The sequence below is a fragment of the Pogona vitticeps genome, chromosome 4 (assembly GCF_051106095.1).
Source record: "Pogona vitticeps strain Pit_001003342236 chromosome 4, PviZW2.1, whole genome shotgun sequence".
NCBI classification, from domain to species: Eukaryota; Metazoa; Chordata; class Lepidosauria; order Squamata; family Agamidae; genus Pogona; species Pogona vitticeps.
Genome location: NC_135786.1, coordinates 90184264 through 90328442, shown reverse-complemented (window position 1 = coordinate 90328442; position 144179 = coordinate 90184264). Strand labels below are relative to the sequence as shown.

General features: G+C 42.0%; 1 protein-coding gene across 4 annotated transcripts; it reads right to left on the bottom strand.

Annotated features, from left to right (window-relative positions):
- Window positions 1-34112: 34112 nt before the first annotated feature.
- Window positions 34113-130451, bottom strand: LRRC8D (leucine rich repeat containing 8 VRAC subunit D). 4 transcript variants are annotated; one of them, XM_020794586.3, is made up of 3 exons: window positions 129925-130451; window positions 85151-85350; window positions 34113-37035 (listed from the first exon to the last, which is right to left on the bottom strand). In XM_020794586.3, exon 3 carries the CDS (start codon window positions 37031-37033, stop codon window positions 34451-34453), a length of 2583 nt encoding a protein of 860 aa, XP_020650245.1. In that variant the 5' UTR covers window positions 37034-37035; window positions 85151-85350; window positions 129925-130451; the 3' UTR covers window positions 34113-34450. The 4 variants fall into 4 exon arrangements, with proteins under 4 accessions (XP_020650245.1, XP_072854019.1, XP_020650248.1 ...); XM_072997918.2 differs by lacking the exon at window positions 85151-85350; XM_020794589.3 differs by lacking the exons at window positions 85151-85350; window positions 129925-130451 and adding an exon at window positions 84418-84860.
- Window positions 130452-144179: the final 13728 nt, after the last annotated feature.

Below are 144179 nucleotides of genomic sequence, written 5' to 3'. Positions count from 1 at the left end.
CAGCTGACCAACAGCAAGGGTCCTGTACAAGTAACTATTATTCCGGAAGAAATACAGTAGGACCACAGAATCCGCAGAGGGTCAGTTCCAACCTCCCCCTTTCCCATAGATGCAGGAAATAGCAGATAGCAAAGCACTTACTTCCAGTTTCTTTGGTTTCTACGCATAGTTGAGAAAGGGAATGTGACGTTCGCTCCTCGTGGCCCCTGCCTGATGCCCCAAACACAGAGCACACGAAGGCAAACCAATACTCCTTTTTACCCGCTGCCACCAGTTGATCACTAAATCAACATTACTTCTGGAAAGATGAAGATGCAGGTCCAAAGTTCCCTGTCTTTTAAATAAAACTTGTTTATTGATTACAGATGTTTGATTATTAATCATAGGTAACTTCTACAGGTTTATTTATATTCAATCTCAACCTTCTATTTGATATAACAGTTCTTATTCACTCTTCACTCTAATCACACCTCAGATCTCCCAAATACTGCACTCTATCTCTCCACTCTGATCTCTCTGACTGACTGACCCTCTCTGACTCCGCCTCTTTATTACATATCTCTCGGCTCCGCGTCTTAGCAACCTTAGCCTGCAACATGAATATGCACGACTACGTAACATAATAAGGGTGACCGCTACATACCTCCCCCCCTTAAATATGTTTGTTTGGGAGGGAAACATTTTTCCTCCTAAACAAACAGGCACAATTACATGAAACTTTACTTACCACAATACCACATTTAATACAGTATAACAATCACAATACCTTTTTCACTAAACATTTCACTACAATTCAATAATATACTTCACCTTATCATTTACAAGTACTACATTTAACATTTTTACCCACACAGAAATATCACAATCAGGAAACTTTTACATAAATAATCTGTAAATCATAGTCCATTCCAGTTTCTTTTGTAAGTTCTTGCCTCATTCGCCTAGCCTCCTGGAAAGCGCATCCGTGACAATGTTGTGGGCTTTCGATGCACGATCTGAGTCTGTTGCAAAGTCCAAATTTACAAAGTCCAAGTCTTTCACCTTCCTGTTGTAATAAGGTGCACCATGGACTGGTCCAGTTGTTACTGCCTCCTTTAGCTGGACACACATCTCCTGGCACTCAGGAGTCCCTCTGTTGATCACTGGCACCTTCTTCCACAATCTTTTCCGTTGACTGGCGGTCATTGGCCCCTCGGTTGTCCACTGGATGTTGTCTGCACAAAACCTAATGCTACCGTCGGGCTTGTCTATAAGTACTATGGGTGCAGCCCAGGGACTCTCAGATGGGGTAATTATCTCTGCCTTTAGCATCTCCTGGGCCTCCTGTCGTACTTGATCAACATAATCCCCAGTGATCCTATATGAGGTAACAGCTATTGGGCTGGCATCCCTGGTGTCATTTCGGTGGACTACCCCCTTGGCTTTCCCAGGTTTTTAGTGAAGATTGATTGGTATTTTTGCATGATCTTCATAACTACTTTTCTCTGTTGTGTGGTAAGGGAGTGTCCTAGATTTACCTCCTCTGGATTAAAACATAGTTCCCCTCTCCCTTCTCAGCACATGAGTTCTTCGTTATCACTTGTGTCCTAATAGCATATAGGGTCCAGAGATTTCTATGATAGTAAGGTTTGAGCATATTGACATGCACAACCTTGTGACCCTCCTCCTCCTCCTGAATTACATAACTGTCATTGTTCATTTTTGAAACTATTTTACAGGGACCCTCCCAAGCCAATTGTAGCTTGTGCCCCTTAACTGGCCTAAGTAAAAGAACTTCATCTTCTGGCCCGAAAGTTCTTTCCCGGGCTTTCCTGTCTAACCAGGTCTTCTGCTTGGTCTGGGCAGCCTTTAGGTTATTTCCAGCTATCTCCAGAGACCTTTGCAGGGTTTTTTGCAACCTGTTCATACATTCTATTAATGACTCATACATTCTATCACTTTCACTATGGTCTTCCCAGTTCATGCAGAGCAAATCTAAAAGTCTGCGCACCTCCCATCCTAGCAACAACTCAAAAGGACTGAATCCAGTGCTTTCCTGCAGAATACTCCTATAGGCGTATAATAGGGGTTGTACTTTGCAGTCCCAATAATTTGGGTTCTCTGCTACATAGGCCTTAATCATGTGCACTAATGTGCCATTTAATTTTTCAATTAGTCCATTAGTCTCGGGATGATATGGTGTAGAGTTGATTTGGGTGATCCCACAGGCCTTCCACCATGTATTTATCAGTCTGGAGGTAAAGCTATTTCCCAAATCACTATTTCTCTAGCAAATCCCAATCGGCTCATGTAATTGATTAAGGTATCTGCCACAGTGTCAGTTTTCATGTTACATAATGGAATTGCCTCAGGATATCTAGTGGCAAAATCCATAATGGCCAGAATGTACTTATTCCCTCTTCTGGTGACTTTAGGCAAAGGGCCCACCAGGTCGATTCCCGGCCTTTGGAATGGGGTAGAGATGACTGGCAAAGGACATAATTTGGCTTTAGTTCTGTCCTGCCCTATCCCTCGTCTCTGACAGACATCACAAGTTCTGCAATAATAAGTAATCTGTTTACCCATACTTGGCCAAAATAAGTTCTGGGCAACCCTTCTTTTGGTTCATGTGATCCCCATGTGTGCCCCAAACAAACTACTGTGAGCTTGATTTATGATTTTCTCCCTGTATTTACTTGGGACCACTAATTGCTTTTGGGGTTCTCCTCTTCCTCTGTATGGGGTGGCTAACGTTTCCCTATACAAAAGGTATTTATACAAGCAAAATCTCTCAGGGCATTCAGGAGCCAATACAGTGGGCGTTCTGGCTGCTTCGAAGCAAAACCCCAAGCTAATGTCCTCCTTCTGCTCCTGGGCAAAATAATGTTTATTGGGATTCTTCAGAAGCATGAGATCAGCTTCAGCACCACTATTAATCTGGTTATTCAAGGGACTCTCTCTCTCCCAGCCTTCCCCTGCTACTGTATCCAATTCTGCTGCAGTGGGTGACGTTTGCCCCCCCCTTTGAGCGTGTAAGTACAAAAGCACTCTTGACATGCTGTATTCAGTCCCAACTGATTAGAAAAGCAGCTGGTATTTCGTCTGAAACTGCTACCTGTCACTTTCCAGACCAATTCCCATAGTTTATCTGAACCTCTGTCACTTTCAGCACTACAGCTTCTTTCCCAATTCCTTTTAGGGTTATAGTTCTGCCTGGAATTATGTCATCCTGGGCTATCAAATCAGAATGTACTATAGAAATTGAGATCCTGTTTCCCTTATAGCAATGTATTCCTTTCCTCCCACTAATATTTCTTCAACAGCGTTTTTGAGAAGAGTATTGTCATTTTTAAAATAAAAACACTGAACTATAGGGGCTACAGCAGTGGTTTTAAACTCAATTTACCTGGAGGCTGCTAGAGGCAGAGTCTGGGTGAGGCTGGGCCGTATCAGATTTTGCGCCAAGGGGAGCAAGAGCCTGAGGAAGCCGCCCAGGAGTTTCCTTTGCCGACAGACAGGTGGGCTGGCTGGCAGGCTGCAGTTCTGGATGGAGGGTGCAAGAGGTGCTGTCTTGGGAGAGAGCCGGCGAGAGAGGCAAGGCTTTTTTTTTACTCTTGACAGCAGAGGATGTGTGGGCGCTTTGGGGGGCAGGCAAGGCGAGGGCCACAAGCTATCATCTGGGGGGCCACAAATGGCCCCCGGGCTGCATGTTTGAGACCCCTGGGCTACAGGAATGTCCTCTTGCTCAGTTGCTGTGGTTGCCATGGAGACAGAACCTTGGCCACAGTTTCCCTCAGAGGCTTCCACAGTTCCCAAGCAGTATACTTTCTTGCTCTGGCCATTATTCTCCACATTTTTAGGTTAATTTTTTGTACAACTGAATTGTAAATGACCAGGCTCGCCACATTTGCAGCATCCATAATTCCTTCTCTCATCCTGAGGAGATCCATTAATTTTTCCTCAAGATTCATTTTGTTCTGAGAACCAGGCCGGGCTAATCCAGGTGAAGTACTACACTGGCCTTCTTTTCCTGTTGTTTTGCTGAGGTAATTTTTATTAAAGGGCTTCTTATTGTTGTCCCAATTCTGCTTGTTAAAATTTACCTCAGATTTCATTTGGGTCTGAGAACTAGGCCGTGCTAATCTTTTCATTTCTATTTGAAATTCCATTTGTTTTAACTCCAACTCTATTTGTCTTGTTTCCTGCTCAAATGGCATTTGTCTGGCCTCTTGCTCAGCTTTTCCTCTCCTTTCTAATTTCCTGGTTCTTTCTTTGATCTCTAATTCTTTTAATTTAAATTCCAGTTGTAATTTCCATTTTTGAAAATGTAGGGAGCTTAGAACACGTTTTCTCCCTAAGGCATCCTCCTCAGTCTCCAACTGCTCTCCTGGAGTTAAAGGGTCTCCATTTCCCTCCATCTCCTGAGGTAATAAACTTTGTGCCTCTTGAGACTCAGTTTTCACAATTACTGGTCTTTTAGTTCCTTTGGGAGGCATATTTATCTGAGTTACTTATTCTAGAGTGTTTTTATACTGATTTTATAATGGACCTATCTTTCTTCTTTTACTTCCAGTCACTGAAATGATTTCTATTTCATGCAAAGGCTTTTTCTTCTATTCCCTCAGATTTGTTCTGACCCCTGGCTTCTGCTTTTTCCACAAGCGCTCCCTAAACTCTTAGAGATTTGAACCTTAAGCTAGCCCACTGGGTCTTCAAATCTTGAGGTAAATACACTGGAAATTTCTCTCAGAGTCGTTCCCTATCTTAGACCCCCCAGATCTGGGTTCAGAAGCTCCCACCACTAAGCTTTTCCCAAAAGTTCTAGTGAGTAACCAAACTTCTTTACCACAGACCACTGTCTAAAAGGTACCCTTGACTCAAGAAAAATTCTCTTTAAACTCAGGCTTGACTGGATTTCTTCGTATCCCACTGCTGCCACCAATTGTGACATTCGCCCCTCATGGCCCTGCCTGACTCCCCAAACACAGAGCACACGAAGGCAAACCAGTACTCCTTTTTACCCGCTGCCACCAGTTGATCACTAAATTAACATTACTTCTGGAAGGATGAAGATGCAGGTCCAAAGTTCCCTGTCTTTTAAATAAAACTTGTTTATTGATTACAGATGCTTGATTATTAATCATAGGTAACTTCTACAGGTTTATTTATATTCAATCTCAACCTTCTATTTGATATAACATTTCTTATTCACTCTTCACTCTAATCACACCTCAGATCCCCCAAATACCACACTCTATCTCTCCACTCTGATCTCTCTGACTGACCCTCTTTGACTCTGACTCTTTATTACATATCTCTCGGCTCTGCCTCTTAGCAACCATAGCCTGCAACATGAATATGCATGACAACATAATAAGGGTGAATGCTACAGGGAAACTCTGGCCAGTCTTGCCAAGGGAGGCTTCTCTGAAACCAGCAAGTGCCGCCTCCCCTGCCTCTCCCCCAAATGTGACGTCTCTGTTTCACCAGAAGCTGCTTTCCTTAGAAAGGTCAGGCCATGAGTGCATTTCCATTAAACCAACTATATACAGCATAGTCTCTGGTTCCATCTCATGGTCACTCTTGGTAATATACCTTGGGAACATGTGTGATTAGATTTGTTATATTTTTGGAGCAGTTCCTCTCTCTTGGCAGGAAACAACAAGGGAGACTCTCTTTGAACATTAACAATTTTATTGTTGTGAACATTTGGAGAATCAACAATCACCTCAACCAGTTCAAATAAACTAATATTGTTCAACTGTCCATAACATGGTGTCAATAATTCTGCCTTTGAGTTGATGGGATCTAAGAAGGGGCTGGTCCAAACTGTTTGTGATCTATTGGCTTCCTCAGGGGTGTGCTCCTCACCACGCAGATGGTCATACAGCAGGGCTGTCTGGCCCAGTCACCCTCCAGAGGTGGGTGGTTGAATGCTGAGTCCGGCCGGACCACCACCTTCCAACAACCCTGTCTAATGAATCCAATGGAACCTCTTTCTGTTTGGAAGTGTCTGGATTAGGCAGCAACCCTCCGGTCTTTAGATTAGGAAAATCCTCTAGTAATCCTTTCATTCTTTCATATTCAGCTTCCTTCTCCTTATCTCCCATTGTCCTCTTATCTTTCTCCTCTCCTGCTCCCGCAATTCTGAATTGTCTCCTCCCCCTCTGATCCTGTATATCTTCTTCCCATACTGGTAAAATTAACTCCTCCCCTTTTTCTCCCTCTTTCTCTTCTACTAAACCTCAATCCTCTTCTTTTTCTCCTTCTCTCTTTCCCCCTTCTATATTCACCCCTTTTTCCAAGGTCCCTCTCACTCTACTTCATCCCATGCAGATATCTTTTGTTGAGGGGATAGCTTACTCTCCACTTTCTCTTTTTTCTCTATCTCTCTTTCACAACATGTATTTCTCATTTTTTTAACTGTTTAATTTTTTTTCAGGCAGCAGATACAGTGGTACCTCACAAGATGATGACCCTGCTAAATGACAAATCTGCATAATGATGACTTTTTGCAATCGGTATAGTGATTTGCAAAACAGTCATTCCAATGGATTTTTGCTGGACGTTGATTAGGTCCGTGCTTTGCGAACAGTTTGTTCGCAAGACGACGATTTTTACAGCTGATCATCGGCTTCACAAAATGGCTGCCCTGTGTTTTCTGGACCCATGCTTTGCAAGACGACGATTTTTACAGCTGATCATCGGCTTCACAAAATGGCTGCCCTGTGTTTTCTGGACCCATGCTTCGCAGGACTGCCATTTTTACAGCTGATCAGCGCTCGCAAAATGGCTTCCCTATGGGCGATCTTTGCTGGATGACGAGGTATTTTCTCCATTGGAACGCATTAAACTGGGTTTCAATGCATTCCAATGGGGAAACGGATTTCGCATGGCAACGATTTTGCTAAACAGTGATTTCAATGGGACGGATTATTGTCGTCATGCGGTGCACCACTGTAATTGAAACCACAGGAACTAATCCCGCAGATACATGTGGAGAGTAGCAGTTGCTTTCCATGTCTTTGGAAATCCTGCCTTTTCCAGCCTTCCCCACACTTTGAAGAGCATTTGCACACAGCAGAAGCTTTTATTTTGAAACTGTCATTCTCCACATATAGGAGGAGCATGCACTGCCTCTTCGTGCATTTGGATTAACTTTTGTCTGAATATATCTGATGTGTTATCAGTATCTACCCAATATGCTTAGAAGAATCTGACAGAGTTTTTGCAACGTTATATGCTGCCTTTAGTAGGTTTGGGCTGAGTTGACTGGCAATCTGTCTAGCTCTAATCAACCCTTCCTTCTCTGCCTCTAAATTCAAAGAGAGCCCCACCTCTCTACTCTGTCTTTTCCCCTCTCTAGAGTCTGTTGAAGTCTTTTGCTGAGAGCTTTCAATTTTCTGTTTGATCTCTTCACAAATCTAAGTAAAGAAAATGTTTTCTATTCTTTCTCTTACTAATGTCTCAGAGTGAGTTACTGAGACTGCCAACTTAATGAGAAAAGGAGCAGACTAATCCAACAAACCTGAAGGCATTCTGCTCTGTGAATCCCTGTGCTTCTCCTGCACAGCTAGGGGAATTTAACCAAAAATTCAAAACTTCAAAAGCAGAATCTTCAAAAGACATCATCACCCCCAAAAGAATCTGAACAGGACCTCCACCATAGGATGGCCAAGCTGCATGCAAAGCATTTCTGTGACTCCAGAGTCTTCTCCGATCTCATCTCCTCCAGATGCGCTCAACTACACAACTCCTGTCATCCTCGGCCAACACAGCCATTGGCTATTGGCTGGAGATCATGCAACCACTGGCCATGCTGCCTCCAGATAAAGGGTTGTAATTCAAAAAGTTATTGATTCTTGTGTTGACTCTACTGCAAAATCTCCATATTCAGTTATTTGTCTTTTGATCCTAACAAGGGTGGAGTACATAAAAGAAAAACTAATCCAAAACAGAAATCTATAGCTGTTTAAAAAACCCGAGAGAGCATAATCTACACCATATGAAAAGCAAATGGAAGAAACTTGTCTTGATGGCCTGCCTAGAAATGAAGGAGGGGGCCGATCCCATCATTTTAATGTGCAAAAAATCCCCAGAGTTATGAAGCTGCCAAAGATGAAAGCTGGTGTGAGCGATGCTATGGGTTATAAGACACACAGGCACACTTCTGATCTTGTGAGATGTTCCTCAGAGAAGTTTTGGCCATTGATTTGGGGCCATTAGATTCTTGCACTCTTGTAGCTCTTTCTGCCCGACTGACATGCAAGAAGTTGACTCTGAGCCATTGTAAGGTTTGACATTACAGTATAAGAGATTGAACAGAACTAAACAGCAAGAAACTGCAGAGTTTTCTTTTTTACCACCTGTGACAAATTCTGGCTGCCGCTATTGCTATTTTGTTTGCTTGTGCAGGATTTGGAAATGTTGTGTTTTTTGTTAAAGTCCAGCATAGCAATCCAGAGTTAAGGAAGAAATCATCTATGTTTGGGCACAAGGAGGACTTTGCCAAAACTGAAATCCATAGATCCAAATGCTGCTTTCAAAAACTTGCTTACTTAGAATCAAAGCTTATAAAGCTGTGTGTGTGTTTAGTCGTTTAGTCGTGTCCGACTCTTCGTGACCCCATGGACCAGAGCACGCCAGGCCCTCCTGTCTTCCACTGCCTCCCGGAGTTGTGTCAGGTTCATGTTGGTTGCTTCGCAGACACTGTCCAGCCATCTCATCCTCGGTCGTCCCCTTCGCCTCTTGCCATCACACCTTCCTAACATCAAGGTTTTTTCCAAGGACTCTTTTCTTCTCATGAGATGGCCAAAGTACTGGAGCCTCAGCTTCAGGATCTGTCCTTCCAGGGAGCACTCAGGGTTGATTTCCTTTAGAACTGATAGGTTTGTTCTCCTTGCAGTCCAGGGGACTCTCAAGAGCCTCCTCCAGCACCACAACTCAAAGGCATCAATTCTTTGGCGGTCTGCTTTCTTTATGGTCCAGCTCTCACTTCCATACATCATGACAGGAAAAACCATAGCTTTGACTATTCGGACTTTTGTTGGCAAGGTGATGTCTCTGCTTTTCAAGATGCTGTCAAGATTTGTCATCGCTTTCCTCCCAAGAAGAAGGCGCCTTTTAATTTCAGGGCTGCTGTCTCCATCTGCAGTGATCATGGAGCCCAGGAAGATAAAATTTGACACTGCCTCCATATCTTCCCCTTCTATTTGCCAGGAGGTGATGGGACCAGTGGCCATGATCTTAGTTTTTTTGATGTTGAGTTTCAGACCGTTTTTTGCACTCTCCTCTTTCACTCTCATTACAAGGTTCTTTAATTCCTCCTCACTTTCTGCCATCAGAGTGGTATCATCTGCATATCGGAGGTTGTTGATATTTCTTCCGGCAATCTTAATTCTGGCTTGGGTTTCTTCCAGTCCAGCCTTCCGCATGATGTATTCTGCATATAAGTTAAATAAGCTGGGGGACAATATACAGCCTTGCCGTACTCCTTTCCCAATTTTGAACCACTCAGTTGTTCCATGACCAGTTCTAACTGTTGCTTCCTGTCCCACATATAGGTTTCTCAGGAGACAGATAAAGTGGTCAGGCACTCCCATTTCTTTAAGAACTTGCCATAGTTTGCTGTGGTCCACACAGTCAAAGGCTTTCGCATAGTCAATGAAGCAGAAGTAGATATTTTTCTGGAACTCTCTGGCTTTCTCCATAATCCAGCGCAAGTTAGCAATTTGGTCTCGAGTTCCTCTGCCTCTTCGGAATCCAGCTTGTACTTCTGGGAGTTCTCGGTCCACATACTGCTGAAGCCTACCTTGTAGGATTTTGAGCATAACCTTGCTAGCGTGTGAAATGAGTGCAATTGTACGGTAGTTGGAGCATTCTTTGGCACTGCCTTTCTTTGGGATTGGGATGTAGACTGATCTTTTCCAATCCTCTGGCCACTGTTGAGTTTTCCAAACTTGCTGGCATATTGAATGTAGCACCTTAACAGCATCATCTTTCAAGATTTTAAATAGTTCAACTGGAATGCCATCACCTCCACTGGCCTTGTTGTTAGCCAGGCTTTCTAAGGCCCACTTGACTTCGCTCTCCAGGATGTCTGGCTCAAGGTCAGCAACTACATTGTCTGGGTTGTCCGGGATATCCAAATCTTTCTGATATAATTCCTCTGTGTATTCTTGCCACCTCTTCTTGACGTCTTCTGCTTCTGTTAGGTCCCTCCCATTTTTGTCTTTTATCATGTTCATCTTTGCGCAAAATGTTCCTCTAATATGTCCAATTTTCCTGAACAGATCTCTGGTCTTTCCTTTTCTGTTATCTTCCTCTATTTCTTTGCATTGTTCATTTAAGAAGGCCCTCTTGTCTCTCCTTGCTATTCTTTGGAAGTCTGCATTCAAGTTTCTGTAACTTTCCCTATCTCCCTTGCATTTTGCTTCCCTTCTCCTCTCTGCTATTTCTAAGGCCTCGTTGGACAGCCACTTTGCTTTCTTGCATTTCCTTTTCTTTGGGATGGTTTTCGTTGCTGCCTCCTGGACAATGTTACGAGCCTCTATCCAAAGTTCTTCAGGCACTCTGTCCACCAAATCTAGTTCCTTAAATCTGTTCTTTACTTCCACTGTGTATTCATAAGGGATTTGGTTTAGATTATACCTGAGTGGCCCAGTGGTTTTTCCTAATCTCTTCAGTCTAAGCTTGAATTTTGCTATGAGAAGCTGATGATCAGAACCGCAGTCAGCTCCAGGTCTTGTTTTTGCTGACTGTATAGAGCTTCTCCATCTTTGGCTGCAGAGAATATAATCAATCTGATTTCGATATTGCCCATCTGGTGATTTCCATGTATAGAGTCGCCTCTTGTGTTGTTGGAAAAGAGTGTTTGTGATGACCAGCTTATTCTCTTGACAAAACTCTATTAGCCTTTGTCCTGCTTCGTTCTGAACTCCAAGGCCAAACTTCCCTGTTGTTCCTTTTATCTCTTGGCTCCCTACTTTAGCATTCCAGTCCCCTAGAATGAGAAGAACATCTTTCTTTGGTGTCAGTTCTAGAAGGTGTTGTAAATCTTCATAGAATTGTTCAATTTCAGTCTCCTCAGCAATGCTGGTTGGTGCATAAACTTGGATTATTGTGATGTTGAATGGTCTGCCTTGGATTCGTATTGACATCATTCTATCATTTTTGAGATTGTATCCCATTACAGCTTTTCCCACTCTTCTGTTGACTATGAGGGCTACTCCATTCCTTCTACGGGATTCTTGCCCACAATAGTAGATATGATAATCATCTGAGCTGAATTCGCCCATTCCTGTCCATTTTAGTTCACTGATGCCCAGGATGTCGATGTTTATTCTTGCCATCTCCTGTTTGACCACCTCCAGCTTCCCAACGTTCATAGATCTTACATTCCAGGTTCCTATGCAGTATTTTTCTTTACAGCATTGGACTTTCCTTTCACTTCCAGGCACGTCCACAGCTGAGCGTCCTTTCGGCTTTGGCCCAACCACTTCATTAGCTCTGGAGCTACTTGTACTTGTCCTCCACTCTTCCTCAGTAGCATGTTGGACGCCTTCCGACCTGAGGGGCCCATCTTCCAGCGTCATATCTTTTAGCCTTTTGTTTCTGATCATGGGGCGTTCTTGGCAAAGATACTGGAGTGGCTTGCCATTTCCTACTCCAGGTGGATTGCGTTTAGTCGGAACTCTCCACTATGTCCTGTCTGTCTTGGGTGTCCCTGCACGGCATAGCCCATAGCTTCTCTGAGTTACTCAAGCCCCTTCGCCACGACAAGGCAGCAATCCATGAAGCTAAGGTTCCATATATGTATGGCAGTCACAGCAGCAGACATTTTGCCAGGAGTATTCCTCATGAGGAGGATTTTATTCGGGGTATTACTCCCAAGGAGTCTTTCCTCACATAAAGGCATAATAACAAGCATTGCTTATGCTGTCAACACTGTACAGTCTTGCAGCTGGGTTCCACACTTCACAGGAAAAGGACTCTTTCCCCCAAGGGTCCAGAATCTATTTTCACTGCCATTTGTCACAAGAGGCTCTAGCTGCCTTGTTATCTGTCCCAGGAAGGGAATGAGATCTTATCAATCTTCCTCTGGACACTCTGGAGTCACTGCAGAAGGAAATATATGGAGTTGCTTGTACACACTATACTGTAAAATGGCTACCCAACTTTCTGTCTCTAGGGGATGTTAAATGTCCTCTTTTTCCCCCCTCTACTCTTTCTCTTTTCCCCCCTCTACTCTTTCTCCATGCGCTGGATTATGGAGAAAGCCAGAGAGTTCCAGAAAAACATCTACCTCTGCTTCATTGATTATGCAAAAGCCTTTGACTGTGTGGACCACAGCAAACTATGGCAAGTCCTTAAAGAAATGGGCGTGCCTGACCACCTTATCCATCTCCTGAGAAACCTATATGTGGGACAGGAAGCAACAGTTAGAACTGGATATGGAACAACTGATTGGTTCAAAATTGGGAAAGGAGTACGACAAGGCTGTATATTGTCTCCCTGCTTATTTAACTTATATGCAGAATACATCATGCGAAAGGCCGGACTGGAGGAATCCCAAGCCGGAATTAAGATTGCCGGAAGAAATATCAACAATCTCAGATATGCAGATGATACCACTCTGATGGCAGAAAGTGAGGAGGAACTAAAGAACCTTGTAATGAGGGTGAAAGAGGAGAGTGCAAAAAACGGTCTGAAACTCAACATCAAAAAAACTAAGATCATGGCCACTGGCCCCATCACCTTCTGACAAATAGAAGGGGAAGATATGGAGGCAGTGACAGATTTTACCTTCTTGGGCTCCATAATCACTGCAGATGGAGACAGCAGCCACGAAATTAAAAGACACCTTCTTCTTGGGAGGAAAGCGATGACAAACCTTGACAGCATCTTAAAAAGCAGAGACATCACCTTGCCAACAAAAGTCCGAATAGTCAGAGCTATGGTTTTTCCTGTAGTGATGTATGGAAGTGACAGCTGGACCATAAAGAAAGCAGACCGCCGAAGAATTGATGCCTTTGAATTGTGGTGCTGGAGGAGGCTCTTGAGAGTCCCCTGGACTGCAAGGAGAACAAACCTATCAATTCTAAAGGAAATCAACCCTGAGTGCTCCCTGGAAGGACAGATCCTGAAGCTGAGGTTCCAGTACTTTGGCCATCTCATGAGAAGAGAGGACTCCCTGGAAAAGACCTTGATGTTGGGAAAGTGTGAAGGCAAGAGGAGAAGGGGACAACCGAGGATGAGATGGCTGGACAGTGTCACCGAAGCAACCAAAATGAATCTGACCCAACTCCGGGAGGCAGTGGAAGACAGCAGGGCCTGGCGTGCTCTGGTCCATGGGGTTACGAAGAGTCGGACACGACTAAACGACTAAACGAACGAACTCTTTCTCTTACTGGTCTTCTCACCCCACGTCACACAGCCAACCAGTTCTTCAAAGCAATTCAAACCTCACATCTATGACTATCCTGCTCAACTTTCTTAGATTGCAGTCCATCTCTTTGGGTCTCCTGAGATGCCAGTTTTACCTTTTTAAGAGGAAAATGCATGTTTTGGTTTGATTCAGATGACAGTCTTTCTTCCTTCTCCACTGCTTATGTAAATACTCAGAAACAAGGACATTTTGCCCTGTTTACACAGAAAAGGGAACTGTCTTGTCAGAGGAAAACAAAAAAGGACCTTAAAGTCTGCTTATTTTTATATGAGCTTTTATGGATCAAGTTCACTTCCTCAGACATTAAGAGTGAAACTATTTTTTTATACATGGCCTCATAACCAGGTGGGGGTACAGATAATGGACAAAGGCCAGAAGTGAAGTTTTAAACAGGCTAGTTTCTAGACCTATCCCACCCCACCTCAAAAAGCTGCAAACATTTTGACCAGGAGCCTTCTTGCTTATGAAGAACCTGGTGTCGTCAACCTGATGGCCCAAAAGGGTACCACATGCTACAGACAGATTTTGATTAATTAATCAATCAATTAACTTTTTTAAAAAAATAAATAATCTCATAATGGCTGCTAACAGATTCCCCACATTTTCCACACTAGGTTTTTTAAGTGCAGGTTTTCTTGGTCTGTGAGTTACGACGGAGGCAGATCAACACACCCAGCCTGTTTTATTGCTGTAGATAATAATAAAGGCTTATTGTGCAAGACTGTTTTCCAAATTAAAATTAGATAATGGCTATGAAGTGCTTCAAACATCTGAAGGTGCTCTACAAATGCTAAGTGTTGTTACTATTAGTAAAATATGTTTCAAAATCTGAAATACAAATATAGACATTGTGATTAGATGTCAGCACTGTGTGTTTCTACTTGTGATGCCATCACCCCCTTGGTCAGTGGTTCCCAACCTTGGGTCCCCAGATGTTCTTGGACTACGACTCCCAGAAATCCTGGCCAGCACAGCTAGTGGTGAAGGCTTCTGGGAGTTTTAGTCCAAGACCATCTGGGGGCCCTAAGGAAATATATACCTCATGATAAGATGGCTTTTGCCAAGAATGGAGAGCAGTAGAAAAGCTTGCTACGATAACACCAACAGGCACTGGAAGGTTCAAGACTAGTCACCATTTGAATTCCACATGATCAGTGCATGAAGTAGGAAAAACACATGCAGGCTTTGATATTCAGTGCTGTTACTCGAGAGAAGCTGACAGTTGCAGGTGGAAAGTGACAGGAAATTGGATCTTCAGACACACAGAGGACATGGAAAGTTTACAGTCTCAGACGAAGAACAGGTTGGTGAGGCTGTATTATTTTAGCCTGAGGAACTGTCAGCGGGTTTCCACTGGTCTAACTCTGTTCAAAACAAAGCCTCTTTCTTTTATCCCTGTGGGGCTCCAAAAAGCAAAAGGCAAAGGAGATGATTTTTTTTTTTAAAAAGGAATGGAAAGAAACACGGTCATAGAACAGAACTGGGCAATCGTAGCCAGTGGGGGAAAAGATCCAAAACACAGATGTCTCAGCCAAGAGCCCCCTTACCCCAAATTCTGCTTCTGGAGTCTCAGTTGGCCTGACTGAGCCAGGCAGCACAACTTAGGCATGTTTACACAAAAATGAGTCATGAATTCTCTCCCAGGTAAGGGTGTATCAGATGGCAGTAACAATTCAGACTCTGTCCTCTGTAATGTCCTGGGGCCAGAAAAAAAGAACAATTTTCCACTTGTTCTAATCATCTCAGCACCAAGACAGCAGTGCTGTGACGATGGATCTCTTAGAATTGCATTTGGTGTCCATATTTTCTTCTGTTAAGACTTTAAGGAAACTGGCTGTCACTAGAGTATTCTTTGGTAGTTCCTATGATGCCCCTGCGGCTGGAATATTAATCCTCTTCCCATTCCTTCCTTCGCATTTTATACTCTCTAGAACAAATAATACCGTATTTGCCGGCGTACAAGATGACTTTTCGGCCCTGAAAACCATGCCTCCAAGTGGGGGGGTCATCTTGTACGCCGGGTGCATGTCCAGCAAACCCTCCCTCTCTCCCAGTGAAGTCACTTACCTGGTAGTAAGACCGAGTAGGGCCCCACTCCCAGCCTGGGAACAGCCTGACTCTAGCACTGAATAGCTGACTGTCGGAACAGCAGAGAGGCGGCAGCCATTCTGAGATGTGACCACATGGCTGCTGCCTCTCAAAATGGCTGCCGCCTCTCCAAAATGGCCACCGCCTCTCTGCTGTTCCTTCTTCCAGCAAACCTTGGTTCTCTCCAAAATGGAACCAAAAGGAGCAAAAGGAACTCTCCCCATGATGCAGCCAAAGCAGAATCACACATGCGGAAGAGGGGGTAGTCTTATACAGCGAGTATATAACAAACACTACATTCTGAGTGGGAATGTTGGGGGGTGGTCTTATACGCCCAGTCGCCTTATACACTGGCAAATACGGTAAGTACAATTTGTCTGAAATGGTAAAAACAAATATGACTGAAAAGGATAAATCAAAAGAGATTACAACAACAAAGCACAGGTGAGCCACCTTGCAAACCATTACACAATCATCACAAGAACTTGGATGACTTCTTACCACTATCAAGGCAAAACCTAGCCATAGATATGTCCTTATTGCTGTTTACCAACAAACAGTCCAGGTTTTTTAATGTTTGACCAGGTGCTTTTTATGTTTGACTAGGCAACTGGAGGAGGCACTTCCTTCTCAGACCTTTAGAAACCAAATAAAACTTGTTGTACTGATACGTTCTAATAAAGAAACATTAGATACGCATCACGTGGGTGTTGACTCAAGATGTGGGTATGAACGAGTATCTTTAATAATGGACATCTTTGATAAAAATTAGTAATGTACAATACAGTACTTCATTTGGCGGTTGAATAAACTCAAACAAACTTTTCTTCCAGCAGATGGACTTCCTGTTCAAATCTTAGTAGTACCATAAAGATTGCCTGATCCTTTTTAGCATTTGTAGATTTACTGGTTTTAGCTTTAATGTTGTCTTTTAATGATGAAGGCTACCATGGGTCCTTTTTAAGGAGAATGGTGGGGTAAACATATTTTTAATAAATAAATACTATAGGTCAGGAGTGGGCAGAAGGTAAATCAGGATCTGCTGGCATGAATGTGGATGAGTTGCCCTACATAAACAAGGATTTCGTTCTCTCAGTTATACAGCAATAGGAGCAACAAAATAACTTCTAAATTATACTACTGCAATCAGGAAAGTGTGGTAGAATAGGATACCTATATCCGTAGGGAAATTGGTTCTATCCTCTCTGTCCCAGATGGGGGGAAATGCAGATTAAAAATATCTTAATGGCAAACACTATATACAATATGTTCTCTGGCTCCCTCTAGTGGCCAGTTCTGGTAATAATATTGTGGAAATATATTTCTCTAGTGAACATTATACATAGCACAGTATCCAGCTCCCTCTTGTGGCCATTTCTGGTAACTTTAGAAATATACATTTCTAGGATTTTTCTTTCAATATTTCTAATATTTTCAGACCATGTATAAATAAATCAGTGGATACTGATCCTGTGGATAAGGGGATCCTACTGTATAACCTTGAGTGATATTTTTCTGTATACCAAAGACCCATGAGCTTTATTAATCCACTTTAGTATTCTAAATAGATTCCTGAACTAAGTGTGTCCCAGGGGTCTTGTTGGTGGATCTCAGGGTTTAAAAAAACAAAACAAAGTATACCTAAAGTCTTCCTTCCACTGGGTCGGGGTACCCTATCACCTGAAAGTGTGCCTGTTTACAGAGGTTTTTGGGGATCCAGGAGGCAATTGTGATGATCTTTTAAAATTCACAGTTTTTAAATGTTTCAAAAATGTGTATATTATAGTTTTAAACCTTAACCAATTTGTTTCAATTGTAGATTTAAAAAATATATACAGTATGCTGCCTTGGGTCCCCACTAGGGGAGGAAGAGAGGATAATAGTCAAATAATTGAACAGTGCTAATCCTAAGTGAAGGTAGTTTGACATCCTATAGATATCTTGGACTGTCTCCTCCATCTAAGATTACTAATGGTTGGGATTACATATGTCTGTTAAGACACACATTATGTATCTTCTGCAGATTGTGCAGAACTGTGGGAGCGAAGCAACAGAAGTATAGCCCAAAATTGTTTAAAATGTCCATACAGGTTCAGGTTTTCAGACTAGAGACTGAACATTACTTACAGTGAGATGAGTTTTCCATCTACCAGCACTGACAAACTAAATCCCATATGACAAGACCTGTCCGTGTTGTCACAGACACTTCCCAATAGGTGCCAGCATAAATCCCATCCCTTTCTTCAGGATAAAGATTGAACTGTTTAACTGTCAGAGAATGAATGCCTCCATACAGCATTAGAATAATAAACGGCAGAAAGCAATAATGCTTTTAAAGAGTGCCAGCTTGGTTTGTTGCCCAGTTTTCAGATGCCAGTAACAGCTGTTATCTGAGCTATACTTGAACAAAAGGGCTGTTTTTTAATGGATGGGAACCTGAACAGAATACCTTAAGAAAAACTTCACCCATTGATCTCTCAGTATAGTTGCATTGGCCAAATGCAGAAAGACAAAAAAAAAAAAAAAAAGGAAAAGAGTTTTGATATTTACCAAGCAAGGGCAAAAGAACTTACAACTCACATGTTGTAAGTTACAATTGACAGTGGGTCTTCCACCCCTTTTACACTGCATAGCTAGACATTCAGGAGTTGTATCTTCTCATCTCACTTTGACAACATGTCACTCCATCCAGAACTGCTTGTTGACCAAGACAGTCTTATGAGATGCATAGAATGGGATGGGGGTGTTTGGGACCATGGTATGATTTCAGAAACGTAGAATATTTTAAGTCAGAATTTAAAAAGTAATGTTTCATTCATCACTTCTGAAATCATATGGATAGGATGGGAATGGACTGTGGTACCTGTGTGGGAGGGGGGCAGCAATACAAGTTGGTACCAGGTCCCTCCAAACAATGCCTTAAATCAATGCTTTAAATCAACTATTTTATTTTAGCTATATCTAACACAAAATAAAATGTCATCCTGTTGGAAGAGAAGCCGTAAGAATTTCTCCAACTCAAGAAAAAGTGCATGGCTTTCCACACATTATGGAATCCAAAATATTTTCATCATCATTAGTACAATGATCATTAGAACAAGTAGGACCTAGATCAAAACAAGTCTGAACCACCTCTGGAGGCAAAAAAATTGAAGCTGAGGCTGGACACATCATGGAAAGGCAGGATTTTCTGGAAAAGACAATGATGCTGAGAAAGGTAGAAGGCAGCAGGAAAAGAGGAAGACCAAATACAAAATGGGCTGACTCCACAGGCTTGAGTCTGCAAGCGCTGAGCAGGGCAGTTGAGGACAGAACTTTATAGAGTTTACTCATTCATAGGGTCACCGTATGTTGGAAGCCTTGATGGCAACAACAGTACAGGGGTGCTGCTGCTGTTGTAAATGCTGATCTCCAGTGAAACAGCAGGTCTTATTTATCCATTTTGGAAATATTGCTCCATTTTCAGCATGGCTCAGTGATGATGCTTGACTCTTAAAAAAATTCTAAGAGTCACAGTATTTGTTCTCGAAGGCTTCCACGGTGGGATCCAATGGTTAGCAAAGCCTGGTTCATCACTGGAAAACTCTCTCCACTGAGTAATCTGGCCGCAGCATTCTGCACCACCTGTTTATCTTTCTTCAATTTCTATCTCTGTTAAGCTGTAACGTTTTTAAAATTGTATTGTTGCTTTTTTATTGTAAGCCGCCTAGAGTGGTCTAGTATGACCAGATAGGCGGGATAGAAATAAAATAAAATAAAATAAAATAAAAAAATAAATAAGAGTGCAGCTGATTCAATGGGCAGATCCAGGCACTCTACCCTCCTTTTCAGGTATCAACAACTAGACCTCATTCAACAATCCAATCAGTAATCTGGATTCTTTGGTCATTTGGTTTGTGTTGCCTATGCAGTCCAAACCATGGAGGATCCCAGTGACTTATCTTAAAAGTGCACCACAACAACAAGGGACGTGGTGGCACTGTGGGCTAAACTGCAGAAGCCTGTGCTGTAGGGTCAGAAGATCCGGCAGTCGTAAGATCGAATCCACGCAACGGAATGAGCACCCGTCGCTTGTCCCAGCTCCCGCCAACCTAGCGGTTCGAAAGCATGCAAATGCGAGTAGATAAATAGGGACCACCTCGGTGAGAAGGTAAACAGCGTTCCGTGTCTAAATCACACTGGCCATGTGACCACGGAAAGATTGTCTTCGGACAAAACGCTGGCTCTATGGCTTGAAGAGCGGGATGAGCGCCGCCCCCTAGAGTCGGACACAACTGGACAAAAAATTGTCAAGGGGAACCTTTACCTTTACCTGCACCACAACAAGTGATCAAGTATTAGTTTTTGGATTAGACTTTTAATGGTAATAGACCAAGGCAATAAAAGCTCTCTAATGTTAACAAGTGACACAGCCCTTTTGAAATTCGACAAATAAAAATTGAAATCTTGTTTTTAAATGGAGGTTTCTTAAGTTCTGCAGCACCCTACATTTTGTCTAGTCCAACTTGCAGCACATCCTAGATAACTGTGTCTGGGAGTCAGATATAAAAAGGGTGGTCTTTTTTGACACTTGGGTGATGTAAATCAAGGCAAACAGGCTTGCTTGAGAAATCAGTTGTTACATTGTTTACAGTGTAGTGTCAGGAAATAAATGCCATTGCTGTAAACCACTTGGAGCTGTAAATACTAAAATTGCTATGTAGCCTTTAAAAAATGAGCAAATATATGACATAATTGGAAATGAGTTCTTTAGTAGCTCTAAAACACTGCTTATGTACATCAAAACAAAACCTTGGAATGCTTTCATGTATGCTACTCAAGAAATACTGCACGCCAAACTAATTGCAGTGTTCCAGTTATATTTACAATCTTCTAAGAAGACTGAACTTTGCTGGTGTCATATGCCTCACACTGACATCCAGTTCTCTGAGCAAAGAACTGCCGAACAATTTCATCTGCGACCTGACATTTCTCAAGACGCCTGGATCTGCCCACTAGAATTCAGCCATCACAAAGGTTTCTTTTTTAAATGCAACCTTACGTGCCTCTGCTGGGGACAAAACCACACTACTAAAGGATAAAATCAAAGTCAGGGGTGAGAGTTTTCCAGTGATGAGCTACAAGTTCTGGCAGTGCTTAAATAAAAACAGCTGTAACGTGTACAGCTGATAAGAGATCTCAATAATAATAAAAGCATGTTTCATTTGATGCTCTGGGAAAGACTGTTCCATTTCCTGGAGTTTGGACAGGGTTTGCCTTTCCCATCTCCAAAATACACAATGAAGGACCTCCCAAATGAGCAAAAATAAGCTCTTTATCCAAGTAACACAGATCTGTAAGATTTCATCTCTGTTGAGGAAATATGTGAAGTTTTGTATGTGAACTGTGTGTGTATGTGTATGTGGGCGTGTGCATCTATCCATCCCCACCCATAAAGGCCAATTGTTTATTCAAGAGGAAGAACAGTCTGAGTAAAGAGCAACTGAAGGTGAAGACTGAAGATCTTCTTGTCTCGCTCATCTACTTGGAGATATGACTTGAAGAGCTGGCCCTTAGGTTTCTGTTGTAGGTGAGGTGATCTTTTCTGTAATATCCAAAGTCATGTACAAGCTAACATTCTTAGGCACATTGATCAATCAGGCAAGTGAATGCCCTTTATACGCATGCATGAGCATGCACACGCCTTTCATGACACATGCACACACAGTCCATACATAAGCTCTGAAACGTAACCCTCTCTGTCCCAGTCTCATCCCTTCTTATTTTTAGCAGTCTCACAAGTGCCAGCCACTGTACATCTGCTGTGAGCTTTCACATTCTACCACAAGAGGAATTGTGCTTGCCCCTACAAGCAAGGGATAGTTCCTCCCCCCGCCCCAAATATTATCTTGATGTTTGCTTTCCCTTTCATGCAACCCCAGAGAACTGGGCATGCTCTAATGAATTGCAGAGAAGCTTCTGCAGCAAAAACAAACAACCCTCCACCAATTTTGCTCAAGTTCTGAGAAACTTGATAACATTTAAAAATTAGTAAGGGAAAACAGGCAGCCTCTTACAAAATACCAGAATGTAGTAGTAGTAGTAGTAGTAGTAGTAGTAGTAGTAGTAGTAGTAGTAGTAGTAGTAGTAGTAGTAGTAATAATAATAATAATAATAATAATAATAATAATAATAATAATAATAATAATAATAATAATAATAATAATAATAATAATAATAATAATAATAATAATAATAATAATAATAATAATAATAATATCCTCAGTGTGCATTGGGGGGTTGTGTGATCTCAAGAGGGGCTCAGCCTAAGAGGGAAGGGGAGCCACCCATCCCAACCACGGGGCACCAGTACCTACAGTTCTTCCTGTTCTGGGCTTCCAAGAATCCTGAAGAGAAAGGAGCGTACTGGGTTGCTAGCCAGTGCATTGTGAAGTGTTCCTGTTATGCACTTTAGGTAGGTCCAAACATGGTGCACTGTGTTGATATTATGGGATGCAGGTTAACCAAAGTGAGAGTGCTGAAACATCACTCTAGTGAGTCCCAAACAGGAGAGATTTGGTACCGAAATGGAAGCCGTAGAGAGCTACACTTCAGGGCTCTTCTCAGTTCGATACTAGCAGATAAATGTCAACATGAGGTGCAGGCCACAGCTTTTCATTTGTGTGTGTGAACAGGCGAGAGGAGACAGGAGAGAGCATGGGGCTTCCTACAATTTTTTTTTCTCAGTCCAATATTTTCTCTTCATGAGTGGCTGTTCTGTTCTGACTCCCCCCGACTCCCTCCCACAAATGTCTCTGTTTTTTCGCTGTCCTCTTGCCCAGCCCAGGGCTGGCCATTTCACCATTAGAGGGAATGATAACACTGCTCAGGAATTTCACCGAAGACATAACAGCCCCAGGGCGGTTGAGATGAAACTGACCCAAACAAAAACAAGCTGAAATGAACTTGATAGGATTACATCTGAACCTACATCTTCTCAAGTATCGTTTTGATTCTCACTTCCTTCCCCTTTAAAGGGAGTAAGTAAAAGGAATGGAGCGAGGGCCAGAACACCCAAGCTAAATAGGTTTTTACATCTACATCAGATTTTTTTTAAAGTGCAAATTGCATTAGCTGATACCTAACAGGATCAGAGCGGGTATGAAGGAGAGATTTAATTCTTACCCGTCAAGTCCTCAGGAAATCCCTCTTCTGAACCTTGTATTGGTGGTGCAGAATGGGGAAATTCCCCCACTGGTACCAAAATGTGATCTTCCTTCAAAGCCTATTTCTTGGTAGCCCTGGTCTTCTTGGACTGTAACTCCCAGAAATCTTAACCAGTAGGTGTGCTAACCGGGGTTTCTGGGATTTGCAGTCAAAGAATACCTGGGTTACCCAAGGTTGGAAATCACTTTTAGAAGGTATATCCTATGTTTCTACCTGATTTTCAAGATGTCAAAGAATTAAAATGCCACAATACTAAAACAGCAGGGTAAAAAATAAAAAGTTACTTTCAAAAAGAAATTGATGTCATTAAATGCCCAAGAGAAATTAAACAAAGTGGTAATTGGTGGGACTCTTTAAATACAGGCATGTCAGGTTTAGCTGATTTATAAGGGCATGTCTACACACATAACAATATTTTCTCATATCATAGGGCTGGTCTACTTGCCCGTTTTAGATTGGGCTACATCAGCTAAATAGGATCACCAGGAGGTCTAGTATGCCATTATAGTTTAAACCAGTGGTTCTTAACCTTTGTTACTCGGATGTTTTTGAACTGCAACTCCCAGAAACCCCAGCCAGCACAGTTGGTGGTGAAGGCTTCTGGGAGTTGCAGTCCAAAACTCCTGAGTAACCCAAGGTTAAGAACCAGTGGTTTAAACCAGTGGTTCTTAACCTTTGTTACTCAGGTGTTTTTGAACTGCAACTCCCAGAAATCCCATCCAGCAATGCTGATGGTGAAGGCTTCTGGGAGTTGCAGTCCAAAAACATCTGAGTAACCCAAGGTTAAGAACCACTGGTTTAAACAACCATCATTAGGTGTGATCTTTAAGCAATCCTATTTGGCCCCCTGTCAATTTGCCAATGTTGTGAAGTGGCTTACGAAGAAAGCCACTTCAGCGTTTGGCAAATTAATCCCATCCTCTGTTCCAGGAAGGGGCCAAAAAGTAATTTAAAAAAATTAGGGCTGAGCACGTGTGCATCAGTTAAAAAAAATAAAACAAAATCTCAATAGAAAACTTCTTCCCAGAACTGTGAGGAAATTGGAGGGGGGGGGGTGTTTGGGACCGGAAGAGAAAAGCAAACAAAAATCTTCCTTCATGCTTCCTATCTCCTTCTGGGGTGTGTGGGGGGATTATCAATTTGGTTTTAATTTTTTTAAAGGATGCATTTTAAATTAACTTTGACACACGGAAGCACATAGAAAGTGTGTCTTACAAGTGAGGTATACATTCAGCTGGGATTTTATAAAGTGCTGCTGCAGATTAACCTGGATGGAACAATGCCATGCCAAAGAAACAACACAGTATCCGTTAGAGCAATTCAGAATTATCTATTCACCCTGGCTGACTGTAATTCAGAAAGGGAAAAGGTACAGGGTCGCATCATGTAACAAATTTCAGCCCAGTGTGGTTCATTTTCTAGTGCTACGTGACAGCAAATATAAGCTTTTGTTACAAACTCCATAATGACGTGCGTTTTTTGGCAGTGAATGATTGCCAGCTCTTTCATTTCACAGCTGGGGCACTCCTGTCTTCTGCACTTTTTCTTCCTCCCGGAAAGGGCCTTAATTTAGTCCTAGCTCTGGAACTCGCTTTCAACCACATTTGGAAGTGTTGGGTTTTTGTCTCTTTGGTGCTTAAATCTATAGCAGTGCTCATGCAACACTAATGATAAAACATCTTGATAAGGGAAGTGGGACCTTGACAACATATCCATCTATGAAAACAAAAAGGAGCAGGGTCACTTAAGCACTACTTAAATCTGAGAATTGCAAGGTCACACTGTGTAAGGAAACAGAAATTTCTAAAACAGTACAGCAGTGTAGGAGCTGAGATCAAGTCATCACTGGAAATATCCAATACTGTAACTGAATGTGATACTCACATAGTACTATTGTACAACTATGGACTGGATCACACATGAGAAAAGAACCCCAGTTATACCAATTCATTTCATCCCTCTGTTATAGCAATATTTTTTTTTTCTACAGTCACGTGGTATATATATTGCTGGAAGTGTTTACATTGTTTTAAACTGTATAGGCTAATTTCTTTTTAATTTTGTATTGATTCATTTTCTCTGCTGTTTCTTGGAGCAATCGGGGGGGGGGGGCTTGTCCTTTTTTAAAAATCACCAAAGGACGTAATATGAACATTCTTTCCTCCTCCCTTTTTCCCTTTCTTCTTTTACTCACTCATCCTCTTTTCCTTATTTCCCTCTCAGTTCTTGTTTTTGTCCCCTTTTCCTTTTTGAAGTGTTAAGAGGAGGAAGCTGGCTTTAAAAGACTTGGAAAGTACTGTGAAGAGCAGGGTTAAAATAATTGCAACACTTCTTTCTTTACAATTAAAGAAGGAAATCTCAAGCCCTCTTTCACTTGCAAGGGAGGGGGGAAAGGCTGTCTCCTTCTGAAGGACAGGTTACTTACCTGTAAACATGGTTCTTCAAGTGGATTCTCCATGAATACACACTAGTGGGTTCAGACAGCGCCTGTGCTGGCCTCTCGGAATTTTCTAGAGCTGCAAGAGAAAAGTAACAATGTTTTAGGCTACCCTATTCCGCGCATGTCTAGCCCGCCAACGGCTCAGTTCCATATGCCCGCCACAAAGAAGAGTTGGGACTCGATTCCAATGACGGACATGTGGGGAGGCCGGGCGGGACATGTGTATTCATGGAGAATCCACTTGAAGAACCATGTTTACAGGTAAGTAACCTGTCCTTCTTCAACGTGGTTCTCCATGAATCCACACTAGTGGGTGACTAGCAAGCAAACTTACTGGATGGTGGGCCGTCATTGTAGCAACGACGTAAGGACAGCCCTTCCAAACTTGGTCTCATTCTTGGCCCGAAGGTCCAACTTATAATGCGTGACAAAAGTGGACACATTAGACCAGGTAGCCGATCTGCAAATTTCTTGAATATCGACTCCTCGTAGTAAAGCTGTAGAAGTGGCCACAGCCCTAGTTGAATGGGCTTTAAGGCCCTCAGGAATAGGTCTGTGTTGTAGTTCATAGGCCAAAGAAATAGTGGAGACCAACCATCTGGAGAGAGAGGATGACGAAGCAGCCGAGTCCTTTTGCTGACCATAGAAGCAAAGAAACAGCTTAGGAGACTTCCGAAAATCCTTAGTCCTTGAAACATAATAGGCAAGTGCCCTTCGAACGTCCAAAGAATGAAGCATGCGCTCAACATCTGTCACTGCTTCAGGAAATAACGTTGGTAAAACCAAAGGCTGGTTAACGTGGAACTCAGAGACCACCTTAGGAAGAAAGGAAACATCAGGATGCAAAACAACTTTATCCTTGTAGAATTGAAGATAGGGAGAATCTGCACGCAAAGCTGCGAGTTCACTAGCCCTCCTAGCCGAAGTAATGGCTACTAGAAACAAGGTCTTGAATGACAGGAACTTAAGGTCACAGGAGGTCATAGGCTCAAAGGGAGGTCTGGTGAGGCTGTGTAAGACAGTCTGCAAAGACCATTGTGGCACTGGCTTCTTCAACGGTGGTCTCATGTTGCTTAAACCCTTGAGGAAGGCTTTAAGCGTTGGGTGCGAAAACCAGCGGGATGACTCAGAACTCTGAGGTTGAAAAGCCACAATAGCTGCTGTGTAAACCTTCAGAGTAAACTTGGACAATCCAAAATCAAAAAGATGTCTGAGGTAAAGTAGGAGAGTAGACAAAGACACTGGGGACGACTGTAGGTTGCATTCCCTAGCAAACTTCAGAAAATTTCTCCATTTATATTGATAAAGCAACTTTGTTGCTGGTTTACGAGCTTTATCAATGACTTCAACTAGTGATGGGAAATCCTCCACGCTGTCAAGTGGAGGGTTTCCAGGTCTGGATGCAGAATCTTCCCGTCGTCCAGAGTGAGAAGATGTGGATGCAATGGTAATGTCATGTTGTCCACGGCACTCTGAAATAGTGTGGAGAACCACGGTCGACGTGGCCACCAAGGAGCGATTAGGATTGCCTCTGCCTTCATCCGCAAGGCTCTGATAATAGTTCTCTGGAGAAGAGGTAGTGGAGGGAATAGGTAGACTAGTCCCACGTCCCAAGGGATCATAAAAGCATCCCCGAGGGAGTCCTTTCCTCTCCCGGCCCGGGAAGCGTAATGCAGGCACTTCTTGTTGCTGTAGGTCGCAAACACGTCTACTAGAGGTTGACCCCACATCCGACAAAGTTTGAGGAACACCTGCTGATCTAGTTCCCACTCGTGGGTCTGAGATGAGCGGCGACTCAAGTCGTCCGCCAGCTGATTGTCTGTTGCTGCAATGTGGATGGCTACCGGAAAGATGTGCTGCTGGTAGCACCACTCCCAAAGCTGAACGGTGAGGAACAGAAGGGACTTTGATCTTGTGCCTCCCTGCTTGTTCACGTAGAACATCGTGGTGGTGTTGTCCGTGACTAGTTGTATGGCTCTGCCCTTCACCAGGGGGAGAAAAGCCCTGAGGGCTTTTATGACCGCCAACATCTCCAAATGGTTGATGTGCAGCATCGATTCTTCTGGAGACCAGAGGGCATTGATCTGATGACCCTCGCAGTGGGCTCCCCAACCCAACGGGCTCGCATCTGTTGTGACTTGTCTGGTAAGTTGAATGGGCCTGAAAGGCCTGCCGACCAAAAGATGGGGGAGGAATGTCCACCACTGTAGTTGACTTGCTAGTTCTGGTGTGACCCTGAGACGCTTTCCTTGGCTGTCTCTCTCTGGATCGAACAGGGTGAGGAGCCAAATTTGCAGGGAGCGCATCTTCAACCGCGCATGAGACAAGGTGGCTGTTGTCGATGCCATGAGGCCAAGTAGATGTTGAGCTAGCCTGGCAGATACTGTCCGTCGTGGCTTGAACTTGTGAACTGCCTTCCTGATCTTGTGGGTGCGTTCTAGAGGAAGAAACATGCGAGCTTGTACCGCATCGAGACGTGCTCCTATGTAATCCATCGTTTGGGAGGGCTCTAGATGAGACTTCTCGCAATTGATGGATAGGCCCAGGGCTTGAAGAGTGTTGAGGACATAACGAGTGTCCCGGTATGCCCTGGCTTTGGTGCTGGAAACGATGAGCCAATCGTCGATGTACGGGTAAATTTGGATGCCTTGCAACCTCAGGTAAGCTGCCACTGGGGCCATACATTTGGTAAAGGTCCTCGGTGCCGAGGAGAGACCGAAAGGGAGAGCCACAAACTGGTATATCGTGTCCTGGAACATAAGACGTAGATACTTTCTGTATTTTCGGTGTATCGTAACGTGAAAGTAGGCATCCTTGAGGTCCATCACCACAAACCAGTCTCCTTTCTTCAACAGGTGAAGGATTGCCTCTAAAGTGACCATCCTGAAACGACGAGGCCTGAGGTAAGAATTGAGGTCCCTCAGATCCAGTATGGGGCGCAGACCGCCGTCCTTCTTTGGAACAGTGAAATACCGGGAGTAAAACCCGTTCAGGATGTCTCGTTGAGGAACTACCTGGATGGCCTGTTTCTTCAGAAGGGTAAGAATCTCGTCCTCTAGGATGGGATCGAACGAGGTAGGCTTGATCCAGCCTAGAGGAGGCAACTCTATAAACTCCAGGCGGTAGCCGGAGCTTATAATGCTCAAGACCCAGGTGTCTTGGGTAATCATTCTCCAGTTTGGAAGGTAAGGAGAAAGTCTTGTGCGTGGACTGATGGACTGGATGAGTTGATGAGAGTCAAAGATATTGTTTTGACTTTTTTCCCCCAGGCTTAAAGGACTGACGCTTGTAGGCCTGAGGCTTGAAGCTGGAAGCCGACGAAGAAGCCTGAGAAGAATGGGGGGCTGCTTGAGAGCGGAACGAACGGTAAGTTGAAGGGCCAGGTTGCGTGCCTCCTTAAAGTAATGATGGATGCTAAGTTCCTCGCATTCGCATCAGCTACATGACGAGAAGCTAAGCGTTGATGCTTGGAAACAGTTAAGGCCTCAGCATGGGCGTTGAGACAAGTCTGCCTGATGTCCTCTGGGGCTACCTGTAGGGCTGGCAGGACTCTTTCCCATAGTTGTTTTTGGTATGCACCCATAGCTACTAAATAATTGAGAGCTCTGAGTGCAAAGGTAGTCATAGAATAGAGCCGTCTCCCTAAAACTTCCAAGTCCTTGCCCTCCTTAGTGGTTGGAGTTGGATGACCGTTAGCTGGTAACCTGGAAACACTAGACTCCACCACCAAAGAATTGGGAGCTGGATGCTTCAACAGGAACGAGGTGTTATCCCCGTGCACGCGGTACATGTTTTCAGTACGTCTGGACATAGTGGGAGAATCAGCAGGATGCTCCCAGTATTCCTTGAGAAGGTCCATGAGCTCAGGCACGTAAGAAAGGCTGACGGGACGAGACCTGTCCTTATGGATGTCCCCAAAAATCAGGTCATCCGCACGTGAAGGAGATTTCTCTATCTCCAACTTAAGCGCTGCGGCCATTCTCGAGACCATCTGAGGGTAAGACGAAAAGTCTTCAGATGGGGAAGAGGGATGAATATCCGCTGCGTCTGAACCGAGGGGTTCTCCTGGAGGTGGCAAGTCCAGAGAAGCCTCAGAAGTGTCTTCATCCTCTTGCTCTGAAGAGGTGTGAAGGTCTTGGCTATCCTCGTCTGATGATTGGAGGATGCTAGGATGAGAGCTGGTATCCTTATTCTTAGAAGGTTTACGGGGTCGAGGTGCCTGAGGTACAGGTTCAGGTGCCGGATGCACCGGAGGAAGAGATGGTTTGGGCCGACTCGGAGGATCAGTCGGCTTAGTCGGTGCCGAGGGGATATCCTCGCCAACGACCGGACGTTTGCGGTGTCGACCTTTCCTGGGTGGCGATGTCGAGGATGAGGAAGAGGAGGTATATCGAGACCTCTTCCGATGCCGACGTCGATCGCGCGATGTCGAGGAGGAGGACTCAGTAGAATAGTCCCGCCTACGACGCCAACGACGAGACCTCTTCCTATCTCTGCTGTCATCGGAGTCGGAGGAAGAATAGTCCCGATGTCTGTGTTTCTTGCGCCTATCGGCACCAGAACCGCGTTTACGTTTGCGGTGGTGTCGGGGCTTCTTAGGCGCAGGCTCCTCCTCTAACTCGGATGCTGGAAGCCGAGGAGAGGGGGCCTCGACAGGCTGAACAGGTCTCACTGGTGTGGACGGAGACTTGGAGCCTGGGGATCCCGGTGTGGAAGACCGGGATCCCGTCCCTAGCCCGGTTAAGATGGGGCTACGAGGGACACCCGGCAAATCAGCCACTATCTTCTCCAAGTGGCTCGTTGTCGGTGATTTTTCGACAACGGACGGTGGCTCTTGATGGAGAGGTAACGAGGGAGCCAAGTCCGACGTCGACTCTCGGTCCCGAGAGGAATCTTCAAGTATTGGTGAGGGAAGTGATGTCGAGAAAGATGGAACAACAAGGGTAAGCTCTTTAGCCCTCGATGTTGACTTTGTCGATGCCTTTTTCTTTTTCAGATGCTCCGACACCGATGGAACAGAAGGCTCGGCCGATGAAAACAGCGAGACTGATGCGGAGGTAAGAACAGACGGAGCCTTTCTCTTCTTAGACTTGTCTTTCGAAGATTGCTTGGGTCCCTTTCCTTTAGACGACTCCGGCGCCAAGACGACTTTGACTTCCGAGCGCACGGAGGAGGTAGAGGGTGCCACTTCCATTTGGGAAGGCTGGGAAGCGGACAAGGTTTGTTTCCACAAGAAGTACTTCAGGCGTTGCTGGCGTGCCTTGAGAGTGACCTTGGTAAACTGTTTGCAATGCCTGCAGTGGGACACCGCGTGCGATTCTCCCAGGCAGTACAAACAAAGGGAATGCCCGTCCTGGAAGGGAAGTTTCCTGGAACACGCGGTGCACAGGCGAAAAGGTCCTCTCCTGGGAGATGGCTTTTCTTTAGGAGGCATAGACCAAGAGGAATGAGGAAACTTGACCGTAGTAGGGGTTTCGACCGACTAAGAGGGGAGCCGATTCGAAAGGAACAAGCAAGGAAGTCCAATGAGGGATAAGTGAAGAAATCCGGTAGGCGCGTGGCGCCTCAGCGGGAAGCCCGTTAAGGGCTATTAGGCCCCAGCGGGAGGCCGCCTCAATCAATTAGGTCAGGGATCACTCACAGTCCACCGTAGAATCACCAGAGGCAATAGACTTGGTCAGGAACCGTTCCGAGGTCAGGGTAGCCAAGTAAGATAGAAGAAAAAACTAGTTCGCAAGAAAAACGAACTAAGAAGGTCGAAGCTCTAAACGAGAGGTCCCAACTGAGCCGTTGGCGGGCTAGACATGCGCGGAATAGGGTAGCCTAAAACATTGTTACTTTTCTCTTGCAGCTCTAGAAAATTCCGAGAGGCCAGCGCAGGCGCTGTCTGAACCCACTAGTGTGGATTCATGGAGAACCACGTTGAAGAACAATGTATTCATGTTGTTTTGGTGGCGGTGACTACTAGCGATGTAGCGATATAAAATTAAAGAGTACAAGTGCAGTGGCCTTTTGTTGGTATGTAAAATGTTTCCCCTGATGAAGCTGAATATGCACCATTTACAATGTGAGGTGCAGGTGTCCAGCACAACAGTTTTTATAGCTACAGCACCAAAGAGGCAAAAAATGCAAGCAGCTGTCTACTTACCGCACTCTCCATCTTCACTAGAAAGAAGGTGTTGAAAAAGTAAATGGATTTTAGCTGCTCTATATGGCCAAGCCATTCCAAAGTATTTTTATATTAACAAATTGTACAGGTCTCCCACTAGACCATCTGCCCCCTCTTCTATGTATTGATGAGTGACTATCTTCTATGTATTGATGAGTGACTATGATGGTTGTGTGCAATGACTGTTGTGTAAAGAGCTCTAAGTGGAGCATCTCTGTTTCTGTGCACCTACTGCCTGCAGGCCTCACACCACTGAGGACACTATGCCAATTTAGTACAGGTAAAGAGCAACTGCCAGTGCCCATGGTGAGGCAGCATGGCACTGTGAAGCTATCTCATGATGCTTCCAGAGTGAGGGCAGTGTTCCAGTAATATCTATCAGAAATCACTGGGCACTTTTTCCATCTTCCGCTCCTTAACATATTTTATGATTTTAAAAAAAGGGGGGGATATTGGAAAAAATATGGGCTATACATACAGAATATTTTCCAAAATAAAAAAATAACAAAAAGACAAAAATTCCTCCCCCCCAGCACACTTTGGGGTTTGCCTGATATACTTGCACAGACTAACATGGCTACCTCTTCTAAAACTGCAATGTAAAACAATGATATTCAATCTCCCATAATGTTCTGTGAATGAGGCTGACAGTAATAAAACTGCATGATAAAAGTTTCAGCTGTCACCATGCTCACTGAATGTCACTGTATGTGGATTGATATAGGGAGCAAAGGTAGGGGGGTATACTGTATTGGCATGTCCGTTTCTGACTTGTAAACAGAAGCATCGTTGTCAAAGAGACTAGGAGAGAGAATGCTAGCATCGCCATGTTCCATGAGATTGGTAAACTATCATCATGATATTGCATGACCAGTCAAAACAGCATTCCATAAGCCGTTACTGATAAGAGAGGGCAATCCAAACAAGAGGTTATAACTTTTGAATGGATTCTTCAGTAAAGGCCATATTTGACAGAGTGAAAGATCATATTTGGCAGAGTGATTGGAGACATTATGTACTTGCTCTGTGCCAAGTTTGGAGAAGACTACACAAATATTTCTAAAGCTCTAATTTTGGTTGTAAAAAACTCCATTCTAAATGTGATGTCATTTTGCTTTCATTTTTTCATGGCTTGTAGTGAATTAGATACTTGTTTCTCAAATGCCTACAACTGCTTCCTGAAAAGGAAATGACTCCTACGATCTAAAGTTGATCCATCTTATTGTTTAAAAGATACAGAACCTTAAAGAAGCTTGTTTTACACAGGAAATGTTTTCACAAACTCTAGTTGCACATGCATATTGAAGTGTTCCACAGCAATTGACCAAATATCTTGACAGTACTTAGAAAACTGATGAGTCCCATAGCAGCGAATGGGATTTCTGTGTAGGATGGTCAATGGGGAATTCAGTCTTCTCACAGGAATAAATCTCTGAACAAATAAACACACACACAGAGGAACCATTGTGGAGGGAAGGGGAGTGCCACTGAGGGCAGAGAAAGAGAATGGAGTCATGGAAAGAAGAGAGCCATGTAGAGAAAGAGGTAAGAAAGAGAGGGAGAAGCTGGGAGAGGGAGGGATGAGAGAGAGAGAAAGAAAAAGGGGAAAGAAAGAGGAGCAGCCACAGAGAGAGAAAGGAAGAGGGAGAGAGAAGCCAGGGACAAAGAGAGAGAGAGGAGCCACTGAGACAGAAGCAACACAGACAGAAAGCAAGATGGAAGACTAAAAGTTTCTATGGGATGTTCTGTGGCCACAGTAAGTTAAATGAACTCTTCCTCTACTTCCCTTTCTTTCTTTTTTTTTGTCTTCTAACGAGTTATTTAGAATCGAGCAAGCCAGTGTTTGTGTACTTCAAAGTCAGCCCCATTCTGTTTTATAAGATTTATTCCCCCAAGATAACCCAAGGCTCTGCACTTATGAACCCAAAAGTTACTGAGAGAAATATGGCTTACATCTGAGCAAGAGAATATATTCTTATCACAAGAGTAAGTCACTGAACTTCGCTGGACTTCATTCTGAGTGTACTGGCACGCAAGATCACTTGTGGACACAGTATCCAAATGTATTATCTTCTTGGGCTGACAACATGTAAATACCAAAAACATCTGCAGTGTAATCTTGTGTGAGTCTACTCAGTAGGAGGTTCTACTGAATTCAGTGGGACTTGTTTCCAGAAATATATGGTGCTGTAACCTAGACCTCCCAATGCTTTCTTCTGTTGTAAATTGGAATGTACAGTATGGTATTAAATTCAGTTTTTAAAAGCCAGGGAATTCTGTCCTTCAAAACAAACAAGCAAACAAACAAACAACCCTCTGGTTTATAAATGTGGGATATTATTTCTGTGTCCACAGTTCAAAATGCCAGGAAATAGTCTAACATTGCTTTGCAATATGGTGCTCGCATTGCCAGGAAGAAATGCCGAATTTTACATAGCAAAGGATGAACATTGATGATGCCAATGTCACTAGTCAAAATGGTCTACAGGATCTCCTCTTGTACTAATTAGTGTGCAGAGTGGAGGTTATTCAAAGACAAATGGCTGCGAGACACAGGACAGGAAATGTCCTGGCATCCATATTGCAAGACAGATGTAGTCACACTGCTATTCACCTATCACAAAAGTAGTGAAAAACGTTAGACAACATACTATTAGATGTGCATAAAGATTTTCTTTGCTATCTGTGGACCCAACCAGATTTTCCAAACTGAATGAATTGATTTTTGAATGAGAAATATGTTGTCTGTAAGAGAACCTGAAAATGAATTGAGCCATTAAATGTTATTTATAGTAAGAAAAAGGTCACCAGTTTAATCAGGTACATTAAGCAGGCGAGCAAGTTGTAAACATTCAAAAGCGGCAGCATCCAAGTTACAAACATCTTAAAAGAAATAAAGAATCAAGACTCTTTTAAAGATTCCCCTCCCTCCCTTCCTCTTTCCCCTCCAAAAATTTTGGAAATGATGTTTTAAAATACTACCAACACCAAACAAGCTTCTACCACCCCTTAATAGTCCTTTCTCACAGAAAGAAAAGAGTTCCAAATTCGTAACACAGGATTTTATAGCAACGTGTAGTTTAATATAATCATCATTAGTCATTTGGAGTTCAACCTCAGCTTAAATCCCATTAGCAAAGGGAATGTTTGTGTCTTGGTTCAGCACTTCTTTGACTTCTGAAGGCAACGTGTCAAAGAGGTGATCCTCCACAATGAGTCCACTTTTCCTGAGAAGCCGACAGTGCCCCAGGGTAGCTGGCAGACGGTCTAAACAGTTCCCCTTCAGCTCCAGGTGAGTGAGCTGCAACAGCTGACCAATTTTTTCTGGAATCGAGGTAATGCAGTTTTGTCCCAAACTCAAAGTCCTCAACTTCGTGCACTTAAACAGCTGTTTTGGCAAAATATCCACTTTGTTTCCCGTTATATGCAAATGCTGCAGGTTCTGGAGCAAACCAATTTCCAAAGGAATTACTGCAATGGAGTTGTAGCTTACGTCCAAGCATCTAAGTTTCTGTAAACTGAACACTGCAGTGGGTAAGGATTCGAGTTTATTGTTAGAGAGGTAAAGGGACTCCAGGTTTTTCACATGGGTAATGGAAGGAGGAATGTTAACTATTTTATTGTGCCACAACTTCAAGCAAGTCAGTCTTTTTAAATGCTGGAAGCTGATGACTTCTTCAATTGTGCGTATGCTATTTGACTTCAAATCCAATTCCTGCAAGTTAGTGAGACTGAAAATGGCATGGGGAATTCGTTCCAGTTCACAATTCTGTAATTCTAGCTCTGCTACATTCATCATTTTCTTAAGGCTATTCAATACAAAAAGCTTGGTGCCATCATTATGAATTACAAGCTTGGTTAAATGGGGTGCCACATCTGTGATGTTTGAGGGAATTTTGGTCAAATTGCTTTTCACATAAAGAATTTTAAGGTGCCTTAATTCTCTGAGTGATTCAAGTCCTATCATTTTATTATTTTCAGAGTTCAAGTTGCCTATCAGGTACAGCTCCCGAAGATTTTTTAGTAAGTACACCCAGGCTGGGATTTCGGCTACATCAGTGAACTTCACATGCAGGCACCTGAGGTGGTCACGGAGGAAGCTGAAGGCTGTTTGTTCCACCTTTGCAGGGCAATGGTAGAGATGGAGCTCTTGAAGATTGGTCATCTGGGAAATTTTTGCTGGGATTTTTGCCTCGGGGATTAGCTCAAGTTTCAGCACATCCAAGTCCGTCAGATCAAACACTGCATCTGGGACCCCTGACAGCATGAACAAATGCAGTTCTTGCTTATCTTGGGCATTGCGAGAAACATGCTGCCGCAGCTTTTCAAAAGTCCACTCGTGGTTCAAGCTGATTTCCCTCAATTTATTCTCACTCACTTCTGACAAAAAGACACCAAACCGCTTGGAATAGAGCTGATCGTACTGATCCACCATGTGCAAAAGAAATGCAAAATCATTTTTAACATCTGGAATATCACTGAAGCTACTCTCCTCTCTAACTTTTTCAAAGGAGTACTCCTTCAGGGGTAACCGAAACAACCAGAATAGTGTGTATAGACAGACAAAACCATAGACACAAATGAGAGAGATGTAACTAATGAGCAACTTTTTCAGCATATAAGCCATATTATGTGTGCATTCAAACTCCTGATAGCCAGTTAAATGCTCCACTTTGGGTAGACAAAGGTGCTCAAAACTGATTTCATTAACAAAATTTGCAGTGTAGCAGAGAATAAATATGAATTTCACAGTTTTGATGACAGTCTGAACAACATAGAGTTTATAAATCAAATCACTATCTTCTACGTGGGCCCGAAATTTCCGTACTTTTTCAAAGAGAGCTTTGGCCTGCTCTCCATCTTTTTTGTCCAAAATGGTCATGCTAGGGACCTCAACAACGGGCTTTTCTGCTGAAAACTTGAAGCCTGTCTTGCTTATCATGGGGGTACTGGCATTTGGACTTCCTTCGTCACTACTGGTAGAGACGTGTTTTGGCAGAGACTGGGCCCCAGTCAGTCTCTGCTTATTTTCTTCAGAATCCTCACATGCTGTTTCGGACAATGCTTTTGTAGTCCAAGGGGATTCAAAACACTTGCCCAAGATAGAGACAAAATGCTCAATTTTGGAGCACGTTTTAGGGTATTTAAACCAAAAATTGCTGCTTACCATTAAAATAATAGTATGTATAAGAGCTAAGTATGGAAAGTACTTTGAATACCAAGGAAGAGCCAAGTGATAACACATCTGGTTAATGAAAACATATTGCTGATAATCCAAGTTGGTTTTTTTACCCAGAGAATCCTTCTGCTCCTTTTTCACTTCCTGACTTGTGAGAGTGGAGTGCAATGGTAGAAAGGTCGTTCTGCTCAGAGGTATGTCAGGTGTAACAACAGATGCCCTGTCAAAGGAAACAGTCCTTGCTGCCTGCGTTTCTTTGTCTTGAACAACGGTTGTTTCGGATTCTGGTATGCTTGTAACTTTGGCACTTCCCGAGGAGGTGGGCTGCACTTTTGCATTTACAGAAGATTGCAACACAGGCAAACAGACCACCTGGTCTTTGGTCAGCTGCATGGTTCCGGCAAAAATTGCAACCATTAGCATAACAACTGCTAGATAATCCATAAAGACGTCCCACCATGGTTTCAAAATACGGTATGTTGGCTGAATGTCATTAAGAGATGCAACTTCTGCAAGGGTAAACATTCCTGTAACGAAACAAAAAGATCTGTCATTTCTTGTCAGCAGACAGAATTATAATTTGTTCTTTTACATGTGAATTTTACCAGGAAAAATTGCCCCATTATTCTTTCAGACTGAATGTATGTTCAACCCTTTCATTCCCCATAGTAAAGGGCACCTCTAAGTGACTGGCAAAAGGCTAGTCCATTTTCTTTAAAGCTGAAATCCAGTGGGGATTTAGTGAGTCAACATTTATGTAAGTTCCATTGATTCAATGAGCCTACTCTAGCTGCAGGTTACTACTGGATCTCAGCCAATGAGATGGATCTAAGATAAGCCACAACCTTTGAGTTTGCAAGAGCTGAGCAGGGCTGTTGAGGGCAAGCCATTCTGGAGATCATGTGTTCATAGGATTGCTATAACTTGGAGGACGTGATTTGGTGTTAGTTTATCTGTTGTAAACTGCCCAGAGTTGCCCCGGATGGGTGGTCATCATCATCATCATCATCATCATTGGTGACATGTAACAACAACACACCTCCCACAAGCAATTATCAGATTGCGGCTTCAAGTCTGGTTTGAGTCATCAAATACTCAAAAATGTTGGGGTAACTGTTAAGTACAAGAGCACTATGTGTCAGAAAATGGCTGTCTGGCACAGTTACTTGGCAACAGCACTTGTATGGGACAGATGAATTACTGTCTATAGAACAGTCACTAGAAACACTTCCTGAGGCCAGCCTAGTCCCCAAAGCATATCCATTTTCAAAATAATGTAAAACAAAGGAAGCTCCATGGAGTTTAGCTTGTCCTTCTAAAGCTCGAAAGGAACCGTACCCATAAATGAAATGGAAAAATAATGGCTCCAATTTCAGTTAAACATCTGTGTATAAGTGCAAATATTTATGGATGGATATGATAAAGAGAGCAGAATAAGCCAAGTTGGCACTATTCATGTCACATTAACATGCTGTCTTTCTATTGGTTGTTGTGGGTTTTTCGGGCTCTTTGGCCGTGTTCTGATGGTTGTTCTTCCTGACGTTTCGCCAGTCTCTGTGGCTGGCATCTTCAGAGGACTGGAGTAGGAACTCTGTCCATGCTCTGTTGCTGTTTGTTGGATAGTTGAGTATTTATAGCTGTGGGAACAGCTTTTGTCCTTTTCAGGAGATAGGGTGATGATGGCGATCAGTGTGTTTTTGTTGTGGATGTATTGTTGTGATAAGGGGGAGAGATTATCTGTCACTGTGATTGATGAGTGTCTTTAGCTGATCTTTTTTGTGCAATGATCCCTGGTCCTTGTGGCTGGGTAGAATTGGTTGACCTTTTGCAGGCTGTATTTTTCAGTGCTGGGAGACAGGCCTTGTTAAGTTTTAGACTTCTTTCTTGTTGAAGCTCTGCTGGTGTTTATGGATTTCAAGGGCTTCCCTGTGCAGTCTAACATAATGCTTGCTGGTGTTGTCCAGTACTTCAGTATTTTGAAATATTGAAAACTAAAACAACCGGAAAAATCAGCAGTAGTTGAACATGCCCTAAAACAAGCTGGACATGAAATTCTAGTTCAAAATACTGAAGTACTGGACACCAGCAAGCATTATGTTAGACTGCACAGGGAAGCCGTTGAAATCCATAAACACCAGCAGTGCTTCAATAAGAAAGTCTAAAACTTAACAAGGCCTGTCTCCCAGCACTGAAAAATACAGCCTGCAAAAGGTCAACCAACTCTACCCAGCCACAAGGACCAGGGATCATTGCACAAAAAAGATCAGCTAAAGACACTCATCAATCACAGTGACAAGTGATCTCTCCCCCTTATCACAACAAAACATCCACAACAAAAACATGCTGATCACTATCATCACCCTATCTCCTGAAAAGGACAAAAGCTGTTCCCACAGCTATAAATACTCAACTATCCAACAAACAGCAACAGAGCATGGACAGGGTTCCTACTCCAGTCCTCTGAAGATGCTGGCCACAGAGACTGGAGAAACGTCAGGAAGAACAACCTTCAGAACACGGCCAAAGAGCCCGAAAAACCCACAACAACGATCCGATCCTGGCCGTGAAAGCCTTCAAGAACACATTGCCTTTCTATTATTTTCTTGAGAGAAATCAAACTTTAGGAAGTAGTTCCCCCTCGGCAAAAAAAAACCCTGCTTCAAACATTACAAAGATTGTATGTAACTGATTTTACATCCTAGCCTGAGTAGAAAGGGCTAAGTCCACAGCCAGTACATTCTGTATGTAAGTAAGCACACAGTGAACATGTTTTCTTCCTTGCTGCTTAGCAGAAATTGCTAGACACCAAACTGGTCCAGTCTTGTTGTTCAATGTGCTGTCTCCACTCAGCTATGAAAGATTAAATTGCCATGGTACCTACTTGAGAAGAATTTGGCACACTGGAGGTCTAATTTTGTTGTTTACGGTAACAGTGCCTTTATATATACTGTATATAACTATCAGTCAAAACTTACACACATTTATCTGACAATTACAACTGAAATGAAAAATCAGATATGGTTTCTGGTTTTGAAAAGGTAAGTACCATGAGCCAGCATTCTCCAGATCACATACATGTTGGCTTGAGATCAACAGATGATTAACTAAGCGGAAGAATGCTGCTGAATCATCACTTCCTGGACTGGCAAAAACCAGATTTAGAGGAACAAGAGAGAGAGAGAAGTAAAATGTGGAATCCAGGGCAGGGTGAAGGAAATTTCATGCCCAGTTGCCTAAACAACTATCAGCTCAGCGGTACTTGCTTCTGAATAAACATGCATTAAGAAAACAAAACATTCTCCCTGGACTTTTACCAAAATACTGCCAAATACTGTACTTGTAGGTTTCTCTCCTTAATTTTAAAGACTAGAAACTGTTTTTTCCCCTAAATTGAAATCAGTGCTCAGTTCATATGGTAATCTACAGGTTCCTGGAATATACACAGCCTACATTACTTTGTTCAGATTGCTTTGATGTTCACTAGTTCTGAAAAATCTCATGTTGCTACTTAATATTTTTACCATCATTGAAATATGTGACCATAATCCATATAAACACCAATTTCAAGCATAGTTGACCTGCCTTCCTACCCCTTCAGCTAGTTTCTTACAAAACAGAGTGAGGAACCTGAATTTTAAAGTAGCGAGTCTTTCAAAAAGCTCTTTGAAGCTCCTATGAATGTAGGATGAAGTTACAGTACACTGAACAGCTTCCTGTAATCCTCTTACCGCAGGATTCACCCAGAATGATGTACAAGCTTTATTTACAAACATGTAAGACCAACCATCAATAAGCAACATTCTGTCCTCAACAGTAACTCCAGAGGTTCTCCCAAGTCAAAACCAGGACACAACGGAAACAGGTACCTCAGTTTTCTGCCAAACTTCTTGTCACCAAAAGGATATAGAATAAAACCTCTTAGTTGTTAGCTGTTATATAAATAGCAAGCACTGGAAGGCTATCCTCCATCAATTTGATGCAATTTTTGTAGAGCTGTGAAGGGAATGAATTACATGTACAGAAGCACTTTTGTGTGTTTGTGAGGACATCCTCAAGCTATCTGAGTAATCATCATCACCATCATCTTGATTAGCAAGATAGCAACCATTTTTATCTTCCCTGATCCCATATTAAAAATAACTGCATGCCACCAAGTTGATTCTGAGTTTCCTAGGTATAAAGCATTTAGAAACAGTTTTATCAGTCCCTTCTTCAGGGGTACTCTTGGACCATGCAGTTTGCCCAAGGACAGAGAAGCTGGCTTTTCTCCCAGGAAGCAGACTGGGGAATCAAACTCCTGTCCCCCACCTCCACATTTAGGTGCTCTAACTGTGTTAAGTTATCCAAACAGTTGATCACATATTAATTAGGCAACAGCACTTACAAAAGCAAAGACTGTGTGTGTAGATTTTCCTCCATGTTTACAGTTATATGTACAGACGATATATATTCAATTTAAAGGGAAACATATTCTAAAAGCAACCTTTTGACAAGCTGTAATTTAGTTTTCTAAGCAGATCTTTCCTCCACAGGCCTCTCCGTCCCTTGATTTCACCGAACCAATGGCCATCGTGGTGAATTTTTCATATTGTAGGTTTTAGAGGGTATTAAACAGTTGTTAGGGTACTTTTGCAAAACAAAAACTAGACTGTTCCATCACTGACAGTTCTAAGTGCTTACCAAGCCAGTTTGGACTGATATATTAAATTCTGTAGAGTCTGTTAATAACCTGTGAAAGCAGGAAAGCATTTTTTTTTCTTTCTTTCATAACTCCTGTGGTTCTTGGCAGAGGTGATGGATATGACTGGGAGTCACCTTCATCCCTCTGGTGAAAGAGTAATAAAAAGTATTTGTGAAAGAGCCAAAATTAAATTAATGTTTATGTAATGCTCATAAACCTTTGCTTTTGGACAAAACACAGAGCTTCAAAAACTCTGAATTAAAGTAAAGAAGCAATTGACGAGAGAAGATGGCCTATCAGCAAAAAGTCAATATTTCAGTTCTCTAAGCTTTATTGTACTTTTTAATTTTTACTCAAGGATCCATCTAGCTGTGCTGCTGCTTTCTATTTACGGTTTCATCTTCTCGTAGGGCATAAGTTACAGACTTGAGCAGGAATTGTGGTCATTTTCTTCCCCAGAACCTCAAGATCTCAAGTTCAATGGAAGGGGAAAGCACTAGAGATAACAGAATTCTCAGCACCCACCAAAAGACATTGCCTCGGGTTACATTTTTACACTTTCATACACTTCCTCCAAAATTGGCATACTATGCACAGTTCTCCCCCCTTTTTGACCAGATTATAATTTTGTGGTCTTAAATACTGACTGGCCAAATTAATCTTGAAGGAGAAAGGGCTGGCATGTATGATTCTCTGTTTTCAGTGTACTACTGCATGGGAAATCAGTGGAATATCCTATGATCCTGGCCTCCAGAACTACAATTCTTATTTTCAGATAGTGCCTTCCCCACAACCCTGCTTTTCTAGATAAACCCATTCAGTCAAACCTTTCTTTAATAAACTACTGAATAGTACTACACTGCAAAAAGGATGACTAAAACCTTCACTGTCAAGTCAACATGACCAGACTATAGCCTTGCAATTTATTGGTATTGGGAATAACTGATTTATACCCTCAGACTTGGGTTGCTTTATTACCTGTGTGCCTGTGGGGTCATGAAGCCTGTATTTTGAATGCCTTTCTTTTGAATGTCTCCAGCAAAAACAAAACTGAAAACAAAAATGCCCAGCCTCTTAAGGAGCCACGTTCCCTCCCAACCCAGGAAGTGTCCTTCTTCGGTTGAAATTGGGAGCAGGGAATCTCCATATTCTCCAGCATGGGACTACTCTATATTCTCTTCCAGAGCTATATCTCTGTGTACTGCTCGAACTATCTTCTCGCGAGAAGAGGGCAGTTTTCCTTTTGCAATGGGAGTGGGGAGGGGAGGACTTCAGGATTAGAGAGAGAGAGAGAGAGAGAGAGAGGCGGAGGGGAAGGAGGCGGGCAGGGAGGGAGCTGTGACTCGTTGAGCAGCATTTTTCACTCGTCACAGATGAGTGGATGAGTGCATTTTTCAAGCCCTGGCTATGACTCTTCAGTTTGGTTTCAATTAAGAAAGAAAAAGAAATGCTGATACTCTTTGGCAGAATTTGTGACATTTGCAGAGATTATTAATCCTTCCAAATAGATGAAGCTGCCAGATTTCAGATCAATAGATATAAAAAAGATAAAAAAGATAATCACGTACACAATTTTCCAATAGCTGATGCATTAATCCCCCTAAAATTTTGTGGACAATTATTAGGAACATGACACAGAAGAGACAGTAGGTAGAAAACCTGCAAAATTTCAGAAGGACAGGTGCAGTGCTTTTTGGGCAAGGAGACGACTCCCATTGAAGAGATTTTCTTCGCTGCAATCTTGGTGAGGTTTCTTTTGGGGGAGAGGATGTGGCAATTTATATAAAATAGTACAGGTCATAAAAGTGCTCACAAGAACGAAACCTCCAAAATTCCAAGAGGGAAAGTACAAGGTTAGTAATAATAAATGAAAACTATCAAAATATCTCTAGACTAGGGATGGGGGCATTTGTATATGACTGGATGTATGACTGGACATTCAAAAGAAAGCTGACGTAATGAGGGACTGTCCACTCACATGTCCACTGCCGACACCGGCTCCTCTCTCCCTTCCAATTTCTCTGGAGCTCACGGTCAGCTAGCCACTCCTGGCAGAAGGAGGAAAGACAAGTCTCCCTGCCAGGCTGATAAGCAGATAGCCAACCTCAAGCTCCAGAGTGTGGAGCCAGCTGCAGCAGCCGACGCATGAGTGGACGGTCCGGCTCCAGGGGGGTGGACCCTCATTACGTCCAGCTGTGTAGGGTTATTCATATTCATATACAAATACCCCCATCTCTACTCTAGACTAATATATCACTGCTCCATCCCTTTTCAAAAGCCAAATAGCATTTGGATCCTTGTCTCTTTCAAGTACTTCAGGAGAAGACGATGAGAAGAAAAAACCAGACACCTGCCACAGATAACCTCTATGTGAATAAAGGCATATACTGTATCTCTGTAGTTCTAATAGTAAGACAGCAGGATTTTTGAAGAATCAGTGAATCATTTGGTATGTAGGTTAACATCAAGGCTATTTAACAGCTTTAGAGAATGGGCCAACACAAATTCAGTTATAATAAGGTATTGGCTGCTGGGAGCAGGAAGGAGAAAAGAAAAGAGAAAGAAAATAATGCATTTACTTCTTCAATGAAGCTTTGGAAACTCAAAAATAATTGTATGTATATAAAACAATAAGGTCAGAACAAGAACCAGTGACAATTAAGACATCCACAGACATTAAGATCTTACTAACAAACTACACTAGAGACCTACATTAAACCAGTAAGTTTAAGTACTAGCATATAAACACTATTGTCCAATGTTCCTCTAATTAGATATAAGGAAAACCCCTGTTAGTGCAACTTCAAAGAGACTAAGAATTCCTGTGGCAAAATCTAATTTCATAGTTCTTAAAATTACTACAAGATGACAAACCCCTGCATTTCTTATCGAAATAGAGGAGAAATGGTTCTGTACAGAACTAAGCCTTCCATTCACAGAGTTATTCTAGCTGATTGTTTTATTGCACAATATATGCGACAACTGTTTCTTATTCAGTGTGTGTTGGCAATCTTTCCCCAAACAAGCACATCTGCTGCAGGGAAGTGTCGTTTCCCCAGCAATAAATTACATTTTATTTTGTTGTTAACAGATTTCAGTTTGTGCTCTCTCTCTCTCTCTCTCTCTCTCTCACACACACACACACACACACACACACACACACAGAGAGAGAGAGAGAGAGAGAGAGAGAGAGAGAGAGAGAGAGAGAGAGAGAGAGAGAGAGAGAGTGAGTGCATGGATCATGATTCCATGACTGTGTCCTGCCTAATTGTCTATCGGATTTAGTATCTTATCTAATGAGCAACAGATTTTTTTTCGTTTGTACACAGGCTATGACCAAGACCTCCTTCTAGAAATGCAGAATATAACACACAAAATGTACTGTTTTCTGCAAATGGCATGAGGCACTATAAAACTATGTCCTGCACTGCTGATCTTACATGGTTCATGCAAATATTCAAGCCCTAACATGATGTAAATTAGGTTACAGCTCCCACTAAGGGTAAATAATAATCATATCCCACAAAGCCAATTCTGATTTATGGCAGCCATTTCAAGGTTCCTTTCTTCTGGAGGCACTCCAAGACAGTGCAAATCTGCCTGAAGACCACACAGGCTGGCTCTTCTTATTTTTATTTTTTATTTATTATTAGACTTTTACCCCGCCCCTCTAGACAACGTCTTCTCCTAGGAGGCAGTGGGGAATTCAACTCCCAACTTCTGGCTCTGCAGTGCTATGATCTCCAACTCACTGAGCTTCAGAGACCCATTTCCAAGGGATGAAACAACTAGCGGAGTAGCTGAGTGAGTCAGACTGTGAAGTGAAGGAGTTTTATTCTGTATGCCCTTTAAGAAAAGAATCAGTCTGTGCAGTCTTGGGAAAGCTAGTCCCAGAATGCCTCCAAAATAAGTGACTGATAAACCACTTCTGAGTACTCTGTACCTAGGAAACCCTGGAAAAGGTCATTGTAAGCTATAATCAACTTGACAACCTTTATTTGAATTATTATTATAGTATTACATGGTCCTTTATGAGCCCTTGGAATAAATTATAGCGTTGTTTGTTTTGCTTTCAAGGCACAGTGCTCCCTTTCCTGTGCTAATTCAGTGCCATAGTCAGTAGCTAGCAAATCTTAAACTAAGTCTGACTTAAGGGATGCTGCCAGATCTCATATATGACAACTTAGAAGGGAAAATAAAGCTTAGGATACACACTCTGCAGAAAAGAGTTTGCCGATAGGATGTTTTAAGCAATTTCAGTGCTGGTTCCTAATTCCGCCCTTATTTCTCACAGTGACCATCCAGAAAAAGTAGATGTCAGCCGAGGCTTTGCGATCTCTAGATGAGATATGTATTTAAGGAAGAAAATAGGCAATTCAAGTTATTTCTCATTTTTCAATTGGCATGTTCCATTTACCCTATATAATGCCAAAACTCACATAATGAACAACATATACATACACAGAATAGAATTTCTTGAGATGATTGTCCCTTTAGGTAACTGCTGAAAAATATTTCCTTCAAGTGTAACGTAAGCATTACTTGGTGTCAACATCATAAATTTCTTTGTAAATGTCACGGGAAGATTAGCAATTCCAGCTCAGTAGTTTAGGTGTCTGAGCTAGAGGTTGGGAGTTGAATTCCCCACTGTGCCTCCTTGACAAGGGCTGGACTCTTTGATCCATAGGGTCCCTTTCCAACTCTGCAGTTATAAGATGATGACAATGATGATAATTTCTCCAGTAAACTATCCAAGGCAAACTTTTCCGAAGTAAACCTACACTGAAGTTCTCCTTCAATTTAGATTGAATTGAATCCTATTAAAAAGAAAAAAGCACTGAAGAGTTAACTTTTCATTTGATGAGGTATTAAAATTGCAGCACAGGATTCAAAGAAACCTTTCAGGACAGAATTAAATCCTAGCTGAAAACATCACCTAAGTCAACAACTTTAAACCAATGACCCAGGCTCCCTTAAGAAGATTATTTAAATAATACTCATTATTTCTAGATTAATAATTTTGACTTTCAATAATTTTTTAACAAAATCTCTCACCACTTTTATTGACAGTTTGAAATTGTCTACAGTCACAAGAATTGGGGGGGGGGACACCCTGAACCAGAACCAACCACCCCCACTGTGAAGGAGACAAGGTAGAACAGCACAATACACAGAACTGCCAACAGTGTGATACTTTTATCAAAGCACTTCAGAGCAACTGATCATGGCAAACAAAGATGAATCCCACATGTTTCCTGCATAAGAAAGAAAGGAAAAGAAAAGAAAAGGGAAGCGAAGGGAGGGAGGGAGGGAGGAAGAGAGGGAGGGAGGAAGGAAAGAAAGAACAAAAGAAAAGAAACTGAACATATCAATGCATAGGTCTTCACAGGAGGCATGTATAAATATTCCAGGTTAACCCTTGACACTTCTTGATAAAGAGTTCCTTGCATCCAAGCTGGGAAAGACCTCTTCCTATAGATGGACCAATCATTGAGTATTAAGCAACTCTTATATCTGTTTTCCAAATGAAATACATGTTAATGCAATCAGTATTTTGCAGCTCCCAGGGATGCTAAGTGAAATAAAAACAGACAGCACAACTAGTCAGAGGTTGTAGCCTAACAATGACAGCTATGAAGTTTTTCTAGATTTATGTTAAGAGAGATGGAAGAGATACCGGTTCAAAAGGAACCATAGCTTCTTTTTAATTAATCACTGATTAGGAACTGACACAGGCTCCAAAGTACAGAAATGTTATGCTCAGCCCAATGAACCGAAGGTGTAACATAACTAGGAAAGCAGTGACATTTATTTGGACAGCTGTGAGAAAAACAGGCTCTTTAAAGAGCCTAGGTTTTCTTTCTACCACAAGAATAAAGACAACACAGACAATCACTGACTGACACAACAGCTAGAGATCTGGGATTCTTCCAGATAGACAACTCTTACCTTTATTAATATCCAATGGCCAAAATTCTATTAATTGCTTATGTCAGCATATGTATGATGACTTAAGCTGCAGCACAGAATTGTTGCTAATCAATGACTGCTACCTATATCTCTTACTGTGGGACATGCAAATACTGTAGTATGCAGCAGGGGCACAAGTGGAAATTTATTTACTGTACTAGTGGTAATTCAGTTACAACTGAAAAATGATATCTGAGTGATTGCCTCCCCACCTTTTACAGGCGAGGTAGCATAGTATAAACCTTGTATGAAAGCACCCTGGTCTGGGCTGTGGAAAATACATGTACAAATTCCTACTCGGCTATGCTGAGGGTAGCTGTGACCAAAACAGTCTAATCTTAACCTAACCAGGTTTTTGTGTGAGGTTGGAGGAACTCCACATTGTAACTCCTCTTGACTCCTCTTGGGGAGAAAGATGAAATATCTCTGGAATATATCTTCACAGGCATCATCTGAACTAAATAAGGTAAGAACTTGCTTTTAGAACATAGCAATAAAGAAGGAAAAATGTTCAAGTAGCTAAACACCCATATTATAGAAAATTAGTGACAATGACTTCAATCTGAAATGTCCAGACCTACACAAGTCAGGTATAATCTAAACCAAATCTCTTATGAATACACAGTGGAAGTGAAGAACAGATTTAAGGAACTCGATTTGGTGGATAGAGTGCCTGAAGAACTTTGGATAGAGGCTCGTAACATTGTCCAGGAGGCAGCAACAAAAACCATCCCAAAGAAAAGGAAATGCAAGAAAGCAAAGTGGCTGTCCAACAAGGCCTTAGAAATAGCAGAGAGGAGAAGGGAAACAAAATGCAAGGGAGATAGGGAAAGTTACAGAAAATGGAATGCAGACTTCCAAAGAATAGCACGGAGAGACAAGAGGGCCTTCTTAAATGAACAATGCAAACAAATAGAAGAAAATAATAGAAAAGGAAAAACCAGAGATCTGTTCAGGAAAATTGGAGATATTAAAGGAACATTTTGTGCAAAGATGGACATGATAAAGGCCAAAAATGGGAGGGACCTAACAGAAGCAGAAGACATCAAGAAGAGGTGACAAAATACACAGAGGAATTATACCAGAAAGATCTGGATATCCCGGACAACCCAGATAGTGTGGTTGCTGACCTTGAGCCAGACATCCTGGAGAGTGAAGTAAAGTGGGCCTTAGAAAGCTTGTCTAACAACAAGACCAGTGGAGGTGATGGCATTCCATTTGAACTATTTAAAATCTTAAAAGATGACGCTGTTAAGGTGCTACATTCAATATGCCAGCAAGTTTGGAAAACTCAATAGTGGCCAGAGGACTGGAAAAGATCAGTCTACATCCCAATCCCAAAGAAGGGCAATGCCAAAGAATGCTCCAACTACCGTACAATTGCACTCATTACACACGCTAGCACGGTTATGCTCAAAATCCTACAAGGTAGGCTTCAGCAGTATGTGGGCCGAGAACTCCCAGAAGTACAAGCTGGATTTTGAAGGGGCAGAGGAACTCGAGACCAAATCGCTAATATGCGCTGGATTATAGAGAAAGCCAGAGAGTTCCAGAAAAACATCTACTTCTGCTTCATTGACTACACAAAAGCCTTTGACTGTGTGGACCACAGCAAACTATGGCAAGTCCTTAAAGAAATGGGAGTGCCTCACAACCTATACGTGGGACAGGAAGCAACAGTTAGAACTGGATATGGAACAACTGATTGGTTCAAAATTGGGAAAGGAGTACGACAAGCTGCATATTGTCCCCCAGCTTATTTAACTTATATGCAGAATACATCATGCGAAAGGCTGGACTGGAGGAATCCTAAGCCAGATGCAGATGATACCACTCTGATGGGAGAAAGTGAGGAGGAATTAAGGAACCTTGTAATGAGGGTGAAAGAGGAGAGTGCAAAAAACGGTCTGAAGCTCAACATAAAAAAAAACTAAGATCATGGCCACTGGTCCCATCACCTCCTGGCAAATAGAAGGGGAAGATATGGAGGCAGTGACAGATTTTAATTTCTTGGACTCCATGATCACTGCAGATGGAGACAGCAGCCACGAAATTAAAAGACACCTGCTTCTTGGGAGGAAAGCGATGACAAACCTAGACAACATCTTAAAAAGCAGAGACATCACCTGGCTGACAAAGGTCCGCATAGTCAAAGCTATGGTTTTCTCTGTAGTGATGTATGGAAGTGAGAGCTGGACCATAAAGAAGGCTGACCGCCAAAGAATTGATGCTTTTGAATTGTGGTGCTAGAGACTCTTGAGAGTCCCCTGGACTGCAAAGAGAACAAACCTATCAATTCTAAAGGAAATCAAACCTGAGTGCTCACTGGAAGGACAGATCCTGAAGCTGAGGCTCCAGTACTTTGACCATCTCATGAGAAGAGAAGAGTCCCTGGAAAAGACCCTGATGTTGGGAAAGTGTGACAGCAAGAGGAGAAGGGGATAACAGAGGATGAGATGGTTGGACAGTGTCATCGAAGCAACCAACATGAATTTGACCCAACTCCGGGAGGCAGTGGAAGATAGGAGGGCCTGGCGTGCTCTGGTCCATGGCGTCACGAAGAGTCAGACATGACTGAACGATGAACGACACAAATCAACAAAAGGCATCACTATAACATAATAACAATGTAGAAATATTTGATTATTCCCCTTCATTCTCCACACCAAAAATGCTGCTTGCCTCTGTCTTGCCCTTTCCCACACTTCCCAAAGCTGTGAAAACTTTCCAAATTGGCTCATAAGGCCATTATGTAGTACACCATGGATTAATTACACTCCAAAGATTCAGCTTTGTGTTTCATTACAACCTGGACATGAGACTCAAGAGGCAAAGTTCGGGTAAAATGCTCATAAGCTCAAGAATATTTTTGTTGATTTAACAGGAGGTCATTTTAAGACTGTTAGCTACATCAAAAGCAAGAGAACAGAAGAATGAAGTCATCTGAAGCAGCCCCCTCCAACCTGAAGCCACCTCCTCTAGATGTGTAGCCCTGCAACTTCAGCACTCAGTAGGGAGAATGGAGTTGTAATCAAATTTATCTGGAGGACACAAGGTTGGTGGAGGCTGTTTAAAGCACTGCTGCATTTCAACACAGTTGTTGTTTCAGAACACAATTGATAACAGAAGTTTTATGGAATGCAGTAGACTGCCTAACATTTCCCCTCACTAAATAGCTTCCTAGACTATACACGAACATGCACACACACTCACCACCACAAATATCTCTCAGTGAGAAAGAAAGCACGCTCAAAGAGGAAAGAATCAGCACTTTCTACTAGAAGGGCTGGGTTATAGAAAAAGACTACTCAATTCAAGAAGATCCCCATGATGACTACATAAAACATACCTGGTATGTTTAGAATCTCTTGCCTACTAAAGCCCAAAGAAGTAGCAAAGTCATCAGACCCTGTCTCCCTGATTAATGTGATGTGATGGGTACAGTAGTAGGTAACTTTTGACCTTCTACTTATTTTAAACTTCAACTTCCAGTAGGCCCAGCCAACATGACGAATGGTACTGAATTCACAAACAAAAGGCCAAGTGCTCTGAGTGTAAAACTAGGACTGTGTGATGATAATAATAATTGCAAGCATCCCGGGTTTCCCAGGTAAAGTATTCAGACATGGGTTACCATTCCCTTCTTCTGGGGATGTTTTGAGACTGTGGAGCTTCCCAAAGGCTACACAGCCTAGCTCTTCTCCTGGGAAGAACAGCAGGGAATTGAACTACCGGCATCTGGTTCCAGAGGCAGGTACTCAGGGTGCAACTTGGTCAAACTGGATCACACTAAATAGGATCACTTAAGGTTACATAGAGGTGCAGTATGCCATTTAGAGCACATGTACAAGGTGGCTCATGGTCAGAGTTTACTAGGCTTACTCAACACATGAGAACTGCATGAAATCCTAATTAAAGGGCTCATCACTGGGTCTGAACATGAGCTGGGAAATTTCACAAAAGATATTGGTTCTTTTCAGAATGTTGGCCTTTCAATCTATGCCTCTTTTGACACAAACATAAGTTTGATTTCTTGGAAGTCTAGTCTAGTGCCCATTTCAAGTAAATGAGCACTCAAAAGCACACTTTACTGATGCCAACTGTACTTCACAATAAATAATGAATTGTAACCAAATTATTGTATGAATTTAAGAGGTTGTACTTTTACTGCTGTTGATGTCTACATTTTCCATAGCAACCTTTTCTGGTCCACTTCCTCAAAAATATTAAATATAGTATTCTTAAGTAAAAGGCTAAAAGAAGAAAAACACTAATGAAGCACTTTCCTTGCATAGTACAGAGGTACACGTAGTAGATTAAGAGGTAACATGTCATTGCCTTGGTTACCTGCCTTGTTCTAGTTCATTTTTGCTCTGCATAAAAAGGCCCAAACTCTCTCTGAAACACAACCACAGGGAGCCAAATGTCTGGATGTAGCACTCAAGGAACAGGTTCTCTGTAATAGAAGATAAGCTCTACTAATCTCTCAAAATATGTGGAAACGTTATATGCAACACTGCACATTAAAATCTGATTCCAAATCTATGCTAATGGGTAGGGCAAGTCACAATGATTATGCCAGGCAAGTTAAGTTTATTATCTTTCCCTTTCTTCTGGATGAATCTGTCATATCTATATTTGAGTACAATAGGACTGCAGTATCCACGGGGAATCAGTTTCAAGCCCCCCCACCCCGCAGATGCCCCCCCAAAATGTAATTATCAAACTCTTTACATACCACAGTCTCTGGCTCTTTTCAGTGGCCAGTTCTGGTAAATAAATACAGAAAATAGCTATTAAATACATATTTATGGGGGTTTTCTTTAGTTTTTTCAGGCAGCGGAGAAAGAAGTCTGTGGATACTGATCCAATGGATAGGGGGGTTGTACTACACAAGATCAGCAATCTCCCATAAGGGAACTTAAACTTGCTGTAATATAGCTTGCAGAAGATGATAAAAAGTCTGTAGAGAAAGATTTGCCTATACGATCAAGTATATGAATTCACTGAGTTACTGGTTGTGTCTGACTGGCCAAATCTGTATCTATTTGATACCCTATTATATTTTGCATGTACTGGGGTGTAGTGGAATTAAATAAAATACAACTGAAGTCTAATTTTTACAGGCAAAGTCTGCAAAATATGACATTTTCACCAGTATCACTGACCTTAAATCAGTAAAACTGCAGTTGAAGTTGAGTGCATTCACAATGAGTTTTCATTTCTAACCAGAAATGCTTAGTCCTGAAATTCTACATGAATAATGAAGTGTTATAGTGCAGATAATGGTCAGCCAGAATGCAGCAGGAAGTCAACATGCATAGTCATACATTAAGAATTTATTAGCCAAGACAAACTCAAGACTCCACAAGCTTTCCCATATTTTGCATTCAATCACTTCTGCAGGGTTGAGTGCAGAGAAAAATAATAGGAAAGTACTAGAAACATCCCTAGAGTGGAAAACATGAGTACAAAGAGCAATGACATAATTTAGCTACACTAATGAACACCTCAAGATTTCTAGTAAAAACTAAATAATCTGTGGATTTTTTTCTATACTTATGAAAAGCAAGCATCCCAAATCATTATATGCTCAAAAGATTCTGGGGACGAATAATTTGTTCCCCTTTACCTGAGAGGACACAATTCACTAGATGAATGTGGTTTTAAAATAGACCAAAAGAAATGAATGAAAGCATTAGTGATAATCAGGGGATGTCTTAAATGAAAGCATATGTCTCAACACACTGCAGCTCTCTGGGTGTCTATTTGCCAGGTGGGATTGCTCTTCTGCTATGGATATTTCCTTGGAACAAAAATGAAGAATATAAACGAATCCTTACACATTTTTATTTGTTCTAGGGAGCATTCTACATTAGGCTATTCTATGACTAAGGGTACATATTCAGTGCTCAAAGCAACACACACACACACACACACACACACACACACACACACACACACACACACACACACACACACACACACGTGCGCCAGGGGGCCCTTTTGAAAGACCCGTCCTTTAAGGAGGTAAGAGGGACGGCTTGTAGACAAAGGGCCTTTTCGGCAGCTGCCCCCAGACTATGGAATGCCCTCCCGACTGAGATTTGTCTGGCACCGACGCTGATGACATTTCGGTGCCAGGTCAAAACCTTCTTGTTCCAGAAGGCTTTTAATTGAAATAATATTAGCTGTGGGTCCGATGGCAATTTTTATATGTATTTTAATTGTATTTTAATTGTTCTAAATTTTATTGTATTTTAAATGTTGTAAGCCGCCCAGAGACCTTTAGGTAGTGTAGGCGGCATATAAATTAAATAAATAAAAATAAATAAATAAATTACCTTAAATGTACGGTATAGAATTTTCAAATACCAATAGTTATGATCAGGGCTTGAAAATTTTTTAGAACGTCTCACCAGTCAGTCAAAAATTTCACTAGTCAGCATGGCCAGACTATAGCCTTGCAATTTATGTTTGAACTTAAAATTTAAATTTAAACTAGGCACTTTCTATTTAACAATGCGTACAAACCCAAAATAAATATACCCTCAGACTTGGGTTGCTTTATTACCTGCGTGCCTGTGGGGTCATGAAGCTGGTATTTTGAATGCCTTTTTAAAAAATGTATCCAGCAAAGAGCAAAAGTGCCCGGCCTCTTAAGGAGCCAGGTCATTTGGTTGAAATTGGGAGCAGGGAATCTCCATATTCTCCAGCATGGGACTACTCTACAGTCTCAACCAGAGCTATGTATCTATGTGCCTCTCGAACTCTCTTCTTGAGAGAAGAGGGCTGCTTTTCCTTTTGCAATGGAAAGGGGAGGACTGCAGGATCAGGGAAGAAAGAGAGAGAGAGAGAGAGAGAGAGAGAGAGAGATGGACTGAGGATAAGGAGGCAAGGGAGGGAGGGACGGAGGGGGCTATGGCTCGTCAAGCACACGAGTGGATTTTTCAAGCCCTGGTTATGAGCTGTCAGGTCAATTCCGACTTATGGCAACCCTTCTCAGGATTTTCTAAGTACAGTACTTAGAAGAGATCTACAATTTCCCTCTGTTGGAACTGTGCAGCTTGTCCAAGATCATACAGCCTAGCAATTCTCCTGAAAGGCACACAGGGGAACTGAACTCTGGACTCCAATAAAAGGATGCTCTAAAATGAAATTTTTCACACTAGAAGCAAGAATTTAGTTTGTGGGGCATCATTAATGTTATAACAAACTCTATTATTAGAATACTGTTCATCTCAAACTATATCTTAAAGATGTACAGGAATGCTAATAAAATTTGTGGATGACACAAAATTGGGTGGAATAGCTGGAATAATACCCTGGAAGAAAGAAACAAAATTCAAAATGATCTTGATAGGCTGGAGCACTAGGCTAAAAACAACAGAATAAAATTCAACAGGGGTAAGCGCAAATTACTGCACCTAGGGAAAAAAAAACCAAAATATAGTTACAAAATGAGGGATACTTGGCTCAGCAATACTATGAGTGAGAAGAATCTTGGAATCATTGAGATCGTAAGTTGAATATGAGCCAACAGTGTGATGTGGCTGCAAAAAAGGAAAATACTATTTTAGGCTGTATAAACAGAAATATAGTCTCCAAGAGGTGGTAAGTGCTCCAACCTTGGAGGCATTCAAGAGAAATTTTGACAACCACCTGGCAGATATCCTTTGATTTATATTCTTGCATTGAGCAGGGAGTTGGACTCAATGGCCCCATAAGCTCCTTCCAACTTCATTATTCTATGATTCTATGGTTTTTCTGTGAAAAACAAGACATTATTTTGAGAGAGTGGGGAAAAAGTCCCCACCTTGGTTTATCCTTCTAAAAAAGTTTATATCAGCAGGGTAAGCAATAAATTCTTGCCTGAATCTTCTTGATGAAGCTGGCCCAATTTTATTCTACATTTGTTTTCATTCCACAAATCACTAAATCTAGTTTTATGTCCTACTCGTTTATGTCTGTAGGTCTTAAAACAAATGTCTTCAGAAGCTCTCAGCTGGGTCCAGGATACTCCCTCAAAATTATTACCACCACAGTTATGTCTCATTAATACATAAAGGGCACAAAGGCAACATCCATATCCTATGGCTGACACGGAGCTCAGGCACTTAATGAAGCAGGCAATAATCTCTGAGATAGCATGTTTACTTTTCCAGCAACATTTTCCCTTAGTACATGTTTTTCACTGAAACATGTTCCTGCAAGAAACTCTTTAACGCAGTATGAAACCTAACAGAACAACAGCTATTGCTGAACTAATTCTGTGGTTTTGTATGTATATCACTGCATGTGTATTTTCTGCTTCTTCTGGGGAGAGGAAGAAAACAAATATTTATTATTTTAACATGCAGATATACACAAGGAATGTTTGTATCCTAAAGTTTAATTCCTCTGCATTACATGAACTGTGTTCAAAATTACGTCAAATTTAAATAGAATTTCAGTGAATATAGTCTGTGAAGGATGTAACACCACTTAGAACTCTACTGACAAGCATCAAGACCAAAAATTCATTTATCTCATATATAGGCATGTATCCTGTGAGCCTCCTGAACCTAACACCCTGGTCAAAACAAGGAAGTTGTCTTCTTCCCTTCAGCTTTTCCTGTACCAAAATAAATTTGACATACACATAAAGCATGTCTTTACAGTGTTCACGTGTTTCGAGTAGAACCTCTTCCAGTCCAAAACTCCCTTGATGTGAACAAGCTTCACTTAAGTTCTTTCTAAAGAAGGGCTATAGTTACAATTTTTAACATGGCACTGCTACCAAACAGTGCAACTATGGGATATTGCAGTTCCTTTGACACTGGCTCACTGAACTGCTGCAATTCTATGCATCAAATGTCCATCACTGTTTGTTTAATTATGCTTGAAGATTTTCAGAATTCTAAAGCAGAGTCTGTACTTCTGTTGTTCCAAAGACTTATTGTACATCTAATGTGCTCATGTACATTTCCCTGTGGGAATTGCACTGTATGCTAACTCCAGTCTCCAACAATGTAATGTTCTCACAATACCGAAAAGACGACTGGATGAGATGCAGTAGTATGGGGACAATAATATATGTCAAATCAGGAGCAGTTTCATTCTCAGAAAGTAAGCACATTCCTCTTCCCAAGAAAAATCACAAAATCAAAAATGTAGACTGAGCAGTTCAGAAAAGGTTTTCCTGCTGTAGCCTGTAAGCTGCCTCCTACGGTGTGTAAGCAACAGAGAGGAGAGGCACACAAATGCCTTGGAAAGTGTTGGATTAGGACCCAGTTCATGTTCTCCCTCAGCAATGGAAACTCAACAGGGGTGCAGAAATGGTAAGCCACTCTGAATATCTTACATACCTTGAAAATCCTATTAGGGTCAACATAACTCAGAAACAACTTGATAGCACGTAACATATATATCAAGTGTATTGAAGAAATTTAAAAATTGCTCAAAGTTATAAATCCAAATAATTTGCCAAAAATGAGCTGAAATTTCCAGCTACTGCAAGTTTAAGAAGTTCAAGCTGGTCTTCAGCTTTTAATCAGTAATGTATCACCATTCCCAGACAAACTACCGATGCTACGGCGAGCTCATCATCAGAAACAGCAATTCTTGGAGCGGCAAAAGCACTCATATTGTAATAACATGAGCTATTAAAATCTCCTCTAATTTGCAAATTATCTTCTTTTGTTTCCTAGTTGTTCTTCAGGGGTCAAATACTGGCCCAGTTTGCCATGACTGCATGGCTGAAATGCTAAAATATTTCTGATCTGACCCTTAGAGCAAACTGCTTTTGGGTATATCTATCAGTACTGCCTTTAGCAACAAATATGGACTTGTGATGAATAAACTATTTGCATCAAGTTTTTCTGCAGTAATTTAACCAGTATTAGTATTAAACTGAAAAGTGAGCTGCTTGCAGGCATTATCTAATCACAAACTTTTTTCATTCCTCAGACGCAATCTCTGGCTCTGCAACTATCTGTATGGGAGATAATATAAGCTGTCTGACATAACCTGTTTTAATTCATTTAATTAGAGAGAACAAGCAGAGCGGATCCCATATTATTTAAGTTGCCTAACACTTCCAGAGCAAAGACAGAGTTCTGATTCCTGTGCTCTGAAGATGCCAGCCACAGAGACTGGCGAAACATTAGGAAGAAAAACCTTAAGAACATGGCCAAACAACCCGAAAAACCCACAACTATCGGATTCCGACCATGAAAGCCTTCAAGAATATACTTTCAAGCACAGTTATTATTTTCAATTGTTATTTACACTGTTGAAAAATAATTACTTATCAAATAAGCATAGAATAAGCCCTAATGTGTTTTTTGGAGCAAAAATTAATATAAGACCCTGTCTTATTTTCGGGGAAACACGGTATCTCCCCCTCAGTCTTTGTTTCTCAAAGGCTAAACATGACCCAGGGGCTTGGCTTCCAGTCCCCTGATCATCCTTGTTGCCCTCCTCTGAAATACTTCTTCCAGTTTGTCAGTGTATATTCGTCATTCTGTGGCCAAACACATTTTTCTCAGTCCTTGTGACTTCAACCCATCACTTGCCAGAAGTCCATCTCCCAGGAAGTGAAACCCGGCGCCCCAAATCCCAACTTCTCAATGGTATGGATTACTTAATGTAACTATGGTTCTTTGAGTGGATCTCTGTGAATTCACACTAATGAGTAGCATTCTGTGCATGCGCAAATCCTCATAACGTTCTAGAGCAGGGGTTTCCAAAGTACAGCCCATGGGCCACATCCGTGCGTACAGCAATGTGGGCGTGCATTGGCGGGGAGTGCGCATGTGCGTACGTCCCTTCAGCCCTTGAAAGTATCAAAAATATATTATGTGGCCCTCCATGTGAAATGTTTGGAGACCCGTTATAGAGCTTGAGAAAACATGAGATTGTTATAGGCCCCACCCTCTTGCATTGCCTTTTTTTTTCTGTGCCCACAATATGGCCAACAAAGCTAGTGTGCTCACTGAGGTAGTGAAGTATCAATAGCTTCAGATTCAAGACAGTCCTGAACTCAGTGGAAGTCTGGAGGACTCTGGTGGGCCCAGAGACAGGGCTCTAGGTAGCTGGTCAGTCTCAGGACCCAAGAAGGGGGTTGAGCCTCTGATGGCATTCTGGTAGGCGGAAGTTGCTGAAGAATGATATGTTGATGAAATGCTGATGGTGAGATAGAGGAGCCCGGGGAGCGGGGAGCTTGATCTTGATCTCCTGGAACATCATGGGCCTAGTCAGGAGACTGACTAGAACGCGGGAGAAGATACAAGGTCCCTGAGTTTGAAGACCTCATCATTAGATGGTAGATAAATAGCCTCCAAGACAACTTGAGGCAGATTGGGTTGCAGGGGTTGCACATCCTGATCCCTGACATACTTTTTGGGTGAAGAATCAACCTCTTTGAAGAGGATTTAGATTTCAAGGAGGAGGCCTTCAGTGCTAAATTCTTTGGTTTTAAGGTTTTCAAAGCTGAGGATTTAGAGGCCAACAGCTGGTGGCAGAGGCAGAAAGAGTAGGCTCAAGGGTTGAGGCCTTAGCTGAACCTTGTAGTGTATCAATAGAGGAGGGAGCCCAAAGAGATGGTTCCTAAAGGTGGACCTTTAGCCAGTCCTGACAATGCCGAAGTGCAGTTTTATTGAAACCATGGCAGTGATAGCAGGATTGGGGTTTGTGATGGTCCCCAAAGGAAAAAAGGGCAGAGGGGGATGGCTGTCTGATAGAAGAGGTTCAAATGCTTCCTAGTGTTATTTATTCCAGGAGGAAGACCTAAAGCCATTTCAAACCGAGATCACGTAAACAAATGAAGAGGTTAATCGAACAGTGTGGTAAGACCAAAGGCTGCTAAAGTCACATCTTGCCTGTGTTCCATCTCTACATAGCTGTCAAAAATAGCAAGTATTACCATCTTGGATATAAAGTTCAATACAAGAAAAAAGAAGTGGAAAAATGCTGTCTGGCTGTCTTCTGTGCACTCCCATCAAGAACAGTGTAGATGCCAAACTAACATAATCAATGCAACATTTGCTCTCACTATTCTAAGCTCATTAAATTTTTTAGAAGTATAGCACAAACCCTATTAAACTTGTTTTCCATTGAAAGATTATAAAGAGAGTTAAATTTACAAGACTGGACGAAAATTTTGACTTACGAAAAGCTCCGGCCGCAAAATTTTGCTTTGACTTCCAGCCGGAGCTTCCACTTACGAATGAAAAAAGGCAGGGGGAAAGGGCAGGAAATTCAAACTCGGGCTTCTAGCACTGCTGTGACCGCTGCTGCCAGAGGCCTCCCAACCTTCCCCACTGGCGGCGGAGCCTTCCCGGGCTTCCCCGCCTCCGTAACCGCCACAGGCCTCCCAAACTTCCGTGCCACGACTGCAGGCTTCCCGAGCTTACCAGTGGCGGTTTCAGCGGCGGAGAAGCCACGTGGTGGCGGAGAAAGGCCGGGTGGGCTCCCAGAGGGCTGCCCTCGACTGTGGCTGCAGCGGTGGAGAAGCTGTGTGGCGGTGGAGAAAGGCCGGGTGGGCTCACGGAGGACTGCCCCTGACAGCAATTGCAGCAGCGGAGAAAGCTCGGCCACCTGGGCTTCCATTTTGCCCTGTTGCTGGGGGGGGGAAGGCTGGCCAGGGGGGACGGTCTGCTGGATATAGACGCGGACTGCAGCCTGGCCAACTTTTGACAGCCCTCTGGGGAAAGCAGGTGCTGTGGGACAAATGTGCCGGGGCTGGCCAGGGCTCCCAGGTGTGCTCCCTTCTCTCAGCTCTGGGGCGCCTAGGCTCCCTAAGCCCTGTGTGCAAGAGTGCGTGGCGACCCCAGGAAAGGGCTCTTGCCGCCATGGGATGGGGTGGCGGGGAGGAGGGAAGGAGGGGGCCTTGCTCCTGTCCCGCTCAGCCGCCTGTGTGTCCCCATGAGACTTCCTCCCTGGACAGGCTCCCCCCCCGGGACAGTGAGGTAATGGGTGGTGCTGGAAGCCCAGGAGGCCTCCCGGAGGTGGTGTTGGAAACCCGGGAGGCCTCCCGGAGGTGGCAATCGCAGCAGCGGTGGAGCCAGGGCTAGGCGGCTGCAGCGGCAGTAAGGTGCTGCTTTTAGGTTTTTACTGGTTTTGGGTGGCTTTTGCAGGGTGGGATTGGGCTGGTGGGGTTATGTTTACATTTATTTTTAGATTTGTTTTAGAGGTTTTTTGCAGGCCCAGGGGCTTGCAGTGTTTTATATTTATTTTGGGGTTGTTGTTTTTCTCTTCGGCCAGAATGAATTAATCGGTTTTCAATGCATTCCTATGGGAAATGGTGCTTCGACTTACGAAAATGTGGACTTACGGCCACCATTTCAATATGGATTAATTTCATAAATTGAGGCACCACTGTAAATTAGAGGCCACCATTTCAATATGGATTAATTTCATAAATTGAGGCACCACTGTAAATTAGAGGGGCACAACTCAAGAAAAGCAGTTTTAAGCCCCAGGTCCCGCACTGGGTTAAGTTTAAGCATCTGCTGGCCTCCATCTTTGTGATCAATAAACCCTAAAAATGCTTGAGAAATATGGAAAGCAGTACATAGGTTTAGTCTGCTTGCAGCAATGTTGAGCAAGATCTTCAAAGATTTTTATCTTCTATATATTACTTAAAGAACAGCCACATTGTATTCTTCCGTGAATTCTGCATGGAAGTTAACATTGTGATCTTATCTCACAAATGGGAAAAAAGTATGACTTCTTTGCTTACTAATTTTGCTTCCTCTTGATTAATTTTACCCTTGTAAGAGTTCTGGCTTTGATGAAATAGTTAAAGAATGTATGATAAAATGGGCCCAAAATGTGGGCTATAATATTAACTTAAGGTCATGGTCACAAATATGGAAAGACAATATTAACAAAAGCAATTAATTATAAAGGAACTATGTAAAAGATGTTTTATAGATGGTATATGACACCTGAAAAATTATCGAAAATATATCAAAGTACCTCTAACAAATGTTGGAAATGTAAAGTAAAAGAAGCTAGTTTTTATCATATGTGGTGGACTTGTAGGGAAGTTAAGAGCTTTCAGAAACTAGAGAAACTAGTCCATTCATTTTTACAAAAAATATTATCCTCTATAATTCCATATGAACCTGAACTGTTTTTGTTGAATATCAGATTTGATAGAAAAAGAAAAAAGATATTTGATCACACATGTAACTACAGCAGCAAGAATTTTATATGCCAAATACTAGAAAAAGAGGAGACTCCAACAATCTAGGAGTTAATAGATTTTTTTTCCGAACCAGCAGAGATGGATATTTTAACTGAAGTATTGAAAGACAAAGAAATTGTTGAGGCTAGAAAAAAGTGGGAACCGTTGTATAATTGGATGAGATGAGAAGATAAATGGGTTAAAATTATAAGACAGAAGATAATAAGATTTAACTGTAGAGTTTAAAGGCTTAGAAAAAAATGGCAAGTGTGAAGTAAGCTTAGTAAGAAAACATTATCAGCAAAAGTAACGATGCATTGTTCTCTATCACATTCTGTATTTTTATATTTACCCAAGTACCCTGTTCCAAACCCCCTTCCCTATGATCTTTCCTTGCTCAATTGAGAATGAATAAAATAAAAAAAAAGTAAGAGCTCTGGCTTTGAACATTGATTTTAAAAATGCATCTATACCCATCTGAATTATTACTGTGAAGATAATAGTTACATATTACAGTTTTCAGTTTCTTCTCATTTCAGTAGTTTCTCTGGACTAAATACATATGTTATTTGTTAGAAACATAAAAATACATGAAAGAGCAAAGCACTGCAATATTTCAACCACAGGTTTTATGTAACAGATACTTGAGATTCTCTAGATCTCTCTACTTGAAGCAATTATCATAGGCTGTGACTTACATGAAAAAAGACTGTGGATGCAACAACACATATTTCCACATTAGAGAAATACAACAAATCAGCTTTTCCCAATCCAAAGCCCACAAATTTGTGACCTACAACTCTTCTGTCCCCAAACAGCATGATCAGTAGGCATCTGCCTTTCCCCCGCTTTTGTGGATTCGAAACAGCAGAATCCCCCATTCTAGAAGTTCCCAAGAAACACTCAACAACCTTATTTTCTAATAGGCAGCTTGGTCAGAACTCAGTCTATCTAAAGTCATGAAGCCTTACAGACCAACCATTACCATTTAAGCACCATTTAGGTGTGGGTCTGGGAGGCAGAACTTCCAAGAATGGAGAATTCTGGAATTCTGGAAAAAAAAACACACACAGAGAGAGAGAGAGAGACAGACAGAGAGAGAGAGAGAGAGAGAGAGAGAGAGAGAGAGAGAACATTCCTAATTTTCATAGCCCACACTGAGTGGACAGATGGACAGATGCATCCAAAGCGGCAGCAAAAAAGGAACTGAGAGAGTTCCTTTTAGAGGCATAAGGAGGCAATGTGGGAGGATGGGACCTCTAACAATCTCCTGATTTTTCAAGCTCTAGAATGTTGGGAGGATTTGTACTTGCATGGAATGCTACCCATGTGTGTGCATTCATGGATATCATGAAGATGTTAGCCTTTTTTGAATATATGAGACACTGATTGCAAAAGATGGGAGTAAAGGCAAGATAGCAGCAAAGACAGTATTCCATGTTTGAGCCTGTTTAACTACCCAGTTAACTCTGATGCATCAAAATTAAAGTTTTAGGACAAACATCTACTCTTATCACCTTAAAAACAACAAAACAACTGGAGAGTCTTATAGTTTTCTGGGTGCATCCTGGCTTTATTTTCTGAGTGGAGAGGATAGTTGTTGTCCCAGTGTGATTGAGTTCATTAGGAGACTGAAATAGTTCCTCTTTTTTGATGGGAAATAACCACGGAGATCTGTTTGAATGGTTAACAGATTTATTTGTATTAACATTCGGTGATTCAACAATGACTTCAACAGAATCAAAACAACTAAGGTCTGGTAATTGTTCATAGGGAGAAGGTACAAAACTTAGGAGAGTTTATTGAGAGGCTTGTCCAAACCTCACTGCACATATCCTGCCGCCACAAGGATGCCTGGCCCACTCTCCCTTGCATGGTGGCTGATTGAAGGTCGAATGTGGTCTCATCACCCTCCTCCAATGACCTTGCCCCAGAGGGGAAACCACCACTATCCATTCTTGAGTTTCTGTTACAGTCACCCACTTTCTTTTTTATCCGGATCGGGTAATAATTCTCCTACACTTAAGTTGGGAAAGTCTTCTAATAACCCACACATTCTTCCATAGCTAAGCTCTTCCTCTTTTCCCTCTTTTTCCCTTCTTTCATCTTTCTTTATCTCAGCCCGGGGTATACCTACTGAAAACTCCCCCTCTCCTCTGATCTTTTATATCCTCCTCCCACACTGGTAGAGTTAACTCCTCCTCCTCTTTCTCTTTTCCTTCCTCTACCAAACAGACTTCTACTTGAGGGGACGGCTCACTCTCATCTTTCTCCCTCTTTCCTATTTCTCTTTCACACCAGGCATCTAGAGGACAGTGAAGGCCGCATAGATTTATATTCTGTTCAGAACTTTATGCATTCCAATCAGCAATACTGCCTTGGATTTGAACTCTTTAGGATCTGCCAAAACAGTTTGTTTTCCTGGCCTTGAAAAAGCCAATTTATAATTTTACAAAGACGTTATCTGCTACATAACTCTATAGCCATTAAACATATTTGGTTCCCACTGCAGCCTTCCTCTCACATAATGCAGTGCTAGAAACTGCATTGTCAATATGAATAGTATTACTGCAAACTGATTGTAGTTTTACAGCTTTCAATATAACTCTCTTTCAGTATAACTTCCCACTTCAAAAGTAGGAAGTTGGTAAATGTACACTAAATAGTGTTCAGGGTATAATCATAACAAACATGCAATTTCATTCACTCCTCAGAAGGAGGATTCCAAGAAATATAGAAAGTCATGCTCTGCTGGCTGGAGTATTTAAAAACTTGTTGTCCAAAATTGTACTTTTCTCCATCTGTAATTATTTCATATATACAGTGGTGCCCAGACCTATCAACAAACGACTTACGAACAGCTCTGGTCACAAAATTTTGCTTTGACTTGCGGCTGGAGCTTTGACCTATGAACAAAAAAAGGCAGGGGAAAGGGGTTGGAAATTAAAAAACAAAACAAAAAAAACACACACACACTAACCTTTGGTGGTGAAGAGGCTGCTTCTTTGTAGCTCTTTCACCCCAACAGTTAGGGAAAGGGATGTGACGGCAGTGGTGGGGGTCCGGCCGTGAAGCGAGGACCCATCCTAGCCAGGCTCTGGCTCCTAACTGGACTCTGGGAACCAGATCCCGGCCAGGAGGCAAGGGCCCATCCCGGCCAGGCAGCAGTGGTGGATTCCAGGCCAGGCAGCGGTGGAAGGCTGGGTGAGCTACCAGATGGCTCCCACTGATGGCGGTCTCGGCGGCGGCGGAGCCCACACGGCGGCGAAGGAAGGCTGGGAGGCCTCCCGAAACCGCCATCAGTGGGAGTCATCCAGGAGCTCACCCAGCCTTCCCTGCCGCCACCGAAACCACTCCGCCACCACTGAAACCACCGTCCAGCTCACCCAGCCTTCCCTGCCGCTGAAACCGCCGTCTGGGAATTCACCCAGCCTTCCCCACTGCCGCGTGGGCCCGCTGCCACCGAAACCACCCCGCCGTCCGCAAGCTCACCCGGCCTTCCCCACCGCCGCATGGGTCCCTCCGCTGCCAAAACCACACCACCGCCACTGAAACCGCTATCTGTGAGCTCACCCGGTCTTCCCCACCGCCACCAAAACCACTGTTAGCAGAGGAAGGCCGGGTGTGCTACTGGATGGCTCCCCACCGATGGTGGTTTCGGTGGCAGTAGGTCCTGGGCGGCTGCGGGGAAGGCCAGGTGAGCTACTGGATGGCTCCCTGCCAATGGTGGTTTCAGCAGCAGTGGGGTCCGGGCGGCTGACCATGGCTGGAAGGCTTGAGGGGAGGCTTCGTGGGGAGGTAAGTGTGCTGCTTTTTACTGTTTTGGGTGGCTTTTGCAGGGTGGGATTGGGCTGGTGGGGTTATGTTTGTGTTTTGTGTTTTGCAGCCCCAGGGCCTTGGAGATTTTAATTTTTATCTTTATTTGGGGGGGGGGTATTTTTTTTCTTTGGCCAGAATGGATTAATGGGTTTTCAATGCATTCCCATGGGGAATGGTGCTTTGACTTATGAACATTTTGACTTACAAACGCCGTTCCAATACAGATTAAGTCGTAAGGCAAGGCACCATTGTATTATATATGCAATTCAACACTGCTGTGTACCATTACAGTAGTTGAGACATATATTAATCATAAAGCTCACTAGAGGGGCTTAGAGATAAGATCCAAATGCCACAGCTGAAAAGTTTAGATTTCTCCAGGACTGGATTTTCCGTTGTATTGTTCACCAACAGGTCTCAGCAAGACTAGCAAAAGAGATAAGCTTAAGTACAGTGGAGACTAACAGACAGTGTGGAGAGGACTTCACTTAGCTGACAAATCCTAAACTGAAGTAGATTGGCCAGGTAAAGGTAAGACTGGGCAGAACTTGCATGGAGAACTGAAGAAACTGGAACCTGGAGACCAGCAAGGCAGAAAGGACCAGGCTTCTAACCCTGGCCAGACCTCAAGCTTCACAGTGTCTACCAGTCACTAGAAATTAAGTTGTGTGTGTGCATGCACACACACATACACACGCGCACACTTCTTTCTGAAGATGGCACCAAGGAGTAAGAAGACATACTGCATGCTTTGTCCCATAAGGCTTCTGGGGTCAGGGTCAGAAATCTCTGAATGTTATATGTCAATTTATACAGCATGCTTTACCATTAGTCTGAAAACAGCCACTTCTGAAACAGAAATGAAAGTACATAAGGAGCAATTATATCCTTAGTTATGGCCCATTCTTCTGATGAAACAAGCTATAAAATATGGTCTCATTCTCCCTCATGCACTATTCCTACCGTTCAACTCTAGGGGGAACACAATATCTCTTTATCGTTTAGGTTAAATGAAGGACCAAATCCTGAAATTGGAGCAAGCTGTGTCCTTGCACCAGCATGTGGTGCCTAGTATGGTATCCTGTATTTGGCTTAAGATGGAAAGCCCAGTGTTTTAACTTCTTTTACAAATAGAGGGATGTTCTGGACGAAGCATTTGTTACTTCTCAGGGAACAGATTACTCACTGACACTACTGCAAATTTTCCCAATATCCAGACAGCATTCCTCTTATCTTGCTTTGTATTGCTTGGCCCTCACCCAGGAGTCCTGGCACCTGTGCCCCTTCCAAGACCAAAGTTCAGGTTAAAGTATTTCTTTGGTGATTTCAGGGAGCAGGGAACTTTGTCACTGTAGCATTCTCTATTTATTAGGTCTATGATTCATGTTATATTATGTAATGGTTTATGATGTAAAATAATGGTTCATGCATATTAATGTTGCTGAGAGGCGGAGCCGAAAGAGATGCTATAAGAGGCGGAGTCAGAGAGTCAAGGGGTAGATTGAATAAGTAAGAGAAATGTAAGAGTCAGGTAGTAGAGAAAAAAGTTAGAGAGAGTAATAGAGTGTGTAGTTTGGGAAATTCTGAGGTGTGATTAGTTACTGAAGATATTAATGAATCGATCTCTATAATCAATAAACCAAAGTTTTATTTAAAGGAACTTGAAGAGTGGACCTGAATCTTTCTGAGGTAATGGTGATTTAGGGATCACCTGGTGGCAGCAAGTGTAAAAGTAGAGAGTGTTTGCCTTCGTTTGCTCTGAGGCTTGAAGGTCAAGCAAAGGGGGCACGAGGGTGGACGCCACAGTCACACTGTGCACAAATAGTGTGCACCACAAAACTGCCTTCAATCAGGATCTATTTGCCTTTAATTAACAGAGGGTTGCCACTGATGTTGATAACACCCTCACTGTGCATTTAGAGGTGCACAACAGGATTTCTGCCACTGGCAAAAAACATATATATATTCTCCCAACAACTTGCTCTGCAAAGGGCTCTTTCCATATTTGAAACGCAATATATCTTCCCCCTCTTAGGAAAGAATACACTTGACATGTAGCTGTATTATCAATGACTTTAGGACCCTCAGCACCTTGGACAGCATCTTTCTTTAAGAAAGGATTAAAGAAACTTTCTTCATGGAAAATTTAAGCTATTTAATAAAGTGGCACTTGGCTCTCATAAGCATATCCTGTATATAGGGAATAATATTTACATCTGTGAAGTGTACTACAGAAGTTTTACTTTAAGTATTTCAGTGAACTCAGAGGCTAGCATGAAAGCTCTGTGTTGCTGCTACTCCCCGGACAATGATATCCATGCTGAAACTGCTAGCTTGCAACTTCCACTATGTGGACCACTGCCAATAAGTAGAGGGACAAGCACATCTCTTACATAGCTTGTGGACATCTGGCAAATCAGTGTGACTAACACTAAGTAAATCATTCCATCCGCCACCAGCATGTAGTCATACATTGCTTAGATCACTTGATTGTTCCTGAACAAGCTGCTGACATCCCGGCTTTCTCTTGACAACACATGTGGCCTAGGAGGCTGCAACAAAGAACATTTTCAGGCAGAAAAGAAGAAGAACATGGCTTTCTCATACCTTCAAAGCTTCCAAGTCACATGAGCACCTCAGCAGGAGAAAAAATCTGGTTCAGGAATACATATTAACACTGCATCTTAATCTAATGAATTAGAATTTGCCGGCGTATAAAATGACTTTTTTGGCCCAAAACATGCCTCCAAGTGTGGGGGGGTCATCTTATACACTGGGTGCACTTCAGTTGGGCCAGGAAGGAGCCGCCACCGTTGAGTGAGTGACGTGGGGCTGTGCTGGCCAGGGAGGAAGGCAGGCAGGCAAGCAGGTGGTCCGGACGGGGGGAGGGAAGCAGAGCCGACCATGCCTGAGCGGTCAGAGCCCGCCGCCCCACACTGCTGAGCCAGCTGCCCACTCGCCCGCCCGCCGCCGAAGAGCTTCCCCTCCTCCTCCTCCTCCTCTGCTGCCGTCGCCTGCCTGGCCGCTTCCCCTCCTCCTTGCCCTCCTCGGGCCTCGTTGCCGGCGGAGCCAGCTGCCCGCTCGCCCGCCTGCCGCCGGAAAGCTTCCCCTCCTCCTCCTCCTCCGGTGCCCTCATCCGCCCTGCCGCTCCCCTCTTCCTCGGGCCTCATCGCCGGTGGAGCCAGCTGCCCACTCGCCGCCGGAGAGCTTCCCCTCCTCCTCCTCTGCTGCCGTCGCCCACCCTGCCGCTTCCCCTCCTCCTTGCCCTCCTCGGGCCTCACTGCCGGCACCGCAGCAGAGCCATCCACTCTATATTTTGAGTGGAAATGTTGGGGGGGTCATCTTATACGCCCGGTCGTCTTGTACGCCGGCAAATAAGGTAAGTAAATATAGAATTCATGGTTGAAGCATACCGCAAATGGCAAGTTTTATCTTGCAATTGCAAAATTTAGGCAGCACTGTACATTGCAGGCCTTCAGGACATGTGCACTTCCGTTGGCCTATAAAGGAGTCCTTTGTAGCTGATAAGATGGTGGACTGAACACGCACAGCTATACAAGGTTATGCCTCTCACATCCAGGTAAGATTTTCACTTTCTGTATTAATTACAAAATACAGTGGACCCTTGACTTACAGACGGCTTGACTTACAGACTTTTTGAGTTACAGACTTCTCTGGCCGCAAAATTTAGGTTTGACTTGCAGACTGAGATTTGACTTACAGACCAGAAAAAACCAAAATGGAACAAAAACGGCCTGTTACGGGATTAATCGGTTTTGAATGCACTGTAGGTCAATGGAGACTTGACTTACAGACTTTTTGACTTGAGAACCGCCTTCCAATACGGATTAAGTTCTCAAGTCAAGACCCCACTGTACAGTGGTGCCCCGCATGACGATGATAATCCATTCCAGGAAAATCGCTGTTAAGCGAAATCATTGTCATGCGAAAAAGAATCCCCCATTGAAATACAGTGGTGCCTCGCTTAACGATTTTAATTGGTGTAAAAAAACACATCGCTATGGGAAAACATCGCTAAGCGAAATGCATTTTCCCACAGAGATGCATTGAAAACTGGATAATCCGTTCCAATGGGAACGGATTGCCGTCCTTAAGTGAAAATCGCCATAGGAAACATCGCTAAGCGAAACGCGGTTCCCCAATTGAAATGCATTGAAGCCTATTCAATGCATTTCAATGGGGGGGGGATTACAACAAATTCAAAAAGAGTCAGAACAAAGTCAAATTAGTTTAACAAAGGGTTCATTAAGTGCACTTATGATTTCAAGCATTCTAAACCTTTTTAAAACATTTTTAAACATTTAAAAGACAGCCAACATGAGGCTGTCAAAACCATTGTTAAGCGAAACAGGAGAACCCCAAACTGTCATCGCTATGCGAAGCAAGGTCCCAAACATCGCTATGCAAAAATCGCCCATAGGAAACATCGTTAAACAGAGCACAAGATCGCTCCAGAAAACTAATCGTTAAGCGACTACATCATTAAATGAAGCAATCGCTAAGCGAGGCACCACTGTAGATTGAAACCCATTTAATGCGTTCCGATGGGGAAATTACCTCGTCGTCCAGTGAAGATCGCCCATAGGGGAAGCCATTTTCTGAGCGCCGATCAGCTGTTTTAAGTATGTCAAGGACACAAGGATAGCCAGTGAAAAAAATCATAGTTCTATGTGCATGAAAGGTACCTAAAAATGAAAAGCAACCAATGTACCTCCCCCTAGGATTCATGGAAATAACTGTATGAGAAAAAATATTATTTGACATCCAATCACCAGAGACTAGCAAGATGCTATATTTCATTCAAGGCAGTACAATACTAGGAATAGCTTAATGACTCAGCCCAGCATCATGCATATGAAGGCATTTCCAACCAAATTTAGAAGCATTCCTTACCTGCACCCAAAATATGTGCTACCATCTTCTATTTTAGTACACTGGAAACTAAAATAATATTTCAAAGCTGAAGAATATGGCATCAACATGAATGTATCATAACGTGCAAGAAATGCGGGCTTTGACAGCTGAAATGCAGAAGTTACAGAGCCCTGGGATGGATAGCTAGCCAATCTTTTTATGTCCTTTCTTACACTGCATGGATGAATCCAATAAATACATAAAACTAGGATGATAAAGCTAATTAATTCAGTTATCATATGTGACATTTCTGATACCCACTTCATGACTTGAAGTAGTACAGGTCAGGTGGTTTTACCATTTCATTGTCTGTTTCACTACATAAGGCCACAAAGAGTATTTTTCTCATGCTGTAATATTGTTTTTCTGATGATGCAAGAGCTTATAACATCTCTCCCAAAGTAAAAGTTATGGTAGGTCTGAAAACCTACCTATATATCTACAATTATCTCTCAATCATCTGCTAGCAACAGTGTAGTTTCAAAAGGAATCAGAAGTTCTGGACTCAAAGACTTCTAAAGAGCAATTTCTCTTACAAATGGAGACTGTAAGAAGACGTGTGTTCCAGGTATACTACTATCAGTTCCAGGTATACTACTATCACATAGGCCAGCGGTCCCCAACCTTTTTGGGGCCGCGGGCCAGCTGGGAGGGTGAGCTCCATGTGCGGGGGGCAGGGACACCCCAGCATGAGAGTGGTGGGTCTATCACGCTTGCGCAGGTGTTACGCCACGAGGTGCGTGTTGTACATGCATGCGAGTGCGACACACACCCCCGTGCGAGCGTGACACATCCCACACGTAAGCACACCATGCCCACCATATAAGCGGGGAGACAGAGATCCCTATCCGTGGCCCAGTTCTGGCAAGCCCATGGACCAATCTAGGCCACAGATATTAAATCGGGGCTCATATAATTCTACAATGGACTATCAACTTTCAAACCCCCTATATGGTAATACTTTATTTGTCCACTGAAAACTTTCAGATCCTGCATTGTCTATGCACAGTCATCAGCCACTAGCTCTTGTTTTTACTCCCACCTCAATTCACCGACTTGACTAGGTACTTGGACCCCATATTATGAAACAAGAAGTAAGAGCTTATCACCTAGTGTCTATAATAGCTTGAAAAACTGAGCAATTGCTGCCTTCATCCATGCAGTGAACTCTAGTGTTACCATTTCTCCATACACTCTGACTTCCAAAGCACTGTTCAGCAACTAGAATATACTTTCGAGCAGGGAGCTGGATGTTCATTCAAGCATGAAATCTGAGTGCTTGCAGAAGACAAGCTTTCAAACAAAGATCCAGTAAGCTTTCAGTCACCTGACCGGACACACCACTGGCTCCTGCCTCGGCTCCTGCTATTATATCAACAGGTCCAGGAATCCACAAATAACCAGAAATATAGTGCAAGTAATTAGCAGGGAAATCCTTCAGTATATCCTATCACAGATGAAACCATTTTTTAAAGCACCTAACAGTACCAGAAGGCAGAATCACCTTTTTTTTTTACAGTGCCTGAATGTGGCTTATAGAAGGGATACACCATCTATGTCATGTGCTCAGAAGATGCTGCTATAAGTACATACAGTACACACAAAAACAAACATGTACCTCATTCATCTAGATCAGTGGTTCCAACCTTGGGTCCCCAGATGTTCTTGGACTAAAACTCCCAGAAGCCTTCACCACTAGTTGTGTTGGCCAGCACTTCTGGGAGTTGTAGAACATCTGGGGACCCAAGGTTAGGAACCACTGACCTAGGTGATCACCTTGTGAGACAGAGGGCGAGAGGGGTATCCCACTCTCTGGAGAGCTGTCCCTCCTCTGTACCGAAGAGAAGGAAGTGCAAACCCAACCTGCCCCAACTCTCCAAAAGACAGAGCAGTGTGAGACAAAGACAGAATAGCTATTGGGGGAAATGAAAAGTCTGTCTATTGGAAAGTCTCAGGGTGAAACAGCAGGAAAGGAGCGAAAGAGGATGGTGGAGATTGAGGCAGGAACAGCAGAGATAAAAAGGAAGGAGGAGCAGTTACCACCAGGCTGGGGGTGGGTTTGGATGGAAGATCCATGGACTGGAGCTTGGAAGAGATTAAGAATACCCAAGGAAGAGGCCAATTACAGGAAAAGGGAGATTCCCCCCAGACCGTCCTATTGGGGAGAGGCCAAGGCTAAAGAGTGGAGAAGAAGGCTTAGAGAAGAAAAGGAGAAAGTACGGAGAGAAAAGAGAGAGAGGTTGGAATAGAGGATAAGCGAGATGAGGAGGAAGGGTTTCAGGGAGGACCATGGAAGGACCCTGCACCAGAGGGATGCTTCGTGTGGAATGGTGACCGGGATGATGAAACCGTGCCCCTGTTGGAAAGTCAGATGGGACAGGCTGTAAGTGCCAACATCTTCCCAGACTGGCCTGGAACTCTTATGGGACAAACCCGTTCTTAGATGATGATTGGAAGTCCCTTCAAGACTCATTGTCAGAAGAAGAAAAACGTTGGAATCAAGTTATGGACACTGGTTATTTGTTAAATACTCCAATAAATATTTCACCTGTTTCAAAACAACAAAAATCTCTTGATTTCTTTGATACGAGTAAGGAGCCTAGAATCGAACCCTCACATACCTGTAATCTGTCCTCAGTGGACAGGAGAGATAAAGAGACAATCATCCTTTCTTGTGCACAGCAGGAAGTGAGAAAGCCAAAAGCTTGCTGGTCATTAGAAACAATTAATAGATACTAACTAAACATTACAGACTCCCAAGTGTTTTGATTCTGTGGCACTGAAAGCTCACATTATTTTCCTTTTCATCCAGGAACCAAACATATACTTTGCAATTGGAAGCAAATTACTGTGTTTCCCCGAAAATAAGACAGGGTCTTATATTAATTTTTGCTCCAAAAACGCATTAGGGCTTATTTTCAGGGTATGTTTATTTTTTTAACATACAACAATATACATTTATTCAAATAAAGTCATGTCATCTTCTGGTTGCTACACAATGGTAGACGGCATGGTTTCAGTTAACTAGGCCTTATTTTGGGGGTAGGGCTTATATTACAAGCATTCTGAAAAATCATACTAGGGCTTATTTTCAGGGAAACAGTGTAAGAGAGAGATGAGATGCTGTTTCAAGCAAAATATACCATACACCATATACCATACCCTAAAGTAATTCATTTGGTTTTTCTGCCTAATGTTTGTATTACTCATCTGAGCAGAACCACAGAAAAATATGCACAAGAATCATTATTATTATTTTGCAACTGTTTGTTTTATACTTATTCAATAATTTTTTAAAAAGGCTACCAGTAGCCTATTATTCATCCTTTCAGATGAAGTATCTGGAAGTGGAAAAATATTCTTCCATTTGGGTTATCCTCAAAATGGAAAACCTGATTCAGCAGCTGCAGCAGCAGCAGTTGGGTGCCAGAAAGGAATATGGCTAATTCTTCCATGACAAAGAACCAGGGCATGATTAATTAACCAGAAAGGTTGCACATGTATAGCTTACATCAGATGCATCTAAAGTGGGCTAATGGCTTTAATGTCAACTATGATACATTACCACTGAAAAATAGTCCTTCTCTTCTTCACCAGCAGCCAAGGTGGATGTGATTTAAATCATGATTTAAATTTTAAAAATCAGATTTTTTGACAATTTAAATGAATAATGGATTTTTTAAAATAAGATATTTTAAAAAACAATTTTATCCATTCTGTCAGCAGCTGACAAGAGGAGGAAAAAGGGTCCTAGTCACACACATTTCAGTCCACAAAGAGATTAGAAGTCTCACACTTCCCTTTCATTCAATAGGTATCCTCCAGTCCAGCAAGTACAAGGAATTGGATTTAGGCCATATATTTTTTAACATGCAACAAAAAAGTCTGACAGAGAAAGCTTATCCCATGTTCCAATTAACAGATTAAATCCAATGTTAGCTCCACTAGAATAGACCCACTGAAACCAGTGTGACATATGCTGCTTGTGACTAAAAAGTTTCTTTTCCATCTCCTCAGTACTCTAGTACTCTCTACTCTATTGGGAGTAACACTGGATTTAGCCCAATGCCCCCAAGTAACTCAAAATGCTGCTTTCCCTCCAACATTTTTATGTTACTATGGAAAAAAACACCAGTATACCTGGCCACAACACATTAAAACATGAAACAACTCTTAAAAGTTGGCCTGGATGTAACACTGTAATTTTAATTAACTCTGGCTTAATCAATCATACTTTCAGGTGCTGATTAATAAACTGATATTAAGCCACAACTTTCATTTTGAAAGTAATCGGGAACTGTGGTTTAAAAGGCCAAGATCACTGCAACAAACTATGAGGACAGTGTGTGTACAGGACCAAAGTTCATTCCCAGCTTTATAAATGATAGGTTGTTAAGCCAGGAATGTTCTGTTTGAACCAATCCTTGAAAACAATGGGTAAAACGTTTCTTGAACTTTCACAATTTAGCCTATTCCATATCTACACAACAATAGAAAATGATCTCAAACAAAGATTTGATTGCTAACTATTGTTAGTGTTTTGCAGGAATGATGAAATCAACTCAATGTTACATGAGGTAGAAGCTGAAACTGTTAAAATGACGAGAGCCATAAATATTATATTGAACTCAGAAAAATTCCAATAGCAAGAACCCTGTCTACAACTTATAACCCTTATTTAAGTTTTTATATTGGCTCCTGTACTACTTTTTCAATGGGGAGCACTGGCAGCTAAAACTCAACACAAGCATATGGAGAAGAACTCAAAGAAATGCCTTCCCAAATCTTAAGGAAAAAATCTCAACAGTTACAAAGAAGTTCTTTCCATGGAAAACACACAGAGATCATAAAGAAAAATTAAGTCCCTCATAATAAAAAAAAGAAAAAAATGTTTCAAATTAATAATATCTTTAAACCAGAGTCTCTAACTGGCTCATAGTGAACCAGCAGGAAAATTAGGAAACTACAGTACCTTTTCTCTATCCCTCTCTATGCATCTGCCTCTTAAAATTCATGTAACAAACGAGATGGTGTAATACATATATTTACAGAGGTGACAAAGCCTCCCTGATGTTTGCTTGCTTTTGCCCAAATCAAAATGAATCAAATAACAAAAAAAAGGAGATAACATTGTTCTAAACAACTATATTTTAAATGATATACAGTAACAGCATAAACTAATTTTGAGAAAGAGTTTGTTCAGTGCAACAACAGTCTACTTCCTATTATAACCACCACTCTATTCTTTTTCTTAAAAGGGAAAGATGGGTAAGCTTGTTGTTATTCCATCCTGGGACTGTCAGGATTTTTTTTTATTTGAACTTAATACTGCATACATAATTATATAGGAGCATATCTGAGATTCTCACCAGACTACAAAAGGCAATTCAGAGTCACATAAAGAATACTTTCTTTTCACTTTGTATGATGCCAATTAAAGCTTTGTGGGAGAGTAGGGAGGAAGAACACAGGCCACGAAACCCTTAAGAGATCCTCTTCCCTTGCTAAGTCTACCTTCTCACCACTAATATCCCCAGCTGCTTCTCCTCCTCTTCACTATCTAAGTGTTGACTAGCCAGACAGTCAATGAGCAAGCAGAACAGCACACCAGTTCACTGCTACTACTGTACTGTGTGGGTCAGAGCAAGCAACAGGGAAACATTGTTGGTGAGGAGGAACAGCAGGCCCAGGGGCCTTTTGCCAATGTGCCAGCTGCAGGCAAATCTCCAACTGGCTGATCCTTCCCCTGACTTCAAGTGCAATCCAATACTGTACATGTTTACTGAGAAGGTCCGTAATGCTCAGTTATGCTTATCATCCCCTGTAAATTCAGGGATGAACATTTTGGGGGGGAAGAGAGATTACTAACCCTCCATAATCAAAAGCCGTTTATTTCTTTGTTGCTTAAGCAAAGACAAACCCGTCTCAGTAATCTACTATTTGAAACAAAGGACACTGCCAAGGCTGCTTATAGGGTTGGGGTCAGCAATAAATAAATAAATAAATAAATAAATAAAACAAAAGGCAGCAATGAACAAGGCATCTCTGCAATTTATTGCTCCAGCTCAAAGAAAGACCTTGTTGTTCAACTCAACCTCACCTCTACTCCTTACTGTTTGTTTTGTTAAGCCACACAAAAGACCACAGCAGTAACTTTTGCCAGTTCACAGTATCTATTGTCTCCTGCAATCACATTTGAGTATGGTTTAGGTACATGAAAGAAAACTGGCAACATATTTTAACAAGTAGGACAGACTGTTACATAAATAATAGTATACACAGGATACCTAGAGATTGAAAGAAAATAAAGATGCATCTGTAGCATCGATTAACACTTGCATAACTGTTCCAATGTTGTGCTTTTTTCCTAGCTCTGCTTCACGTGTTACAAAACTTCTTGTCATATAATACATTGGAGGGAGGGTAAAAACTGAACAATAAAAAAACTAGCTGGGTTCCAATAACTCCTTAATATGGACAAGGAAGAAAAGAAATACAGTGGTGCCTCGCAAGACGAAAGTAATTCATTCCGCGAGTAGCACTGTCTTGCGAAAAAATCGTCTTGCGAAAAGTGGCTTCCCATTCGTCTTGCGAGGCACCACTGTACATTGTGCATGGGATTCACAAATCAAACTAAAATCTCTCAGGGGTATAATTTGCTAGACAGCATATCAGAAAATGTATACTTGTGAGAAAGGAAAACCACTGTGCATATGCGCGCGCGCGCACACACACACACACGAATGAGGGAAACGCTATTTTGTGCTTATAATGGAATAGGATTTACAAAAACTATTTGGAAGAACAAATAATTGAAATTTAGATAATTGGGATTCTAAAGCCTTTTCAAAACCAGGACAATATTATTGAGCTGAGATACTGTAAAATACAGTGGTACCTCAGTTTATGAACACCTCGGTTAATGTAATTTTCAATTTACAAACAAAAATCCATTGAAATTAATCTCTGTTTATGAATATTTTCCGCTTTACAAAGCAAGTTTGTATTGCGCCTGGGATGCATTCCTATGGGAAATCGCGTTTTGCTTAGTGAATTTTTCGCATTACAAAACATCCTGGAGAACACATTAAATTCGTAAACCAAGGTATGCCTGTACTAACATTAAATCCTCAACAGGAAGATTTTGGGAACCAAGTAAACAAATGTTTTGTTTGAAAGTTTTCTATATATTACTTTCTCTTTCTTGCCTTCATGAAGAAGCATATAGCCTAAATCCAACAGACTTTTTTACCAATAGAAAAAAAACCAGCAAGTTTTCTGAATGAATTTCTGCTCATTTACATTTGTATATGCATGTGCATATGCTCACATACACATCCTACATACAGTGTACGTAAAGTCATCAAGGTCAAGAGATTAAGTTTTTAAAAAATGTTTCCCAACTTCCATGTAACAACACCAACATATAGTTAAGTAATTTCAATGTATAGTGACTCTTGCCAGGACTTCCTAGGCATGAAGTACTCAAAAGTGGTTTATCACTCTCTTCATCTCAGGGTGCTCTGGGACTGTGCAGCTTGCCCAAGATAACACAGGTTGGTTCTTCTCCTAAAATATCCATGGGATCCTCAAACCCTGGAGCCTCCAATTCACTGACCTATACAGCCAGCTCATGAACTCCACCATTCCAGATAGCTGAGAAGTTTAGATGTCTGCCTGCAGAGCCTGAGGTCGGGAGTTGGATTCTCCACTGTACCTCCTTGACAAGGGCTGGACTCGATGATCCATAGGATTCCTTCTAGCTCTGCAGTTTTATGATGATGATGATGATGATGATGATTCCTTGTCTTAAAAATAACTTTGTTGCCAAAAGAATTTCATAAACCAAATGCATTGCCTGTCTCATCTCAAAAATGTAAATGACCCAAACTCTACACACTGTTAGAATTTACGTCGGATGAAGCTGAAGCCCAATACTATGTCTTGTACTCTGCCCAAACTGCCAAGATCACCTTTAGCCACTTGCCACCTGTCTTTATTACTGCTACCTCCTATTACTTCCAACTGTAGTTCTGAATAGCCAAGAAACCATGGCATCATAGTTTTTAACATGTCTTACATAAGGACTCATGACTTTTCCTCTGTCTGCAGTATGCATACACCTTCCACATATCAGGTTTCCCAGTCAAGAAGCTATAACTTTACCCAAACAGTTTCCTATATTTTTAAAGGAAAAAGTGGCATTTATTTCTAAAGAAATGAAAAAACAAAAAATCGTATCACAAATAATAAATACAAAGCTCTTCCCCACAATTCTCCAAATCACATTTATGCCATTCCCCGTCACATTTTAAAGAAATATCGACCAACAATCTAAATGCTCCAAATGTATTTATTTATTTTCCAAGTTTATTTTGTTGGCATATTTTAATAAAGGCTTCCAATTTTCAGTGAATTGACTGTGGCTTATTTCTCCTCTATATAATCTAACTTTCAAACAGTTTCCTATATTACTGAATAAGTATACCTAGGGAAGTATGCAATGTTCTGATCGTTGTTTGGCTCGTGGGGGAGGTCTTGCTTAACAGGGAAGTTGCACAGGGTATACATTCAGATACTACTTGAGTACAATGTTCACCAAGGTTCTGCTTCAAATATTACAATCAGCACTGCTGACTGAAAGCAGTTGTTTGCAATGACTAACCTTCTTCAGCAATATGAGAAGCCGCTCTCAGAAAACAAGCAGTTGACTACTATGAAAGTGTAAATAAGTTGCATCTTAACTTAAGGTGTAAATTAGCTTGAGGGGGGTCAAGCAAGCTGTCACACAATCCACAGTTTCAAATATATATAAGAAGAGAATTAGTAGTTACATTAAAAATACCAATTCGTTACCTTTGAGCAGAAAGATTTCATTGGGGACAGAGCTAATTATGCAAAACATACAATAGCTGAAGGACTAAAGATAAATAAATACTGTGTAACTGATCTCCAGAGAATCTAATGAAACAACAGTTCACTGCAGGTTCTGCAAAATCCTGGAAATCTGGGACAAAGTGAACAAAAACATTTCGATAAAACATTCAAAGGGGACTCAAACACTTTCTTCTCAGAAATCTACTATTCTCCATCTTAAATCCACTCCCTCTTCACTTATTTCAGCAGAAAAGCAAATAAACAAAACAAAAACAAAACAAAACACCCTGTTTTTCATCCCCCCCAGCTGCTTTTTAAATAAAGGATTATTGAGATAGGAATGCCCTAAGCTTTAAATATAGGTTAATGCAGGACTACAACAGCTCCTGTTAGTTCCAAAATATTTTATTAAAAGGCTAGACTTAAACATAAAAATTGTAATAATACAAGCTGATTTTAGCATCCTCACCACACAGTGTAGGGGCTGGAGGACAAGCACTTAAAACAGAATGACCACTAAATATAATATAATATAATATACTAACTTCGGAATTACCCTTTAAGGTTCTATACAATGACTATATTGGTAGGTGGTAGATGTATAAAACCACTTTAAAGGCCTCATAAGATCTCATAAGATCCTCTTTCCCAAACTATGGCAGGTACCTTAATTCCCACTAATAACTTTCAGAAGAATACCCTCACTGATACATTATGAAATACTGTACTGTGAATGGGCACTCATGGGCATCACAAATTAGTGATACACGATCTCCCTCCTTTCCCCATGATAAGACATATTCAGAAGACTGAATGAATATACACCTCACAAGACAGCTGTCTCGATTAAAAGCTATCTCGATTAAAAGTATCTTCCAAGCTCAGGTCTGAAAAATGACTATGCCTTTGAAGAGCTTCCCTTTGCCATCTATACCAGGACTATAGTTCTTTTACATAGCTGAAAAAGGCACAAATCCCCAACCCAAACCCAAATACTGAATGGAATATTGTGGCCTAACATAGGATGCAAAGTGGCACAAGTACAGTAAAATTTGCCATGGGAGATGCCCAGCTTATAACCTTTACAATCACCTGGGTCTGACTAGGGATTTTGCTGATCTTATGCAGAGACGCATCCTCAAATTAAACAGCAAAGCATCACTGACCTGTTTGATTTTATAAAGCAAGGGCAAAGAATTTTCACCCCTTCTAGATCTTTCAAACTACAACACCACAATAAGGGATTCTATGAGTTGTAGTCCAAAACATATGGAGGGCTGAAAATTCCCCATCCCTGTTACAAAGATTTTCCAGTCTCCTGGAGGCAGATTGTGTGGATGACAGTTCATCCTATGACTCCTTTGTTATTCCTTTGGACCTCAGTGTAAGGCCTGGTCAAACTGATATAAATTTGGCAATCACATGTGTATCTGCTGGCATTCTTTTTAGCTTGTAGACCTCAAGGATGTGGGCAAAATATTTGGAATGGTGAGAGTCACCATCTGCTTACTTGAACTTTGCCCTTCCTGACTGAATCTGCCAAGGCAAGACAGATGCTATAGATAACCGACATAACTAATGCTTCCTATAGGAAGGGTTTGTTCTCTCCTTTCTAAAGAAACCCACCCCTAAGCCAGAGATCCTGACTAATTATACACCAGTTCTCACTATGACCCAGGTAGCTGAGAAGGCAATAACTCTGCACCTCCAATCACTTTTGGATGACACTGATAATTCAGGTCCATTTCAAATGAGTGTTCAATCCCGATCTGGGACTGAGACTGCTTTGGTCATTTTAGCAGATTCCTATACCAGGAACTTGATAATTTTTTAGGTATCCTACACCTCTCAGCAGTGGCTGATACCACTGAGCATGGTTTACTCCGTAAGTACAGTAGGCACTAGTGGTTCAAATCTTCCTAGCTGGGAGTATGCAAAAAGTAGTGCTGGGTGAGGACTCTTTGACATCATATCATCTGGCATGTGGTGTCCTTTGGGACTCTATGCTATCTCCTATTGTTGTTGTTGTTTAGTCGTGTCTGACTCTTCGTGACCGCATGGACCAGAGCACGCCAGGCCCTCCTGTCTTCCACTGCCTCCCTATAGTATTTAATAAATACATGAGGTTACCAAAAAAGGCCATTTTAAAATGTGGAGGGAGTTTCCATTCACATACTGTATTAATGGTACCTAGCTCTATTGCTTCACATCACCTAACAATGAAGGAGCAATCAATACCTTTGAATGCTGTCTAAGCTCAATAACTAGCTTGATGGGGATGAACCAAGTTAAATTAAATCCTGACAAGACAGAGGTATTGCTCGTCCGCAGAAAGTCAGGCCTGGAGACTTGGATACAACCTGTTCTATAAGGATTTCTGTTCTTCCAACAGCCCAGGCTCACAGTCTAGGAGTACTCCTTGGGTTTCCAAGTGGTAGTAGTGAGGAGAACATTTGCAAAATTCCACACAGCGCACCAGCTATGGCCTCTCCTGAGTTAACCTGACTTGGCAACAATCACCTCTGCCTTAGTTACCTTGTACCTTAGCTACTGCAAATAATTTACATAAGACTATTACTGAACAGAGCCTAGGATCTTCAATTAATGCAGTATGTGACAGCTAGACAACTAATGGATACACAGGACTGAAATCACTGGACCCTGACACCAAAATACCAGCATTGGTTGCCCACTGTTTACTAGGCCTAATTCAAGCGACTGGCTTTAACCTTGAAAGCCCTAAACTGCTTGAGGATCAGATGTCTAAGGGATTGCCTGTCTTGTTATAAACTTGTCTAGACGTTAAGGTCTTCAGAAAAAACTCCCTAGAGAATACCAACAGCTGTGGAGGTCTACTTGACAGGCACAACGGACAAGGCTTTCTCCTGCACAGTGCCTGGATAGTGGAATGTACTCTCCTCCAAGTTGCCAAAAGTTTCCACCCTTACTGTTTTTAAGAAGAGTATGAAACTGCATTATTTTAAACTTAGCTTGCAATATGGTTTAATTTACTGTGACGGTTTTAATTTTATAATATATTTTATAGATTTCAATCATTTTATGGTCATGTTTGAATGTTATCATTTTTAGTTTTACTTGCTTTTAATGTTTCTATGGTTATACAGTGGTGCCCCGGATTAACCCTCGCTATGAGGAAACATCGCTAAACGGGACGCAAAATGCCATTGGAACGCATTAAACTTAGTTTAATGCATTCCAATGGCTTCTATACTCACCGTTAAGCAAAGTTTCCTCATAGCGCCGCCATTTTTGCGCCCTCGGTAAGCGAGGGCAGGGCGCGAAAATGGTCGCGGTGGCCATTTTGGGTCATCCGGCGGCCATTTTGGAGCCGCTGAATAGCTGATTTCCCGGCGTCACAATGCGAAGATCATTAAGCGAAACGCTTACCGATCTTCGCAATGCGAGTTTTGGCCATAGAGGCCATCGGTAAGCGATCGCATTAGCAATCTCAAAAAAGAGATCGCTATGCGATTTCGTCGTTATACGGTGCACTCGTTAAGCGAGGCACCACTGTATACGTTTTTACTTGTTTGTGTTGTTTTATAATGAATGTAAACCACCTTGAGCACTATCTAGAAGTGGAAAGGCAGGGCAGAAATGTAGTCAATACATCACCAACATGCTCCAAGGAAGGCAACATGTGGAATGAAGATACTGGGCTTACATTTTGTCTTCAAATTTTCTAAGGATGCAATAGCTACAGATAAACATTTAGAAATCCATTCACAAGCAGAATGGATATGTATGTGATCAAGCAAGCTATGAAAAGACTTTTTTCCAGGTTCCCTGCAAACTCAAGCAAAGAATCTACATTGCTGCAAGACCCTCAACACATAGTACACACTCTTGAATTACAGAGGCCAGTCAGTCAGATTCCATGAGAAGAACTTTCAGAACTGTTGAGCACTTAACAACTTCAGCAAGAACCAACAGGAATTCCAGCTTGAACCTGCTCTGGGGATGGGCTGAGACCTAATTACTGTATATTGTTAACAAGTTCCTTGGAAAATTAAAGCAGCACTCGGAGAAAAATACTAAAATATTAGCTTGTCAAAGTTTTGTGCCTTTAAAAGCATTCCAAAATACAGAAAATTTCCAGGTATGAGGATAATGTGATAAAAAGAAATATTAAAGCAGCATTCGGTTAAGAAAAGCTTGCCAAATTTTCTCCATACAGATATTGTGGCTTTTAATATACTGTAAGCAGAAACTTTACAGATACAAAGAAGAATAAAGTACATTCACAGCACTGCATCCTAGAACTTAATTGTTGATTTATGTTTACAAAAATGTGATATACAATCTAGTTGTGAATGGATTTCTAAACGTTTTTTATCTGTAGCTACTGCATGCTTAAGAATTTTGTAGACAAAAATGATAGCTGCAAGATGTGGAGTTAGGAATGATGCAATAGTCTTCATCTCTGTTAAGCCCAACACACTGCAAGGTAGTGTACCTGCAGCAATTATTTATAAATGAAATGTCAATTCACATTTGGAACAATTGAAAGATACCAAAAAGAGGAGAAACAGATAGTTATTCAGAGAACAAAAACTAAATATGTTTGCAATTATATTTAAGGAAGATCTATTTATGGTTAGGGCATTTTATGATTACAGCATTATGTAACCAACTACCAATCCTTCCTCCAAAATAATTCTGCAGACCAAGCAGTGTTTCCAGAAAAAACAGGATGATCTGTCTATATACAATCCAAAAAGTATCAGGAGTCCCTAGTACTTTTCTATGTTGTGTTACTCATGCTAATAAAACACTGTCCTTACAAAAGTGTATGACTATGATAGTACCCCCTTAACTCTACAGTCACAGGAGCACTGGAGTTAAGCAGACCTAGCCAGGAATACACTCCAACATCAGCTTCTTCAGTTCGTATTTTAATGTAGGGTACTGGGATTGCTTTTAAAAAAAACAACTTGCTTTTCTATCCTGCAGTGATGCTGAATTGCAAGACAGCTCACAAAAGCCAGCAAATGGAGGAAACACAGACCAGAACTGTCATCTGTATTGATCGCTGCAGGGACATCATAACAAGCAGAAAAATACTGGCTATTATTTACTGCAGCTGCTGGAACCCATGTATGTGAAACTAGAAGAGAGGGCAGCTTTTACTCACCTTATCAACCTTACACATCAACCCAAAAACCACACACTGACACACATCCAAAAAAACCTAACGAATTTAAGTTACCATGGCTCTAACACATGTCATCATCAGCTGAAACTCTAATAAAGCAAAATGCAGATTAAACAGATGCACAAATGCAGCCTTCCCATCACCTCCATGGCTGAGCACCACAGCAACTTTAGCCCAGAAACCCTTTTTCTCCTTTAATGCATAAAAACGGTCACCATTTAAATCCCGCTAAACCCGCTGACTTGCTCTTCCTGCCATATATTGAAGGCTGGACTTACTGCCTGGACAGGCAAGAAGAGACGACAAAAGGCGACCGCAGTCCGCCCTCCCTTCTCAACAAACGTCGGGAAGCAGCACTGGCGCGGATACCCGCTTTGCGCTGGCGACCGCGGCGGCGGCGGCGGCTGTTGCAAAGTGGCTCTCGCCGTTCGGCATTAATCCCCTCCGTCCACCGCTCCCGGGCCGGAGCCGTTTTGGCCCGACGCTCGGGTCTTTTTTCTCGGCTTCCTGCTGGCCGCCGCCACCATTGTCTGCCGGGCTCCTCGGGTCGCGATGAACCCCCCGCACGGGCGAACAAAGGCGAGTCCGCGGCCGCGACAGCAGCCGGCGCTCGCAGGCTGGAATAAGCCGGTCGCGGGGAAGCATGCTCACTGCGAAGCCCCAAGGGAGGAAAACAGCGGGCCGTCTCTCATCGCCGCCTCGCTCTTTCTCCCCCCCCCCCGCCGCCTTCCTTCTTTCCCCAGCCCCTCCAAGCCAGGCTTGTCAACTGCGCATTTGCCGGCACCCAGGGGGCTGCGCGCAGGAGTAAGACGCCGGCCGGCCTGGAATTGTGCTGCCTTGCTGATATATATATATATACACATACAGCAAAAGGTCCGGGTTATAAACAGCCCCGGGAGGAGGCGTGAGTGAGTGAATGAATTGAGCCGTCGTCCGTCCAGAGCCCGACCCCCCCACCCCCACCAGCCAAAACGGCGCGTCTTTGCTGCTCGGCCTTTTTTTTTTCTGTACCTGAGGAGGCCGCGCTCTTCTTCTATTTCCTTCCTGGCCCCCTCTCTTCCCGAGTTTGCCGAAGGGTGCAAGACCCGAAGGCCGGGAATGATCAAGGGGGGGGGGGAGGCGGAGGAGCAGGCCACAACCGCGGCGAATCCAAAGAGACCTCAGTCACGCAGGCATTTTGGCCAGCCCTGCGGCGGGCATGCGGGTGCTTCCTGTGAAGAGATGAAAGGGAGACGGGAAAAGAAATGATTCTGCTCGCAGTAGCCGACACGCTGCTTGCCTGCCCGGTTGCTGCTACCCGGCGCGGTGCAACCTCCATTTCCTCCCCCAATGTTGCACGTATTGATCTGTGCAGAGATCGTCTGCCACCATCTCCCTGGAACACCAATTACAACCACCCGCCGTTTTTTTAAGGTCACTGGTCCCGGGAGCCCGCCTTCCTTTGCCCGCCGTTAAAACGCGCGCTGTGACTGATGCAATTTCACTTCACCCCACTCTTTCTGCTAGAGACTAAGCACTCTTCAGTGCAACCCGCGAAGTTTCTAGTTTCTGGCAGCATCGATTTGCTTGCCTTCAGCAGAGTCTCAATCCAGGCGGATTCCCGAGGCAGGGCGGAAAAGTGTTGACATCTGCATCTTGCGGACTGAGATGAGGTGGGGGACTATTAGCCTTGGATGTATTGCAGGGAACAGTAGTCTCTGCTAGTTTTGCAAAAGTAGCTAGACTGGGACAGTGCATCTGAGCCTCGACCTGCTTGCATCACCATTCTTCCTCTTTTTTTCAAGAAAGAAATCCTGCCCATTCCAGAGATGTGAGAGGGTTCTCTGTACTCTTTAAACCTGGGACAGGGCAGGGATCATGTCGTTGGTATCCTAGCAGGAGACCAAATGAATCCACACCACTACGGAGACCTTAAGTACGCTCCCTCCATCCCCATAGACATTACTTAGTGCCTGACTGAAGTGGTCCATGTTCCACCCAGAGTAGGTGTAACAATTCAGATTATAAATTCATCTTTAAAGTATATCAATCCCCTCATTTATTATGGAGGTATTAAACATACACCAGTGGTCATTTCAATATAAATATTAAAAGCATCTTTTGAACAATGCTGTGGATCTTCACCACTGACATTTCTTTACTTCCTTTGTATTGTATACCTTCCCTAGCTCATAAAACCGAAAGGACCAGGGCATACTAAAATCCAAAGCAAATCTAAAGAGAGATGAAGAGGTAACCCCCCCCCCACCTTAGGCATCCTACATTTCTAAGTACTGGCTACACACTATGCTCACCAGTTTCCCATGTGTTTATACTGTATGAGCTCAGAAAGGGTTTCAGTTCAGCAATCAATTAATTCTTTTCATTTCTCTAGTATTGGGGACAAGATATGGGTGTAGACAGGAAATTCACCTAATCCCCAGGAAATCGATCAACTATATTTCCTGTTTATTAGATGTAAAAATGGAACATGAGTGCTTACAGGCTATTTTTAAGGAAAGGGAAATTTCACACATTACAAGCCCTCATCCCTAGCAAAAGATCTACGTACATGGCAGTGATCATAGGAAACATTTTACATGGTAGCTCTCCTCAAAGCTATACAACTGTTTAGCAAATTTAGTTCTGTGCCTACAGTAGAGGCATTTAAAATATGACTGGCAGGCAAGATAGATGTTTTCACTATCAACTACCGGCACTGAATAGTGTTTTAAGTTATTGATTACATACATTTCTATGTACATTAGAAAACATCAATTGCAAACACACAGGTTAAAAGCTAAACTAAGCACTAGTATTTCTAACTTAAACAATATGGCACAAATAGACCATTTAAAAACAAGAGGGCTACAAAAAGTACTGAGGGTGGGGGGCCCTCCCACAGTCGGGGATTTGGGAAACTCCCTCTCTTTTGGGGGGGTGACTCTCCCTGCAAAGGATGGGGTACGCAGCTTGGGGATCCATCTGGACCCGGTGCTCTCCATGGAGTCACAGGTGGCGTCGGTGGTCCGCACCGCCTTTTTTCACCTCAGGCGGATAGCCCAGCTGCGGCCCTACCTGGAAGTGGGGGCGCTCACCATCTTAGTACACGCGCTCGTAATCTCAAGATTAGACCACTGTAATGCGCTCTACGTGGGGCTTCCTTTGAGGTTGCTGCGGAAATTACAGGTGGTGCAGAATGCGGCGGCCAGATTACTCAGTGGAGTGAAAAAATTCCAACATATTTCGCCCACTCTGGCCGCATTGCATTGGCTGCCCATCAGGTTCCGCATCGACTTCAAAGTGTTAACGCTTACGTATAAAGCCCTAAACGGTTTAGGGCCTCGATACCTGGCGGAACGCCTACTCCCACCAAGTTCTACCCGGGTCACACGAGCGAGCCAGGAGGTGAGGCTGAGGAGCTTAACGCCGAGGGAGGCCCGAAAAGAGAAAACAAGAAATAGGGCCTTCTCGGTGGTGGTTCCTCGCCTGTGGAATAATTTACCTCCTGGTATTCGCGGAGCTCCCTCGCTGGGCACCTTTAAGAATTTATTAAAGACCTGGATGTTTCGGCAGGCCTTCTCACCAGATTACTTTTGATTTTCTTTTCTCTTATTGTCTCTTTACCTTTAATTGTTTTGTAATTTGCTGTTTTATTCTTATTGTATTTTATCTCTGTTGTTGGCCGCCTAGAGTAGTCCACCGCGACTAGATAGGCGGGATATAAATAAAATAAAATAAAATAAATAAATAAAATTTGAAAACATCTGGTATTGAGATTTTCACTTTTAGTAAACATGTAAATTGTGCTGTGGCTGGATGGCTCAGTGGTTTCGGTTTCTGGCTGCATAGACAGAGGTTGGGAGTTCAGTTCCCCACTGTGCTTCCTGCAAGTAGAACCAGCCTGTCTGGCTTTGAGGCAAGCTACATCGTCCCAGGGTGACCCCAGAAAAAGGGACTGGTAAATCACTTCTGAATATTATCTACTGTACCTGGAATACCCTGAAAAGGGTCATCATAACTCAGAAATGACTTGACAGATGATTATTATAAAACATGTAAGCAGTTTATGCAGTAAAAAGAAGTCTTTAAAATAAAAAAGCTCCACTTGTGTTATTGTATTGCCCTGCAGAGCAAGGAGACCTGCTGCAATTATTCAAACTGCATCAGAGGTAAAATCAAGGACTGTAAACCATGAATTTAAAGTATGGCCATACACTTACACTCCATAATTAGATGATTTCATAAGCAACACTGCCCTTTCCCCCCAAGCTCTCTTTTCTTTTTCTTTGATCTTTTAAGATTCTTTGTACATTTTATAGTTCAAAAGTCTGCAATCATAGAATTTTCCCTATTATATATGTCGTATATTTTCCAAGCACCACAACAGATGGACGACCGTAAACATATACAGTGGTGCCCCACTTAATGATTACCTCGTTAAATGACAAATCTGCTTTATGATGGTTTTTTTTTTGTGATCGCTATTGTGATCGCAAAACAATGTTCCTATAGGCTTTTTGTTTGTTTGACGACAATCGGTTCCCTGCTTCGGGTTTCCAAACAGCTGATCGGCGGGTCGCAAAATGGCTCCCCACTGTTTTCAGCACTGATTGCTCGCTTTACAGGCACTGGAAAATGGCCGCCCTATGCAGGATCTTCGCTGGACAATGAGGTATTTCACCCATTAGAACGAACGCATTAACCAGTTTCTAATGCATTCTAATGGGTTTTTTAATTTCACTTGACGACTATTTTGCTTAACAGCGATTTGAACTGAACTGATTATCGTCGTCAAGCGAGGCACCACTGTATAAGAAATGTGGAACTTGCTAATTTGTGCAAGTCAGGACTATAAGACACCACTGGTCCAAACAAAAACAAAACAAAAAACAACAAAAATCCTCTGATAATAAAGGTGCACATCTGAAACCTCTCCTGTGCAATAAAAAGGAACCATACACATCACTGGAGCCAAGGCTATGTTCATAACTGAACTCAGAGAATCAAATTGTTTTCATTAAACTCAGAAAACAGTTTGGCTAATGCCAAACCAAATTGACAGTGACTTGGCACTACCTGGAAAGGAGGGGAAGGCCAAATGAGTCATCCCATATGTGTAAGTTGGATGCAAGAACAAAGGGAGGCCACTCTCTGACACCACTGCAGCAAGAAAAACCTAAGCAAGTGGACAAGAGGGACTGGACTTCTTCTCTAGCTTGTATTAAAACCTGTCAGAAAAGAACCTCCAAGCCATAATCCGCACCCTATAACTGAAGTGGGCATTACAAGGTATTTTCAAGTCAAAGAAGACACAGTAACATCTCTAGTTCCAATGTGTACAGTCCAGTTCAAACATAACCCATCTTCTCCTGGATTCATCTCTGAGCCTGGATGCCCAAGTCTCAGCAGTGGCCAGGAGCGTATCTCTACTCTTAAAACTAGCACACCAACTGTTTCCATTCCATGAGATATCTGATCTGGCAATGGTGACACATGCCTTAAATACATCCTGCTTAGATTACCATAACATGCTCTAGGTGGGGTTGCCTTTGGAACCTGTTTAGGAAGAGAGGGAGTGGATGGATGGGGGAATTTATGTTTCTATATCTTATGGTTCTTTTGTAAACTGTCCAGAGTAGTGGCCTTTCACTAAGTCAGGAGGTATATAAATTGCATACCCTGTTTCCCCAAAAATATAACCTAACCTGAAAATGAGCCCTAGTATGATGAGGATGTTCGTAATATAAGCCCTACCCACAAAATAAGCCCCAGTTAAGTGAAAACCCGCCCTCCATTATTGGGCAGCATTGTTCAGCAACCAGAAGATGACATAACTGTATTTGAATAAATGTAGAGTGTTGTACATGAAAAAAATAAAACATCGCCTGAAAATAAGCCCTAATGTGTTTTTTGGAGCAAAAATTAATATAAGACCCTGTCTTTATTTTAAGGGAATCATCCTTTACCTGCCTAAGCTTCCGAGTATTCTTCAACTGTGATTCTTATTATGTTAGCTTATTGTGATTGTGAATTATGAAACTCTTAGTATGGTGTTCATGCAGCAAAAAATGGTAAAAACCCTATATGAAACAACAGGGTTTGTGACAGGGAAGAGGTCTCCCACAGGAAATGCAACCCTGATGCCAAAAAGTCAGTTCTTCTTCCCAGCATCTTGTTCCTTTGATGCTGACTCAAGAGTCTTAGTGAGGAATATCCTTGTTGCAAGTGAGCAGACCTTTTTGTGAATAACTGCTTACTAACAAGGAAATTCACCTGTTGCATAGCTCAGTGGCTGTAGAGCAGGGGTCTCAAACATGCGGCCCGGGGGCCATTTGCAGCCCGCCGGATGATAGTTTGTGGCCCCCTGCCTTGCCTGCCCCCTGAAGTGCCCACACGTCCTCTGCTGTCAAGAGTAAAAAAAAAGCCTTGCCTCGCTTGCCATCTGTCTCCCAAGACAGCGCCTCTTGCACCCTCCATCCAGAACTGCAGCCTGCCAGCCAGCCCGCCTGTCTGCCAGCTAGAAGGCTGCAGTTCTGGATGGAGGGTTCAAGAGGCGCTGTCTTGGGGGAGAGCCGGTGAACGAGGCGCAGTGCTGGCCCTTTTCTCCGAGTGCCCGAGCCACCGCCGAGCGATGCCCAAGAGCAGAGCTCGCTCCTGGCCCGTCCTCGAAGAGTGTCTTCAAGGTGCCAACAGCAGGTGCCACCGCTGCCGCCTCTTCCAGGGAAGCGGCTCTCTGACTCTCTCTGTCTGCACACCCAGCACCAGCCCGGCCAGTGGCCACCTCAGCACCCGGCTGTCCTTCTTCCTCCTCCTCTTCATCCTGCTTTAGCCGCCTCAGCTCCGGAGGCTGCCTGGGCTTGCCTCGCAAAGTCTGCTCCTCTGTCATGGTGGGGGTAGCTGCTGCTGCTGCTGAGTGCCCTTTTTTGTGGGGGGCCCTCAGAGGAAGGTTGCCGGACCTCCATGTGTGTGTGTTTATGTGCGTGCATGTGCGCATGGACCTGTGGGCCCCCCACCCCGTTTTGTTTAATTTCGCGGGTACTGGTGGGGGCTTTTCTCCTTTGGCAAGGCAAATTCTGTGATGGTTTTTTTTATTATTTTATGTCGTGCCCTCCTTCCCCTGGCTAGGCAGTTGCCGGTGCTCCCTCCCTTCTCTAATTTTTTGTCCTGCTGCTGTTAGTGGTGGTGGTAGTGAAGAAGGAGCTGGAGGGGGTCGTGGCCACACGCCTCCTCCTCCTCCCTGGAGCCCCAGCCAGGCTAAGGAAACTCCTGGGCAGCTTCCTTGGGCTCTTGCTCCACTTGGTGAAAAATCTGATGCGGCCCAGCCTCACCCAGACTCTGCCTCCAGCGGCCCCCAAGTAAATTGAGTTTGAGACCCCTACTGTAGAGGTAGGAGAGTGCCTCTCAGAAGAAAAGCTGGCCTGTACAGCTTTGGGCACGCAACATAGTCCTAGACAATCGCTAGCTGGAGGAACTGGAATACTCTGGAAGACCTTATACCTAGAAAACCATGGGAAGTTATCACCATAAATCGGAACTGATTTCATGGCATTTTAATAGTAACAAGCAAGTCTACATATGAAGGAGGTCCTGGGTTTTTTATGCTACATGTCTGACAAGAGAATGGAGAAGGTGGGAATTACACCCTTTATCTAACATCAAAACAGTTTAAGATCTGCACCACCCTGTTCCTAGTACAACTTTGTGAAGTAAACAAGCCAATTAAGTTCCACTCATTGTTTAGGAAATCTTTTGCATTGTCCATGGCACTGCATTTATTCAGATATACATCCAACTTTTTTCAGCATAATGAAATAAAAGAGTGCTGTTACAATGCAGTCTTATCAATCGAGAATGGAATCTTAGCAGCTCATGAATGGCACTATGCTTACAGTGGTCCCCAACCTTGGGCCTCCAGATGTTCTTGGACTTCAACTCCCAATAACCCTGGCCAGCAGAGGTGGTGGTGAAGGCTTCTGGGAGTTGTAGTCCAAGAACATCTGGAGGCCCAAGGTTGGGGAACGACTGCTTTATAACATCTTTATCTACATCCCGGATAATCATTTTGACATAACCTATCTCCATACTACTATTCTGACCTTTTGTTGTTCACATCAAGTCAATTCTGCCTTATGGCCACCCTATGTGGTAAAGACATCCAAAAGGTCCTATTATTAAAGACCATAACTTCCTGTATTGTGCCAATCCATCTATGTTCAGGTTTCCCCTTTTCCCATTGTCTTCAACTCTTCCAAGCATTACCCTCTATTCTAGTGATTCAAGTCTTCTCATATGACCAAAGTGCTATAGTCTCAGTTTTGTCATTTCAGCTTCTAGCGAGAGTTCACTTTTTATTTGATGTAGCAGCCACTGGAAGTCCAAGATATCCATAAACCTCTCCTCCAACACATTTTGAATCAACCTATTATTTTCCTGACATATTTTTCTTCATAGTCAAGCATTCACATCCATACTGGAATAGAAAAGTACAGATGATCTTCACCTCGGTCTCCAGCAAAACATCCTTAGGGATCTTTCCTGGCTCCTTCATACCTACACTTCCAAGTCACAGGTTTCTTGATTTTTTGGCTGATGACAGAACCAACGTGTGCATCTAAAAGGAGGATCCTGACTTTACTCAGCAGCATTGTACACTTTTCAGTGTCTACACTACTGAAGTCCTTAGGCAAAAATAGGGCTTGCTCTCCCAGGGAACATGCTTTGTATAAACTAAGTCACAACCAGTTAGGGGGAAAGGGAAATCTACCACCCAGAATAGATTTATCTAGATGGGCGGTAAAAAAGCCAAATAAATAAATAAGATTGTTCTATTTGCACAAAATCTCACAATAGGATTGGTATGCCAGATGTAATGTACATGTCTCCAGATATATAACAGAACAGAAAAACACAGGGAAAACAAAAGCAGAAGGGCCCCTGTGTTTACTTCCATGGAACATCAGTCATCACTTCTTCCAGGATAGCAGCAACAGTTCAAAAGGAGAGATATCCTTGATCTGTAGGCTCTATATGTGTGCAGAGCCTATGTAAGTGTAGGAAACTCTCCTCCCCAGACTTGTCACTTGTCCCAGTCATTGGACTGGAAAATCTGCAGTGTTTAAATTGTGTTTATAGTTTTCTCTGATGACTCTATTTAGTGATACGATCCATGTAACTGTCTTCTGCCACAGGGCACATGATAGAGGGACAAAGTTAGGCACCCAGCTTTAAGTGAGCTGACAAAATTAGACACAATATCACCCAAATAGGGTTCTCCTCTAACTTTTCAGATCCCAAGAGGTAGGGTCCTTTCAGTTCTTTGTGAGATGGTAAATAGCTTTACACTAATCTTTTTTTGACAATTAGGCAGCATTCCACCTCTTTCTGGTTGTGTCAAGTTACTTTTCTATTTATATCCCTGAATGATTATCACAGGTATACACAGCAGAAACCACCTTGATCCTCCTGACTATACTGAATCACTGTCATCTTGCTTAAGGTTGCAAAAAATGTTTGTTTGAAGTTTGTGAAGATTCTCAGTTATCTAGGTGAGGTTATCTACCTAACAAGAAAGAAGTCCAGTGGCCATGGCTCAACCTCCAGATTATTTGAAGTTGTCACTAAACTGACTTTCATCAAAAGATGTGGCATTTCCTGGATCACATAAGAAATGATGACATATTCTTACCCATTTCACTTCTTTTGTCTTGCTCCAAATCTTTTGATAGGTTGTGAAATGATTCTGGCAAAATGCAATGTCAGTTCAGTTCAGTTAGTAGAGAGAAGAGGCTAAAACATGATTGACAATGTACTAAGGAGGTGGAAGTAATGGCAATGATCTATGGTAGATGCTGGAATTGTATGCCCTGATGCCTTTTGTGTGACCTCCTATACCTGGAACCCCAAAAGCCTCTCATTAACCATTTAAAAAGTCAGCTTTCAAATGGACAATCATGCACCAGACAGAGAACACCAGAGTAGAATTCTGCTATTTAATGTGGGTAGTGGTGCTTGCTCCAAACCCTTTATGGGCTTGAAATAGCTTTATTTTTAAATGTGGAGTGACCTTGTGGTGTTTGAACTGTCTGCAGCTGACCAGCCCTAATTAATAGATGCATGATCCACCATCATTAGTAACTCACATGGCTTTCCAAGGAGTGGATTTATCATATTTATAACACCAGTGATAAAGGGAGTCAAGCAAGCAATGAAGCTTTTGTGCCATGTCCATTTTTACTTTCTAAATGCAACACAGAAGGTTCTCCCTGTTAGGTCTTGTGACATTTACCACGTTACCCCTGCTTGTTTCACCAAACAAAGAGCTCACACTATGTCATCCCACCAGCAGATACCAATTTTGATGTTCTCTCTTTTCCTCACTGCCCCAGTGGATTTCCTTTATCTACAATATATAAAGAACTTTAGTCAGACACTTATCTGGTTACTGCCAACAGAACTTATTTATTGAAGTGTATTAAATTTAATCAGAATCACAGATGTTCTTTATTCAATGCATACAATCAAATCATTAAAATGTCATATATCTTGCCACATAACCAATCACCACCTGCTCTATTTATCTTCATCAGCTTATTTCTATTAGTATCTGTTCTCACTATCTCCCTGACTATCTCTCTCTCTGCAACTTCTATATCTCCCTCTTCTTCTCTTCTGCCAAACCTTCTTATATCTGCTGACTCCGCCAATCCACTCCTCTCATAGGCTCATGCAAATGAGATCATGAATATGAGCGACAGGAGTGACGTAAGGCAATCGTCAAAGGTCTCTTTTCAGGGTAGTTTGGGTAGTTGGGGCGGCATATAAATTGAATAAATAAAATAAATAAATAAAATAAATAAATAAACATTTTTTGCTCGTTTTGATTCTTCACACCTTCCAAAGCAGATGTAGGCAATTCCTACTTATAACTAGCATTTCAATCTTACAGCCATCTGTTGACACTGAGGCCTAAAACAGAGTCAGGATCACATCATTTCAAACCAACAGGGAGGGACTGCCCACTTGAATGCACTTCCACATTAGAATGTTTCAGTACATAGGAAATTACTTATCAGAAAGAAAAATTCTAGAAGTTGCTACAGGGGCAATATTAGTTTTTGAAGCAGAGATCGGTGTTTTGTACAGAGGAGCATTTCATCCTGCAAGCCTCCTCTCAGTAACCCAAACTAGCACATCCCCAGACACGGATTTATTATCTTTGCTGAAACAACTGAGCAAAAATTAAGTCCTAATAGTACTCACCACTTTCTTTAAAAAGTTCAAGCAGGATAGCTGGAGAGCCCTGTGATTCCTACAAGACTAAAGGGCTGTGCGTTAACTTCTTCAGTTTTCTACAGGAAAATCGCTATTTGCAGTTAAGGTAACTTTCCACAGAGTGCTGTCCTCTGAAGATGCTGGCCACAGAGACTGGCGAAATGTTAGGAAGAACAACCTTCAGAACACGGCCTAAGAGCCCGAAAAACCCACAACAACCACTAACTTTCCAAAATTCAGACAGAAAATACAGTGGTGCCCTGCATAGCGACGATAATCCGTTCCAAAAAAATTGTCGCTATACGGATTCGTCGCTATGCGGAACAAAAAAGCCCATAGGAACGCATTAAAACACGTTTAATGCGTTCCTATGGGCAAAAAATTTATCGTTATGTGAAAATCCTCCATATGTCCGCCATTTCCGCTGCCCGGTAAGCGAGGAAAGGGCGCGAAAACACAGCAGGCAGCCATTTTCTTTACCCGGTGGCCATTTTGGAACCGCCGATCAGCTGTTGGAAAAACATCGTTATGCGATAATCGGTAAGCGAAACGCTTACCAATCATCGCAAAGCAATGTTTTACCATTTAAAACATCATTATGCGATCGCAAAAACGATTGCAAAAACTCAATCGCTATGCGGATTTGTCGTTAAACTAGGCGCCTGTTACGCGGGGTATATTCTTTCTTTACACTTCCATCAAGAAGACTGAGACACTTCTGATGCCTTCTATTATTGCTTTCATATCCTTTGTTTCTCCTCCACCTTATTTTGCTGAGGTTGAAGCTGTCAGGATTTATATTTGTTTAACCAACACAGATGTAAGTAGATGGATTCTTATGTAATGGCCCTGAATCTACATTTGTTTTGCAGAGAGTGTTAGGAAAGGCTGTAATCTCTCTCAGCCTACTTGCAGCATCAGCATTCAGTGAGTTATAAGGACAAGGGGATACCATGAAGAGTTCTTACATGTTCTTTGGATTATAAAAGAGACTTGTAGAATTCTGTTTTGATTTGTAAATGACCCTCCCTTTCTTGCATGGTGTTGTAATATCACTCCACCCATTTTGTATTAACTGAGGTTAAATGCATGCAAATTAGAAAGCCCAGGTGCAACTGAGAACTAATTTGTTCTTAGTTCAGGAGGAACATAAAGGCTGTTGGGAGAGAGCTACGCTGAAAAACCAACCACCTTCTAGGGGCCAACAGTATTAGTTTAGTTAGTTTTATTTGGGAATGGGATGGTGAATGAAATTTAAAACAAAATATAAAAAATCATGGCAACCTGTTTTCATTGTGTAATCTTATTACCGTATTTTTCGCTCCATAAGACGCACCTCTCCATAAGACACACCAAATTCTTAGGAGAAGAAAACAGGAAAAAAAATGTTTTCTTCTCCTAAAAATTGGTGAGCCTTATGGAGAGGTCTGTCTTATGGAACACAACCTAGGACCCTTTGGAGGCTCACCCAGACCCCCTGAAGGCCAGAGGGGGCAAAATCACCACCTCTTTTGAGGTTTGGAAAGCTTCAGAAGAGCCCCAGAATGTGGCAATTTCGCCCCCTCTAGCCTGGTGGGGGGGCAGGGTGAGCCTCCAAAGGGTCCTAGAGTGTGTTCCAGGACCCTTTAGAGACTCACCCTGCCCCCTGGGGGTCAGAGGGGGCAAAATCGCCACCTTCTGGGCTCTTTTAAGGCTTGGGAAGCTTCAAAAGAGCCCCAGAAGGTGGCGATTTTGCCCCCCTGGACCCGTGGGGGGTGGGGGTAGCGTGGCAAGGGTCCGAGGGGGCCTTCCAGACCCTTGCCACGCTACCCCCCCACGGGGCCAGCATGGGCGAAATAGCGACCTTCCAGGACCTTTTGAGAAGCTTTCCAACCTCTCAAAAGGTCCTGGGAGCTGGCGATTTCCTGGGAGGCTCCCTTGGACCCTTGCCACGCTACCCCCACCCCCCCCCCACGGGGCCAGGGGGGTAAAATCGCCAGCTTCTGGGAGTGTTTTGAGGCTTGGGAAGCCTCAAAACACTCCCAGAAACTGGCGATTTTGCCGGTGGGAGGAGCGTCGCAAGTGTCTGAGTGAGCTTCCAGGACCCTTGCAACGTTCCCCCCACCTGGAAGCTGGCGATTTCGCCTGCGCTGGCCCCGTGGGGGGGGGGAGCATCGCAAGGGTCCTGGAAGGCTCCCTCGGACCCTTGCGACGCTCCCCCCCACGGGGCCAGTGGGGGCGAAGTCACCACCTTCGCACCATAAGACGCACAGACTTTCTACCCCCCTTTTGGAGGGGAAAAAAGTGCGTCTTATGGTGCAAAAAATACGGTATTTGAGCAAGAACGTTTGGAACCAGGAGAACACTCTCCAAAAGACAATCAGAGTTAAATCTAGGAGCAGGGAATGCTATTTAAAGCTATTTAAAACACACACACACACACACACGCACACACACACACACACCAAATCATAGAGAGAGAAATGCAATGTAATTTTAACAAGTTTCTTATAAGACATAAAGAGGCAACTAACCAAATATTGAAGAGAAAGTTCAGCAGGTACAACAGCCACTGGAATTCAACTGAGCTTATATTGACACAGCTTTATGCATATTATGTAAAGGTAAATGTTCCCCTTGACATTTAGTCCAGTCGTGTCATCCCCATTTCCAAGCCACAGAGCCAGCGTTTGTCCAAAGACAGTTTCTGTGGTCACGTGGCCAGCGTGACTAGACATGGAATGCCGTTACCTTCCCACTGAGGTGGTACCTATTTATCTACTTGCATTTTTACATGCTTTCGAACTGCTAGATTGGCAGGAGCTGAGGCAAGCAACGAGCGCTCACTCTGTCACATGGATTCTATCTTACGACTGCTGGTCTTCTGACCTTGCAGCACAGACGCTTCTGCAGTTTAACCCACAGCACCACCACGTCCCCTTTTATGCATATTACATATAGTCTAAAACAATGTTTAAAAATCACACAAAACGATAGAGGAAGATAGTGAAGTAAAAGTATTGGAATCAGAGCACAAAAAATGGAAAAATACTACTATAATGTTTTCACTTTTAAGAACTTACATGTTAGTATTTTTCTATTTATTTAGACAGTGGTTCTGAGGCTTCAGCCAGTTCCTTCAATACTCTTGGATGCAGTCCATCCAGCCCTGGAGATTTCAACTTATTCAAAGTAATAAGACATTCCTTGATTATCAGTTTATCAATCTCAAACTGCAATCCTGTCATTTCCACTTGTACTCCACATTTTCTGGCCCTGGAGGGTCATAGATTGAGCTGAACTGAACACTTCTGCCTTTTATTTGTTGTCATTTTTCTATTCCCCACTGAATAGGTAAGCCACTATTTCTTTTCTCTGTCTTTTGTTATGAATGAACCTGCAGAAGTTTTTTTCTTGCTTTTAGCATTTCTTGCTAACTTCAGCTCATTCTCAGCTTTTGCCTTCCTAAAGCCACCCTTATAATTCTTTGCTACCATATTTTTCCGTTCATAAGACGACCCGACATATAAGACAACCCCCTTTTCTAACCCCAAATTTGAAAATTTGATCCCTGCTTTTCCCTTCCTTTTGCTAAGACCTGTGGCTTAGCAAAAGGAAGGGAAAAGTAAGGATCAAATGGCTGCACGATCCACCAGTAGTGGAGGCAGCAGGAGGAGGAGGTGGAGACTGAAGCAAAAAAGCAGCCAGGCTCGGCCGCTTCTCACTGCTGCCCACTGACTGCCACCACCGCTGCCCAATCGCAAGGAGACGATCGCTGGAGGGGGCGATCAGGCGGTCAGCAGAAGTCTATTGTTCTTAATGTGCTTAGTTGATTTTAATAGTTTTTATTAAAACCATTAAATTTGAATTTATTTGTTTTTATTCTTTTATGAAGATTGTAAACTGCCTTGAGCACCACTTTGTAGTGGAAAGACAAGGTATAAAGGTAATAAATAAATACAAAATAATGTGTTTTCTTTTTAATCTGTCTTTTTAATTATATTCAACATTGTTAACTGCTTTGAGCAACAATTGGCAAAAAGCTGGGAAACAAATTTGGCAGATAAAACCAAAGTCCACAAAGCAAAAATACCAAACAAATTTGCATGGCAAGACAAGCAAGAAATTCTGGCTTTATGTGTGTGAATTCCATGCTGGTAAAAGGCACAGCTAAACAAACCACAGAAGCTTGCTCCATGTAGAAGATGCAGTATACTGGCTTGCATAAAAAGTGATGTTGCTTAATGGTTTGTTTATCATATTATGTGAACATAGCCAACTATCTTTCTCCGGGCTGTCTCTCTTCCAACAAACCAGAGAAAGAAAACTAAGGTTTGCTTTTGACTTGTTTGTTGCCATTGCTGAGAAAGAAAGAAATCGGGGAAAGATGGTTGCCTGCACTTTTATAACATGGTAAAAAAAACCAACAATGGAGATAAATGCTGTGGTTTGTTTAGCTCTGCAAGCAGTAACAACTGAACAGCAGATGCCAGCATTTCCCATTGCTTCCTGGCTTGTCATGTTGTGTAAACTTGCTGAAATTGTGTACATTTCCCTCAAATCTTTACTATTTTGAATGTTTTAGTATTTGATCATGATATCTATTAAGCATCTGTGAGAGTGGGAACACCCTCAGAAGTAGTCAGAAGGGTGTGCTGTCTGTCTCTTTAAGAGGAAACAATGAAGGACAACTGACAGACCTAATGAAAGATTTACAGGAACTGAATTTAGAGACAGAAGCGAGAGGGGGTGCTATTTTGGAGGGAAAAGAGGAGCAAGAGGAAACAGGAAAGGAGAAGGAGAGGCAGTTGGTAGATTTAGGGGAAGGAGAAGAAGGTTGGATGGAGAAGGAAAAAGAGGATCTAGTGGATTTGATAGAGGGAAACCCCCGGACAGGAGAATGGGTGGAATTTAAGGTGCTGAGAGACTACGCCGAGAAAGAGTGGAAGAGGCAGATATATAGAACACCACCATATTGGGGCAAGACTAAAGAGAGAGAGGGAAGAAAAAATATAAAGCTTGAATACAGAGAGACCCAATGGAGGGAATGCAACTGAGGTATGGAGAGAGCTTGGAAACCCTGTGGTCAGTCCATTTCACCCCAACCCAAGACCTACGCTGGGCAGAAGAGTTTGGGAGCCACAAGTGGGCTGGATATTTCACACCCCCCTCAGTGAGGCCAAGAGTAATAGCACCAGACGATCCGGGCTGTGAATCTAGATGGTATGATCATGTTTGGAATTCTTCACTTCTCACTTTGAAGGGGAATTGGTTAGTGTTTGAGGATGAGAAGTTTGGCACCATCTCTGCAAAGCAAGAGGCTGATGTTGTTGATAAAGACCATAAAAATTTGTTACTGAATAAAGATATTTTATTGGGAAAAAACTGAAGCATCAGAGTCATCTTTGCACCACGATGTTGCACAAGGAAGAAAAAGGGCTGATCGAGATTACAGTGGCACCCAACTTGGGGCAAGCCCCTAGCTCCTGACATGACAGAAAGGTGGATGCAGTGGGCAACAGGTAGACAAGACGGCATCTTACAACATCTCTTTACACAGCATATGGAGATGATGAAGCAGATGATGCAGCTACAGATGCAGACTGACACGGGAAAAGCAGGGCAAAGGAAAACAGAAGAGAAACCACAAATGCCATCGAACATGCCACAACTACGTTTGCAAAAGATGGGGCCAACAGATGATCCAGAGCCATTTCTACTTACCTTCGGGAGAGTGGCAACGGCAGCAAAATGTCCCCCAGATCAGTGGACTTTAATGTTGCCTCCTTGCCTAACAGGACTGATACAGGTGGTGGATATACAGTACTATAACAAAGTGAAAGCAGAGACATGAGGTATACTAGACCTATCGGAGGAAGTATATAGGCGACGATTTACAGAACTCCAATATAAAATAGACACCCCACACGTACTTTATCCCAACAGATGAAGGCAAATACAGTAAGATGGTTGCAGCCTGCAATACGCACCACATACCAAGTGGTGTAGCTCGTGGTCATCGAACAGCTAACAGCAACATTGCCATCAGAAATTAAAGGCTGGGTTCTGAGCAATCTACCCATGAAACTAGAGGTAACGGCCACTTTGTTAGAGGCCTACGCCAGAGCAGATGAAAAGAACAGCTATTTCGTGAACCTGGCCCAGGAGAGATCGAGGAACCGGGAGAGGATGGTGGACCTGGCACCAAACACAGTACAACCAAAGGGACAGAGCCCGATGATGATGGGAAACCCCAAAGTGATGGCTGTGAATCCAACAGGTGCAAAATATGTAAAGCCCTTTGTGATGGGAGGATTAGAGTCAGAGCTGCCAAGGCCTGGGCCACCACCGAATGTGAAGAAAGATGGAAGGAAAACGTGCCACGGCTGCGGGCAAGAGTGGAATTTCAGAAGAGAATGCCCAGTGGCAGACTTTGCATGGGCCTCAGCCCTCATGGCGGCAGGCAAAGTGGCTGGCAAAGTACATCCAGGATGGGAAGTAATAGCGCAGATAGGAGGGCACAAGATTAAAGCCCTAGTAGACACTGGGTATAGTAGGACTCAGATTAGGGATTTTCCAGGACAGAGCTATGGAGGACAGATGATGGTGCACTGCATCCATGGAGATTTAAAGCCATGCCTGTGGATAGAGACTGAGGTGATGGTAGAGGGAAGGAAACAGTGGCTACACATAGGGGTGGTACCAAATCTGGTTCACGAAATGCTTTTGGGAAGAGATTGGGTGTGGGTAGAGCAATTGACAAAGGAGAATGAAAAGAGAAAAACAAAAGCGGCGGAACAGCTAGCTGGATCCGGAGACATACAAGGAATGTCGAAAAGGCAGCTGATAGCCTGGCAACAAGACGATCCAGAACCGTGCAAGCTGTTTCAAATAGCAATGCCAGAAATTAAGAAAGAAGAACCGGGAGAGCAATTTGTGTTGAATGGGAGGCTGTTATATTACAAAGACACAGAGATACTAGTAGTCTCAGCTAAGCTTAGACCCATGTGTCATGAGTTCAGCCGAAGATCCAGAACCTGCGGGGGGTTAACTACAGCTGAGAATACTGAGCAATTAGAAATACAGACAGCTGAATTGCCACCAGATTCTCCTCCCCCAGTGGCCAGGGTGAGGGCTAGACTTCGGCAAAGACTTATGATGCAAAGGTCAGAGGATTGCTTGAATGCTGCCCGCAAAAACATCAGGTCAGATAGTCCTGTGTTTTGACAGGATGAAAGGCTTCCAGCAGTTCAATGGCTGTTCTGCTATATAATCAGCTCCCAGACTGCTGGGAAGCTGGTGGAAGCAACAAGTCAAATCTCTGGCTTGCATCCACACTCCTGACTACCTTGAACCTTGTTTTCTGAACCCTTGGCTTTGGACTCTGACCCCAGACTACATTGTGTGATTTGGCTTTGGACCCTGACCTCGCCTTATGGTTTGTGATTTGGCTTTGGCATTTTGGTATTGGCTCTGCATCCTCTGAACTTCTGATAGTGGACTGGCTTATTGGACTTTGCTCTTGAAACCTCCGGGAATGTGACACAATGGTACTGAAATTGGCCCATGATATCCCAGTAGCTGGGCACCTAGCAGTAGATAAAATATTAGCTCAAGCGAGACAAAGATTTTTTGGCCTAATCTATGAAAGGGGGAAAAAAACTGTCAGTCTTGTGAATAATGGCAAAAAACCCAAGCAAAGCCTCCAGCTGGGACTAATTTGATCCCGTTGCCATTTGTGGAAAAGCCTTCTGACCGAATAGGCATAGACATTGTAGGACCCTTAACTAAATCAGCAACTGGGCACACCCATACCTTGGTCATAGTTGATTATGCATCTTGGTATCCTGAAGGTACCTTTGAGCTACCTTTGAGATCAACACATGCAAAGACATTAGCTAAAGCAGAGTTCCCCAACCTTTTTACTAGTCCGGACCGGCAGAGTCCCTGACGGAGGTGGAGCGGCCCTCTCTGATGCACGCGCACGGTGGTTGGGGAGCGCGTGCGCGTTCCCTCACCACTTCGCGCATGTGCAGGAGCACCTGCCCACCCGTGGCGGTGGCAGCGGCGGCAGAAGTCTGGGAGTCTTTTTAATTTAAATTTTATCTGGCTCTTGCCCACCTCCCTAACCCCCCCTTGCCGCCGCTGCCAGGAGGAGAGCTGCCAGAACACCCGGGCCTTGCTCTCCCTCCCGGCAGTTCTCCAGCCACCCCCTCACCCCCGTTGTCACCGCCGCTGCCAGGAGGAGAGCCACCAGAACACCCGGGCCTTGCCCTGCCTTCCAGCTCTCCCCCAGCCACCCCCTCACCCGCGTTGCCGCTGCTGCTGGGAGAAGAACCGCCAGAACACCTGGGCCTTTCTCTCCCTCCTGGCAGTTCTCCAGCCACCCCCACTCCCATTGTCACCGCCGCTCCTGGGAGGAGAGCCACCAGAACACCCGGGCCTTGCCCTGCCTTCCGGCTCTCCCCCAGCCACCCCCTCACCCCCGCCGCCGGCGCCGGGAGGAGAGCCGCCATAACACGCGGCCCTTGCCCTGCCTTCTGGCTCTCCCCCAGCCCCGCCGCCGCCACTGCCAGGCCGCAAAGGCAGACCTCCCGCCCCCCGCACGCACTCCCCTCCCCACAGCTGCTTTGCGCAAGCGGGGGCTTGAAGGGGTGAGGGAGCGCTCACGCCGCTGACACGCACGCACAAAACAGTTGTGGGGGGAAGTACGTGGGGGGCGGGAGATCTGTCTTTGCAGCCCGCAGGCTCAAGCCATGGACTGGCAATGGGCCGTGGACCGGGGGTTGACAACCTCTGAGCTAAAGAATTGATGGTTTGTGGGTTTTTTTGTCAGAGTAGGATTTCCCAGAGAGATATTAATTGACCAGGGCTCAAATTTTATGAGTGCCACCCTGAAACAATTGTGGGAAATGTTGAAGGTACATCCTTTAAAAACATCACTGTACCACCCACAAACCAACAGGTTGGTGAAACGCTTTATCAAAACCCTTAAGGGGATGTTACGGAAATTGTTAATAAAGAAACCTAAACAATGGGATATGTTATTGGGACCTCTCATGTTTGCTGTCAGGGAGATACCACCAGCTGCGACTGGGTTCTCCCCCTTCGAGTTGTTGTATGGACAGAATCCCAGAGGGGTCTTAGATCTAGTGAAAGAGCAATGGGAGAGTGGAGAACATGAAACACAAGTGATAGTACAAGAGATATTGGAAATGCAGAAACACCTAGAGAAAACACACACTTTAGCCAGACAGGCACTAGGGCACGCCCAACGTAAACAGAAAGAAAGATACGACCTAGGGTAAGGCTTAGAACCGGGACAAAAGATGTTATTAATACTTCCTTTGGAGGCCGCCAAACTATTTGCCCAATGGCAAGGACCTTATGAAATGATTAAGCAGGTTAGCCCTGTAGATTATGAAATAAGGATGCCCGAGAAACAAAAACAAGTTCAAACATTTCACATCAATTTACTTAAAAATGGCAAGAAAGGGAGGCGTTATTTGGGGAGGAGGAAGAGGTATGCTTAGGGCCAGAAGCGATAGCCATCAAGCAGAAAGGGCCATCCTTGGCATAATTAGGAATGGAGTTAAATAACCAGCAGAAAGAAGAACTTAGAAAGTTAGAAGAGGAATTTCAGGAAATATTCTCCAATATTCCTGGGCGCACTACGCTAGTAGAACATAAAATCTGCACCCCTCCTGGAGTGGTGGTTGTAGCATTCAGCCCTGCCCTCACCTGTCCATCACAGCTGGGCAGTGGAACATCAGCCACTGAGGGGACGGAAGGTGGTGCAGAAGGGGGAGGAGCTGGAATATATATAGGGGTGTATGATGAGGGAGGAAGGAGATTTTGAGAGAGATTAGTGAGAGACTTTCTGAGAGTGAGTGATGAGTGTGTCTATGGGCCTGTGAGCCAAATAGTCAGTGAGGGAAGAGTCTGTGTGTGTCAGTGAGTGAGAGACCTTGATTAACATTTTGTGATTTACTTACTTTTTTTTATTATACCAATAAACAAGTTTAAGTTTTGAAGAAACACATGATTCAGTGATTTATTGGTATTGAAACAGCAATACCTGGTGGCAGCCACCTGAGAAGAAGAGTGAGCACTCCTGGAGGCCTGAGTTGGTAGAGTCTTCAGCGTGCCCGCTACAGTGGTCAGGTCCATTGGTAGCAGCTGGCCACACCACTTGAGCACAGTAAAAGAGGAAGAGGTGGAGGAGTTGCTAAGGCTAGGGGTAATAGAGTCGTCCTCCAGTTCATGGCGTAGTCATCCCAGGTTGGTGCCTAAAGCTGATGGTAGCACGAAATTTTGTATAGACCTTAGATGTCTGAATGCCCTATCCAAATCTGACGCATACCCCAAACCAAAAATAGAAGATTTATTGAAGAAATTGGCAAAGGCTTACCTCCTGATCTCGTAAGATCTGACTAAAGGTTATTGGCAAATTCCTTTAAAGAGGACAGATAAAGAGAAAATGGCTTTCACCTCACCCAAGGGATTGCTCCAATTTACTCACATGCCTTTTGGGCTGCATGGGGTGGCTGCCACGTTCCAGAGATTGGTGGACATGGTGTTGACCCCTGTGAAAGATTTTGCAGCTGCCTATGTAGACAATATAGTGGTGTTCAGTGCCACATGAGAAGAACATGTAAAACATCTTAAAGCAGTATTACAACAATTAAGAAAGGCTTCCTTGACAGTCAATCTGGCCAAATGTAAGGTTGCACAATCAAAAGTAAAGTATTTAGGATTTGCGATAGGGCAAGGGAAGGTAGCACCCCAAGAAGGTAAAGTTGATAAGGTATCTAAGCAGCCACGTCCCAGGACAAAGAAAGAAGAACTGAGCTTTCTAGGGTTAGCAGGGTATTACAGACAATTCATCCCAGGGTTCTCGGAAATTGCTGCTCCATTAACTGATTTAACCAGGAAAAAGGCTACTTGCCAGGTACAAGGGGGGGGGGAGGAGGAAGAACAAGCCTTTTCCATCCTGAAGGACAAGCTTTGTTCATATCTGGTGACACATATGGGGCTGCAACAGTGACCAGAATAAGAAACCATACAACATGGCAGAACAGGATGTCCACTGAAACAAGGGGAATGCAGGCAAAGACCTTTCTCTTCAAGCAAGCCTTCCCTCAGTAACCAGCTATCTGTGTGTGATTTTTAGATAGATTGTTATGCATTACTGCTTTGACTGGATTGTTAGTACTACTTCTGTTTTCCATTTTTGACTTTTCCATTTCTCAGAGTGACATGTTAAAGTTTTCCTATACTTATTGATCTTTGCCTTAATATTGCCAACTAATTGATGTAATATGCCTCCTTATTAATTGTTCATAATTTTTAAATATTGTCTTTTAATAATGTTAACCGCCATTGTATACTCATTGTTTTCAATTTTAAATACTGTTGTAAGCCACATTGGGTCCTTTTCAAGGAGAAAGGTGGGGTAAAATATTTTAAATAAATAAAATGCCCATTGCTTATGTATCACTGATGATAGCATAGCCCATTCCCCCTCCTTTGATGGAACATGCCAGAACATGCTGTAACAGGTGTCAAAGTGCAGGAAATTAGGACGTAACAGGGTTTTGTTTTGTTTTGCTGTTGCTTAAATTTTTCAGCCCAGGATCTCTCTCAGACATATTGTTTGGATTGTGAACAAACAAATGAAACATCATGCTCCCATACAACAGTACCAATACAAGTGGATTCAAAAAATGCCCTCAGTCACTATAAAATCTTATTTCTTTTGACCTATTTATTTAAAATATTACTCCACCTTTCTTCTTAAAATGGACCCAAGGTGGCTTACATTAAAAGACAATATTTAAAAGCTAAAAACAGTATATGCAAAAGTATATATAAAATAATTAAACAAATATAAAACAAAAAAATCTAATGTACAAAGTATTACCCTGACCGAGAGATTAAAAGCAAATCAAAAGAACTCCATAAATTATATAACAAAGAATTTTATGGATCTCAATAAAAGATATGGTAAAATTTTCTATGATTTTATGAAAGTGGAAATGATAAAATCCTAATATTCAAAAAGGGTAGAGCTGAATATGTTCTATATGTACAAGAGTAAATCCACTTGTAGCTTGATATGTCATCATTATAGAAAAGGTACTATTATACAGTATAGGCCAAAATTATTAGTAGCTTTCTAGTTTATGATATTTTGATATTGTCTCCTCCATAACACATAAGTAGCCTATGTACTATTCCAGAGTTTTACATTATTAACAGTGTTGTAGGATGTAAACAATGCATGACACAATCATTTCAAATTATACTTTCAAGTTTATTTTGAGTTACATCTTTTTTTCCAGACCTGACATATCAGATTGCCCTTCATCCCACTCTTAGTCTTACAAGTGGTGAAAAACATGAGGCAAAGAATAGATAAACAGGAACATGAAGATGGCAACACTGTCAAGTCCTATTACTGTGCAAAAAAGGAAGAGAAAATAATCTTTACTAGGCACTGTCAGAGCAAAACTAATGCAATTATGCTTGTACTGTTTTTCTGCTTCACAGTCAAAACAACTCCTCCATTCCTACATGAACTTCAAGAACTAGAACCTACTGCTTTCAGAGGAATTTTTCAGCTCCCGGAGTTTCTTCACATCTTCCAGATTAAATTCCTCTCAAGCCAACATCCCCAGCTGTTTGTCAAAAGGGAAGGATAGCCAGTTTGTAAGTTCCAAAGAGCACTCTAGCACTCTTGCAGACAACAAGGGTAATATACTTCAAAAATAGCTTTGATTCTTTTTTATGAAGGCAATTTTTCCCAGTAGAAATAGAGAGAACTGTTATGACAGTTAAAATCAGTAATGTGGAAACGATCGAATGATCATACTGGAGGAGGTGATCGGACAGCAGCGGCAGCAGTCAATGGGTAGCTGCAAAAGGAGACCGAGTGCAGCTGCTCCTTTGCCTCCACCTCCGCCTCCTTCCGTGTATAAAACAACCCTCAATTTTTCCTCTAATACTTTTAGGAAAAAGTGTTGTTTCACATGTACATTACTATGTTGAATACCAACTTGACTTGGAAGACAAATTCTGCAAAACCACAAAAAGGTTCCTTACAGGTAAACCCAAATAACAGTGATTCTGTTATTCTGTTCCATTATAGCATTTTCCCAGTCACACCACTGAATATTCTTTAAAAACCAGGCTGCATGCTATGCAGATAACCAGCAGTTCCCAACATATTTCTTATTAATATATCTTAGTTGCAAAGTACTGTGAATATGCTCAAAGCAATGGCACTAAAGGAACAAGTAGGAAAAATAAGAAAAGTAAGCAAAGGCCAAACCACCCATTAAGTTTGTTATGTGGTTCAGCTTTGGATGACTAACATCTTTTTTAACAATAGCTGGGGAGCAGGATGAGCAAAGATGGAACAAGTTACCGTACTTTTCAGTGTATACGACCCCAATGTATAAGACGACCCTCTTAATTTTTGTCCCTTGCCGGAGGCGGAGTAGCAGTCAATGGACAGCTGCAATGGGCCGCCCGATGCCTCCATCTCCTGCTGCTGCTGCTGCTGCCTCTGCCGCCTGATCGCCTCCTCCAGTGCGACTGCCAGAGCTCACCTCCAGTTCATGTCGCCACCTTGTCCCCTGCCCGAAGGAAGCCCGCGAGTGGCGCTGGCGGAGGTGATACAGCAGCAGTGGTGGCAGCAGTCAATGGGCAGCAGCAAGAGGTGGCCAAGCACGGCTGCTCCTTTGCCTCCATCTCTGCCTCCTTCCATGTATAAAACAACCCTCAATTTTTCCTCTAATAATTTTAGGGAAAATCGTTGTTTTATACACAGAAAAATACTATGGTACTTTGATGACTCCCAGAAAATTCCATGCAATATGGCCATCCACTGCCTACGGGTTATTTAGTCAATCTGCAGTCTAAAAAAGTAACTTTCCCTATTTTTGGTGATGATGAGCTAGATTAGTAATGTGATCTTTTTAACTATTTGATAGTTGCAGTGACAGTCTTTAAGTGGTCACATTCCCATCCCACGACAGTGCTAATCTGTTCCTCAATTCCCAGCACAGAGCTAGGAAATAACTAGTTACATGCAATGGGGCTACCTTTAAACAGTCACTTCTGGGGAACAAGATATATGTTATATTGAAAAAATAATAAAATAGGTAGTCATAGAGTTCTTTTTAGGTGTAACAGCCAATATTTTTCTGCTTACTTTCAAACATTACTTTTAAATAGCATTTAAAGCATTTCTGAGGCATTTTTGTAGAAATTGAAACTCTCCTGTAAATCCAGAGTAGAAAAGAATATGCTGCTGTTTTATCTCTTATATTTGCAAGGTTCAGTATCAGAACTGGTTACTAGAAGGAACTGGAGATCATTCCCTTACATTTTTCCAGTACTCTAGAAACAGCAATGAGACTTGGTAATCATGCACCATATGATAAGCCCGCTGCTTGTATGACCAAAGCAGTGGTAATGATAACCTGGCTGCCATAAGGTATTCGATATTAAGATTTCCTTTTAGGAACAGTATTTCAAGCTCTGCCAAGCCAGATATTTGAATTTTTAATGAAAAGCTACAGAAAAACAGAGGACAAACATCTAAATAGTTTTTCCCCCAAATTGAAAACATCCATTTTTTTCTTAGCTAAAGTGCACTATTTCAAACCTAGTGTTGTTTCATAACAGTAAGCAATGTTAACAGGGGATAACAACATTAAAAAAGGGGTAGTCCCAAATTTCTGACCATAAAACTAGAGCTGCTCTTCTACCTAGAAAACATGCAGTTTCTCTATTTGCATTGATTAAAGTTGAGATCCAGATTTTGATAACACTATCCATTATAGTAAGTACAGGGAAAGAAGAGATTTTACTCTCACACTAGCAGAAAAATTAAGAGACTTGAAGAAAAATTAGCTGATACATTTCTTATAGTACATTTCTCTCCTCCCTCCAATTAATGACACCCCCTTCCTTCCCTGCCCTTTCCTGTGGCTGTCATTCAGTGGGCCTCAGAACAGCAACAGGATTCTGACCACTGATCCAAAAACTGTGTTTGCAAAATTGCATGAGTTGTTTGAAGAGCAAGATTTCCCATTTCTCTTTTCCCCGGTTGAAAGCTTGGATTGCCATTTCAGAGAAGCTTGGCTGGAAATTCCTAAGGGATCAATGCATGATGGAAATACATCCGAACAAAACCTCACCACCTTTCAAGCCCAGATACCCAAATTATGATGACAACGACAAAGAAAAACCCACACCCAGCAATTCATTTTGGAAAAAGCAGTACAAATATAAATCAGAGAATAAGATATTATGCTCTAAGTATTATCCCCTAAGTTAGTTTTCCACGGTTTTGGAAAACACATAATTTTTCATTTTTTATCCAGTCCCAGAAGCTAGATGGAAGTAAACATTTTAAGCAATCTCATACACAGCTTGTATGTCCATATAAATTTGGTATAACTTTAATGCTCATCTAGCCTGCATCAAATACAGTGGAAACACCTGGAAATTTATAATTAGCACAATAGCAATACACTAACATTTTGAATAATCTGGAGAATAGAAACTTCTGTTCCATCTAACATGCAATTATATTGTCAGAATATAAACACTACTGCTGTGTGGCATGTATTGCCCAAATCATGATTACCAACTAATAACCAGCAAACTACAGACATTCATTAAATATGTGACAGCCATTTGCAAGTACTGTATTCAGAATTCAGTAGCCCCTCTTACATGCCACATACTATGAAACTGACAACCTTGATTTTTGAAGTTCATGATGGATTAAACCCAAGCATGTACAGAAACATCCACCTGAGCTAAGGTTTGTTAAATATTACATCTTGTGTACATATATAATTATATAGATATAAACGTGAGACAGCCAGACCAGTCTACTGGATAGAGTGATGGACTGAGACTCAGGAGACATGAGTTTCAATCTCCACTCAGCCATGGAAACTCAGGGCGGGGAGTGGTAAAACCACCCCTTAAATATCTCACACAGCTTGGAAATCCAACTAAGGTCACTATAAACACGAAACAATTGACAGCATGTAACACATATGCTTCTTAGGCCTAATTTGAAAAGCTCTCTGCAAGTGATCAGTTCAGACCTCCGGCAACCCTCTGCTATGCCCCTCTGGCATCGCTGATATTAATTGCTTATTTATAAAATTCCCAACGTTCCTTTACAAACTCTGGAACTCTCCTAAAGAACCATGGTAAACCTATTTCTGTGTGAAGCTGTTCACTAAATGCAGAGGAGAGAAGCAAAACATAGTGCAAGGTATATGGAAGTTTTGCAATTGAAAGAGGAGAAAACACAACCAGGATGTGTACCAGTCACACACAACCTAAATCCTCAAGACCCTATCTAATCTTTAGGGATTAGCCAGTGTCCCCATGGATTAGGGCTAGCCAATTTTTATATGGCTGGTTTATATTAGCAAGAATTCAGTAACATGGTAAACAAGAAGGGCTGTTTTGCAGTTGCTAGAGTGAGCAGTGACTAAGGGTTTTAAAAGTGCAAGAAATTCCTTTCCCAACCCACTACAGATCTAGGAAGGAAAATGACCTAACAGCAGATGTGACTACAGACAAGGGAGAAAAAGCAGCACAAGAAACAAAGCTGCTGATCCAGTATACACAATAAGGAATGCAGACAGAGTATAACTGTCAAAGCTGGAGTCGTCAGCATAATTGTGACTTCAAAAATAAAGTTATAAAATGTTAACATTTAACATTTAAACCAATAATGGTGAAAATCTATTATTCAGGGTTTCTATGTTCTTAAAATTGCCTTATCAAAGCTACCATTCTCCCACTGCCCCCACCCTTTTACATTCACTAAAAACACTTAGCTTGAATTTTTTTCAAAAGGAATCGTTGTTATTAGCAGTTTATAAAGTTCCAAACATTTTTCTATACACTGTGCAAAGCTTTAAAAAGACAGTCCCTAACAACAAGCTCACAATCTAAGACCTAATAACCAAAAGTGAGAAAAGAACACAGAGAAAGAAGCAACTCCTAAAAGTCACAATGAATTATACAACTGTTTTCCAGCTGACCGAAATTTTTATCCCAGCAAGTCTAGCCACTTCCTTGTTATAAGAGGCTTCTTTTGAGTCAAAATATGGTCAAATGACAACAGCGCTTAAAATGAAAAGCTTTTCTTAAAAGTCTAAAATGAATTCAACATTATTGCAAGCCTTACAGCTTTACAAGTTATTATCAAGACATCTGCACTGCCTGCTCTACCATCTACTTTCCATTAATTTGCTTTTTTCATTTTGTTGAAACTCACTTTCCTAGGTTTCTGCATCAACAGAAACTGAACTCCTAAGACTTGCCATACTCTCCTTCCTCTTCTCTTAATTCAACCCTTTCCTTCATTTACCCTCTGGTCTGATGAAGAATGCTGAAGTCTTCAAAGCTTGCAGATGATCTTATGACCTTCAACGACTTAACATATTTCACAAATTTTATCTTTGTTGAAGAGAACAAACTAGTTTCTCCTTTAGCTTCTGTATGACCACACTGTTGCTATCAAGTTGATTACTGTTCTGTTTTTCCAAAAAGGGCACTGATACCAATCATTGAGTCAAGAACTTCTTCTAGACAAATCATGATTATAATTGTGGACATTACAATATTCTCTTACAATATTCTCTTGCCTACATGCAATCTTAAATTTTATCTCAAGGAATCTGAAAGCATACCTAATTTAACAACAGAATTCAAATAAGCAAGCATATGTTCAGGATGATAATCCTATACCTGTTTGTTTGTTTGTTTGTTTGTTTGTTTATTTTATATCCCACCTATCTAGTCCCTCAGGACCACTCTAGGATGTACTCCCAAAGTATTCTAATTCAATTCTCCATTAAATATCCATGTAAATTTGCACAGACCGGGATGCCAATAATGCAATTTCAATGACCTCCTAGCATGAGATAGCAATATAGGAAAGCCTATGCCACTGCTGACACTATCATTTAAACCCAAAGACCATTCATTAAACATGCCATACAGAATTAGTCCAGTTGGTCTGAAACCCAGAGCAGAGCTGCTAAACGTTTATTTACGTATCACTTCATATAAAATCACCTTATATAAGTATCAAATATAACCAAAGTACACTTTCTCTCATCTGCAAAGAGTCTGAGGGTTCAGTCTAAAGTCAAGCATTTTGCTTTCTCTCTTTGGTTGCTAACAGCAAGATCCATTCATCTACAAAAGGGGAGTTATATTGCCAGGTTGGCTGTCGCTCTGTACATCTTATGCTGTAAAAACAAAGTCAAACTTTTATCAACTATGAACCAACAATTCTTTCTCTCAGAAAGGTACCCTGTTTTCCTGAAAATAAGACCTAATCTGAAAATAAGCCCTAGTATGATTTTTCGGGATGCTCATAATATAAGGTCTACCCCAAAAATAAGCCCCAGTTAAGTAAAACCCTGCCCTCCACCATTGTGCAGCAACCAGAAGATGACATGAATGTATTTGAATAAATGTAGATTATTGTACATGAAAAAAATCCCCCCAAAACAAGCCCTAACACATTTTGGAGTAAAAAATAATATGATACCCTGTCTTATTTTTGGGGAAACACAGTATCATTCAGGTGTTAAATTGTGATTTGCTGCTACAAGAATGAGTTGCATGTGTTACTGTATCCAATGGAGCCACAAAATGGCATTTCAAAGCTTTTGCTGCTAAGTCGTCTGAATATAAACTTTACTTTATCTAATTATGGGCTGTTGAAGCAAGCCCAATTCAAACGAGTTTATAAAACTGCTTGCTTTAATGACCTGTTAGGCTTAACCAAAGTTTGTTCAAGTTTGGATAACTCAAAAAACTGTTTCAGCTAGGATCAATGTTCCCTCTAAGGCAGGGGTCCCCAACCGCCAGTCTGCAGCCCAGTGCCGGTCTGTGCTTCCTGGAACTGGGCTGTGGAGACAGGTCTCTGCCCCCCCCCACATGTACACACCTTCACGAGCACGACACGCCCCCCCCTGAGCATGGGGTGCTTCCCCGCACACAGAGCCCGCACTCCCAACCGGTCCATGGCCCCCAAAAGGTTGGGGACCGCTGCTCTAAGGCAGGGGTCCCCAACATTTTTTCACCCCGCTGACCAGCTGGGGAAGGCAGCCCCCCGTGCTCATGCACATGTGCGAACAAGCACACGTTCTCTCACACACAAATGAGTGTGTGCTCATGCGCATGCGCAAATGACGGTGCGGCGCTTGTCTGGGCGCGCTTGAGCTCATGCGCATGTGCAAATGGTGGTGCGGTGCTTGCACGGGGATGTTGGAGTGCGAGTTCATGCGGTGGGTGGTGCGGGAGGTCTGTCTCCGCAGCCCGGTCCGGCTCAGGCCACAGACCGGCATCAGGCCACGGACCAGGGGTTGGGAACTTCTGCTCTAAGGCATGTGGGCGGGCAGCACTGCATCGGGTACATGTAGCCAAGCTGGTGTTTTCACCCATTTCCTTCCAGTCATAGCCACAATCCCGTGCACAGGGGGTGGAGCCTCCATGCAGCACTCCAAAAAGTTAGAGGGAATGTTGTTTAGGATGGAAGCATCTAATCTCCCCGAAACTGTGGCAGAGATCAGAGATGTTGGGGTTAGGGTTAGGGTTAGGGGTTTCCCTGAAGCTCATTCAGGGAATGAGCTTCAGGGAAACGCCTGAAGTCAACTATTTCTTTTCTATGATTAACTTTAATATTTTTGTTACGTATTAAGTATGGTTGCATCATTTATATCAGTGGTCTCCAACCTCGGGCCTCCAGATGTTCTTGGACTACAACTCCCAGAAGCCTTCACCACCACCTCTGCTGGCCAGGATTTCTGGGAGCTGAAGTCCAAGAACATCTGGAGGCCCAAGGTTGGGGACCACTGATTTATATTATCGTTGATTCTGTCCTATTTAAATCTGTGTTACATGGTTTAAAATTAATGTGAGGATATGTTTACATCCAGTATTGTGGGATGTAAACAGTACTAACATAGATTAACTTGACTTAATATAACATATTTGTCTGTCTGTCTGTCTGCCTGCCTGCCTACCTACCTAAGTTGCTTGCCTGTGTTTGAAAAATCTGGCTGTCTAGCTCCTGGTAAATAACAATGCAGGATAAACCAATGCAGGACTGCACAGTAGGTATGAATGTTATGTGCTTTCAAATTAAAACTGATAGTGACCCTAACAAGGTTTTAAAGGTAAGTAAGATTTTAAAGGTAAGTAAGTTATTAAAGGAGTGACTGAAGCAGTTCCACTCCACACCCCTCCCATGAGTTTCCATGGTCAAACACAGGTCTCTTGAGTCCTAGACTGTCACTCCATCCATTACACCACATTGGGTCTTATAGATATGCAGGTGCCCAGGACAAAACTGCAAGAATAATTTTCCCCTAAATAATTGACAGAAAATATATCAAATGTTTTCACCATATTTTCCTACTATTATTCACAAATAGCACAAGATCTGACAACAGAATTTAAGACATGCTAAGCATGATCTCACACGAGAAGCTGTGCAAATGGCATTATAGAGCAAGTAGATATTCACCAAACACATACTTGTTATGTGAATGTCTATGCATTTTTGGCATCACATCTGACATATGAAAGGGATATAGGATAGAAAGTTTTTGTGAAAGAAAGATAGAGAAAAAAGAGAAAGTGGAGAGTGAGCCGTCCCTTCATGCGGGATGAAATGGTGAGTGTGAGAGAGACATTAGAAAAAGGGGTGAATGTAGTAGGGATAAGGAGAGAACTGAAGGAGAAAGAGGAAAAGACTGAGATCTGTTTGGTAGAAGAGAAAGAGGGGGAAAGAGGGGAGGAGTTAATTTTAGCATTATGGGAAGAAAAAATAAAGGATCAATGTGGGAGGAGACAATTTAGAATTCCAGGAACATCGGAGGAGAAAGATAAAAGGAGAGAGGGAGAAAAGGAGAAGGAAGTTTAAAATGAAAGAATGAGAGGATTACTAGAGGATTTTTCTAATATAAAGACCGAAGGGTTGCTGCCTAATCCAGACGTCGCCAAACAAAAAGAGATACCAGTGGAGATCCATTAGAATGGACAGCGGTGGTGTATATGAGAGGACAAGATCACTGGAAGAAGGTGGTCTGGCCGGACTCCTCGTTCAACCACCCAAACATCCCTGCTGTTGAACCATCTGTGCAGTGAGGAGCACACCCCTGAGGAAACCAACAGATCGCGGATGGTTTGAACCAGCTCCTTCTTAGACCCCGTCAACTCAAAGACAGAATTATTGTCACCTCACTATGGACAGTTGCACAATATTAGTTTATTTGAACTGGTTGAAGTGATTACTGATTCTCCAAATGTTAAGATCAAAAAAGTTGGTAACGTTCAAAAGGAGCCCTCCCTTGTTGTTTCTTGCCAAAAAAGAGGAACTGCTCCAGATATATAATGAATCTAATCACAGTTTTCCACAGAAAAATTATCTACATTCCTATATTGCCCTTGGGAATACCAGTCAAATTGTGCAATTCAAACTATAATTAACTTTTTCTCCATTGTTATTCCTAAAGAGAACACATGTGTACAGAAATGCAGAGCAATTTGGGCTTATAAAAATAATCATGTCAGTTTCATACCTCCATTTTCCCCTTTAATGTGAACAATGCAAGAAAGTGTATGCTATAGAGTTATCCATGTTTTAAAATATTTACAAGTATCTTGCAGCAAATAATTTTGAATATTACTTTAAACCACATCAGGTGCACTTTGATTTCCCACACCATACTTCTACAATGACACAGTCCTCCCCCAATCAAATATTCCACATACTAATTGATGATGGGTGGAGGAAGGTTGTAAAATTAACATGGTAACATTTGGAATGATTACAGATTTAGGAACGCTTAGAGCAGAGTCACTGAATATCCCATTATGTTAATCTCATTAACAAATCCCATTGATTTCAATGGATTTGCTCTGCATGACTAAATCTATTTCGATCTGCTTTTTAAGGTTTTATTTAATAATACAAGCCAAGGAAGCATATTAAATCAGTCCAAATCAATTTAGTGCATTAACATTTATTTAAATTCAGTATTTTCAAGAACACTCATATCATTGCTATTTAGTGAAATTCATGTTATTAGGTGCTAGTTATTTTCCAGTTTTCTGTTTCTGCAGTGACATGCAGCCCTAAATGAACTCCTAAAAATCTGGATTGGGCAACCTAGGGAAGAATCCTACCCAGTAGATCCCAACCTTGGGCCTCCAGATGTTCTTGGACTACAACTCCCAGAAGCCTTCACCACCACCTCTGCTGGCTTGGATTTCTAGGAGTTGGGACCAGTGCTATAGACAGTTATACTAATACACACACATTTCTGATACTGCTATTACAGCAGTAAGTAAGAAAAATAAAGCTCCTTTATCACCCCCAAAGTTGGTAAAGAACAAAGAGTGCATCACAGCAGTTTCATAGCTTGCTATGGGAACTGGAGAAGTAATTCTGAAAAATGTGAGCTGTCATTTTTTTAAAAAAAAAAAAGGCCACTGCACTTATAATCCAGGAACTCAGTCTGGTTTTTCACTGGAAGCCATTTGTTGCATGTACACTGTTGGACCAGAAATAAATCTTCATGGTGCTTTGGGCATCCTGAATACAACATGAACACAGTTGCTGGTACCTAAAGCAGACACACAAAGACGAAGGCACTGTGAATTAATAGAGGAATACTTAATTAAAAAGACTAAGGCATCTGCTTTCCATTCTTATTATCTTGCATTTCTACTAGGAATCTACATTCAGATTCGGAAATATTTGGAATTCACCAAATAATGCAATAATCAGACAGTCCTAAACATATCCAAATCTAAATATATTTGTTCCAAATATCTGTAATAATAATTCCTAATATCTGGAGTGCCATTTGCTTCTATAGACTAGAAAACAAAAGACTAGATTTCTGCTTGCTAGAGGAAGACGTGAAAGGGAAATCTATTTTTCAAGCATCCTGGAAAGATTGCTTGAAAAAAAACTTAAAGGCACTCTGGCAACAAGAGTAATAGGTGCTGAATATTCATGTCTCTCTTGAGTGGGGTTGCCATGGGTCTCCAAATGGAGGGGGGTTGAGGTGAGAGAAAAGCCTGCAGATGGTACATGTCTGCACTGATTATGTCTAGAAGCAGGCAGACACAAGAAGGTTATTTTTCATATTGGTTCTCTCCAACTGAAAGGTGGACATAGCTGCTTATAAATTCCCTGAGTATTTGCTGTTAAGATATGCCCTGGTGTAAGCCTGCACTGCAGCAGTTTTCTTTCTGACCTTCTCTAAACCCTTAAGTTACATTTACATTTTCCACATCTCATTGTATATTGTTTACTTAACACAGTTAGGAATAATAAGATTTAGAATTAGTAGATTAGTAGAGTCATAGATTAATATGTTATAAACCAACAGAGAAATATATTAGGTTTAGAACCCTTTGGGGTATATATCAGGCAGAGGAATAAGGTTTTGTTATACAGTGGTGCCTCAACTTACAACCATAATCCGTTCCAGAAGATGGATGTAACTCGAAATGGCCGTAGGTTGAAGCACCATTTCCCATAGGAATGCACTGAAATGCAATTAATCCGTTCTGGCCGAAGGAAAAAAAATCACCAAAAAAAAAATCACTACAAGACTCATTGGAAACGCGATTAATCCCTTCCGGCCGGGGGGGGGGGGGGAGAAAAGCAATCAGGCATGCAAGACCCATTGGAAATGCCCAGAAAACAAACGGAGCAGATAGGAAATGCACAAACAACAAAGGGGGCAGGTCGGAAATGCAAAGAAAACAAAGAAATAGCAAGGGAAGCATGCAGAACCTATCGGAAATGGGGGAAAAGATCCCAAAAAGCAACCAAACCCCACAAGACCCACTGGAAATGGGGAGGAACCAAAACAACCAACAAACCCCCTCAAGATCCACCGGAAATGGGGGAAAAAAAACACAAAAAGCAACAAAAAAACCCAAGACTGATCAGAAATGGACAAGTCTATAAGCTCCAAGCTTTTGCGGATGATTTAGTCATCGTATTGGAAGATCCACTGTATTCAATAGAAGATCTGATGGCAATGCTAAAAAATTCTGGTGACATGGCAGGAATGAGAATAAATCAAAAGAAGACCAAAATACTCACTAAAAACATGAGAGAACAAGAACGCCAGGAGCTAATAGAGAAGACGAGCTATCAAGAGGAAAAGAAAATTCGATATCTAGGGATACAAATTACAAAGAAGACAAGCACACTGTTGAAAGATAACTACATGAAATTGAGGAAGGAGATACAGAACAACTTGGAGAAATGGGATAAATTACAACTATCGATGCTGGGAAGAATTGCGACGATCAAAATGAACATTTTGCCAAAAATTTTATTTTTATTCCAATCGATTCCTATCATACTAAAACAGTCCTTTTTTAAAGAACTCAACAAGATAATTATGAGAATCATATGGCAAGGCAAAAAACCAAGAATTAAAATTAAGGCAATGCAGGATGTTAAACAGAGGGGTGGCTTTGGTCTCCCGGACTGGGTTCTGTATTATAGAGCTTGTATCCTAGATTGGATGAGAGAATGGATAACCCTAGAAAACACTAGACTACTTAACTTGGAAGGCCACGACTTGCAATTAGGATGGCATGCTTATCTATGGTATAAAAAGGATAAAGAACAAAAGAACTTTAACTTACACATGATAAGAAGAGCCTTATTGGGAATGTGGAGAAAGATTATACAACAAATTTATTACAAAATACCTGCATGGGTGTCACCAATTAGAGGCCTTTACAAAACCTGGACTTATGACAAAAGCAAATTTTTTAAGATATCAAGATTTATTTAAAAAGGATGGTGAATTAAGGTCTAAGGAAGAACTAGAGTCACAGAATGTATATATAGATTGGTGGCCTAGAGCACAGTTAGAATCTAGATATGAAAAAGAGAAAATAGAGGGTTTCTATTCAGAGCAAACGACTTTTGATAAGCTGCTGTTGGGCTCCAAAGAACAAATTGTTAGGAAAATGTATAACTATATGTTGGAATTTAAAATGCAGGATGAAATGGTTAAGGAATGTATGATAAAGTGGGCACAAAACATAGGGCATAATATTGATATTGATCAATGGCTGAAAATATGGCAAAGTAACATAACATTTACAAAATTGGTTAACCTTAAAGAGAATATATATAAAATGTTTTATAGGTGACCCCAGAAAAACTGTCAAAGATGTATACAGATGTATCAAATAAGTGCTGGAAATGTGAAACACAAGTGGGAAGTTATTATCATATGTGGTGGTCATGTGGAATAGCGAAAAAATACTGGAAAAGAGTACATGCTATGTTACAACAAATAATGCTCTGTAATGTGCCATTAACTCCAGAATTGTTTCTATTGAGTATTATACCTGATAACATAGATAACTCAAAGCAACATATAGTTATGTACATTGTTACGGCAGCTAGAATTCTATATGCAAAAAATTGGAAAAGTCCGACGATACCGAAACAAGAAGACCTTATTGAAAAAATACGGGAAATAGCAGAAATGGACATTTTATCAGAAGTCATGAAGGACCACCCCCTACAAAAGGCAACAGAAAGATGGGACCTATTCAACAAATGGACCAAATTAACAGGCAATGTGTAAATAGTATATATTGAAATGAGAATTTAATCTAAAAGGCAGAAAAGAGAAAACAGAAGAATTTAAAACTATGATATGGCAATAAGTTCAGAATGGTTGTTAGCATGTTATGGTCTCTCCTCTTCCCCATAAATTCCTAAGGCCCCTTTTCCTTTTTGTCACCCCTTATGTTAAAAAATAAAAATAAAAAATAAAAAGAAATGGGGGGGAACCAAAAAACAAACACCCTAAGACCCATCACAACACAGAAACATAACCCCCCAGATCAAAACCATGCTGCAAAAACACCCAGAATAGTTTTTAAAAAGCAGAAAACAGCACCTTACCTTATCAGGCAGCCCGAAGCCTCCCTGCAAAACACACACACACACACACACACACACACACACAGAGAGAGAGAGAGAGAGAGAGAGAGAGAGAGAGAAGCATACTGCTGGGGCGAAAGAGCTACAAAGATGCAGCCTCATGGACACCTACAGTTAAAAAATTTTATTTCCCACCTTTTCCCCCTGCCTTTTTCTGTTTGTATATGGAAGTTCCGGTCTCAAGTAGAAGCAAAATTTTGCGGCCAAAGTTGGTTGTAACTCGAAATGGTTGTAAGTAAGGACTCTGTGTGTGTATGATTTTCATTGAAAGGGTTTGTGTTGTACTGTAGCATAATCAGATTCTGTTCTTTGGCTAGAGCTGCAGACAGTATGGTAGAAAAGTTAGGCACTTGGGAAAGGCTGCAGGAATGCTGCCTGCACTCAATGCAGCAACTTCTATTGAGTGGAGAGGAAGAGGAAAACAACAGCCTACAACTATTATTTTATTTATTTATTTATTTATTTATTTATTTATTTATTTATTTATTTATTTATTTATTTATTTTATGCCCCGCCTATCTAGTCATTTTGACCACTCTAGGCGGCTAGACTTTTATGACACACACATCCCAAAACAACAGTACTGTTCAGCACTGGCCCTATGAAAGAGCAGCAGGCAGCAGTACAGGATGTGAGTCTCTGCCAAGGAAGTGACAGAGCTGCCTCTGGTTTCAGGTGGGACAGATATGAGTGAACCTCAGACACATTCCGTTTATGTCTTTGTGCAATTCAGACAGTGCAAGGGACCAAAATGATTGTGAACTTCTATCCCAAAGAGCCAATACGCCAGAGAAGGACAAGGATGGCATCAGCACTCAGACTGACACTATCATCTTAGGCGGCAGCAGTGCTGCTGTTTTTATGGTTGGGAAAAAAGATTTATGAACTACAGACATTGCCTTCCATAGCCATACCATGCAGCTCCATTACATTCAACCCCCAATACCATCAAATCTCTTCTGTGGAAAGTAGCATTGTGGTTGGTAAGGATTCCCCTTCAAGTGCATATACATCTAACATGGGGGAGGAGGAGACTGAGGGGTCTCAGGTGGAAACTGTTGCAGAAGCATGTGACACTGAAATCACCTCTTCCTCTTCAGCTGCACTTGCCCCACCAGGTGACAGAACTAGTAGTCACAACGAGTTAGCACCCTCTGTTAGGAACATACAGTCACACACTGAAGCTTCAAATAAATTAATCTGGAAGCATTTTCAACAGTGTGCAACAAATGTTCACATGGTTGAGCGCAAGCACTGCAAGAAGGTGCTGAATCATGAGCAGGGCTTGGGCCTCTTCTCCAATGGTAGCATGCTCAGCCATCTGAAGATTCAGCACAGGGCACTGCTGCTGAAAAATGAAGTGGTACTATGGAGGCAAGTCGCTTCCTTGAAGGGTAAGAGTCATCAGAGGGCAGACGTTGAGACAAAAGCCCAAGGAAGCAGGTAGATAAGCAAATAACCAGAAGCAAGAGATAGCAAATGCCAGATCCACATCAAGAATAAGTTCCAGGCTTGCCAGGAAGAGCTTGGAGGGCTGCAGGAAAAGATCTTCTGCAAATGTAAATTATGCTAGGATAACTTATCACCTAGGGGTGATCAGCCATTCTTTCTAGTGGAGAACACTGGTTTCTGTAAGTTTGTGGTACAACTGGCACCCCATTAGCAACCACCATTCTGAATCATCTTTAGCCACAGGGTGGTGCCAGGGTGTCAGGCAACTGGTACAGCAGCAGTTGACTAGGGCAGAGGTGGTACATTTTACAAGTGGCAGATCATTAAGTTTCTCATACAGGGCATACATAAGGGGGAAAGGGACAAGGAGTTCAAGTAGGAGTTAAACGGTTTTATAGATACTTGATTAAAGAAGCTTTGGAATTTCCCATCTTTTTAAACTCAATTTAGCAGATATTCTTTTGCTTATCTATAATAGGTACTTCAAAATCAGTATTTGCTGTGTAGAAAGCATAATTAAGGAAATAAGAGGTCTCCGTGTTTATGTCCATATCTCTATAGTTCAAAACCACATGCCATCAGTTCATTTTTAACCCTTGTTTAATAAAAAGTTCAATAGGGAAGGTGACTGATGATTTGCCCTTAATTATGGCTGACAGTTTCACCATCTTTGCTATTTCCAGCACCTTGTGTAACTATTTTTCTACTGTTGGTGCTTTGTTCAATTTCCAGTATTGAGCACAAAGGAATCTTGCAGCTGTTATCATATATATAATCATTATTACCGTAATATTTTCTACCTGGTTATCCACTGCTTTAAAGGAACAATTCTTTTTTCAACTGCAAATTAATTTTCAATATATCCTGCAATATTTGATGGATTTGCTTCCAAAACTTTATGGCTACTTTACAAGTCTACCACAAGTGATAAAAAGAACCTTCTTTCTCTTCACATTTCCAACACTTGCTGATAACCCCTTTGTACATTTTAGATAAGTTTTCCGGCATCAAGTATTTTCTATCCACCATTTTATAGAAATGTTCTTTAAGGTTATAACTCCTTGTCAATTTAAACCTGTACTTTTACACACTCTTTTACAAGTGACATCTGAAGCAACCAGGGTGCAAAACATGTCTATTTCTCTCTGACAAGACATTGGTGGGAGATGGAGACATCAAGCATAGGGCAAAAGATAAGGGCAGGATATAGGTGGGCCCTGTTGACGGAAGGCAGACACAGAGCATACAACATTCAAGAGGCTCTGAGGGACATGCTGTAGCAGTGGAGTCTAGCTACAGAAAGGCAAGGTCTATTTGTCACAGATAGAGATTGGCAGAAACCAGAAAAACCAACAAACTGGGCTGGTTCGCAGTTCAGTTTGTGACCTGGTTTGGAGATCCCATTTCGCTAAAGCAAAACAAAACACCTAATTTTTCCCCCTTGGCGCTTTGTTTGCTTTGGCAAACTGGGATGATCTGCCTGCCCCCATCTTCTCATTGCCCCAGTCGCCTGGCCTACCTGCTCCTGCTGCCATGGCACTACAGTTTCCTTCCTGGGTGACTGGATGTAATGTTCCAAGGCAGCGACTGGGCTCCTTGCAGGGAAGCTGATCCCTGCCTCTGAGCATGCACCCACCTCCCAGCTGATCATGGTAATGGACCTGTAGACAACTTATTTTCCTTAAGGTCAACCTTAAGGAAAGCCTGGGCTTTCCTGAAATCCTTTTTAAGTAAGACAGACTATCACATTGTGCTTGCAGTATTATGCTCACATGACATGCTTCAGTCTCTTGCTCCCTTCTCCTGCCTCTTTCATTTTTCCAACTGCCACTCCAAGATTGTGCTCGCTTGCTTAACTATGCTGTGCCCCATGCAGCTAGCACAGTTCTCACCCACCAAAGTCGATCTGCTGCTCCAGTCTGCCTGTCAACGCTGCCCAGGTATTTGTCCACTCCCTAGTGCAACTTATTTATTTTATTTATTTATGTATTTATTTATTGGACTTATATACCGCCCCATAGCGCTACAAGCACTCTCCGGGCGGTTTACAATTTTAATTATACAGGCTACACATTGCCCCCCCAGCAAGCTGGGTACTCATTTTACCGACCTCGGAAGGATGGAAGGTTGAGTCAACCTTGAGCCGGCTACCTGGGATTTGAACCCCAGGTCGTGAGCACAGTTTTAGCTGCAGTACAGCGTTTTAACCACTGCGCCACGAGGCTCTTGTCCTCTGCTTCCCCAATGTGGCTGGCATTTCCACTGTTCAGGATTCAATCAGCACACCCATTATTTATTGTATTTATTTTTATTTATTTATTTTATTTATATCCCGCCTATCTGGTCGGTTAAGACCACTCTTAATCATTTCATAATACAGTACTTAGGCACTGCTGGCTTTTGGTGTACATTCATTTGGCAAAGGCGTCAGAGGACATAGGAAAATCCTTTTAAAATATTTTACCTGATTGTGGTTTTTTAAAAGAGAAAATGATGACTATATTCATATTGACTGTAATAGAGTTCTGGATATCCAAAAATTCTGAATATGAAGGACTGGAATTCCAAATTTAAAATCTGAATTCAAATTCTGGTGCTTGTACACATTTGTAATTTCTACCACTACAGCCTTTTTCCTATTCTCCTACTGCAATGAATACTGAATGATATAGGAAACCCATCACCCTGGAGACCATTCCCTCCAACATCAGCAGCAAACCAGTTACTCTTTGTACAGTAGTGCTTTGACTTACGATCATAATCCATTCCAGAAGATGGACGTAACTCGAAATGGTCGTAAGTCGAAGCACCATTTCCCATAGGAATGCATTGAAATGCAATTAATCCGTTCTGGCTGAAGAAAAAAAATCATCAAAAAAATCACTGCAAGACTCATTGGAACGAGATTAATCCCTTCCAGCCGAAAAGAGGGGGGGGAGCAACCAAGCATGCAAGACCCATTGGAAATGCCCAGAAAACAAACAGAGCAGATCAGAAATGCATAGAAAACAAAGGGGGCATGTCTGAAATGCAAAGAAAACAAAGGAAAAAGCAAGGGAAGCATGCAGGGCCCATCAGAAATGATGGAAAAAACCTAAAAAGCAACCAAACCCCCCAAGACCCATCAGAAATGGGAGGAGCCAAAAAAAGCCCCAAGACCCATCAGAAATGGGGGAAAACCCCCAAAAGCAACCAAACCCCCCAGACCCATTGGATATGGGGGAATAAAAAAACAAAAAACAAACCCCCCCAAGACCCATCACAGCACAGAAACATAATCCCCCATCTCAAAACCGCGCTGCAAAAACACCCAGAACAGTTTTTAAAAAGCAGAAAATAGCACTTTACCTTACCAGGCAGCCCGAAGCCTCCCTGCAAACACACACACACACACAATCAGAAGCAGAAGGAGACAGTCCCAAGCCTCCTCCGATGCACACTCTCTCACTCCTGGGGCAAAAGAGCTACAAAGAATCAGCCTTGTCACCACCCACAGTTAGAAATTTGAATTTCCCGCCTTTTTCCCCTGCCTTTTTCTGTTTGTAAGTGGAAGCTCTGGTCGCAAGTAGAAGCAAAATTTTGCGGCTGGAGCTGGTCGTAACTCAAAATGGTCATAAGTAGGGACATTTGTAAGTCGAGGCACCACTGTATTCCCAACAGCAGCAACTATTCTTAACGTTAAAGGATACCCCGCAGCAAGTCCATGCTGGCAGGAGAGGAAGAAAAAAAAGATAAAATAAAAAACATCTACAGAGGAATTTAATTTGAGGATATTACCCTTCCTAATTTCAAAGGCCTTGCTACAATTCTGGCGGTATTCCAGTTTTTCTTCACAAAACCAGCAAAAACTAGAAGAATCAGGTCTGATAAAAAGATATTCTATTTCCCAGTCATGGAGCAAATTTCTATTAAACCACAGTGTGATCTGCCTTAGACTGCCTGAGTGTATTAATATGTATTTGTTAATTGAGACATCTCTGTACCACTTTTCCTTTTAAAAATCTATACTTTATAATCCTGCAGTGTTAAACCCACAAAATACAAGAAATTCAAGGAATAAAACAGTAATAAAATAAAATGCTTCACTAAAATCACTGAGGGTAACTGATTGAAGGCGTGACTACACTGTTGAATTAAATCAAGAACTGGTTTGGGTTTTTAGCAATTGATTTAACATCACATGGTTTTTGTGTCAGTGAGTGCATCCTCATGGAAAACTCTTAGTCCGGTTGTAAGCTGTGTGGTATACTGGCACTTTAGCGCTCCAGGTCCCACTTTTTCCTCTGTACTGGCAACTCGTTTTTTTCACCTCAAATGTACTTTCTGCCTTTCTTGAGATGGAACTTACATGCCTTGAAGCAGCTGATGACGGACTTTTATTTGCTAAATAATAGCTGATGAGCTTTCACCACACACTTAATGGAAATGGGACAAAGAGGGAAGCACTGTACATCAAATTTCAGCTAAGGGATTCCAAATCCAATTGATCCATACAATTTTCTAGAAGAAAAATTTCAACTCAGTTTTATTAATTTTGTGATGTTGTGGATAGTAACAGGCTAAACTAAGGAGGCTTTGGTTTGAATCCCCGCTCAGCCATGAAAACTCACTGGAGCTGTAGAAGTGGTAAAACCAGTCTTAAATATTTCACTTACTCCGAAAGCCCTATTAGGGTTGCAATAAGTCAACTCTGACTTGACGGCACATAACAACAAACTGTTCTTGAATAAGACTGAATACTTCATATGTTTGTTTCCTTTTACATTAAAGATGAAAATGGCTACAATAAAAGAGTACTGGAATATCATATATAAATAAGATTTATACATATGATGGACACCCATATAAATGGATTGACTATAGCCTGAGTTTTATAAATCATTACCAAATGTAATGCCTCTGCTGTTACTTATTTTCACTATTATTTTCTTCATAACTACCAGGACCATCTCTCATCACAAGGCTCAAAGGTAAAAAATGTCAATATTCTCTACATTGACAAATCTGATTCCTCTGCTATCTTCTTTCACTTTTATACAGTGGTGCCTCGCTTAATGGGTGCTCCGTTTAGCGATGAAAGCACTTAGCGGCAACTTTTTTGGAGCGTTTTTGTGCTTCGTTTAGCGATGGTCCCTATGGGCGATTTTCGCTTAGCGATGGTTGGGACTATGCTTCGCATAGCGATTAAATTTTGGGTCCCCTGTTTCGCTTAACGATGGTTTAAACAGCCTCATGTTTGCTGGTTTTTAAATATTTTTCTGTTATTTATAAAGTTAAAGTTTACTGTTTAAAATGTTTGAAATCATAAAGTGCACTTAATAAACCCTTTGTTAACCAAATTTGACTTTGTTCCGACTCTTTTTTAATTTGTTGTTGTATTTTTCCCCCATTGAGATGCACTGAATAGGTTTCAATGCATTTCAACTGGGGAACCGCGTTTCACTTAGCGATGTTTCCTATGGCGATTTTCACTTAAGGACGGCAATTCGTTCCTATTGGAACGGATTATCCTGTTTTCAATGCATTTAATAATAATAATAATAATAATAATAATAATAATAATAATAATAATAACAACAACAACAATAACAATAATAACAACAACAACAACAACAACAACAATAATAATAATAATAATAATAATAATAATAATAATAATAATAATAATAATAATAATAATAATAATAATAATAATAATAATTTATTGTCATTGTAAATATATACACAGTATACCCATACAACGAAATTCACAGACACCCAGAGACCAGACACATGCACACACATAAAATTCCCCAAACACTCCCCACCCACTAAAAGTCCCCCATGAAAAATACAAACATCTACACCACAGGCCAAGTAACACAGTCTAATTATTCACTACTGGTGGTCTTTAAGCTCATTATTAATTGCAATTATAGCTCTGGGATAAAAACTATTTAGAAAACGTGTGGTCCGAGTCTTAATTGTTCTATATCTTCTGCCAGACGGTGACAGTTCAAAAAAGTTATAAGCAGGATGGGAAGAGTCTCTCAGGATGCTGTGTGACTTCCTCAGACAGCGGGATGTGAAGATGCCATCCAGGGTTGGTACAATGGGAAACCGCGTTTTGCTTAGCGATGAAATCGCTTAGCAGCTATTTTTTCAGAATGAATTAACATCGCTAAGCGAGGCACCACTGTATTTACTTTTATATATTCTTTTTCCCTCTCTTCTGTTCTAACTGTATCCCCAGTCTTCCAGCGCCCCCACACCCCTTCTCTCTCCCCCCTTATCTTTGCTCAGGCCTGGTGTCTGTTTCCTGTGTCCTGGAGGAAAGTTTACAACAGTACCCTAAAACAACATCGGCCATAAATTACTGAATATACCATACAACCAAGAGCCAATGACGTTTTAGAATGTTCCACTTGTGAAAGTGACATTTCATTCAACATTTCATTGTTTTTCTGTATGTCTGATGATGTGAACATGTCCATGAAATCTTAAGCTAAAATATAATAGTCTTTAAGGCGCCATATGTTTCTGTCTTGTCTTGTCCTGTTTTGTTTATTTGGATTTTGTCTGATATGCTAGTATATAAAAATTTGTCTCATTCATTTGGAAACTGAAGTCATACTTATTTTCTGCTCTTCAACCAGAGAAAACAAGAGCTTGCTGCACATTTTCACTATGGAACAAATTATGCACTCCGCACATGATCAGAAATCCTCTTCTATTTTATTTCATGTTCTTAACTGGGGGGGGGGAGGTGACCCCAACCATCTAGCAGACTCACAAAACTTTTTGCTAACATGAGCACAGCACCAACAGACTCCCACGTGTCAACGGTATGTTTTTACAGCAAAAAGCCAAGCTACACCTTAGGCAGTCCAGAGTTGAAATTTCGTCCTGAATTAATTTATGGGTCATGGTTTCAGAAATGTAAATTTCTCTAGCTTACTTAGCCTTACCTATACTCACGAACCGCTCTTGGGCAAGTTATTCGCTCTCAACCTCCTTCCATAGCTAAACGTTTTAGACACTAACGCCGACCTACCTTACAAGGCTGTTGTGAGCAGAACCGCCCCAAGAGAACGAACGCAAGCTCCTTTAAGCGCTCCCGATGCCCAGCACCTCAGATGACCGGCTGAGATGGCACCTGCTAAAGAAGCGGGCACAAGAGCTCCCGTCTGCCAGACCGCCGAAGCCTCGGGGGCCAAACCCGCGGGAAGAAGAACGTCGAGAAGCTCCACATCGCCCGTTCACGCACCTCAAGCTTACACGGGTCCCCGGAGGGGGGCGCAGGGGGGAGAAGGGCTCACTCTGTCGGCGAAGCCATGCAGACGGCGCGGGGATGCCAGGAGTGGAAGGTTAAAAAAAAAAAAGAAGAAGGGGAGAAGAGGAGGAGGAGGAGGAGAGGTGCTAGCAACCAGCACGCCGAAAACAACCTCCAGCGACGACGACTGCCGCCGGCCTCCGAAAAAGCAAGAGAAAACCTTCACTCCCTCAGCTCCCTCAACGCAAAACGCGGCTAATGGCCAGGCCTCAGCCAATGGGTAGCCGTATCGGTCCCCATGTGACCGCCGGCAGCGCCTTCCTCTTTTCTTCCCCCCCCCTCCCGCGCTACTCTGGTTCAGGTGCGGTCAGATCCGGCGTGAGCCAGAAAGGGAGCGAAGTGTGCCACGCGCTCTGTCATCTCTCTCTCTCTCTCTCTCTCTTCTGCCCTGCCCCCCCCTCCTCCTATCCCTCCCACCCTCTCTCCGGAGAGTCACGGTTCTCGCCGCGCGCCTCTGGCTGAGGACAGGCGCGCGGGAAGGGGGGGCGGGCTCCTTGGGAGCATCTCCTCGCCGCCCCTCCTTCTCCGGCCTGTCGGAGCACAGGTGCACGTGGAAGAGCCGGGGGCGGAGGAGGGGGGCGGCGAGCCGGAGCTCCTGCCGAAGCGCACGCACTCGGCTGTGCGTGACCTGGATTGGCTGCGCGTGCCGGCCAAAAAGCCCCTGAATGGCCTTCGGGGCGGCCTCTTCAGGGCAGCGAGCGTTGGAAGCTCCGTTAGTCCGTTGGCCCTCGTAACGGCCGGGAGGAGTCTTATGGCGCCTTAATAAAAGGTGAACGGCTACATCACGGGAGACCGCGGTGGTGAGCTGGAAGCCCCCCGTCTCTGAGGTGTTCCGACTGTCACGGAGTGGACCGTTCGCCAGACCGTTCTTGGGCCGTTTTCGCTCAGCTTGGCCTACCTGGCAGGGCTGTTGTGAAGTGGGGCGGAGCAGAGGCTTGTAGGCTTGGCTGCTTTGCGATCCTTGGAGGAAAGATGGGGTGTAAATGTCATAAACACAGTGGCGAAAGCCGTGTTGCAAGATACTGCACATGGGAGGGGAATCGGGCAAGCAGTTTACATTTTCTGGGCCCCCGTTGGGCACTTGTCTGCAAAGCCAAACAGCTACTCAGAACAATTAAAGATAGTGTAATATGAAGCAAGGGGATAAGGGGCGTGTGGTTCTCCATATAAGGTTGGACTTGTACATATAAGCAAATAATGCAAGCTAAACAGTACTTCAGTCAAGGTTTTTCTGGATCTATCGGAGGGATGCAATTAATCACTAAAATGTATATAAACTTATAAGAATGACTAACAGAAATACTTATGCAAAACATTTCAGCTTCCAGCTTCTTCAGATGCTCTGGTAAAAATAATGCTGTTTCTCAGTTGGCAGTTGTTGAACCTGGATGACGGGGGGGGGGGGGTTGTCCACCAGATTCAGGCCATGAAGTATTTATGGTAGCTAATCCGTACATCCAGAGGTTTGTGCTCTTACTGGTAAGAATTGTCCTCAAACCACCAATCAGCAATCACACCTATGTGACTCCAAATGCTTTATAGTATTGCAGTGTAATTTATCATTGAGTGCAGACAATGAAGATGTCATCTGTGACATGCAGGCAAAACGAACACAGATGTATGGACAGTATCCAGAAATTATAAGCCTGCTTTCTTTACTAAGAAGTTGGAGCAACCAGTGTTCAAACTCTTTTAACTGAACATTGGATCCTAGCATTAGTTCGAAAATAGATACCACCAGATAGATCCAAGTACATTAGAAAAGGGAAAACTTCTGGATTTACAGATTGGCTACCTTAACATCTCATGGCTGAACCCAGATGACAGTACATAACATCATTCATCTGCTTTGGAATATTCTCTCCTCTAAATTCTATAACTGCCATGTGGAAAACAGCATACTTTTACCAGGGCAACCAAAAAGGGAAAGGCTGGAATTTTTAACTTAAATGCTTCTGCTTGTTAGTCACTCTGTTTCAAAGAAAAGCCAAATAGAGAGGAGGTGTATGTGTGCATATGCATAGCCTATGCCCTTTGTTTGAAGAACTGGAGTGTGAAATCCAACTCACAGCTGCCTTAGCTGTAACTTTAAAACAACAATCTTACTGCTTCCTGCCTCATCTAAGACAGACATACTTGGCAAAATTCATCTTGCCAAGAACTTTACATCTAAGAGTATCCTCCTGGCAAACCCCATCTTGCCTCGAATGTTTGGATTTTAGGTACTGTACTTGCTTTGAATTAATGGGATTTATCCATGAACGCTTGCATATTGTATTTTTTTATTACTGGCCAATAAAGGTATTGCCTTTTCTTTCATTTGTATCTTAAAAGTGTGTGTGTGTGTGTGTGTGTGTGTGTATTATATATATATATGTATATATTATATATGTATATATTATATATATATATTATATTAGATATTATATATGGGATATTAGTACTTGGCTAGATAGCTCAGTGAGTTAGATATCTGGTTATGGGGCCAGATGTTGGGAGTTCAGTTCCCCATTGTGACTCTTGGGAAAAGGGGCCAGCCTGTGTAACCTTGGACAGTCCCAGAGCAGCCCTAGAAGAAGAGAGTGGTAAACCATTTCTGAGTATTCTCTATGTAGGAAACCTTGGAAAGGGTTGTCATAATTCAGAATCAACTTGACAGCATATAATTAATGTCAGTGCCAACAGCTGGCAGAGAGAAATAAAGCCTTTTTTTTTTACCAGAATGGGGTGAATTTGCATATATTATGATTTTTAAAATTTTTGTTTCCTTGAAGCTCAAAATAGCAGACTCAGCACCAGGGCAACCACCAGTGCTCTTGGAGAGGCCCACCAACACTAACACCAGTCCAGATCTTCTAAATCAGGCAGGGTCTGTATATCTCCTTCATAGTTTTCCACAATGCCCAGAAGTGGAGATGGGGTATTCGTGGACATAATGAAGGTCCAGCCCCCTGGGGCTGGACCATCCACTCACCGTCTGTTGCTGCTGCGGGTTCCGCACCCCCTTCCTATTGCTCTGGAGCTCGCAATTGGCGAGCCGCTCTCGGCTACCCATCTCTACCCAGAAGTTAACTTGAGATTGTTGTGGGTAATTCAGATGGTAGCTTCCAATCATGCATGGAGAAACCCTTTAGTTGCCGCTACTGTTAGACATGCCAAAAGGGGACCTGCCAGATAGCATTTTTTGCAGGGCCTTCTCAGGTAGTACACATGATCCCTGTAGCCTGTTTTATGCTCACAAGAAACCAATTAGGTGTGAGAAAAAGATCAGCTACCCAGTGTCCTTCAGTACTGAGTTGGGATTTTGATTCAGGATTTCCCGTTCCCAAGACCAATAGCGTTACACCTTGGATTGTGCCCACCTCATCCCATTTTACTTTGCTTATTCAAAGATATTGATGGCTTTTTCACCACCACGCAGTTTCACAACACAGTTCGGATAAGTCCTATTGATTTCACTATCTTTCAAGATACAAGACTGATATTTCTGTGATTCTTTTGTCCATTTCTCTGTTTGGCCCTAGATAAACTTCTGTCCTCTGCCCATCTATTAGGTAGCTTCCATCTTTTCCATGATGAAATGTATTCACAGTTACTGAAAGACTTGAGGGGCTTGCACCATGGCTGCTTTCCCTCCATGTCTTTTACTTACACTGGTCACTCCAGTTTCCTTCCACTACCTCCACCTTGGACATCTTTTTCTCTACCACTACCATGGGATTATCAGACTGCAGGAAGGTGGCCTTTTGGGGTGGTGTGGGGGGAGCCTTTGCATTACTGTGGTAGAAAGCAAAGTGAAGCACTGTACTGTTGAAGCTGCCATCTTCCGGAATGCCATATGGACCCAGAGGTATTCTGGGGAAATCAGGTGGCTGATGGCTGGATTCTTGCCTAGTATAGCACGTTGCAGAGTCCTGTAGTTTGTTACCATGGCCATCATCCACTATTCATCTAAGCCTGATTCAATCTGAAGCATTTCTGTGTGCTATTTTGATGCTGTGATCGTGTATCTACTTACCTGGGAGTGAGCCCTATTGAATTTGGTGGGGTTTAGTTCTGCCTAGATGTGCCTGGGCTTGTGCTGAAAAAAATGCAATCCTGTCCACATCCCACTGAACACTGCTTGACCTACTTTTGAATGTGTTCAAACCTACATAGACTCAATTCTTCCTGTGCTTACTTGGGAGTAATACTACCATCTGTGAGTGTACCTCTGGAATCTAAATAAAATTATACCAATCATGTGAAGCATCTGTACAGTTATATTTTTAACTAAGCTTTTCTTTGTCTCAGCTATTAGTGGGCTATTTCTAGCATTCTGAAGTCCTTGGGCAAGGCAGAGAATCCAGCTCAGCTCTTTTACTGTTCTCATTTGGCTGCTCCTCATTCCTGTTATTTTTGGCCAGCTGTGAAAGTCAACAGTTGCTGCTTTCAATGTGTTTATTTGTTATGCTTTGTTTTATTGACTGTGTCATTGGGGTGGAAGCAGCCTGATGAGTCTAGTTTCTGCTGCTTGGCCTCCATGCTGATGAAGGATAAACAGGGAAGAAAAAGCTCGTAAGTGTTAGAAAAAATGTAAATTATTTATTTACATATATAAAATAAAACATCACAACACTGTGTGCAAAATTCTGGAGGGAATGTGCTGGCAGGAAAGTGTGAGAGAAGAGAGTTGAGGTTTGACGAAACAAAATGGATATTATATTTTTTTAAAGTGTTAAAGATCCATTCAAAATCAGGGTCTTATCCCAATATATCAAAAGAAAGCAGTATAGGTATTCCAAATATCTTTATCTGTTCTTAGTAATTGTAACTACCTTGTTTCCCCAAAAATAAGATCTAACCTGAAAATAAGCCCTAGTATGATTTTTCAGGATGCTCGTAATATAAGCCCTACCCCCAAAATAAGCCCTAGCTAAGTTAAACCCCACCCTCCACCATTGTGCAGCAACCAGAAGAAGGTTACATGACTATTTGAATAAATGTACAGTGGTGCCTCGCAAGACAAATGCCTTGCGGGACGAAAAACTCGCAAAATGAATGGTTTTGGCGATGGGGTTGATGACTCGCAAGACAAATGTTCCTATGGCCGTCCTTTGCAAGACGAATGTTTTCTGTTAGAAGACTTCAGTCTCACTTGTTCGCTTTAAAATGTGAAATGTTAAAAGTTTCTGTACTGTTGGTTTCTGTATGTTTACATGCCTTGAAAATGCACTTTCTGAAGAGTTTTACACAATCCAAGGACTGTTAGTGACTTGTTCTGTTCAATTTCAATGAAGGCAGACGTTCCTGCCTCATGTTTGCTGATTTTTAAATGTTTTTCTATGAAGTTTAAAAAGTTAGTTTTTTGACTGAAATTTTTGAAATCATCTGCACAAAATGTATGGCTTTAAAGAGCACTTAATAAACCCTTTGTAAACAAAATGTGACTTTGTTCTGACTTTTTTTTGCCCATAGGAACGCATTAATTAGATTCCAATGCATTCCTATGGGAAAATGCTTTTTGCAAGATGAATTTTTCGCGAGACAACATTAACCACGGAACAAATTAAATTTGTCTTGCGAGGCACCACTGGTAGATTGTTTTACATGAAAAAAATAAAACATTCCCTGAAAATAACCGATGATGCATTTTTGGAGCAAAAATTAATATAAGACCCTGTATTATTTTCAAGGAAACACGGTATATTTATAGACATGAATACACACCCCTAATGAGGATAAAGATATTGAGCAATGTAGATCTTAAAACAATCAATGAGTTTTTTTCACATGTTAAAGCAATTCATCACTTGTATAAAATTTTCCTGTTATAACTACATTTTTAGTCAGTTAAGTTTAATGGGAATTTTCTGTCTGTCAGAAGAGTATTCTGTCAGAATAATTATGGTATTTCCTAGATTGGAAGTTGCTTTAGGTTTGGCTGTGACCCTTTCTCAAGGACAATAGAATGTCTAGTGTTTACATGCATGTATTGATTTAATCAATGCATGCTTGAAGTAACCATTGCCTAAAAGATATACAGGTTAAACATGGTGACCAAAGTACTGCTTTCCAAGTGAACTGCAATTCCCAATATTGCTCACCCATGGGTTATGTTAACTGGGACTGGTGGAGGTTTCAGTCCAGTAACCTGGACAGGTGGTGTTTGACCACTCTGGGCTAAACAGTGCAAAGAAAAGAGAAATTGTCATATATAGTTGGACAGTTCTATTTAAAAAAGCATTTGTTCTGTAGAGTTGGCTTGTTTCAATTATCTTTCCATAGCCTTAGGCTGCAATATCTGGAAGTAAGCTTCGTTAAACTCAATGGGTCTTACTGTTGAGAGGATAAGCCTAAGATTGTTGGTAAAGGTATGGATAATTCCTTTACCTTGGGCAATTCCAAAGAAGTAACTGTCAATCTGTTTTGTCATGTTGGCAAAAGGGGAAAAACGGCAAAGTCATATAGCACTTTAAAGGCTAACAGTTTTACTTTAGTATGAGCTTTCAGGGATGTGGGGATATGTTAAAACGTACAGAACATCTATTGTACTATGTATGTGGAAGTGAATTTTGATTCACAAAAGCTCAACAATAAAGTGCAACAATATTTTGCTTTTTAATTTGGTGTCATTTAAAATTTTTGGGATCCAGATTTGGATTTAACTTGGGGGGGGGAGAGTGACTAGAATGATAGAAATCCTATGCAGACCCAGGAATCTGAGATCATGGTTGCAACAAGAGACTAGCTAACATTGGCATAGTTGTCTGTGGAGGAAATTATATGTACTCCATGAATACAAGATGATGTATGACAGTGGTTCCCAATCTTGGGTAACTTGGGTGTTCTTGGACTGCAGCTCCCAAAAACCCCAGGGCAGCACAGATGATGGTGAAGGCTTCTGGGAATTGCAGTTCAATAACACCTGGGTTACCTATGGTTGGAAACCACTAATGTATGATAAATACATGTCTGACAGTTTCTGCATGTATACTGTATGTCCTCCTGCCAAAGAGAAATTCTGTCTGATGTTTATACCTCTATCATATGAAATATTTGCAACTCTGAATTTGAATTAGTTGGGGAAAATTTTGTCATACAAAGTGGCCTTGCAATGAAAAATACGTAGTACTAAACAAGGATCCAAATTGTCAGAAGAAGCCTAGACAGTATGAAGGCAGACTGCAGTACTTGTCCTTCTTGTGATGCCTAGGCATTCTCTCTAGAGTTTTGCAACCCATCAAACAATAATGATGGAAATGTCAACCAATCAGCATAATCAGGTGGAAAATAAGCATTAATAATTATTCCGGTCCTGTGGACAGTTCGCAGGTGATAAGCAGTCTTGTCCTTACTTGAAAATAAATCATTCTGAATTCATTGGGATCTAATTCAAAATGAATATGTGCAGGGACTGGAGCCAAAGTGGCTTTTCCTGCCTCAGTGCACTTCATTGGACAGTACAACAACAAAATCTGAACTGAAGCGCAGACACACTATGGTGGGGAACCTGCATTCTGTTTAGGAAAGGGAACATAACACTCCCCTATCCATCCAACCCAGTGTTTGTATATGCGAAAGAGGAGAGTCTTTTTGATATATCAGTTGGTTTAGTTGGTATTCATCCAAAATGACTTCTAGATTTGCTTAGAAATATTGCAAGAATGTTCCTGTCCTTAGGGTTACAATCTAAAAGGCACAACACATGAAGAAAGGGATGGGAAGGTGGGATGGATGAAGAAACAGTCCTTAAAGTCAACATTCATGGCTGCTGGCTATGACAAATGCATGTGGGGAAGTTGCTCTGTCAGCTGAAGCAATGGAATCTCCTTGCTGCTTCCCACTACTTTGCAGCCTTGCATTAGAGTCACCTTTAGAATGCTAGTCCTATGTGTTGAACTGAGAAAGAGTCAACAGACATTATGGACAATGCCATTGCAAAGCTAAGTCTATCTTTGCAGAACCTGGGTTGCTTTGCAAAAGTGAGATGAAGTAAAAATAAAAATAATGAAGTAAGCAATTTTTTAAAAAATGATGAATTTGGTGAAATACAAAATCTAGTTCCATGATGTTTCAGCTTGTAAATCTCTAGTAACAGAAAGGACGTAGCATGGTTTGGACTAAATGCACACGACCTGAAAAGAAGTAACTGCTGTATAGGCACATTTTTCAAGCGAAAGACAAGAACGGAGGTGTTATAAAAGCCAGGAGAGTGTAAGTGGATAATCTTGAGGGGCAGACAGATGTCACTGAAATGAGAAATGGAACCAACTAGCTTTCAACTTGAAAGATAAATGTTAACTAAAATGACAGCTATGGGATAGAAAAGGTCCAAAGTTCCAAATTAGCTCTGTACGAAACATTAATAAGTAAACACAGGAACTTAAGTTTCCAAGGATCAAAGATTAATTGGCAAGACAAAAGCACAAAATGTCTTTTGTAATGTCATGAACTCTTCAGTAAAAGTGAAAATGAAATACAGTAAATAAAAATAAAATTATTATTCATGGGGGTCCTAATATAAAAAATAAATGTTTAACAAAACTACAATTATACCTTTTTGTTGCATCACATTTGTATTGTGAGTATTTAATGAGTCTCTGGAATACTACTGTAGGATCTCAGCCTTGCAGAGTTGCCCCAGCATGCTGCAATCCATAGAGGATGAGAGAGTCAGTATATCCTAGCAGGTAAGTGGGGTTATGCATCCTAGAGATTGTCCTACTTTTTAACCACACTAAAGCCTCTGATCCAGCCATGCTCATGTAATCCTATGCTGAATTCAGTTCACCTTCCACAATAAAGGAGCACTTTGTTGACCATAGGAACCAAAGCAGAACAGCAGCAAGCTTTGTCAAGTCTTAAAGGCAAACAACGATCTTAACAATATAAGGTGTTCTTGTTTCTCAGAATTCTTTCAAAGTAAGTATGGTAGACAAGATTTGGGATATAAATTTATGAGCTCCCAAATTATTCTCTAGCTTGAAAGAAAATCCCTGCTTGCCATCCCTATCTTGGAGGCTACTGCAATTGTACTTTTCTTGTGGGTCTTACTGGCAATATTGCTTAGAAATATATTTAAGACTAAGGGGAGGATGTATTCAGCTGGTTGGAGAAAGTTGACATGGATATTTTTTACGTATCTTGGATGACTCAGAAATAAACATTTATTTCCAACAGGTGGAAATAACTTATCTCCAGTTTCCCCATCTCTGACTATAATTATAAGTTCAAATCAGCAGGCTCCATATGAGATGCTAGCTGTACCACTTTGCATGAGTTGTCCTTTCTGAATCCTCTTCTAATGCAAATCTATATGGAGAGCATTCAAGTAACTCAGCATGAACATCATCACACAAGATACAGTATCTCCTTCTTCCTTCTTGTCACTTTCTGCATCCCTAGGACTACTAGAGGGGAGGGGGAATTAAAACTACTGTTCCAATTGTTTTGGTGGAATTAGCTTTTTAGAATTGACCAATGATATTAATGCATATTGTCTTCTCGAAACTCTAATGTTTTCTTCTTCTCAAAGAGCTCCCTCTGCTGCCCAGTGTTCTTAATTTAAAACAGCAAGAGCAAGAATGGAAGTTGAAATCACAATAAACAAGAAACGAAGGGAAGGATCAGTCAGTCACCATTGTTAATGCAGAACATAATTATTGTTTAGTAAAGCTTTCAAAAGTTTAAATTAAATATTAGAAATTCTGCCATCCTTATCTAACCAAACCAATCTGGTTTAATGATAGAATAAAATAGTGAATGATACCAAAACAAACAAACAAATCCTGGTCAATCTAACCTTTTTGTACTTATCTAAGTGACATAAGGAATACAGATACTGAAATGAGAGGTATTACAAGAGAATGAGGTAGGTGTACCGTCTCCACCCATATTAGATGTTGAATCATCAACTATCTATCGCTTTTCAAATTGGGAACTGCAAATGAAAAACTGAGCACAATTGAGTATCAAATACTATTTTATCTGATTCATAGGAACTATTTTATCCAGATATTGCTCTAAACTGCCTCTTTGAAGTTTTGTGATGGACCTTAAGATAATAAAAAATAAGTTGTTGAGGACAGAGAGTGGAAGTATGCAGAGAAAAGGATGTGTTGCCCTGGTCAAATCTAAATGTTCCAAAGGTCCAGTAAAACGTAGTACTATTGAGAATCACTCTATGAGTTGTGGAAAATTATATGAAATCACCAATCACTAGAAAGAATTATTAGGCATGATCTGGATAAATTGTTTAACTGAAAATTTTATTGGCTAGACAACCATTTTCATGAATGTGTTATGAAGCTTTTTGATTTTTCTTAGAAATACTTCCATTTCAGATTTAGATGGCTTTAAAGAGTGATTGGACAAATTCAAGATAAGCCTCTAGTATTAGAGACAACCTGAATCTCAGTACAAGCTGCTGGTGAAGATGATTTGGAGACAGCTATACTGTTCATGTCCCACTAGTTCGCTTCCCACTGTGGAAACCAGGAACTGAGTTGAATAGGTCTTTGGTTTGATCTGGAAGGGCTCTGCTCATGTTCTTATATCTCTGTATAAGAATAGGACAGAGACAGAGAGAAAAGGTGTCATTTAAACGTATTTGGCAAAGAGACGTTTTCCATAGCTATAAAATATACCAAAAGTAGAATTGCTTTGTGCAGTATTATATTCTTCTATTATAAATGTTCCCCAGCAGGAATTATTAGACAAAGCCAGGTTATGGGAACATGTGTATACCCAGAGATTGGGAAAGTTAGGGTTTTTTTACTACAAAGCCCAGATTACCTCGCTAGTATGACCCCAATGTATCTTTTCCTAGCTCTGCATATTCCTTGGTCTACTAGAGACACCTGTTGCCCCTGAGCAATTCAGTTGTTAAAAAGCACAATCAAATATTTGGTATTCATTTAGTGTTGTCACTACTAAAAATACAGGGTAAATATATAGGCTTGAGTAGTGGGCATCTTTTTCTTCGTATTGCAAACAACAGATTTTTTTCTGAAATGTACTGGTTACAATGATGGTAGATTCTGAGTTTATTGGAACTTCTGAAATAAATGGTCAAAGGTTGTCCCAGGATGATATATCAGTAATTTAACAAAGAAACTCCCAATGCCCGTTCCACAGGCAGGGGTTAGGCAGACTTAATGAGGCAAAGTCAGAGAACAACTGATCCACTCTGTTAGCTGGAGACCAACAACTGCCTTTTTGGAAATTGGCTTGTGCACATTGCTCTTTGAAAGAATTGGATCTGACTATTCATCTCTAATTGAAGCAATGCTATTCAATATTCATGCCTTCAAAGCAACACTTAATTAATCAACAGATGGAAAAGAAAATATCAAAGGCTGACAGGCAAATCATTAATCTGGACATAAAACTGGTTTATATGGGAAGCTTTTCTTCACCAGAGCCTGGGTGTGAGGGGAGGCAAGGCACATGTCTAAAAAGCAAAATAAAACACAATTTCTATAGGAGAGAATGAACATTTGCTGCTCAGTATCTGTCAATAAGTATTTATCTGTTGATAAAAGCGAAGGCAAAATGCTCTACCACTTTAAAATATTTTGCCGTTTTCTAATCCTTTGTTTTGTTTTTGCTTTTCCTCCCTTAATTTTGGAAACATGGTGACTTTTTAAAAAAACTTTATTTTTCAGACTGCACTTTAAAACCAGTTGGATTGTACCAGCTTAAGAATATATATCTATATCTATACAGTGGTGCCTCACTTAATGGGCGCCCCGTTTAACGACAAAATCGCATAGCGATGAAGATTTTGCGATCGCTTTGCGATGGTCTGAATGGGTTTTTTTCACTTTGCGATGATCGGTTCCCTGTTTCACTTACCGATCATCGCAAAGTGACGATTTTAAAACTGCTGATCGGTGGTTCCAAAATGGCCGCCAGGTAAAAAAATGGCCGCCCACTGTGTTTAGGGACGGATTCCTTGCTTACCGGGCAGCGAAAATGGCTGCCGTATGGAGGATCTTCGCTTAAAGGTCAGTTTTAAGCCCATAGGAATGCATTGAAAGGGTTTCAATGAATTCCTATGGGCTTTTTTAAATCGCATAGCGACGAAATTGCTTAGCAGCAATTTTTGCTGCACCGATTAACGTCGCTATGCGAGGCACCACTCTATCTATCTATCTATCTATCTATCTATCTATCTATCTATCTATCTATCTATCTATCTATCTATCTATCTATCTATCTATCTATCTATCTATCTATCTATCTATCTATCTATCTATCTATCTATACACACACACACACACACACACACACACACACACACATACATACATACATATTTTGAAGTCTCTGATGCTAATAGTCTCATCTGCGATACTGTTTGGGAGGCAATGTGTGCATTCATATGATGGACACTAGAGGTCTTAGCTGCATCTCTGAAAAAAGAGTTCCAGTTCAGTTCTAGATGTACAAACCATTCTGTTAAATCCACACCAGCAGATCTGAAAAAAAAGATTACATTTTCTATTAAGCTAACCTCTGTCATACTGGATTGTGCTTTTTAGTGAGGAAACATTCCCCATCAATCAGAAATTAGGGAACTGCTGGTTACAAATAAATTACATACATGTGCCATAGAATAGAACTACTCTCTCTTTGAGTACATATAGAGAAGGAAGGATTCTCTGGAAAAGGCAATAATTCTGTGAAAGATGGAAGGCAAGAGGAAAAGAGGAAGACCAAAAATGAGATGGAATGACTCCCTAAAAGAACCCACAGGCTTGAGTTTGCAAGAGCTGAGTAGGGCAGTTGAGAACAGGACATTTTGGAGATTGCTTATTCCTAGGGTCACCATCAGTCAGAGGCAACATGATGGCACATAGCAACAACAAATGATACTTTATCAAAGAGATCAGAAAATCATTTATATTTCATCAGGTGTAGTGCAAAGTTATGAATAGTGAAATCAGTCCGTTTTGGCATACTTAACATGGAGCACAATCTTCTAAGCATTTTACTTCGACAAAAGTGCTATTATCATTATTTAATCATTGTGCATGGAATTGTAGCCTAAGGGTCAAAAAAATAGAGGCACCATTCATGTAGCTAAGAATTATGTGAATAATTTTTTATTCTTCTAGTAAAAAGAGTAGGCAGAGAGGGTATGGTCCAGATCACCCTTTCCCACACCAGCTATTTACTGTTTAAAAGGCAATTGCCCAGTTACTAATGAGAGAATGGCAGCTCATACAGTTTGGTCCTTTATCTGGTTTCTAAGCAAGTTGCTGACTTTAAATAAAGGCTGGCATTTTAAGCATGGATTGCTGGAATCCATTTTAGAAAACACTGACTGAAACAGTTTGGCATTGGTGTATCAGTTCAGCCACTGGGATTCTGGTCTTGCTCTTTCTGGTTCCCTTTTTTGTATCTGTATATCACCAGTCCATCTTTATCTTTCCTTTTTTTAAAGTACTTGAAACCAATTGTGCTGTTGTAAAAGAAAGAAGGAAGATTCTAAACAAAAATATGATGATCCATAACAGTAAGTGATCTACATTAAATTCATATTTACAATTAGAGAAGTCTAATAAGAAGTGTGAAGTAACTGAAAATAGGTGATTACAATAGGGAAGAAAATGTTTATCAAAAGACTGGTGCTTTTCTTGGGGATGTGTTTTTTTAGGTGTTTAATTTAAACATCTGTTTTAATAGTCCATGTTTCAACTCTATTGCTTTGTTTAATATTAATCTGAGCTGCCTTGAGTCCCATATTTGGAACAATGAATTAAAAATCTATAAATGAATATTGATGTATTTTTTGTATCACTTCAAATAAATATATACAGTATTCAAGGAAATAGGTCAAAGGAACTCATGTTAAAATTGTTGTCTGATGCACAAGACAACTTACCAATATGATACATCTGTAAATATGAACAACTGATATTGCAATGGTGGTATTGGATCTCTGTATAGGATTGGACTGGTGACAGTAATAAAGGGATACAAATTTT

Coding starts and splice junctions, on each gene's coding strand:
- LRRC8D (XM_020794586.3), bottom strand. CDS start 37,033: ATGTTTACCCTTGCAGAAGTTGCATCTCTTAATGACATTCAGCCAACA.